The sequence below is a fragment of the Phragmites australis genome, chromosome 24 (genome assembly GCF_958298935.1).
Source record: "Phragmites australis chromosome 24, lpPhrAust1.1, whole genome shotgun sequence".
NCBI lineage: Eukaryota > Viridiplantae > Streptophyta > Magnoliopsida > Poales > Poaceae > Phragmites > Phragmites australis.
Window position 1 is genome coordinate 9,134,645 of NC_084944.1, and position 143,249 is coordinate 9,277,893.

The 143,249-nt window shown below is 42.7% G+C and overlaps 8 protein-coding genes, 3 long non-coding RNA genes and 2 pseudogenes across 12 annotated transcripts; 8 read left to right on the forward strand and 5 right to left on the reverse strand.

Moving 5' to 3' along the window:
- The first annotated feature begins 3,173 nt into the window (after positions 1-3,173).
- LOC133907169 (secreted RxLR effector protein 161-like) lies at positions 3,174-3,956 on the forward strand. The gene has a single exon (XM_062349204.1). The coding sequence runs from the start codon at positions 3,174-3,176 to the stop codon at positions 3,954-3,956; it is 783 nt and encodes a 260-aa protein (XP_062205188.1).
- A 567-nt stretch (positions 3,957-4,523) lies between these two features.
- Positions 4,524-7,891, reverse strand: LOC133907690 (protein NEN1-like). Its single transcript, XM_062349761.1, has 6 exons — positions 7,261-7,891; positions 6,680-6,837; positions 6,511-6,557; positions 5,741-5,804; positions 5,044-5,663; positions 4,524-4,962 (listed from the first exon to the last, which is right to left on the reverse strand). The coding sequence occupies exons 1-6, from the start codon at positions 7,613-7,615 to the stop codon at positions 4,728-4,730; spliced, it is 1,479 nt and encodes a 492-aa protein (XP_062205745.1). The 5' UTR covers positions 7,616-7,891; the 3' UTR covers positions 4,524-4,727.
- A 7,387-nt stretch (positions 7,892-15,278) lies between these two features.
- On the forward strand, positions 15,279-16,183 carry LOC133907170 (uncharacterized; annotated as a pseudogene).
- Positions 16,184-23,275: 7,092 nt separating this feature from the next.
- On the reverse strand, positions 23,276-24,235 carry LOC133907804 (uncharacterized). The gene is made up of 2 exons (XR_009908038.1): positions 23,961-24,235; positions 23,276-23,859 (listed from the first exon to the last, which is right to left on the reverse strand). It is a non-coding gene; the product is annotated as an uncharacterized LOC133907804 (long non-coding RNA).
- A 433-nt stretch (positions 24,236-24,668) lies between these two features.
- On the forward strand, positions 24,669-27,292 carry LOC133907765 (pectinesterase 31-like). The gene is made up of 6 exons (XM_062349848.1): positions 24,669-25,149; positions 25,679-25,783; positions 25,875-25,952; positions 26,060-26,247; positions 26,451-26,624; positions 26,938-27,292. Exons 1-6 carry the CDS (start codon positions 24,883-24,885, stop codon positions 27,098-27,100), a joined length of 975 nt encoding a protein of 324 aa, XP_062205832.1. The 5' UTR covers positions 24,669-24,882; the 3' UTR covers positions 27,101-27,292.
- A 4,658-nt stretch (positions 27,293-31,950) lies between these two features.
- Positions 31,951-33,829, reverse strand: LOC133907816 (uncharacterized). Its single transcript, XR_009908039.1, has 3 exons — positions 33,664-33,829; positions 33,307-33,586; positions 31,951-32,401 (listed from the first exon to the last, which is right to left on the reverse strand). It is a non-coding gene; the product is annotated as an uncharacterized LOC133907816 (long non-coding RNA).
- Positions 33,830-44,802: 10,973 nt separating this feature from the next.
- On the forward strand, positions 44,803-49,608 carry LOC133907422 (probable glucomannan 4-beta-mannosyltransferase 2). Its single transcript, XM_062349468.1, has 9 exons — positions 44,803-45,282; positions 45,928-46,026; positions 46,720-46,972; positions 47,667-47,777; positions 47,909-48,045; positions 48,142-48,255; positions 48,333-48,532; positions 48,614-48,811; positions 48,926-49,608. The coding sequence occupies exons 1-9, from the start codon at positions 45,013-45,015 to the stop codon at positions 49,086-49,088; spliced, it is 1,545 nt and encodes a 514-aa protein (XP_062205452.1). The 5' UTR covers positions 44,803-45,012; the 3' UTR covers positions 49,089-49,608.
- Positions 49,609-50,436: 828 nt separating this feature from the next.
- Positions 50,437-51,755, reverse strand: LOC133907823 (uncharacterized). Its single transcript, XR_009908040.1, has 2 exons — positions 51,419-51,755; positions 50,437-50,838 (listed from the first exon to the last, which is right to left on the reverse strand). It is a non-coding gene; the product is annotated as an uncharacterized LOC133907823 (long non-coding RNA).
- A 9,103-nt stretch (positions 51,756-60,858) lies between these two features.
- Positions 60,859-63,436, forward strand: LOC133907614 (cyclic dof factor 1-like). Its single transcript, XM_062349686.1, has 2 exons — positions 60,859-61,126; positions 61,984-63,436. Exons 1-2 carry the CDS (start codon positions 61,025-61,027, stop codon positions 63,154-63,156), a joined length of 1,275 nt encoding a protein of 424 aa, XP_062205670.1. The 5' UTR covers positions 60,859-61,024; the 3' UTR covers positions 63,157-63,436.
- Positions 63,437-67,222: 3,786 nt separating this feature from the next.
- On the forward strand, positions 67,223-102,023 carry LOC133907171 (uncharacterized; annotated as a pseudogene).
- Positions 102,024-102,904: 881 nt separating this feature from the next.
- Positions 102,905-104,499, forward strand: LOC133907649 (soluble inorganic pyrophosphatase 1-like). The gene is made up of 8 exons (XM_062349721.1): positions 102,905-103,122; positions 103,199-103,227; positions 103,329-103,394; positions 103,514-103,621; positions 103,723-103,788; positions 103,877-103,997; positions 104,098-104,179; positions 104,457-104,499. Exons 1-8 carry the CDS (start codon positions 102,990-102,992, stop codon positions 104,497-104,499), a joined length of 648 nt encoding a protein of 215 aa, XP_062205705.1. The 5' UTR covers positions 102,905-102,989.
- A 19,092-nt stretch (positions 104,500-123,591) lies between these two features.
- LOC133907573 (ATP-dependent 6-phosphofructokinase 5, chloroplastic-like) lies at positions 123,592-128,382 on the forward strand. 2 transcript variants are annotated; one of them, XM_062349641.1, is made up of 14 exons: positions 123,592-124,062; positions 124,544-124,857; positions 124,968-125,049; positions 125,537-125,610; positions 125,694-125,805; positions 125,960-126,055; positions 126,150-126,251; positions 126,345-126,419; positions 126,579-126,719; positions 126,844-126,960; positions 127,037-127,141; positions 127,384-127,464; positions 127,585-127,713; positions 127,806-128,382. In XM_062349641.1, the coding sequence occupies exons 2-14, from the start codon at positions 124,571-124,573 to the stop codon at positions 127,971-127,973; spliced, it is 1,569 nt and encodes a 522-aa protein (XP_062205625.1). In that variant the 5' UTR covers positions 123,592-124,062; positions 124,544-124,570; the 3' UTR covers positions 127,974-128,382. The 2 variants fall into 2 exon arrangements, with proteins under 2 accessions (XP_062205625.1, XP_062205624.1); XM_062349640.1 differs by having other exon boundaries at positions 123,594-123,991.
- Positions 128,383-129,013: 631 nt separating this feature from the next.
- Positions 129,014-135,966, reverse strand: LOC133907702 (meiosis-specific protein PAIR3-like). The gene is made up of 12 exons (XM_062349771.1): positions 135,826-135,966; positions 135,554-135,726; positions 134,336-134,413; positions 132,539-134,212; positions 132,282-132,429; positions 131,526-131,666; positions 131,386-131,449; positions 131,156-131,305; positions 130,959-131,017; positions 130,091-130,225; positions 129,515-129,606; positions 129,014-129,437 (listed from the first exon to the last, which is right to left on the reverse strand). The coding sequence occupies exons 3-12, from the start codon at positions 134,363-134,365 to the stop codon at positions 129,369-129,371; spliced, it is 2,562 nt and encodes an 853-aa protein (XP_062205755.1). The 5' UTR covers positions 134,366-134,413; positions 135,554-135,726; positions 135,826-135,966; the 3' UTR covers positions 129,014-129,368.
- Positions 135,967-143,249: the final 7,283 nt, after the last annotated feature.

A 143,249-nucleotide genomic window follows, 5' to 3' on the forward strand; every position in this document is an offset into this window, starting at 1 on the left:
GCGTCGGCTCCGAGTGCTCTCACAAGGTGACTGCCCAGAAGGTGAGGAAGGACTATGAGACGATCTCCTTCCGCGACGGCGAGTCAATCGACGACTTTGCCATGCGCCTCACCGGGATCGTCCACCAGCTGGAGATACTCGGTGATCCGATCGACGACACCAAGGTCATGGACAAGTACCTACTGGTTGTCCATCCCATGTTCACGTAGATCACTCTCTCCATTGAGACGCTCCTCGACATATCAACGCTGACGATCGAGGAGGTCATGGGACAGCTCAAGGCAGTGGAGGACCGCCTCGACCCAGACCAGGTGTTGCCATCGACATTCGATGGCAAGTTGCTGCTCACAAAGGAGCAATGGCTTGTGCGCTAGAAGGAAAGGCAAGCTAGCGAGGGGGGTCGTGGTCTGCCAAAGGCAATGACAAGAATCGCCGCTCCTGTGGCTCACGCAAGAAGGGCGCGACTGATGGCAAGAATGCTGCCCGCAAGGACAACCACGACGCCTGCCGCAATTGTGGGCGTATCGGTCACTGGGCTCGTGATTGCCGTCAGCCCAAGCGAGGTCAGGCGCACCTCGTGCAGGAGGACAACTACGAGCCTGCGCTACTGATAGCGCAGGTCTGCGCACTGAACAACAACACCGCGCCGGCATCGACAATAGTCCACCTCAATGAACCGCGAGCGCAGGCGTTCCTTGGCGAGGCAGATGCCAGTGAACTCCAGGAGGGCTGGTACCTCAACACCAGCGCCACCAGCCACATGACGGGCCGCAGCGACGTCTTCGCCAAGCTTGATCACGCGATACAGGGAACCGTACGGTTCGGCGATGGATCGCTCGTCGAGATCCACGGCTGCGGCACGGTGCTGTTCGCCGAGAAGAACAGCAAGCACAAGGTGCTCTCCGATCTCTACTTCATCCCACGCTTGAAGAACAACATCATCAGCGTCGGCCAACTCAATGAGTGTGGCTCGAAGGTGCTGATCGAGGATGGCGTGTTGCGCATCTAGGATCGACGGTGCCAACTCATTGCCAAGGTGAACCGTGGGCGGAACCGGCTCTACATCCTACGCCTCAACGTCGCGCACCCCATCTGTCTTGCAGTGCAGCACAATGATGACTCGTGGTGCTGGCACACCCGCTACGGACACATCAGCTTTGACGCGCTACACCAGCTTGGCTACTAGGACATGGTGCGTGGTCTTCCGCGGCTAGAACACGTGGAGCAGCTCTGCAACATCTGCGTCATGGCGAAGCATCGCTGAGCCCCGTTCCCAGCCAAGGCAAAGTACCACACAGAGGGCGTCCTAGACCTCGTCCACAGCGACCTCTGCGGCCCCATCACGCCGGCGACACCAGGTGGGCGCCGCTACTTTTTGCTGTTGGTAGATGATGCCACAGCAAAAAGTGATGATGCAATGGCCATCACGAAGTTCCAGGCTACTGCGGAGGTGGAGAGTGGGCACAACCTCCGCGTTCTACGCACGGACAATGGCGGCCAGTTCACCTCCATTGAATTCGCCCGCCACTGCGAGGACCATGGCGTGTAGCGGAACTTCTCCGCACCGTACACGCCACAGCAAAACGGCGTGGTGGAGAGGAGGAACCAGACCATCCTCGCCACCGCACACGCCCTCTTGAAACAGCGGAAGATGCCCGCTAAATTTTGGGGGGAGGCTGTGACCACGACTGTCTACCTCCTCAACCGGACGTCGACGAAGAGTCTTGACTGTGAGACGCCATTTGAGGCGTGGCACGGGCGCAAGCCGGCGGTAAGCTACTTATGTACATTCGGGTGTCTTGGTTATGTAAAGGATACACGACCAGGCCTACGGAAGCTCGACGACCGCAGCACCCCGATGGTCTTCATCGGCTATGAGGATGGCTCCAAGGCGTACCGCATGCTTGAGCCCCGGTCCCGGCGTGTCCACATATCCCGCGACATCATTTTTGACGAGGATGCCGACTGGGACTAGGAGACGGTGCTGCAAGACACCTGGTTTCCATGTGGAGGCAGTGGTCAACTACATCCACCCAGGCGCGTTGGCTCCGTCCGCAGGCAGCGCAGAAGGTGCTTATCCTGCTGCGCCGGTGCCCACAGGGGCGATCTCGTCGTCCACGTCCATCTTCCCCACAGAGGTAGCCCCCACATTAGCGGGGACAGATCCAACGCCAGCCTCGCCCGCTGGCGTGTCGTCCACGCCCACAGGGGCTTCTCCCACGGCGGCCTCACTCTTGGAGTTCGTCTCTCCTCCGCCAAACGACTCCGACAGGCTGGATGCATACCACGACTCCTCCCCTCTCTGTTACGATCATATCGACGACGTGCTAGGAGGGGGAGAGGCACCAGGCCTTGCCAATCGCATTGTCGATGGTGAGGGGCTGCTGCTGGTCAGTGAGGATGGAGAGCCACGCTCCTTCGCTGAAGCAGAGCACAATCCAGCATGGCAGGCGGCCATGCGCGAGGAGATGGACTCCATCGAGCAGAACGGGACATGGTCACTAGTGGAGCTTCCTCATGGGTATCGATCTATTGGGCTGAAGTGGGTCATCAAGCTCAAGAAGAACGAGGCAGGAGCAGTGATCAATCACAAGGCTAGCCTCGTCGCCAAGGGCTATGTGCAGCAACCGGGCATTGACTTCGATAAGGTATTCGCACTCGTTGCTCGTCTTGAGTCCGTTCGGTTGCTGCTAGCTATTGTTGTGCAAGATGGTTGGCCGGTGCATCACATGGATGTGAAGTCAGCTTTCCTCAATGGCGATTTGGGGGAGGAGGTGTACGTCGCGCAGTCGCCGAGCTTCGTCGTCGTCGGAGCAGAACAGAAGGTGTTGTGCCTGCGGAAGGCGCTCTATGGGCTGCGGCAAGCGCCGCGGGCTTGGAACGAGAAGCTGCACACGATATTGTGAGCTCTCGAGTTCGAGCAGAGCCCGCATGAGGCGGCGATGTACAGGCGTGGCCATGGCGACTCGTTGTTGCTCCTCGGGGTCTATGTGGATGACTTGATCATCACTGGATCAGCCGAGGTGGAGATCAACCACTTCAAGGAGGAAATGAAGGCGAGGTTCAGGATTAGCGACCTTGGGTTGCTCTCCTTCTACCTTGGCATCGAGGTGCAGTAGAGTAGCAACGGGATCACGCTATGCCAGGCGCATTATGCCAAGCGCATCCTAGAGATGGCGGGGATGCAGGACTGCAACCCTGCACACACCCCCAAGGAGGAGCGGCTTAAGCTGAGCTGTGACAGCACGACGGCGGAGGTGGACATCACTCAGTACCGGAGGATCATTGGAAGCCTCCGCTATCTTGTCCACACGCGACCGGACCTCGCTTTCAGCGTGGGGTACGTGAGTCACTTCATGGAGCGGCCTACGAAGGAACACATGGTGGCAGTGAAGAGGATCCTGCGCTATGTGGCTAGGACTTTAAGTCTCGGTTGCCACTACGGGAGGACAGCGGAGGCACGGCTTGTCGAGTACACCGACAGCGACCTCGCTGACGGTGTTGACACAAGGAGTAGTACATCTAGCGGTTTGTTCTTCTACGGCAGCAGCTTAGTGAGTTGGCACACTCTCAAGCAAAAGGTGGTGGCACTCTCGTCCTGTGAGGCGGAGTATGTTGCTACCACTATCGCAACCATACAGGCGGTGTGGTTGGCTCGGCTGCTCGGCAACTTCAAGGGGAGGAACGTCGACACCGTCGAGCTGAAGATTGACAACAAGTCAGCCTTAGCGTTGATACAAAACCCTGTCTTCCATGAACGTAGCAAACACATCGATGTGCGCTACCACTTCATCAGGGAGTGCCAGAAAGATGGGAGGATTAGTGCTGATTTCGTCGGCACTAAGGACCAGCTTGTTGATATTCAAACGAAGGCACTTGAGCAAGTCAGATTCCATGAGCTTCGTGCTAGGATTGGAATGGTCAACATCAATTCCAAGTTCACATACAAAGATTAGGGGGAGATTGTTAGCAATAAACCTTGATGTGTGCAGATTTTCAGCTAGCAGATTAGGGAGAATAATAGCCAATTAAAACAGTAATGGTTGTAGTTATTAGCTGTTTGAACTAGAAATTTTCAGCTAGCAGATTAGGGAGAATAATAGTCAATTAAAACAGTAATAGCTGTAGTTATTAGCTGACTAACTCAAGCCATATTGTAGTGATCAACAGTGTATAAATAGAGAAGAAAACAGAAAAAGCAACAAGCAATTACAGCAAAAAATATCACTGCTAATGTACGTATATCTTAGACAAATTACTAAGCTACCTATAAGGCTGTTGACCTTTCATAAGCGAACCCAAACTGTTTGGCCAGGTGACGACACCATTGGAGGCTTGGAACATGCCTCTACATACATGCATGATTTGAATCTCCCCGCTTTTACGACTGCCAACGCTAGCATGGGCAGGTTTGTCGCAACAAGATAACGTTTCCATTCCAAATAAAGACGTGAAATTGCAAATGTAAAATGCAAATATAATGTACAGTGAACACGGATTTCAGAATATACGGAGAGAAAGAGTAACAAAGAGCATTCCATTTTTACAAATGAATAACACAGATTGTTAGAATCTTTTTACAACATTTGATATCCTAAGTTAACATCAATTTCTGCTGGTCAGATCTTATTCACATTCATAACACAATCTAGTTAAAGACTTAATAGCCACTAAACTAGTGCAAGTGTTAGTTTCTAGCACTAGGATCACGAGAACTAAGCTTGGTGCTAATTGGAGTGTACAACCAGTCTCTTTGCAACTAACCGAATACCAGCATTTTGCTGGTAGTCATATATTTCCAGTGAGAAGAACGTGTCCACCATGTTCCCTCGAGCAAATAGAGTCTCCAGTTCGGCGGCATCTACCTTGCTAAAAACAAGCTTCTGAATGTTACCACTAGGCTCTTTCTGGCATATATCTGTTGAGTAGATCGCAGTGTCACCGCTGACCCTAGTAGTGATGCTGCAAGGAAAGGCCACTGTTTGAGCTCTGAAAAGCATAACTACTTTAAGATTAAGAGTGAAAGAGGAGAATAGAACTCACTTTAGGCGGACAGTCGGACGATTCACATATCCATACTTCTTGATCAGGGGTCTCCACTCAGAAGTGCTGCCAGATTCCTGAGATGACCGCCGAGCAAGATCATCACAGAATTCTAAAACTTTACTGAGATTCTCAGGGATCTCAAGCACTATGCTCAACTTTGGCCGACCTGCATTGTCTAGGTACCTTGTACTGACCCCAAACAGAACTTTCAACTCGGCACAACAAAGTTGCAGTGGGGTATCCTTGTGCAGGATAGATGTTTTCTGACCAAATTGGTGTAACGGAGCAACTGAGATTTTGATACACTCAGCTGAAACATCATCCGGCTCAACAAACCCTGAATAACCACTTGAACTTGCATCCATCTGCATAGTGGCATCTAACTTCATTTCCTCAATATGGGATACCAACTCAACATATTCACTTGTTCCTTGATTATCTCCCTCCGGCATCACACTGTCAACTAGAGAAATTGTCCGCTGCCGTTTTGAAGAATCAGGAGAAGAGTTTGGTTGAGGTTTTGGCACCTCAGGAGAAGCAACCCCATTAGCTTTGCTCCTTGTTATTGCACGCTCAACCAAGTTCTCAACAGTAAGAACCTCTGGAAGACTTGCCTCCTGTGAAGAAAACTTTGGGATTTAGCCAACAGATTATCTTCAACAATGAAACAGAAAAATGAATTCTACAAACATACCAGGAACAGCACCGTAGCACAATACTTGAGAACTTCAAGATTCATCCTAACATCATCAAGACTCCTGTAGATAAATTTGCAGACCAAATTAGTAGAAGATAATTCACTCCAGTTCAGCTCAATCAAAGGAATAATATAAGGGAAATCTCATGCAAGTTGTAACTATTACTAATATGACTATGAATGGAGTGTCATTGCAGAAGTATTTGGAAACAGAACTAAAGTAAAAATGAACAGCATAAAGTGGAGCATATTGATCACATAGCAGTCACTTGCGTCAGGTGGATGGTCATTCTCAATCAATGTGTACTAAGAGTTACATTTATGCACTGCACAATCTCAACATCTATTGAGAATGATCTAGATAGAAGATCATATCCCATGCCATGTTTTGGGAATTTAAGTGTGTCCAGATGATCCATTCCCAAGATGGGATTTGGAAGATCCAGGAGGTTGAATTTGGACATCCTGGATGAGACTATGTTGTATAGTGAAATTGCAAAGAGGTCAAGGATGGTGTCCTGTTGCCCAACCAAATTCCTCAAAAGACTATCACAATAGACTGATGCAAGGTGTGCTCAGCTGAGCTGGGTTACCAAATACCCACTAAAAGGACACAAGCCAAGTTCCAGAATGTGAAGTAATGTGAAGGGTAGATATGTGCTTGACAATTTGACACTTAAATGGGAAAGGTTGTAAATGGAAACTAAATGTCAAAAAGAGCACGTAGAATATAAATGCAACACATTTTGGATTAGCATGATAGATACCTGTGCCTTTGCTTCCCTAGGCCGAAGTAATTAGCCAAGCTTGCCATCTGCAGATGAAACAGATAAGGAAAGAACATCAGATGCATCCCTTTTAAAGACAAGAAGGAACTGTATCATCAATGAGAAGTTCCAATTAAAAGTGATTCCACATCAACGCAAGGTTTTGTACCTTCATGTCCCCTGCTCTCCTCCCAAACCGCTGGGTAAGCAAAGGTAAGGTGTCAATCATCCCCTTTGGTTGAGGAGGTGACCGGCTAATCTCAGCGAATGCCTCCCTTATTCTTGCAGAATCAAACCTCACAATGTTGTGCCCTGCCCAGACTCGCCCTGCCCAAGATTGATATGAGTTTCATGAGTGACATTGTTTATCAAAAAACTAGTTTCAGGATAAGCAGGACCATGCTTTCAGCTTCCACTCTTCCGAAAAGTAATGAAAAACACGAACTGACTGTAGAATCTATGGCTCATGAAAGAAACCAAATTTCTCATCTTAACAGATTGGCAGGAGCTCTGTTTATGTTATTAAGGAGGAGATAACAATATCATAGTAACAGTCAGGGGAATCAAATTACGTATTGTCAGCTCCAGAAAATTCTTTGTATGCTCTAATTTGACCACTACTTTCTACTTCCTCGGAAACTGCACAATTCTCTACCAACACCACTGTTACAGCAGAAGGAGCACATAAGGTGGTGTGGAAATATGGAATTCGCGATCCGCATTCCCCGTGGCGGGGGCGAGGGCACTAACCGTGCAGGAGGTCGTAGACGGCGTCAGCGACGTCGCGGAAGCTGGGGGCCCCGGAGACGGCGTCCCGCGTGATGCCGTTGCACCGCACGGAGGCGGCGGAGACGGCGGAGACCGGGTCGGCGGGGCGGACGAGCGTGGCGTAGGAAGCGACCTCGACAAGGCGGCGCGGGCAGACGAGGATGGCGCCGAACTCGAGCAGCGCGTACCCCTGCCCGGCCCGCTGCGGGACCGACGTCTCGACGTCGAAGAAGGCGATCTCAGGACCTCCTGCGCCCGGCTGCACAGCGGATGCCCCCTCCACCGCCGACGCAGCAGCAGGCTTGGTCGCAGACCCAGACGCGGACGCCATCGCCATCTTGTCAGCAGGTGGTTGAGGCGGGGTGGTGGGGGCGAGGTGGAGGATATATAGAGGGAGCGGAGGGAGGCGTGGTTGGGGCTTGCGTGGGGGGTGGGGCGGCGATGGGAGGAGGCGTGACGGCGGCGGCGAGGAGGGGAAGGAAGAGGAAGAGGAGGAAAGTGTTGGACGGAATGCCGGCGCGGTGGCGTGGGGATTGGGGTTTGGATTGGAAGCGGAGGTGGAATTGGAATAGGAAAGTCGTTGTTGGTTAGTACCAGGTGGCGTCAAGTCTCGTGTAAACTTAGCAGAGGCCGAAAAGGCTATAGGCGCTGGAGCCCGAAGCCGTGCTCTTGTCCAGGACAGGATTGGCGATACGGAATTCTCTGAAAGTCATTTTTGAGGCCTATTTGGATCTAATTAAGGACATGTTTAGATGGCTGTATTTGGCTCAGCCTGGCTCATAGTATGTAACTGCTGTTTGGTTATCCGTACAGTTTTAGCCTGACTCACCAAATGTAAAAAGGGTGCACAAGCGGAAACCAGGAAATCGGTCGTTTCCAGCAAGCCAGGCTCGCTCGGTGCAAGGTCAGACCGCCGCGCAACCATTTTTCTGGCTCTGCAGGTGCAAGGCGCACAAGCATAGGAGTTTTTAGGGTCACTCCCTCTTTCGCGCTACCATCCTAGTGTTAATTCCTTACCGCTCACCATCCCTTAGTATTCTCTTCTCGTCGCCGCCAGGGAGGTAAATCCGTTCTTGCTCTGCTCCTCCTGTGCTCTCCCTGGTCTCCTCTCCGACAAAGATTGGCTCACTCCGCTGACCTTTTCTTTCTTTCTCTCTCTTGTTGTTGTGCAGGAATGTGTAGAGGCCTCTGCTTGCTTTGCACAGGGAGAAGAGGCAAGTAATCCCCGTATCCATTCATTTCTCTTTTGATTTCTTGGTGGTGATGGTAAATCTTATACTATTTTGTTGTATTGTAACTAGATCTATTGCCATAGCTCTCTCACGCCTCTATATTTTCACTGTGTAGGGTGTTAGTCTATTCATCTGTATTGTTGCCATGCTACAAGGTAAAAAGGTAATAGATTTTTAGATAATTTTTTTTTATTTTTACATGTTTCTTACCCCTTTTGTGTAAATGGATGTTCATCCTTGAAATTATTTTGTGCAGATTTGTCTCTCTCATCCAACCTTCTCTTTCTTATGTGCAAGCTTGTGTATTCCCTTTCAACTCCTTTGTGTGGTCCTATAGACGTAAACAGGAATGTGTTCCTCCTCTTCTTGGCCCCTCCCTCCTCTCCCTGTGATAGATCCATTTCTCCTCTCCCTGTGATAGATCCATTTTGGTGACATTTTTTAAATGCCATTACTTGTTATATGATGCGAACAACGTTGAATTATTTAACTTAAATGATAATAAATTTTGAGTGTTTGTCCATACCGATGATGTATAATTATTTATATGAGCATATGTTCATGCCGATTATGCTTATTTACAAATCTGAGCATATGTTCAAGTCGATGATGCTTATTTGTTAATCCGAGTATATATCATGTCGATGATGTTTTTTTCTGAATATGAACATATATCCATGCCAGTGACACATTTTTTTCATTGATCTGATCATATGTCCATGATATGTAAATGTGAATCTAAGCACATCTATATTTGCTATTTAATTTGTCTAGATGGTGTTGAAAAATACAAGACATATGCTTATTGTCAAAGCAGCAGCTCTTGTCACTGTTCTCTATGCATTCTTTGTGAGTAGACTTAGAATGAGGCGACCATCTTGACCTGTAATCACCTATGCCCCAATGTCCGTGGGAGACTAAGAACGTGAAGCTAACCTAAATGCAATAATGTAGAATATGTAGACATGCTTCGCATGAGACGAGCTCCCTTTTTTCACCTATGCAACTTGCTTAGGAAAATTAATTTGTTTCGAGATAGCATTCACACCAGTGTAGAAGAACAAATATCAATGTTCTTACATGTGGTCGGTCATAACCAAAGGTTTAGAGTTATTCACCAATTATTTAGAAGGTCCATAGAGACAATGAGTCGATACTTCAAGGAGGTTCTGTATGCTATTGGTGAGCTTAGAAATGAGATGATAGGGCCCCCATCTAATGAGACTTACTAAATATCAGAAACCGTACAAGATGGTATCCATATTTTAAGATGAAATTTGTCATATAATTTGATAACTTCATGATGCATGCATGGCTACTTATCATGTAATGACAATTGTTGGAAATCATGTAGGATTGTGTGGGTGCAATTGACGGCACTCAAGTGCATGCTAGAGTTCCAGTGAACATGGTCTTTTTAGATATGTATGTGATTTTGGTGATTAAAGATAACATAGTCAATGGGGCTAATATGTTTATCAAGTATATACTTTAGTAGATCTCATGAATGAAATATATGAAGAATCCACCACAACCGGGATAAAGATTGATTGAATTAGACAAGTCCCAAGAAAAATACACACACCAGATGGTTTGGCATTCTGGAGTTTATACACACCGGAGTGTTTTGACTCAGAAGGCTCAAAAGAGGTGCTTCAAATCTATACACCAGATGGTCTGATCAACAGAGAATATAAAACGGAGTGTTTTTTAGCTAAGAGAGAAAGTTGATGATTACATCGGATGACCTGATGTTAGGACCTGAATGCACATCGGAGTATTCTACAAAACTTGTGCAAATTCTCAGAAGATGGAGTTGAATACACCAGATGGTCTGGTGATCACTGGGTATGCATCATCGGAGCATTTTACAGAAGTATTGCTTTCTTCTCAATGGAGATGTTACTCACCGGATGGTCCGGTGATGGCATCAGAGGAATCGCAGAGGATCAACGGCTAGTTAACAGCTAGAGACTGCATTTATCGATAGGCTACGAGGGTGGAACACACACCGCAAGGTCCAATGTTCAGAGAAGCTACACACCGGAACATCCGACGTTAAGGAAAAAATATGACCATTTGGGTCACGGCTAGTTCACGGGATTGAGGCTATAAATACCCCTTACTCGGTCATTTGAGAGTGCTGAAGCCCAGAGATGCTCGTATACACATAAGAAGATATCCAAATCACCAAAATGCTTAAAGTGATCATCCAATGCAATTAAGCAAAAGATTAGTGCTATTAGGTTTAGAGAGAGTTGTTGCTAGATGTTGCTACCTAGAGAGTGGAGTAAGGAGTGATCATACATTATACCGAGTGGTACGCTAGTACCTTGGAGTCTTGATGACTTGCCGGCATCGTGAGCCTTGGTGGCTTATGCTTATTGACCCTCCGACTTGGTGTGGAGCGGCGACAAGACGCTTGTAGGGGACGTAGAGACCCTTGCCTTGGTAGCTCAAGCTCCAAAGTAATCACGACAGTAAGTGACCAAAAGAGAGGCTTGTGGTGATCCTTGCCTTTATGGCTTGGTGGCTCAAGAGTCATGATCAGGTGCCATCCGGGAGCAAGAGCCTTAGGGGCTACTCCAACATGGATTATGCGTGGCATTTATACCATCGATACCGCTAATAAAATCCCTTGTACCGAATTTTCTCTCTCTACCATTGTTACATTTCCGCATTTACATACTTGCAACTTACATTTGTGTATTTACATTCCTAGAGTAGTTTGCTAGGATTAGCTATAGGTTGCAAACCTTTTGAACCGTAGAGTAGACAAACTAGATGAACCTATAGCACATTTTGATAAAAATTAATATACGTTTATCTTGTGAAGTTTTTAAAGCCAATTATTTTTAAGTGTCCTAATTCACCTTCACCCTCTCTTAGGACGTCACCAATCTCCTTCAAGTGGTATCAGAGCCAGAGCTCACACCTTCCACAAGGATATGTCAATCCAAGTGGCATTTGAGTCGTGGTCTCATTTTGATCGTTTAGGCTTCACCGACTAATAAATTGTGACGTTTGGGTAGGGATGGATACTGGTAGTGCTCCACGGTAGTACTCTCCCATTAGAAAATTTCAATGACTTGTCATTTGCAATTCAAAGGTTTAGATGTTTGGAGAGTCACTGAAGAGGGGATAAATCAACGTATCAGAAACAAAGAGAGGCAATTTGATGCTTTATCGAAGAGTATCCTTTTATTATCTCTGAGCATTAATGCATTCAATCGTGTTTATTCTCTCACTAATGCGCATAATGTTTGGACTAACCTCATTGCCGCATATTCTTTACTCAGTACCTCATATCCCCTTCAATTTTCATGGCATTTGGTGCATGTATCATAGCATTTCACCACATTAATTCTGATGCACTGTTCTTTTTTTTTTTAGCGATCGATGAACCGGAGAGCGACGGGGGTATTCTTGAGGTGGAACTTAATTGTGATATTGTGTATGAAGCACTTGAGCAAGGCAAGCATTTAAACACGTTGCACCCATTACTTTGGACCATATGTCGTCTTTAATTTGATAAAGTATGCTATATGTATGTTACGCATGAGAGTTAGTCGAGGTCGGATTTTTTGGAGTAGATCCTAATTGTTGTATTACCCTTCCTTGGTATTGTTATCCTTTGATCTATTGTAACCCTAGGGAATAGAACTTAATGGTCTAATTTAAAATGAATATGTTATGCTTAGCAAGGCTTAGATCTTCAGTAGAAGTCGAGCAGTGGTTTGACCATCGATCGCGAGCTCAGAGCTTATTTTTATTCACAAAGACAATGATGATGGAGGGATGTGTAAGTCAGTAAGGAGGAGGCGAGGTTCGGGCGAGTAATAGGGATGGCTTGAGAAGGGAGTCTCGAATGCTATAGGCCCGCTTGAATCGTTTAAGGACCGACTGTTGTTGTAGTTAGCTTTGGCACTTTCCATACTTATCGCACGTTGATATAATGGTAAGATAAGCCGAATACCTTTTGTAGCTGTAACCTTTTGGCTTGTTAGCCTATGGTGTCGTGAGCATAATAACCATGTAGATGTAACATCGTAAAGGTGTTGTGGGCATAATAGATTTGTAGAGATTTCTAATTTGCTCGGGAAGTAGTTCTAGCTACCTCCACACCTTTATGCGTAACTAGGGTTCTCCGATAGTAGCCCTAGTGGACCTCCACAACTATAGATACATGTTCAAACGGTCGAGACTCAATTGGAAAAGGTTATCACGAGTACCGCCTTGTGTGTACTTTAGCGGGTAGTACAAGCCAAATGGTCCTCGTGTTATGTGCGCAAAGGAGTACCCCTGCATGGTGTAAGATTAATTTGAATTATCATGCTCTCGGTTATGAGCATGCTTCTGTCTATTTACATCAATCGTAGAGTTTTCAATATCGGGATGTTGTGATGGTATGTTGGGAAGTGGTTGGTGGTGTTGATATGGTACAAGTTCTATCTTTGTTATGTTGATGATCTCAGGATACAAGGGTGTTTTGGTTAGTTGTAGATGCTTACACTTGAGTCCAAATTGATTTTGTATATGAAGTTACTTAACCTTTGTGGCTGAGTCCTTACTAATTACCCATATGCATTTTCCTTGGAGTCTGGCTATTTATAAGTGCTCATTATGGATTAAGTCTTGCGAGAACCATCATAATTACATGCTTTGTTTGCTTTTCCGGTGAGAAAGATTTAATTTTTGGCTACTTTACGTCAGCCGATGTTGGCAACGGGTTAGGAGTAGTATCATTCTACTCATGTATTGTTAGCTTGGGGTGGCGCCTTAGGGCAAATGACACTACCCAACTTTTGCCGTCATGTAACTTATTATTTTATGTAACGACTCTAACAAATATTTAGGTATGTATTTTGTTGTAAAGTTTAATCTAGTTAAGGACTTATAACTTAATTTAATTACTTACTCTTTATTATGTCTTATGATGATGTGCTTGTTGTAAAAGCGTGTGTTCCGATCCTAGAAATAAACACATGTCGGGACTACCGAAATGGTATTTTGGTTAATCATTGTGGGCGTGATTATAGAAAATGATCATCCTAATGATTAGCTCGAATACTATTTGGACGGTTCCTCTCATGAGCCTTGGTGGCTCATGCTTATTGACCCTCCAACTTGGTGCAGGGTGGTGGCAAGACGCTTGTACGAGGACACGGAGACCCTTGCCTTGGTGGATCAAGCTCTGAAGTGATCGCGGTGGCAAATGACCGGAAGAGAGGCTTGTGGTGAGCATTGCCTTTGTAGCTTGGCGGCTCAAGAGTTGTGACCGGGTGCCGTCCAGGAGCAAAAGCCTTGTTGGCTGCTCCAACGTACACTAGGAGTAGCGTTTATGATATCAGTACCACGGGATAAAATTCCCTTGTGCCGAGTTTCCTCTCTATACCATCTTTGCGTCTCTGCATTTACATTACTTGCAAGTTATCTTTGTATATTTACATTCTTAGAGTAGCTTGCTAGGATTGGCTATAGGTTGCAAACCTTTTGAACCATAGAGTAGACACACTAGATAAATCTAGAGCACTTTTAGATAAAAATGATATAGGTTTATCTTGTGAAGTTTTTCAAGCTATTTACTTTTAAGTATCCTAATTCACCCCCCGTTAAGACGTCACCGATCCCCTTCAAGAGTACCTAAGGAGGTGACTACCGCCTTTAGGGGTAGGAAGCACTATCCTACTTAAAATGTGCTAGATAAGGTTGATTTTGATCTGAGATTCACATATGTCTTAGCTGGTCGGGAAGGTTCAGCACATGATGCTCTCATTCTTGCTGATGCATTATAGCTGCATGATGGGTTAAGGGTTCCACCAGGTAAATAAAATCCTATCATAGCCAATAAAAATTATGTCATTGAATAAACAAAAATATACTAATGCATATATATATATATCTATATATATATAGTTGATACTTGATATACATGTCGTTCAAGCTTCTTTCTTATCGAACTACTAGATACCATCTGAGAGAGTATGATGGAAGGAATTACCCAACTAATGCTAGAGAGTTGTTCAACTTGAGACATTCTAGTATACGTGTGTCTGTTGAGAGGGCTTTTTGGGCATTAAAGAATTGTTTCTGCATCTTGGACAACAAACCATTTCATCCATTCAAGACACAACTCAAATTGCATGTTGCATTTTGCATAACTGGATACTTGACCATGGTCAAGATGAGGTGTTCCCTCCTGAGGCAGATTGGGTGCCCAATAATACTTCCTCCCATGGCCATGGAGTTCACGTGGATGACAACGCTGATGGTCTCAAAAAAGAGATGAATGGGCTCATCATATGTGGGGCAATAGGGAGCACTCTCATGTCTAGCATATTAAGGTTTTATGTGTTGTAATAGCTATGATACTTTGTTGAACTATTATCCATGTTTGATCAATTTAATAACTAAATTAGCGGACAATGCAATGATGTAATATTCCTACTATTTGGTCTTTTTTAATTGAGACATTGGACATATGCAATGATGATGGTTGTATGCACTATTCCTACTAGTTTCTATTCTTCCATATCTTGTTGTTTGATAATTTTTTTACTGAGGCTTGGACATATACAATGATGATGGTGGTATGCACTATTCCTGATAGTTTCTATCCTTCTATATCTTACTGTTTGATAAATTTTTTACTTAGGCCATGACATATGCAATGATGATGATTTTATCTATAATTCGTGCCGGTTTATATCCTTTTGTATCTTGTTGTTTGATACATTTTTAACAAAGGTTGGGCTGTTGGGATTAGGGATGGCTTATGAGATAGTTGAGGTTGAGGTGGGTGTCGAGGAAACTCAAGGAGCAGCTAGCCAGTGTGGGAGGGGTGCAATGTGATGGAATAATGTTAGTCCAGGCTTTGTGCTTTGTCGCATATGCCAACTTATCTCATCTAGAGTTAGAACCATAAAGGTGCACCTGAATAAGGTTGCCAAGGATCTTCAAGATTTCACTAGCAATGAAGTGACTGGAACACATGTATACAACCACCTGAGCAAGTGGAGACAAAGGTGGATCAAGTTCTCTAAGCTTAGAGAATTGAGTGGAGCTAACTGGGATGAGGACAACTACAAGATAGTGCTTGAGTAGGAGCACTATTATGTTACTGACATTTAGTTTGTTTTCATTCTTTCCTTGTTGCCTTGTCCCATGGTAATGCTCTCACTACTGATTTGTCCCAATTTAATACATGTTAGGCATATCCTAAGGATGTTGACTATCTGAACAAGCCTATTAAGAACTATCAGTAGATGATGACTACCTTTGGGAGTAGAATGGCAACTAAAAAGTTTTCCATAGGTTCCAATGAGGCTTTGGGCTCCCCATCTGACTTTGCTGAAAGCTCCATGAAGTCCGACGCGTTTGCTGAGGAAAGAACTCCTAAGGTTATAGATGATTTGGCCAAAGTATTTAGGGAGACACCCAAGACTCAGGGTACTACTAGTGTGTCTGGAGTTGGCAACAAGAGAAAGAGGGCCATGCTCTGTGAGGAGGACAACATTGCCTTGACCAACATGACAGATGCTGTGAATAATGTTGCTAGTGCCATTCGTGAAACCAAAACCGAAGAGGTGCATCCTGAGATCTATGGTGCTATTATGTACATGCCTGGGTTCACTGAGGAGGCCTTGATTGCTGCATTTTTTTCATTTGGTTGACAACAAAGATCAAGGTACCGCATTTGTGGGTATGAGTGAGGCTCACTGTGTGCTATGGCTCAGGACCTTCCTGGCCAAGCACTACTATATGTAGTGAGGCTTCTCTTGTTTGTTGATTTATATTTTGGGCAGTGAGGTTACTCTCTTGCTGTCTGATCATATTTTGTGCGGTGATAGTGAAGCGAGTAAATTGGAGGGTATTTGATCATATTTTGTGAAGTGATATGGGACGTGATAGTGAAGCAGGTTAACTATAAGGTGTATGATCATATTTTGTGCATTCTTACAAAAAAAATCTCTAATTTGCTTAGTCTAGATTATGTCAGTGCATTGTGAGGTGGTTTATGTATCACTCCTACTTGTTAGGTGGTTTCTGTGCCCCTCCAATCTCAGGTTGCAGATACTTTGTTGTGATCATAACCTTATAGATTAATCAGTTAAATTATAGCTCGGTGCTTTATAGCATGTGTCTCTTGAGATTGGAGACATAGGAGTGCGAATCCTATTTGTTCAGGCTATAGTCATCATTATTATTGCTACAAAATATAATGTAATTTGTTTTACCTGGGACTTGGTAACACTGAGAAGTGGTGGAAGCATTCTTACCACATCAATCAAGAGGTTACCACAACATGTGTGCATGCGGGTAACTAAACAAACTATCTTGTATCTATTTTTTAAACTTCTTGACTCATGCGGGTAACCAAACAACTTCTTTGCGTAGACGGGCTATATACATACAGGTAACCAAACAATGTGGTCTTGCATGCGCTCAGCTTGGCTCACTCATACGAGCCAGGCCAATGTTATGTGAGCAACCAAACATACCCTAAATTTGTAGGTTTTACGTTTAATTCTCACTTCGCTCGCGGATTTTCCGAGTTGATAATCATCCAATCATATAATTATATGAGAGAACTTGCGGAATTCCACTTTAATATGTTGAACCTGAATCATGGATTTCATTTCTACATATCGCGTTCTAAAATAGCTCTTCTAGTGCAGATGAAGTAACAAAGAGGGTTTGCTTGAAAGCACTTGAAGTTCTAGAGGTTTTTCCAAACAATGTTGAGTGCTCAGGTTAGTTACCTCCAAGCCGTGCCTAGCCCTACAATAAAGAGTAGCCAGCCTGAATTTTTTTATGCGAGTGCCCCATGAAGAGATTTTCAATCTCGAATCTCTGTCTGGTTCCCAGGTGGGGTATTCATTGATTGATTATAAAGAAACAAAAGTCTCTTGAATCTCCATTGGAAACAAGTTGTTCCCTTTCTTTTCTCGAGGCAGGAGGGAATGAAAGACAAATTTAAGCTACAATATGACATGGAAAAATAGACTAACAACTGTTGAAGGTGAGATTTTTGGATCGATTCATCAGGTAGCATGAAATGAGAGAAAGGGAAGATGTTGCTTGGACATCTGTTTATCTGCGATAAGGGTAATGTGCCATAAAACATTAATAGGAGTATGTCCTCTCGGACAACCGATCGGATTCAAGCCCTAGACCCTCAACTCGGACGGACGTGTGGAAATCCTTGAAAACTAGTATTGCTCAACTCACATATCCATAACATAGAAATATTGCATCCAACCCTAGAACGAGAGGTAAAGAATATTCTACCATACGAGATGCGACGTCTTCATTCTTGGCTTTCCCCTACGCTTAAGAAAGATAAGGGATTGGATTTCATACCTTTTATTTAGAGCTCTGTCATTCCGACCGGAAAATATCACCTATTTGCTTTCTGGCTTTTCCTTCCTAACAAGGAGGAGGGATTTTGAAATTCTTTTTTTACTTTTTGCTCCTTTTCTTTTAAAGCTTTTCAAAATTCTATTGCAGCAAGATTATTTGCTTTTGCTAGAAAGAAAAGGCACACACACAAAGTACATTTCTTCCTAGTACTTTTTTCTTTTTCACCTTGGGTCTTGCCCATAGGAAAGATACCTAGCTCGGTTAGGGCAAATCCTAAAGCCATTCCTCTAGCCAGTAGTACTGGTAGGTAAGCATATTAATTTAGGGATGTAATTACCTTTTTGACAAGCAAAGGGATTGTAGGCAAGCTTGCATAATTTCCTCTTACCTCTTCTCTTCATTTATGTCACAATAAGATGGACTTTACTCAGGATGAGAATGGATCAGTTATTAAATCTAGGATGAAAATTTCTTTTACCTATTTCCCTAGCCAATCTATTATTAACAACTTCCTCCCAACTACTTTCACTATAAATAAGACAATAGAATAAGAGTATTTATATTTCAAACTCAAAGGCTCTCTCAAACAAGAGAAAGAAACAACCCATTTTTCTCAAACAAGAGAGAAACATCTGATTTTTCATAGATATATAGAATATGTTTCCTATGGTAACTAGGTTCATGAGTTATGATCAACAAACAATACGAGGGGCAAATAAGGAACATTGGCCAAAGTTTCACAATTACTTTATCACACACAAAATTTTTACCTAAAATTATTTAATACCCTTATGAAAAATCAATCACATCCAACAATTTCCGTGGGTGAATCCATTTGAAATTTGATAAATGTATTGCTTGTTAAGTATGTGTTCATGTAAGGATGTAAGTGGGTACCCAATTGATAGTTCTAGATCACCACTTAGTTTATTTTTTTTCTACATTTAATTGGTGAGAGTGAATCTTTAGTTCTTTTTTTAGTTTTGGATCGATCCAATGACCTAAAAATACAAAACTTGCATCCCTAGGTTTATGCTGTTCTCCCTAAGCCTAGCCCCCAAAGTTGCCAAATGGTGTTCGTGGATTTTCTATGTTCGTACTTCTTTTCAAGTTAAGACTTTTTGGACTTGAAACTTTTATCTCTTTTGAAAATTTATGATTTAAATTTTTTATGGACTTCAATTTTTATTTCCTTTTTGGGAAATTGTTGAATTGAAACTCTCCAAGTAAAATTTTCGACTTGATACATTATGATATTATAATCTTTTAGTAGATTTTTTTCTTAAATTGATAAAAGAAGAGTGAAGGAGGAGAGAGGTGGTATGAGCGGTTGGTGTGAACACTATTATGTTAAGCCAGGCACATGTAGTACTATATCACCATCATGTCGCAACTAGGGACGTAAGCTTTACCTAACTCAATCAATTAAACTAAAGATATATATTTTCACGGTAAAAAGTAAATGAACTAAAGCAGTGACCAGAACTACCCATTAAATACCTACTAGCATCCCATCTGTATAGATGCATGCAGCTTGCGTCAGGGTTAGAGAAATACTCGAGGTGCAAACAAACTCCACTAATGGCTTGATTGGTTGCTTGCACAACCTGAACTCATCCTTTGGGCAAGCAATGAATTGCTAACTAATAAAAAAGTGCACAGATTAGGTAATTAGCTAAATTGAGCTTGTATGCAACTAATACTTGTGCGTACATGTTTAGTTGCTTACTAATAATATGTTCTTAATTTTTTTTATCTCATCTCTTTTCTGGTTTCTGCTTCACTAGACCATCAAAACAGATCTCACTTAGACTAAACGATGGCATAGCATTAGTCTCCCTCTGGCCAGGAGACCATTTGGGCCTTGTTTGGTGGGCCTTTTGTCCCCGCACCTAGGTAGAAGAAGCCCAAAGCCTAACCTCCCAAGTAGCTAAGTTCCCACCTCACGGATAGGGCTGAAAAAAAGAGAGAAACATCCGATTTTTTATATATATATAGAATATGTTTCCTATAATAATTAGGTTCATGAGTTATGGTCAACAAATAATACGAGGAGCAAATAAGGGACATTGGTCAAAGTTTCATAAATACCTTATCCCACACAAATCGTTCGCTGGATTGCTCGTGAGACGTGGGAGCAGGGAGCTGCCATTTTTCTTCTCTTATTTGGCTGTCACGTTCTTTCCTGCGTTTGGTTTTCGGTAATCTCCAATGAGTAGGGATGACAAGTTGACATCTGGAACATCTTTGCTGCGACATGTATGGTTCGCTTTACCGTTTACGTATCACATGTATCTTAGGTTTGCAAGGACAAGCTAGCTTCTTGGAAAGCCATATCAATTTATAGAAAGCATGATAAGTTGGCATTCACCTTTTTACGAGTGATCCTAGCGTAAATAGTCAAGATCAGTTTAGGTTATTTGGCTATTACCGTGCGTCCAGTTTTAGCTGTTGATTAGGGGATATGCGTGCTTAGTCTCAGTCAACTTCATGTTGGTTTTATCTCAGTCATCTACTGTGATCACATTCTGCAAGCAGTAGTTGTTAATGATGGAAGATTCACTCGTACAATCTCACGTATTTCAGGTCTCAAAGTATAAGAAGGGTATGAGGAATGGACCCAAAGCCCTGAAGCCTGTTCCGGTAATTGTCCGCTGCAGGTAAGCCTGAGAACTCTACATACAAAATAGCATATCTACTTAATGTATCTGTTGCTTCACAAATTGGTGTAGCAATATGCTTGTTATGAGTAGTGATCTCGGGGATGTTCTGTTATCTATACCGAATCCTTTTTCTTTTTGGGAGAGAGAGAGAGGAGGAACAACGGTTGCCAGGATGCCGATCTGAACATTCGGTAAACGGTGCAAAACTCTTTACATCAATGGTCTATACTGAATCATTGTTACATACGAAGTTCCATTCTTGTGTGGGCTTCCCCTACTGTTTCCCCTTTAAAAAAAAACAAAGTTCCATTCTTGGTGTTTCATAAGCAATTTTGAGCTGCTAGTGTAAAAGTGAAAACTGAAGATTCAGATAAAATTAGTGCCGATTTTCATGGTTTTTTAACTTTTCAAAATATCATTTTGTTGAGTTTGATATTTGCAGCCTGGGTTCTTACTTAAAAAAAAAATTTGTCTTGGTCCTTTTGAGAGAAAAAAAAGCAGCACCTAAATTCCTATTCCTACCTGTAAAACTGTCTGTTTCAGATGATATTTTATGTATGAAGTATGATCCGGAGGGAACCGGCTCCTCTACACGGGTAAATAGTACCAGTAACGTCCCTATAAACAGTATCTAAACAGTACCCTCATGAACAGTACTTTCATAAATGTACATGTGGGCAGTGCCCGTGGCCGGCCATTTGCTAGTGTGAACAGTTCCGCAACTTCCCACCATAAACAGTGCCTTAAACAGTATTCCCGTGAACAGAAGTTTCACAAACCGACCAGTGAACAGCATCCATGGCAGATCATTTGCTACACATTACTGTTCATCGAGACACGGGGATACTGTTCACATGGCTGTTCACCCCGTGCCTTTCTCTTGTAAGTCAGAGTAAGCAGTTCCGATCTGGAGGCAGGCAAATCCATTATGATTTTCTGTTTTGGTCATTGGCAAGAAAAAAAAATACTTGGATGTGTGTCATCAGTATCTTGTTTTTATTCGATAAGTTGTGTACCTCAGTTGTTACACTATGCTGAGGTGGTGATGGGATCTATTTTGTGCCCTGCAGGTGCTGTGGTCGAGTGAAGCAGCCACACTTTTGCCGTTGCAGCGAGGAGAGAGGGAACCCTGATTCGTCAAGCGCATAAATCATTAGTGCTCTCATCTTTGGAATTTTAGAAAGTCGATAGGAGCAAGATATAAGGGGGCACGAGATGTCCTGATGGTCATCTAACCTAACAGGGAATGTATTGCCCTGCTGCCAACTCCTCTGACGTTTCAATGTTGCCTCTGTACCCTTTAGCTGAATCTCGTTCCTTAGACTGAGTCTGTATGGTAAAACTCTCAGAGTAACGTTTTGATCGAAATCAGAAAAGTTTTGTTAAACAGTAGTTTTTAGTTTTTAGTTTTCTGAATGAAATCTATGAAAACGATTCTCTAAAATAAATTAAAAGCTAAGAAAAAAACAGAAAATAGCTTTTCTTGATTCACTTTTCGACAGAATCACTTTCAGTCACATAATCATTTCTCTCAGAAAATCATTTTCCATAGAAAATTTAAATTAGAAGAATTTTACCAAACATATCTTGATCGCTGCTGCTGGCATCCTGAAATAATCCTTTTGAGTCTTCAAAAACCAGGCGTCTTATTCGCATACGCTGCTTCATATTTTTCGGATTGCCATCGTCTTGTCGTTTAATTTGGTGTACCACATCACCTGTGAAGAAGCATGAACTTCTGATCATCAGAGCTTATATATTGTAGATACCAGTCTGCTGGCGAGGGCGAGGAATCTTACTACCTTGTGCTCTTCTTCCATCATCTTCCGGCACGGTACACCTCGGAATCTCGCCACATTTCCTACGAGGGATCCGCCCTACAAACGCATAGCTCTGCCATGGCATCTTCATTTCCATCAAGATCATGGCAAGGATGTAAAGAAAGGAAGGGAAGGATCGATCAGAAAAAGGGGAAAAAAGGCGCAGCGTGATCCTAACGCAAGGCATAGACATTACATATGCTGCATCCGACATTTTTCTTCAAGGATGAATTCAACCTTTCTTTTTTTTTTGGAAGAAAGCATTATTCAGCTTGTCAACCCATCTCGACAGGTATCGTGCCAACCCAACAATAAAATTCTGGGATGCAGGTGTGAATGTAAGGCCAGCCCCTAAGACCAGAGCCCAATCCATCCTGTAGCCAAACATGAGAACACTTGATGAGTCACATGAGAGGAAATACAACTTGGTATGCCCTTCCTCATGCATTCTATGATTTTTTTATCATCCCTCACATACAACTTCCTCGTACAACTTACGGTTTATCTCAATCGTCTATCCTTCACATATAATTATATTTATTAATTTTCTTACATGTATTTTTGATTTTTTTTACTTACCTCTTCAACACGAATCTCGATGTATATAAACATCCGGATAAGTCATGTACGTGCTAGTGGAATTTTCATGCCCGTAACATGAAAACACTTGATGAGTGCAGTGAGGCACTGCACCGGTCGTTACGAGAATTCAACAACTTGGTGTGAAATCTCTGTAAGATTCAACAGTTTGTAATGAAAATATATTCTAGGAAACTCTCGCATGATTCCAAACGTGGCGTATATAGCTGATGCAAGCACGGCCAATCTATCATGCTAAATACAGCGGAAGAATAATATAGTTGGTGCAAGAATCTTCTGAAGATAGATTAAACACACAAAAAATGGCAGAAAGTCTGGGTGATAACTAAAGATGCAGGTGGGGCGGGCTGTGGTTGCCCGCTCCACTTCCATAGTAACCACGAGTACTAAGTAGACATCAACGGTAGTTCTTACCAAACTACAAAGGGTTTTTACATGCTTCACGGTGGCCCGCTAAAACGTCACATGTTTTGTGGCTGGCCGCAGACGAAGCTCTACCATGATACAGTTTTGTCTTTACTAACAAGATAAGTATATTGTAATTATATTCCGTCCATATCTCTATACCTTCTCTAATCCTCTCTCTCCCCCGAACAAGAACCTAAACAAATACCAACAAAAATTAGCATCTGTTATTACTAGCAGACTAGCATTAGAATAGAGTACTGTATTAAAATACTGGCCGGAGCTTAACTGAACGAAGTCTAGCTACTTTGCAAGAAACAGTGTATGATTTCTCCCATCGATTCATCTTATTTTCATCCCCTTTTTGGAACCTCTGTACAAAAATGATTTTAATTTGAGGATGCAAGAACATGCCTTGAGATGATCCTAATGGACTCTCTGCTCTGCGTATTGATTGATATGCCTAGCTTCAGAAGTACAGTGTTTTCTTCATCTAAGCTGGAGAAATAGCAGAGAGAAAAGGACAAAAGAAACATAGAGAAATTAGAAAATTAAGAAATCTATGCAGGGAACTGGGAAAGAGGGAAGGGGATGGAAACCGATCGAGCTCTTGTTCTCTTCATCTGCCACTGCCTTTTTCAATGATGCTTGCTTGCTCGTTTGATCCTTCTGTTCTTGCACACGCTGTTCACAGATTGATTTTTTCCAATCAATCTGGACGGGTAGAGGCGAAGGGTGCATGGATGAGGAGGGCGGCAGCGCACACGTCGGTGACAGTGCGGCTGAGGCTCACCATGCTTTGCATCGATGCTCTCTGCAACAACTCCCTTCCGCTCATCGAGTTGAGGTTTCACAGTTGTTGCTAGCTTATGGTCCCGCTGGTCCTGCAATTTGGAAATAAATTTTATAAGATTTTATTAAAAAGATCTTATGAGATTTTATCATATTACTCTCTCTAATTATAAATATAGATCGTTTTAGCTTCTTTAATTATTTTCTAAATAAAAATTATTCTCAAATTTCTATGCATTTTTTCTCTTTTATTTCTATCTTACCTTTGTTTAATAAATACTATCACTCTCACAAATTAATGAGTTATCTTTTCCAATACAGAATAAATAAAAGACAACAAGATCATTTGATCTATTTTCTTAATTCTTGTGTATAAATTTAAAATAACCTATATTTATAATTAGAAGGAGTATTTATCTTATGTTCAATAGCTGAGTAAAAAAAAGATAAAAAGTGGACCCGTATGATAAAAGTCGGCACTGCCCACAGAAAACACACAGGACAGGAGAGAGAGAGAGAGAGAGAGAGAGAGAGAGACGGCATCGTCGTCGGCTTCGTGTGAATTCCAAGCTGCTCTCGGACCGTCTATTTAGGTGAGGCCCCCGTCGATTCTCCCAGGCAGGGCAGGTCCACGTGCCAAACGCGGGACGGCAACTGTTGTACCAACCACGCGCGCGCGACGAGCCCGGCCAAGAAACCGTACGTCGTCTTCCTCGCGCGATCCGGGCCATGGCGCAGCAGCTGCAGCGGAGGGTGCTGCGGGTGGCACCGGGCGGGGCAGCGGCGGACGGGGAGGCGTTCCCGACGGTGCAGGCGGCGGTGGACGCGGTGCCGCTGGGCAACCGGGCGCGCGTCGTCATCCGCCTGGAACCCGGGGTCTACAGGGAGCCCGTCTACGTCGCCAAGACTAAGAACTTCATCACGCTCGCCGGCGCGTCGCCGGAGGCCACCGTCGTCTCCTGGGACAACACCGCCACGCGCATCAAGCACTCCCAGGTATAAATATAGCACCCGCCTCCTGCTCGACGAAATGCCACTCCTACTAGGAATAGCCTTGCCTCCACGTGCTATGCCTACTAGTGTAGAACCTCCAGCAGTTCAGCCATGTTCCGGGTGGTAGTGGTGGTTTAATAGCACGTAGTTTGACCAAAATCATATGAACCATGGGGGTATAAAGATGTTTGTTTCCATCGATTCCTTCCACATCGCATGGCACGAGAAAAAGGCCAACCAAACATTGATATAGTACCAGACTTAGACTTGTCCTATAAGCACAGATAATTCGGTGCAGAGAATTAAACAACAGATACTTGTTCCCACAGGGTCTCACCGATCTCGACTGAGGTGTATAAGAATTCTCCTGTAAGCACAGATAGACATTTCAGTAGGCAAGTCTGTATAGTCACCCCCTGTTTTTATCCTAAAGAGTTCTGCTAAATGTGTTAAGGTGTTCCTTTTGCATGTTGTCAATAATTCTAATGTGTCACGCCTAAAGTGATCAGCTGTGCCATTTTCTCTTTTAAAGACATCCAGGGTTATTGGGACGGGAACATTTGGCTGTGGCACCTTTATTGTTGAAGGGGAGGATTTCATTGCAGAGAATATCACGTTTGAGAACTCAGCTCCCCAGGTACTGGTTGTCTGCTTGTTCCCCTTGCTGAAAGACATAGTCATGTCATAAGTGTGGGATGGGAAGTTGATGTGTGCAATTCGTGATACAGGGATCTGGACAGGCAGTTGCAGCCAGAGTGACAGCAGATAGGTGTGCTTTCTACAATTGTCGGTTCCTTGGTTGGCAAGTACGTCTATTTCTTCACCTCTTGATTAAAATTTCGTTAATCAGGATGAAAATCAACAATATTTTTTATGGTTTATGAGACACTAATTCCGAACAAAAATCTGTCAGGACACGTTATATTTACATTATGGAAAACACTACTTAAGAGATTGTTATATTGAAGGCAATTGTGACTTCATCTTTGGTAACTCTATTGCCCTTTTGGAACATTGCCATATCCATTGCAAATCAGCGGGATATATTACTGCTCATAGTCGGAAATCCATTTCAGAATCTACTGCCTATGTATTCTTGAGGTGAGCTGCACTGCATCATGATCATTCTTACTCGTTGTTAATCCATCCCATGTAGTTTTGTTTATTAAGACACTTCAAGCTTTTGTAATTTCTCAGACTTGATTTGCTTGATTACTTTTTTAAAAAGCTTGATGTGTAGCTTCAGAATTTTTAACGTGCCATTTTTGTTCCATGACTGTCTTGACACTTGGACGAATGCTCAGGTGTATTATTACTGGAAATGGAGAAGCTGGATATATGTTTCTAGGTCGACCATGGGGGCCCTTTGGGAGGGTTGTCTTTGCATACACTTTTATGGATCGCTGTATTAAGCCTGATGGGTGGCATAACTGGGACAAATCTGAGAATGAACGAACTGCTTGCTTCTATGAGTACAGGTAATTGGATAGTTGGAATTCAGAAAAACTGTTCTGTTACATCTGACTATCCTCTACTGATATCAAGCTCAAATGCTGTTAAATTAAAAGGAACTTTCATATTGTTGTTTTTCCATTCACATAGATTGATCTCTCATGAAAAATATGGACGCATGTTTTTGAAGTAATTGTAATTGACTGATTGTAGTGTTCTTAGCACCCACTGGATACTGTGTGATACATGGCAATATGTTTGTGTTGCTATGAGCATAGTGTATTCGGGGTGCTTTAGACTTTAGTGCTAACACTTATTTATATGGCTATGTTTCTGTAGGTGCTCAGGGCCAGGGTCCTACCCATCAAACCGAGTGACTTGGTGTAGACAATTGCTCGATGTTGAAGCAGAGCAGTTCCTTGCACACACTTTTGTTGATCCAGACCTCGATAGGCCATGGCTCCTCCAGAAGATGGCGATAAAAATACCAACCTCAGCATAGTCTGATCTAGTTCATGCCTCCTTCCTAGTCCATCTAATAAATAAATTTGGAGGATTTATGTATAAATTTTGTAACATTTGGTCAGTTAGTACCTACGTTGACTATATTGAGAGAGAAATATTTTGTTGTAAGCTGCGAGCCTGTGACTGATTTGAGAACTACTCTGAAATACGAAAAGCGTATTATTATGAATCATGTCTCCTTTCTTTTCCCTGAAGATGTGTTAACTTAATCAAAATACCTGAATATTTAGGCTTGCAGCGAACTTCTGGGCCCAACTCAGCTGCTACTAGTATGCAGATTCTTACAGAAAGTTGTCTGCAAACACTGAGTGAGTTTGGTCAAAATCGTAAGAACTTGTTCAATCTGACGATGAAGCATGCAAGTTCCTTTTTTGTCTTTTTGACATGCCTATTGGGATCTGAATATTTGGAAAGGAAATCGTCATGATTCTTGCAAGGTTCCTACAAAATTCCTATATTTCCGACCCCTCAATGCGCATTTAATTTGGATGTGTTTTTAGAGACACTGGATTCGGATGATCTCATCCATCTAGTTCAGATTCAACGTCCAGGGGAAGTTTTAATTTAGAAAGACTTGATGAGAAACAATTTTGTAGCTTGTGTCTTCCTTCCTGAAACCCCACGCGTGTTGTTTCAAAATAACTGAAACCTCACCTATGTTGTTGCAACATGGTTGGTCCTAAGCCCGGGTAAGGGAGGAGTGTTGTGATAGGCTTTTCTCCTAGTGGTGCATCACATAGCAGTCCAGTGTGCTAGGAGAGTGGCTAGGGCCGTCCTGCCCATGTTTGTAAACTCATTCTCTTTCTCCTTAATTGAGCGGCAAAGCTCATTCCATTTCCTTTTAAAAAAAAGGTCACTCTAGTTGTCTGTCGATAGATTTGGGTGATCAAAATCTATCAAATTTTAAGCCAATCATATTCTACCATATAGCTATACCAGTTTATCTAACAAAAGACCTAGCTCGACAAAGAAGCATTATGTGTATGACGAACGGGTCTAGGAAAAGGCCCAAAACCCACTAAAAAGTAGAACAAAAAATAGACCCAAAACCCGCTAAGAAACCCGAAAGCAAACCCAAACAAATAGGCCCATATAAAAACATGTGGTTTTCCAGTAGGCAATAATTAACTCAGAATTAAATCGAAAACAACCTGAAGTGTTGACTTCACCAATTTATTCAGACAACTTGCCGCTCAACCTATTTCTCCATTCTATTTTGAACTCTTAACATTTTGAGTGTTATCTTGAGAGAACTCATCCACCAACTTAGCAACAAACCTCCTTAGTTCCATGTACTTGATCACAAAAACACTGCAATCAACACTGCAAAAAGAAAATCACGAGCATAAAAATGCTCAGCTAGCATTGGGAAAGATAGAAATGACCACAGTTCGATGAACTTACATATTGGTTTGTTTTGGTACTTATGGATAGCCAATCCTGAACATGTCAAAGGAATTTCGGCACATACAAATTCATACCACAAAGGCCTGAACGAGGCACTTACAAAGATAAAAAAATATGCATATATAATGAAAATTCATGGCATTGAAGGTGTGTTAAATGCAGAGCATGGTTCCTAGTAATGATATTTGCTCAGAACAACAAGTCGAGGGGAGGGGGCAATTGTGCCTAGTAATAGCCTCTGATAAGTGACAAAAAGTTTATACAACAGACGCAAGCCATGGTGCCTTGTAATGGGCTCTGGTAAGTGGAACTACTGCTGCTGGCCCAAAAAAGGACATAAATTAGCAAAAAAAAGGTGGACCCCTTGGTCGACTTAGAGAAGGAAAAGACAGAAAAAAATTTAAACTAAGAAGGGTGCAAGACAGACAGCAAGAATAAGATGCAAGCCCCCGGCTGTAGAGGTAAACAATAGGGCCCGGCTGTAGAGGTAAACAATAGGGCCAGAATAGAATCAACAATCACACCAAAACTTCACGCTACAACATAGAAACGTATGTCACCAGTTACACAAAAAAGGGTATGAGTAATTCATCGCCCCTGATCCTAGCAAATAAAAGAAATAGCTATAAAAACTTCGGTCAGGAAAAAAGTTTAATAAAACCATCACTACACCTACTACACGCAATTCATGGTCAGGTTGGCCTTATTGACTTCAAAGCAACCACAACCTATCCATCATCTCAACATCAACACCAAGTAGGAGGAAAAAAACTCTAACATCATAACTTTCATCTAACAGACATCAACACCAAGTAATTGAGAAGCAATATTCTTTAGAAGAAGCACAACTAGTCTAACTAACAAACGCACGAACTACACTATGTAACTCATAACACAATAACTCACAAAAGAAGTACACTATGTAACACAGAAGATCAATATTTAGACTACGTAACTCATATAGTGAAAACCACGTAGCTCATCTAAGACCACGTAGCAGTGGAAGCAACAATTGCGCTTTGTCTCCTACAACTTCAAATGTGGAAAGAAAGAGTTGAGACTGCCACAAAGCGAGCAATAAAAGATATACATATATATATATATATGTCTCTATCCTATATTTCTTTCTGTACTCTACTCTCTATTTCTCTGTCTTTCCCTATCTCTCTTTTTTTATCGTCTCTCTCTCTACTCTCTCTCTCTATATATATATAGAGAGAGAGAGTAAATAAAGAAATAGAGCCACATAGACATATCTAGAGAGACAAATAGATAGAGAGAGTAGAGAGAGAGACGATAAAAAAAGAGAGATAGGGAAAGACAAAGAAATAGAGAGTAGAGTACAGAAAGAAATATAGGATAGAGACATATACACTACGAGAGAGACTGATCAAGAGAGATACAGAGAGACAGATAGATATGGAGAGAAATGCATAAATAGAGAAATAAAGAGAGTAAACAAAGAAGATAGAAACATATAAGAGGGACTGAAAGGGGGTGATGTAATGAAATAGAAGGGCATAAACACAACACACACACAGAGAGGGGGGAAGTTCAATAAGATACATAAAAAGATACATAAAAAAAGATTGCATCATATAGTGAGGTTCATAGCTCTTGGCAACTTTCAGATATAAGTTTTGTTCAACAAGATACTTAACTATATCCGAAGCATGAGTATGAAATGTGCCAATATTTTGATAAAATATAGAATTTGGAACAACTAGTTGGTGCATGATATTGGCCAGTAAGCCAAAGGTACTTTTCTTGTTTTTCACTTATGATTGTCCCACTAATGGCATGGACATTAGTCCATCAGTAGATATTTACACATCATTTTGTATTCATATATATAATCATCACAAAATACCTTAACATTGTTGCTTACTCATGATGATGCATGTATATACTTAGAGAAAATACTAATAGATGACATAATTAACAGCAAGGTACTTATAGACTAAAGTATAACTTAGAAGGCTAAAATTGGAATACTATACAAACTTGGAACATATCCATAACACCTAAAACATTTTTCAAAGCATCAAAACAACTGAGTTCATACACACAATAATGGATGGATTGATTTATTTAGATCGAAAACATAACAGGCAGCATATCAACCATGTACTGACATAAGCGAGCTTGAAAAATGGAACCTAAAAAGTCCAAACCCAACTTCAGACATATATTGAATATAGCGAATGTCGGGACCTATCCAAATTAAATTCGAATTGATCATTAGAACGATTATTTAATAAGATAAGAGCTAGTCCGCGCCTGTCTCTTGACGAACCATGTGCTAACCCACATTTCACCGCAACAATCGTAGCCACTAATGATTAAAGCAAATCTAATTCCGGCAGTCTCGGTATGTGTGATCTAGTAATTCCCAGAAAAGCTATTACCCACACATACCTTTACAACATGAATATCATAACATAGCAACAAACTAGGGTTTAAAGATTACAGGTTGATACATTAAACAAAAACAAGATTTCATCTAGCATAACATACATACGTCGCAGTGGGAACAAATAAAGAAACAAAACTGGTGGTGCCATTTGCCCACAAGGCAACCGACCGGGGTTAGAGTAGTATAGCCGAAACCTATCTTCACCTGAAAAGAAAATAAGCAGCGTGAGTACGAAGGTACTCGCAAGATTTAATCTATAATGGGTATATATAGATAACCCGACTCTAAGGATTATGCATTGGAATGTTAGCAAGAATACAACCATATGGTTAATTAAATTTATATGCGAAAGCAAAATTTAACATAAGCATGTGTCAGCATCTAAACTTTACCAAAACAAATATCTAACCCATAAAAATCAATTGGAAATATATGTAATTGGAACCATAATAATAAAATCTGTAAACAGAACCACCTCAACCACAACCTAACATATCATATCATCTCGTATCATCCTATATTTGTGACTCTAAGACCAATATAGATGGACAGAAGCATGCTCATGATCGAGAACGTGGCAATTCAAATTGATTTTACATCCTACAGGGGAGTACTCCTAGACCCACACGATACGAGACCACCGCTCACACAACCCGTCAGTTGCGAGTGATGATTCACGTACCCACCCCGAACCTTTGTCCCCATGTCGAGTAATGTGGAGGTACCCACCCCGAACCTTTGTCCCCATGTCGAGTAATGTGGAGGCCACCTAGATCACGTGTGTACCACGACTTACCAGACCAACCTCATGTGCTTCTACAAGCCCTCCTGCTCACATCTCAACGCATAAGTCAAATGAACACGGTGACTTACGGTATTTTGCCTATTCGTCCCATATCCAGGTATGTGATAAGTACGAAAAAGTGCTAAAACTAACGGCACCGATGGACGGTGCTTACTCCTAGCGGTCTATGGCATCTGGATTCCTCTTCCGACCTACTCCTAGCACCACCCACATCTCACCTCATCCTCAAAACACATCCACCCCAACAATATTATCATTCTTTTGTGAACAAGTAAATAAGCCCTAAGCTCGCGAACGGAGGTTGAACCACCGCTCGACTTCTACTGAAAGACCTAAGCATTGCTAAGCACATTGCTAAAATTTTACACTTGATCATGATACATAAACAACCCATGTTACAACGGATCAAGCGATAAACAACATCAAGATAGGGCAATCCAACAAATAAGATCTACCCATATCAACCCGACACTTGATTCATTATCATGCAAACATACATAAGGCATAATTTATCACATTAGACCCAATTGATCCAAAGTACTGGAAAGAGTATGCTTAGATTCTTATCTTGCTACTCAGCTTCACAATTAACAGCCACAAGTCCGGATCGCCCTTGTTCACGCCCATATCGCTCTCCAATTCTTCGTTCTCTAAACAAAGACCATGTGCAATGAATGAAATGAACATGATATGAGATTCGAATGTGATGAAAATACACATGAATGTAGTGCAATATGTAAGGAACACATTAGAATAAGAGTCATGTGAAGTGCTATATCGAAACTCATGGTATAAACAAAAAGGCGAGGTGCAGTCCAAGCGAGGATTTAATTAAAAGAGCCGCATTAAAACGAGTTTATGATAAGAAAACACCTAACACATCATTTGATATTTTTCATGCGTAGGGGTATGCTAATAAGGATTTTTAGAAGTGGTCTTGCCCTTAGATTATTTTTATTCTTTTCTGCACAATTTTTAGAAGCTAATAAAGTGAGATCAACCAACAACTAAAACATGGAGCCAAACACCTTTAACATGCTGACCAATATTTTTAATAACAAGTGCTCCATTTCACTACATTATTAGAATTGGATTCACTATTTTGAGATCAACCAATCATTAAAGGTGAATTAAATAAGAATAAAAGCATTTAATTAAATATGGGAATTTAAACATCTTTGTTATGATTGTAATCATTTTTATGTTGTAGAAAACAACCATACGAATCTAACAAAATTGGTTTAACATTTAGGACCAATATTCCATTTATTATGCAATTAACAAGATTTCAGCCGATTAAACAATAGAACAATAATTCATTTTCAGTTTTTTTTTATTTAAATCATTAATTAACCCGGCCAAACCTTTTGTACCCAGCTGCTGCTAGCCACAGCCACTGACGGTGGGGCCGGGCCTAACGCCCTGGTCAAAGGGGCTTGACTAGAGCTGGGCTTGCTGGTGCGTGCGCAGCCACGGCGGCGTAGCCCGGCCGACGGCGAACCAGGCCACTGAAACGGAAACCAATGGTTCAAGGGGAGCAGGAGCCGTAGATCACCATGGAGAACCCTTGCAGGTACTTGCCAGTCGGAGAGCGCAACGGCGACCCGGGTGGCGACGGGGATGCGGCTCGGCGACGGAGAGGCTCCCGATGCACGACGGGCTGGCGGCGGGACGGAACGAAACCGGTACGCGCCAAAGCACCCTGGGAGCTCGTAGAAGCTCACCGTGGTGGGGATTTCGCTGATGGAGCAGTGTTATGGTGGTTCAACGTGGAGGTGGGTGGAGGCGGCAATGGAGACAGCGCGGCCTCAAATCCAGCGAGGTCGGCGGATGAGCTGCAGCAAGAAGGGGTCAAATAGAAGCTCGGGAGGGTGGTGAAGCTTGAGGAGAAGGTTAGGAGGTTCAGCTTCACCATGGAGCTCGAATTTCGCCGATGGATGGTGGTCCTACTCAACTGCAGCTACTTCGGTTCTGTGAGGGAGAGAGAGCAGGGAGAGAACAGGGAGGAGGAAGGAGGGCTCGACCAGGGGTGGAGGAGTTAAGGGAGGTGGTGGGAACGGGCAGAGGGTGCCCTCCACGGCCAAACTCTGACCACAGTTGGCCCGTGCGTTTAGAACAGAGGAAGGAGGAGCAGAAATTTTTGCGAAGTGCTTAAAAACTCAATTTCTGCCCAAATGTTGGGGCAAACTGAGTGTTTAAGCACTTTGCAACCTTAATTAAAAAATTTAGTGGTCCATCAAAATCCATATAGGTGCTAAACATGGTGTAAACAACCCATTTGATACATTGCCAAGATCTCAAGTGGCGCAGAATTCAAATGGTGGCAATTGCAAAACCCCTAAATTAAATGTTAAGGCTGAAATGAATATAAATTTGGATTTAAACCACCTGAATTTTGTGGCACATTTCTAATTTTTTAGAGTTTCCAAAATTCATACTGAATTCATATATAGACACTATAATTCACAAGGATTCCATTGTAATAGCATGCATAAGCTGGTTCCAAGCAAAATGTGAATTAAAATTCATTAAAGATAGCTTTTTTTATTTGAAATTTTTAAGCACCCAAGATCATTTCCAAAAATCTGGTAGAAATCACCAAAATTATTTAATCATATTATATCAATTTCTAAAATTATGATAAAACATATGTTTTATAGAAATTTAGCAAGTCCCTTCACAAAGCCATAATTCAAGCATGTTTGAATGGAATTTGAATTAAATTCAATGGAATGCAAAAAAACTCAAACATTCATAAATGGTGCACATGATGCTTATGGATGCATAACACATGCAGTACAAATTTTTGGGATGTTACAGCGAACTTGCAAAATAGAGTTCAAACATACAGTGAAATTATTGAACATCTAAAAGGAATATATCAAACTATCATCTAAAATGCCCCACTGAAACACCAAAGATGTTGTTTCACCTTGAGATACCTCCAGTAACCTGTACACAAAAGACTGGGATATAGAAAAAATTAGACAACAATAAGAAAAGAGATTCACCGCAATACAACTTGAAAAAGCAATACAAAGTGGATCTGAATCTTACTCGACTGCACCCCTAAGTTCATTGGTCCAGTATGTCCCAACCCTAATATAACAGAAGAAAATGAACTACAACATCAAATAAATCACATGCACGAATCAGATAGATTCATACATGGTTTGTAAAAGCCTACCCAACCGCCATTGAGCCAATAAAATTACATGGCCAAGGAAAAGCATAAGAACTCGCATAAATAGATGAAATATAAATGTCATTTCATCACTAATGAACTAGAAGCAGAACTCACCAAGAACAGGAATCTTGAGACTACTCTAGTCCTCAACTGGCCTCCTTGCTCCAAACACTGCTAAACCCTAACAAAATAAATCCCAAAAAATTGAACTATAGAATCTAACAAATGAAGCACAAATCAAACCCCTTAAATCGGAGAACAACTAAAAAACGAAGGGAAGTGACTAGATCTCTCAACAAACGAATGGATCTAAAACAAAACAAAAATGAATCTCCTGCTGCCAGAGGTGAACGGAGATAAAAATCATCAACACAACACAACTGCATGTTTTGAACACCTTACCACAGAAGCAACTTGGATTCCTTTCTCCCTCTCGATCATTTGCTCACAAATCAAGCCCTAAATCCAAGAGGAACAAATAGAAACCACTGGGAAATGAAAAAAATCTCTCATCCAATCGAATAGATCAAACAACAAAATGCTCCAATCAATTCAAACTAACCTTGATTCGCATGTTGTGGGAGGGGAGCGAAGGCGACGAGGAAGAACCGGATGTAGTGACGCGTTGCATAGGTGTCGCCTTAAGAGAGGAGGAGAGATGCAAGAGGTTACATAGTGCTAGGGGAGAGAGAGGAAGAGAGAGGGTGTGGTCTTTGAAAAAGTTAAATACACATATGGTCTCACACTACTCCTATCTGGTTGCATACGCAGATCCGAATTCAACAACAATAGTACTCGTTAGCATTACTTTCAATTCAAATCAAAAGTTAGCACAACCTTGAAAGCAGATCAAGAGACCACGAATTAGAATAGATTTGGCATCAAAAAATCTGTCATCAGATAAATAGTAAAAAAAATATAAAAAAATGTGTATGTGTTCCGGATTGATTATGCACAAAATTTCCTAGTGTTAATGTGCCGATTCCATTAGAGATATACAACAACCCAAGATCGGATCTCCCTCAGCTATCGCCAACAACGGCCGTTAGCTTCTCTCCATGCGCCTAGATGCTTGGTTGTTTCCCTCACATCATGGACTCTAGAATATAGGATTTGTAACAAACTCAAGCGCTGGAGCGCTCATGCATCTTCTATAAATGGCCGACGCCCTCTAATGCAAATCATCAATTTGAGTATCACACTCTCACATGGTAGTAGTGGTTCTTCTCCTGGTCCATTGATTCCTGCTCACCATGAGTGGCACTGCTCCCCCTGCTCATGTTGTCGATATGTCGACCCTCCCTGCCAATACTCCCATTAGCTCCACTCCCACTACTGTTGTCGTCGACACATCAACGCTCCCCGCTACTTCCTCCTCCGTGACGTCCACTATTTCTCTTTCTCAGGCATTCACTCCATCAATATCAAGAGCATGTTTGGTAGAGCTCCTCCTGATCCAAATTCTCTGCGGGGAGTGATTCTCTAGGGGAAATAATTATGTGGCTGAAAATGATTCTCTAGTGATTATCTAGGATAAACTCTACGAAGGAAGTGATTCTGTGAGGGAATTGAATCAAGGGAAGCTGGTTTTTTCAGCTTCCAGTATCTAGTTTATTTCAGGGAATCACTCCTACAGAATCACTCTGGGAGCTGAAAACTGCAAATAACTTTTTGACAGCGCTCCCACTAATTCCACTCTAGGAGCTAGTCTGGGAGCTCTACCAAATAGGCCCCAAGTCATTGATCTCCTTCACACTTGATATCCAATCCAAGAATTACTTCGTTGGCGCACCTTATACCTCATTGTCCTCAGTCTCTATGTACTGCAATCCCATGTTTCCGATGCCGACCCCAGTCATGAAGATCCTGACTGGTTTTTCTATGAACCTTACTATCCTTATGTGAATTTACGCCACAATCTCAAAGGAGCTCCTGGACATTGTCATGAGACAATCTGCCACTGCCTCCGGTGTTTGGACTCATCTCCACACCATTTTCTCTGGCAACAAGCCTAGCCACGTTGTGCATCTTGAAGCCGAACTCCATTGCCTCAATCAAGGTGACGTGTATGTCTCTGTTTATTGCCACAAACTTCAAACCCTTCCTAATGCCCTCACCAATTGTGATCAAGCTGTCTCTTATCGAGCTCTTGTTCACCAGCTCCTTCGTGGCCTTAACCCCAAATTTTCAATCCTTCACACCCTCTAATTCGCCCTTTCAATTTCCCTCTCATTTCAGCAAGCTCATGACCACCTTGCTCGCGAGGAACTTTCCCACAGCAGTTCCTCCAAATCACCATCTAACACTGCCCTTGTCGTTGTGGCCATTCCACCATCCTTGGTGGCTAAGTCTTCCTCGACATGCACTGACCACACCAGCTTTGCTTCTGATTGTGGTCGTGGACGCCGTGGTCGCTGTGGCCGCAATAACTCCAACAATGCCGATGGTCGCGATCTGCAACAACAACAATAACAGCAACAACAACAACAACAACAACAACAACAACAACAACAACAACAACAACAACAACAACAACAACAACAACAACAACAACAACAACAACAACAACAACCTTTGCCACCCTTCTACTACCCCGGCTACAATTCATGGACCACGTTAGTTGGCATGACCTGGCACACGCCTTGGACTGGGGCCACTAGTCCTGGCATCTTGGGCCCTTGTCCACCCACGCAGGTCTACTCTACCCTTCAACACCTATCGCTGGCTTTTGCTCCGAATGCCGCGGCGTTATGGGACATCAACGGTCTCATCCAAGCTTTACATGCAGCCTCTCCCAGTCAGTCACACTCTAACGGCGAATGGTTCATGGACACTGGTGCAAGTTCTCACATGACCAGTGAGTCAGGTAATTTGCACCCCTATTTCCCCTCCTCCCACCTTACTTCTTCACAAGTTGTTGCTGGCAATGGTGCTACTCTACCCATCATGGGTACCAGGCATGCCCCTATTCATACACCTATTTCATCATTCAAGCTTCACCATATTCTTCATACCCCGTATTTAATCAAAAACCTTATATTCATCTGCCACTTTACTATGAATAATTCTTGTTCTATCGAGTTTGACCCCCTCGGTTTCTCTGCGAAGGATCTCAAAACAAAGTAGGTCATTCTGAGGTCCAATAGTTTCGGCAACTTGTACCATCTGCACCAAATTGCATTGCACTCATCTCTAATGGCCTTGATAGCTTCTTCGGTTACGCTGTGGCATCAACTCCTTGGACATCCTGGCTGTGCTTCTTTGTTACATTTGTCTTACCTTTTGAGTCTACTCATCCAAATAATAGTCATAATTCTCGTGTATGTGATGCATGTCAATTGGGTCGACATGTAAGATTACCATTTTCAAATTCTACCACAATAACATATTTCCCTTTCCGATTATTCCACTGTGACTTATGGACCTCACCGGTTGCAAGTTTCACTAGTTACAAATATTACCTCATTTTGCTCAATGATTTCTCTCACTATATGTGGACCTTCCACTTACACTACAAAATAGATATCTCTGCTACCTTACAAAACTTCTATACACTCATCCTCAATCAGTTCTGTGGGGGAACCGTCCAAATAATATTTTAGTTAATCACCAAGTCAATCATCTATATAATCACGTCTTGAACGATTAACCTGGATATCATCCCAGTAGTCCCGACACGTGTTTTGTGCCTAAAACCGAAACACATGTCTTTCCAACATAAGCAATCACAACCAAACTTAATAAAGAGTGAGCAATTAAATTATATTACAAGTTCTTAAGTATTTGCAAGTTTAACAATTAACAGCAAAAGAGATCTAGGAGGATACTAGAACTGATCAACTCCTAGCCGACAGAGAAAACTATGCAGCAGAAACAAAAACTAAAGACAACAAAAGATGGATGAAGCCATATGCCCTTAGGCTTCACCCTAAAAGCATGATCTCCGAGTAGTTGCCTACTCATTCCTGCCACTAACATCGGCAGGCGTAAAGTAGCCAAATACCACCCCCTCCTCACCTGTAAAACCTGAAGAGCAGCTGAGTACGAAGGTACTTGCAAGACTTAATCCATATAAGGTACATATAAATAATCCGACTCCAAGGAATATGCATTGAGCCATTAGTAAGGAAACATGCACAAAGTTGATTAAAACATATGTGCTCGCAACCTAGACACATATATGTAAGCATCTAGACTTAACCAACATACCCTTCCCAAACGTGTAACTACCAATCTACACATAAATATAAATGGAACCATAGTAATACATCAATAGCTAGTCATCAACATTTCCCAATAGCTATCCATACCACCATTCCACATTTGTAACTCTACGATCGATGCAAATGGACAGAAGCATGCTCATGACCGAAAGCGTGGTAATTCAAAATATTTTTATACTCTACAGGGGGTATAACTTAACCCACAAGACTCGAGGACCTGGATCATGCATCGCTCGGTGCGGAACCCACTTTGGTTAACTCTTGAAGCAACCACAAGTGTCTCTACAAGCCTGCCTAGTCACACCGTCGATGTTCAGGCCCACACAACTACAAAGGTATTCAACTTACCTTACCATTAGATCAACATGTGGTGAGTATGGTAAGTGCTAAAGCCAACTGCATCGATGGACAATACTTAATCTATGCAAAGCGGTCTATGGTGCCCAGACTCATCTCCTGAACTACCCCGAGGAACTCCTCCGGGGCAGAAAACACCCATCGTCTCATCCTCACATCTTATCCAACCATTGACATCATAATCAATATTCATAAACAATAAGTAAGCTCTAAGCTTGCGAATAATGGTTGCACCATCGCTTAACTTCTACCGAGGACCTATGCATTGCTATGCATTTCGAATAACTTTCAAGTTAAACATCAAAAATATTATCAAGACTACAAGGATATGGATCATCAAATACTAAGGTAGGATAATGCATCATATAGGTTCTACCCATATAAGTCCGATATCGACTCATTGAACATGCAAACTTACATAAAGCATAATTTATCAATTTTAGACTCCACAATTCAAATCAAAAGGTGCAATATGATTATATGCTTGTCTTGCTGCTCTGGGGTTTGCCTGATACTTCCTGTACAACACTCGCAAAACTCCGGAAGGTTGGTGTCGCCTTCACTCGCTTGGACCAGCGGTGCAACACCCTCTAAACGAATCAAAATATAATGCATAAACAAATGAACGATGGAAAAACACGCAAATGATGCATGCTTGAAGTATAATAGAGCGTCGAGCTTCAAAAAATTTTGTAAAAAACCGCTAAGTGATTAGGTTTTGAAGTTTGAAACCCCAGACAAGGTAACCTAAGTATACTAACTTTAACAGGATCGATCGCTTTGTCGCTGCTTCCGATATTGAAGGACCACATATTTGGAAGCCATATGCTCCTCAATGCATCGATCATGAAGTACGATTTTACGTACTATGATCCGTCATTGCCGCCCATGTCTCTGCAAGCGGCTAAGACATGCGAGCACGGGATATGTTACAATTTTGGCTTATTGTATATGCACTTCATCTCGTGAGGCCCAAGTTGACATTGTTGTATGGTGTCCCCTGCGCTATACCCTGAAGCATACCTACGGTGGCACATGACCTCAAATTCATTGTTTGCCAAGTCGTAGATCCTCGTCCGATAAAAGTGTGCATTGTCCCCCCTTTTGGATATGATTTCCTCCATCTTATGTGTGAACCGTGTGCTGCAATTCATAGCAGTATTACCATAGTCTCAAAAGTAATCCGCCGTTCTACAGAATGTGAGCTCAATGATGGCACACAATGAGAGGCCCTGTACTCCCTTTAGGACATTGTTGAACACCTCTGCTATATTCATTGTCTGGTGTATCTAACATGTGATACAATAATTTAAGAAGATATATTTGCATAAGAAATGGTACAATATGATCATTTAAATATTATATGCTAACTTGACACCGTGAGTATCATGGATTAGGCCCCAACACTCCGCAAGATTCCCCGCTATCCACTGGCTAAACATAGCATGTGAACAACTGATAATAGTTTATCCCCCAACTATTTGCGTTCGCAGATGATCCTCCTGTGATTGTTGACTTGCCATCATTTTACGAGTGGTCTCATTTAACTCTCTTCATATCTTGTTGAATTTTGCATGCTGGTTCTGCAGACATAGCCCTTTGAACGCTTTTACAAGAGACTTGTTGCGGCACCTTGTGTACAGGTTTGCTCCCAAATGTCGCATGCACCATTTTTCTCTCCACATCAAGCCATACAATGGAGTAGTTTGTGCTATCAGGTAGCACATCCAACGTATGCAGAAGGCCCTTGTTGCGGTCTAAGATGATGCAAACTCATTCTCTGTTGCCCACAACACGTGTCCTCACCAAAGTGAGGAACCACAACCAGCTATCATTATTCTCACTTTCAACCATTGCAAAGGCGAGAGGAATGATCTGATTATTTGCATTCGCCACTATCGCTATCATAAAGGTACCATGGTACTTGCTGCTCAGAAATGTGGCATCCAAGCATATAATTGTCATGCAATGTCTGAAAGTTTCGATGCATTGTCCAAATGACCAGAATAACCTAATGAGATATCGATTAGTAGTGTTGTATGACCATTCTCTAGCTTGATCGGCTCATCTGTCATGGCCCATGGAGTCCCTGGATTCGTCATGGAAATCTTCTGCAGTAGCCTCGAAGCATAGTTGTAAGACTCCTCGAAGCTTCCAAACAACATCTTCAATGCCTTCTGTTTCGCTCGCCACGCGGTGTGGTAATTAATCAGCATACCTGCCTTAGTCTGCACCTCCTCCATAATGGATTTTGGCGACAAACAAACGTTCGTGCCAACAGGGGTGATGAAGAGTTGGGCTATGAACCTCACATCAATGGCGTGGCTCACATTCCTAATAGCCTCTTCACTGCATCTATATGGAGTGTCTACTGATTACAAAATAGTTCTCATATTTTGACTTATGTGCTCGTACGAAGTACGGACAATTCGGGTGCTTCATACACCTGACCTCATACTTTGTAGGGTTAGAACGGGCACACTTATGGTCTCTTCTTGTCATTGCACATAGTTGCTAATAAAGTGGATGACCTCCCCCTGTTACGAAACTATTGTCTGACCTGGATGTCGCTATTCTGGTATTCCTAGTTAGATAATGTGTTATACTCAATGATAGCACAATCCAGTAGTCCAGCACCACGAAAGTACAAGATCATCGACACCGGGTCATCGTTGTCAATGGCTTCTTCATCCCCGCTACCACCAGCTTTATCATCCATGCATCCTACATCTACCTCAAAAGAGTCTACTCTAGCTCCCTCTCTATCGGAACTGCCTTCCCGACATGCCCTCCATCCTCTTCATACATCATCTGTTGGCCTGATCTTTCCATGGTAGTCATTGCATTACCTTGCACCAGTCGTGGTACTATATTTACATACACCCCCATATCAAAGTTCTCAATGCCTTACGCGAGTACAAAGCACATACGTTGTTCCTTCTCATCTTGAACAATGTATGGACAACGATCGAGCTGTTTGGAATAAGTCATGGTCGCACACCCTTCAGAACAATAGTACGAGATTGCTGGTTCACACGTAAAAAACTCATAATGTGATTTCAGGCCATCTAGATCATTAGATACCTCAACCGAACTCTCTATGTGCTGGCAGTTCTGATATGTTACAAGTCTCTCGTATAAAACTGCGGGATGTTCTCCATAATAAATATGAAAATTCATATCATATCTGCTAAACAAAGGTACATCTAATAAAATAACTACTTAGATGTACGTACATACATAACTAATTACGTCCCTCGATAAATAATAAGTATATTAACAATGCAAATTAAATAGTACAGTACTTAACAATGGTAAATATTTAAGTAATTAAAATGTTAATTAAATCATCAATATCGAATTCAATGAAATAATTAAACAACCTTACACCACTATTTATCCATCATTCTCATCATATCCCATCCCTAACGACCTCTCTGGCTATGCAGTTGTTCGGTGCGCAACGCTATTTTAATGGATTGAATTAAAATACTAATTTAATATACGCACACCACTATTAATTAAAATATTCAATTTGATAATTTTCGGTGCATTATGATTTTAATTGAATCTTTTTGTCCAATCCAAGTTTTTATTTTTCTATTTTTTTTTCTTTTTACTTCTTTTTTCCTTTATTTTTCTCTCTTTCCTCTCATTGCATCAATACCCTACTTACACTATAGAGAGCATACAATCACTAGCATAAAGTGCCATCATTAGGCCATTATGTTATTAAACTAATTAAACAATCTAATTACACTGACTAATTAAATTCATGCTAATTATTATGATACAAATTCATGCTAATTACTATTACACTAAGTAAGCAAATAATCAAATTCATATAATCAAACTAAGTAAATAATTATATAAATATTGAATGGATTAAAAAATCTACTTATTCTAATTGCTATTATTGTTGAAAGTATTAATTAAATACATAATTTAAGTACTTACTGTTACTCACACTGCTGCTCTTCCTCGCCTCACGCTGCTACTGCTCTCCTCGTGCTGTTGCTACTTGTCACCTCACGCTGTTGCTGCTCTTCTCGCATTGCTGCTTCTCCTCTCCTCCTTTGCTCGCGTTGCTCGTCTCCACTGTTCTCGTAGTGTTGCATTTTCTTATAATGAAACATGATAGAGAGGGGGCTAAGACATGTGAGGACGCGAGGACAACAGCACGTGGGGTGCTGTCAAAACTAACAAAAGCGAAAGCGGTCGACGTACCGAAAGCGGCGACACGACGCGACGTGAAGGGACAGCAGCACTACACCGGCCTATATTCGGCACCTGAGGTGCCGAATACTATACTGTGCACCGTATCTGACACCTCAGATGTCAAATACAGGGAGTTTTTAGTACCTAAGGTGCTGAATACGGTGAACAATACCGTATTCGGCGCCGAATATAGGTAGGGCTCATCATTTTTCGGTGTATCAGGTACCAAAATTGATTTTCGGTGTTTAAAGTATCGAATATATGTGCTAGATTTACAAATATGTCGATATGTTATCTATTTTAATAAATACAGAGACATTTGTTGTTTATTTTTGGATTTTTGCCGGATGTGTTGAGTAGGATGGGTTGGTTTTCTCAACTACGACATGGAATTGACTTCCTACTTATCATCAATTGTCCCTGTCCAGTGTTATCTTGCGTGTTCTTTACATGTTAGAAAAATGAACGGAATAAAGATAGCAAGTCTTATTAACTTTCTTTTAGTCCTAGTAAATTTCAAATTTAATATGTCTACCCCTGTGATCTTTTTATTGTGATGATCATTATTAGGATGCATTGCTTTCCCATATGTCACACTTATATATCACCCTCTCTTAGTTCTTTTTTATTTGTTATCTTTGATTTTTACGATCTTTATGATGTAATTTCAACACCTACTTTATGATGTAAATTTATTCTTTTTTTTAATGGTAACTCCTCTAAATTGCACGATCTTCAGGACACCAAAGAGGTGTGAAATGGAGTCTTGAGCCCCTACTGGCTCGACTCTCCGTGTGATCTTACCAACGTACTCTATGCACATTCCAGATGTAAATTTATTCAGTTGACATAACATAAAATCATTTGATTCAACAACAGAGGTGCTTCAATCGCTTTATAGTGTTACTCAGAATTGATACTGTATGCTTAGTTTTTTAGATGCGTATTGTAAATGGTTAGTGCTGGACCACCAAGTAACCTTTGTTTCGACCAATGGCACGCGAACCTAAAAGTGCTTGCAAATGCCACATAATGCCGGGGTTTTATCGCAAATATCCCCACATCCAAAAAAAAAAAGGTGGTCTTGTTCCTCTTCCTCGCCTCGCGTCCGCTCTCACCACCACCATCCGCAGCTACCGCCACTACCCCTTCAAAACCCAACCGAAAAAGGCCCGGGGCTGCACCCACCCCCCGCTCCCGTGCCCACTGTTCCGTCCGCCCCAAGCAAGGCACCCACGCAGGCGCGGCGCGAGCACCTCCAGCCCCCCGCATCCCGATGCCGCCGTGGCCGGCGCTCGCGGCGGCGTGGGCGCTGCGGGCGGCGGTGTGGGCTTGCCTCGCGGCGTCGGGCATGCTCGTGGCTGAGGCCGCCTACATGGGCCTCGCCAGCCTCGTCGCCGTGAAGCTCCTGCGGCGCCGCCCGGAGCAGAGGTACAGGTGGGTGCCCATGCCCGCGGCCGGGGGCCAGGGCGGCGACGTCGAGGCGGCGGCGGCGGCGGAGTTCCCAATGGTGCTCGTGCAGATCCCCATGTACAACGAGAGGGAGGTGAGGCGTTTCGGAATCCTCTCCTCTGCTGTAAAGTTGTAGGTGCCCCAATCAGTGGCCCATTCACTGTTACACGTCGCGATCGCGAGATTATATTGTAGCAGAACCATAGGACGCGGCGTCACGAGGTTTCAGATGTGGACCGTAGGACCCTAGCACTTGAATGCATCGTGCTGATAATTTCTGGGGCATTTTATTAAGCAATTTGGGTAGCTTTTCTGGGCGCTGCCTGATACTAGAGTACTTGGTTACTTGGGTGTCTTTTTTTCTGGCCCTGAATGAATTGGGGGTGAATTCAAAGCTAGTAGTGTCTCCTTGTGTTTGTACTTGCAGTGTACTCTGTCAAATCTCGAGGTGGAAGTGGAATTAATTTCAGAAATGGGCTGAACTGTTTACAACTTAAATATCCCCCCCCCCCCCCCCCAGTTGCTGAGCAAGATGGTAGATGGATAGGGATAGTCTCGTTTTTCTTGTTGTACTGACATTGTCACTAATACAAATGTAGTACTTTGTTTACATGGCTGGCAGTTGACTAGCAATGACATAATAGCAATACTTTTCCCAAGGTGTCTGAACATTGTTCCTGTGTCTTGAAATTTTATAGAATTTTACTCCCGAATCGGTCCAAACCATTTCTTTTTGCAGGTGTACAAGCTCTCCATTGGAGCTGCGTGTGCCCTCACATGGCCACCAGACCGTATTATAATACAAGTCTTGGATGATTCCACTGATCCGATTATTAAGGTAAACTTTGGTTGCAGCGTCATGGTTTATCTTGATTGACTAAAAGTACCTTCAAATTAAATCTTGGTCAAATTTTGCCTCAAAAAGAAAAAAAAAATACTCTGGTCAAATGGTGGTCCGTGTGATGCATGTCTGAAAACAATTGTACATTGCAACTACAAATAAATAAGCAAATCTGATTGTGCCAAAGAACTATATGAATATTAGTAGTAATTTGCTTGGCTAGTTCCAGCAAAGAGTCATTCTTTTCTGCCTACTACTTATATGAATCCCATTAAGGAAGTACTAATGCTTGACAAGATTAAAAATGTGGACTTGCTTTTGAGCAATATACTGGAATATGAAAAGCAAGATGATGAAAAAAAAAATGCTTTCTGCATGCTATTTAAGAATTTGTTGATGCGCCAATGCCATTGTGTAAGTTATCAAATGAAATTAGTAGACAACTGTATGTTGACTGGAAGTACAGAACAAAAGTCGAGCAATAAGGTTATTGTCTGTGAAGTAGCTAAGGTTGCTCTGTTTTTTTTTTTTTTTGGGTGGAAAAGGGTGTTACTGTGGATGGCAAGAAACTCACAACCTTAATATAATATATGTGCATACAACATCAAAGAATATTCATTTCATGATTTTCTTCAGATTATATGAAATTGAATATTCTTGTAAGAAAAATCAAGGTTTGCTTGAGTGCAGGAACTAGTGGAGCTTGAATGCCAAGATTGGGCCAGCAAGAAAATTAACATCAAGTATGAGGTTAGAAATAACAGAAAAGGATACAAAGCAGGTGCATTGAAGAAGGGAATGGAACATATATACACCCAACAATGTGACTTCGTTGCTATCTTTGATGCGGATTTCCAACCTGAATCTGACTTTCTTTTAAAACTAATACCATTCCTTGTGCATAACCCAAAGATTGCACTTGTTCAAGCACGATGGGAGTTTGGTAAGCATAAAGATATCATTTTTTTGTTGTGCATGTATTTAAGAATATTCTGGGGGCTATTACCAGCAAATTACTTGATTCATGGCCAAACTCAAGACCTATGTTAAATCTTGATAAACTATGGAATTTTATTCTGAAAATATTTTAGAAGGATGATCACCTAAGAATTCATGTGCATCTCGAATGGGCGTACGAGATCCAAGTCAATCCAATTTTTTCAAGATTTTATGATGTTCACTAATGTTTACAGCTTACATAAGGACATTTGGCATTTGAATTGATAATGCTAACTATTTTGGGTAAAGTGTTTCCATGTTTCTTATCCTTTTATCCTAGAACAGAGAAATATCGTGTAGTATTTGTGGTGACACAGTCTGCCCCATTACTGCACAGCTAAATGCTGCGGCAAATGCATATTATATAAATTCTGCCCCATTACCGATTCTTTTACCCAAGAATTTTTCTACACTATTCAGTTTAGGCACTTGTTAATATATTTTTAGTGATGTTGGGTAATGTTTAGGGTCATAAATTTAAGCTATAATTTTTTATCCCTGATTACAACTGATGCTCTGATGCAATTGATTCCCCCTTTTATGTGTCAGTGGTAAATTGACAACTTAAAGTGAGGAGTTTTGTTCATTCTGAATACAGGATGTTCCTGACCTGGCCTTTGCCGCGGGCGATTTTGCAGTGAACTACGATGTTTGCCTGATGACAAGGATACAGAAGATGTCTCTTGACTATCATTTCAAAGTTGAGCAGGAATCGGGGTCATTTATGTATTCGTTCTTTGGTTTCAATGGTAAGGCTGGTTTGTAGCCATATACTTGAGATTCTGATCTTGCTTGATATTGACTGTTTCTTGCCATACAATGAAATTGAATATTTTGATCTAAATGTGTGAAAATAATAACAACTGTACTTTGTTTACAGGTACAGCTGGTGTGTGGCGTGTATCTGCTATTAATCAATCTGGAGGATGGAAAGATCGCACCACTGTAGAAGACATGGACTTGGCTGTGCGGGCAAGCCTCAAGGGATGGGAGTTCTTGTATGTTGGTGATATAAGGGTATTTCTCTCACTCTGTGAACTTCAAATAATTGCTTTTCAACGAGCATATGCTATGTTGTGCCATGTAAGCATTACAGTTGCAAACCTTATACAGGTTAAGAGTGAACTCCCATGTACCTTCAAAGCCTACCGTCATCAACAGCATAGGTGGACTTGTGGTGCCGCCAATCTCTTCAGGAAAATGGCATGGGAAATCATTACAAACAAGGTATGCCTTCTCGAACTTTGCCCCATAAGACATTACGATGAGTTTTCCATGTTAATTGCTATCTGCATGTGATGCAGGAGGTGTCAAAATGGAAAAAACATCATCTGTTATACAGCTTTTTCTTTGTGCGAAGGGTTATTGCTCCCCTCGTGACATTCTTGTTTTATTGTGTTGTCATCCCATTGTCTGCCGTGGTTACTGGTGTCAGCATTCCTGTCTGGGGGCTGGTCTATATTCCCACCGCCATTACAATTATGAATGCCATCAGAAATCCTAGGTACGCATGAATCAACAGTGCACAGCCTTCCATCTGCCCGTTAATGTTGCTATCTTCATATGATGTTATGTAATGCGTCAGGTCTCTCCATCTCATGCCCTTCTGGATTCTGTTCGAGAATGTCATGTCCATGCACCGCATGCGTGCTGCTCTAACCGGTTTACTTGAGACTTCACGTGCAAATGATTGGGTAGTCACTGAGAAGGTAGGAGATCAAGTGAAGGATGAGCTCGATGTCCCACTTCTTGAACCAGTGAAGCCAACTGAATGCGTTGAGAGGTAATCGAAGAAACTCTTAGCATGACAAATTTACTTTTTCGGTGTTGAAAGAATAAAGAATAAATGTTGAATTCTTGCAGAATGTGCTTATGATTCCAATCTTTGCCTTTGCAGGATTTACATTCCTGAGCTCTTGCTTGCACTCTACCTTCTAATATGCGCCTCCTACGATTTCGTCCTTGGAAGCCACAAATACTATATTTATATCTACCTCCAGGCCTGTGCATTCATCGTAATGGGGTTCGGTCTCGTTGGAACTAAAACTCCATGTTCATAGCAGCTGCGATGATTTTTACCATTGCCCATTTCACAGTTTGCTCCTATGAATATAGCCATACTTTGTGTGCTAGGTAAGTCATATCTGACGATATCATTTTTCATGATACTGTGCCATGCTTTAGTCTAGGATAGTCTAGATTCCTAACGAGAAAATTCCTTATCTACCGCTGGTAAACTCGGCATTTTACGATTTACCATTGGTATACCCATTGTCCCACACATACCTGTGTTTTCTCAATAATTGCCGCCGTGCTAGATGTATTTATGTCTTTACTAGTCCTGTCCCTGAACCGTGATACTTGGACATGGATTTCGGATTTTGGGATTCATAGTTTTACTGGGACAAGTTTGTATCCTAGCTAGCTGGATTAGGAACTTTCTGTGTATGATTGTCATGTCTAGACGCCAAGCAAGGATGTATGGGACATAATGAAAAGATGGTGAACTATGAAATTTGTTCTTGTATTAAGACAGAGCAACAGCCATTTTTGTTCTTCTTTGCTCTGTTGTTCAAATCAGAGCAATCTAGTGTTCTACATGGAGATGAAAGCATAAATCCATATAATTGCTGTTACATGATGGGTCATCTGTGTTGACAATCTGCGATGCTGTAGCGCCACTGATTTATTGCGTAGCTGGTAGTCGTGGAGGAGCATGAAGTGTTTGTCTGGGCTCTATAGCACTGTGCTGGTTTTTCAGCACCATTTTTTTACTTCTAATTGTGAGATGCAGTGGTTAGCTGATTGCATTCTTATGCGGCTGTGATAGTAAAAAAAAATTCTACAGAAACTAGACTAGATTCACAGCAAAGCGCAGCGTAGCATAGCAATAGCAGACTAGCCCCTGAATTACGCAATTATATAGCGGTGGCAGCGAGTTACTTGGACAAGGCACATGTGAGGCCACAGCTAGGGGTGCAAGTGGGGTGAGTTGTGCCTCTAACCTGCTGGGTCAGCCTGCACGGTGAGCCCGGTGAGATCTTCAGTCTTCTTTCTTTTGTCAGAAATATTCTGATGAGTTAAACATAAAGAGCATCAAATTTTTTAGTGAGGCTAACAGTCTCTGAATACAAAGTTCTAGTGAGTGTAAATTTCTTTGCACCTGACTATCCGGTGAAGTCAATTCTCTTAGAATTTTTTCAATTCAATCAAACTTTGTTCTGGCTATGATGATTTTTTGATGTATTGTATCTATGAGATCTACTAACATGTATTTTTGACAAACATGTTAGTCGTAATGAATATGCTGTTATTAATCACTAAAATTACAATTATGACTTAATAAAGCTATTTTCGCTACAAATAGTTAACTAATTGCATTCTTATGCGACTGTGATAGTAAAAAAATTCTATAGAAACAGACAAGATTCCATAGCAAAGCGCAGCGTATCATAGCAATAGCAGACTACCCCATGAATTACACAATTATGTAGCGGTGGCGGCGAGTTACTTGGACAAGGACATAGCTAGGGGTGCAATTGGGGTGAGTTATTATGCCTCTAACCAGTTTGGTCAATCTGCACCACGAGGCCGCATTACGCTACGAAGCAGATCGCTTCGCTGAAGCGGTTTATACGGGCAGAACTGCCGGACCCAGCGGCGTTGTAAGCCCGCAACAACCGTGAAACCTAAGCTCGATGAGCAGAGGGGAGCTGCTGCGGAGGGCATCAATGCAAAGCATGGTGAGCCTTAGTTGCACCGTCGCCGACGCGTGCGCTGCCGTCCTTCTCATCCACGCACCCTTCGACTCTGCCCCCTCCAGATCGGTTGGAACGAATCAATCCGTGAGCAGCGTGTGCAAGAACAGAAGGATCGAACAAGCAAGCAAACATCATTGAAAAAGGCAGCAGCAAATGAAGAGAACAAGTGGTCGATCGGTTTCCATCCCCTTCCCTATTTCCCAGTTCCCTGCATAGATTTCTTAATTTTCTAATTTCTCTATTTTTCTTTTGTCCTTCTCCCCCTGCTAGTTCTCTAGCTGAGATGACAAAAACGCAGTGCTTCTGAAGCTAGGCATACCAATCAATACGCAGAGTAGAGAGTCCATTACTCCATTAGGATCATCTCAAGGGTTCTTGCATCCTCAAATTAAATTCATTTTTTACAGAGATTCTAAAAAAGGGATGAAAATAAGATGAAGAAATCATACACTGTTTCTTGCAAAGTAGTTAGACTTCGTTCAGTTTGATACAATACTCTATCCTAATGCTAGGCTGCTAGTAATAACAGGTGCTAATTTTTGTTAGCGTTTGTTTGGGTTCTTGTTCGAGGGAGAGAGGATTAGAGAAGAGATAGAGCCATGAACGAAACATAATTATGATACGCTTACCTTGTTAGTAGAGGAAAAAACTATAGGATGGTAGGGCTTCGTCTGTGACCAGCCGCAAGACATGCGACGCTTTAAGGGTGGCCACCGTGAAGCCCGCAAAAACCCTTTGCAGTTGCGTGGAGGCTGTTGCTTGTGTCCGCGTAGTGCTCGTGGCTGCTGTGGAAGTGGAGCGGGCAGCCCCAACCCATCCCACCTGCATTCTTAGCCACAACTCATGCGAACTACAAGCTTGCCGCTGTGAACTCTGTTACTCTTGTTCTTCTTGTTTCCCCTCTTCGGCACGGCAACGCTCTCAGGTCAGGACAGGAGCTGCTTTGGCCTCCTAAGCAGGTGAGGCAAGAACCTTTTGCTTTCTGGAGCGAGGAAAGGAAAATCTAGCTGCTTCGTCTGCTTTATTGGATACTGGTTGGTCACTTTATACGTTGGTTATTTTTCCTTATTTTAATTTGATATTTTAATATGACTTTTCGCACAGCATGCTAGGCCAGTTTATAGCATGGCTATTGCAGGGCTATATACGAGTCGAACTGGAGCGAGTATGCTTGCGTAGGCTTGTTCGAATTTTTTTCTTATTTGTTTAGTATAATTTATTTTTTATCAAGGGCAACAATCTAGGGGAGCTTAACTCGAGTAAGTTCGTTAGCTACATATGAATGTAAAATCTGTTATAAAAGTTGGACTAAAACTCGGTAGCCTCGAGCTCGACTCGAAAAAGCTACGCAACTATACATGTTACCATACTTCGATATAGTATCTTACACAAAAGATCGGCCAACGCTCAAGTAAGCTCTGAGCTGGGCTTGAATTTTGGGAGGTGAAGCATGCAAATTTTGTGGGCGCAATTAGAAAGGAGTAACTGAGTAAGTCAAGCTTAGAGCCTGTTTTTTTTTTTTTGGCTGTTTTTATCGTTTGCTGCTGTCAAAAATCTAGAAGTCAGAAGTCTAAATAAATATAGTTGTTAAAAAGTAGTTTCTGAGAAGACGGAAGCTTGCTTCTGAGAAAATAAACTAGAAGCTGAGAATCTAGTTACGAGTAATTTTTTTTAAAGTAGTATGCTAAGAAAAAAAAATTATTGTAAAATTCAACTGCTAAAATCTAAAAGGAACTTTTCAGAAAAACAAAAACATAGCTTTTCAAAAAAAAGCTGAAACAGAAAACTAAACAAACAGACCCTCGCTGCATATCTGAGCTCGTGCTTGTTAAAACCGAGCCGAGTTTGAATCTAGCCAAATGCGAGCCAAGCTCCATAGATCCTGAGCCTCGAATTTTTACTCCAGCTATTTTCAGGTAGGTGCTCCTCCATGCGTCGACCACTAGGTGTGAAACGACTCTAATACCATCTAATGCCACTTTGTTAATCAAATATAATCTTTGTTACTCTCAAAGAAGGAAATGAAAACTTTTACGGGAGTTGTTGGAGTACCCCTCCCATCAAGCTCCTATCAAGCTCTGTTGTAACAAACTCGCCTCTTTTATTCGAATGCTCAGGTGGGTTTACTATTGGAACAATTTTCAGATTCTCCTACGAATATTCTTTCCCGGACGTTATCTTTTGCATACTTTGAAAGCTACTGCATATCCCTGACTTTTCAAATGTTGGCTTCAACCTTTGACGTGGGCGCTCCGTCATTTCGACACGCGGAGATTAAAAAGATTATGAAATTTCACAAGAGAATCCATGCATGATGAACTTTGTGAACCAGATAAGGTTATTTTGTCTTTTTCCAAATAGAAAACAGCACTTTTTCCCCCAAAAAAAAACTAAAAACTGGTAGCCTAAATATACAGTATATAACAAGCCATAAAACCCCAGGCATATTATACGACAAAAGAAATCCTCAATTCGACACAAGGCACACGCCTGAGTTACCACGATGAAACATATAAAAAAGCACATATAAGAAGAGGCTATCTTTAACCGGCTACCCTTAAGACCAATAGACCCGAACCGAACGAGGCCTGAATACAAATTTCATTGAGATATGGTCCTTGAAAAAGTATAATCTTTGGCAGTCTCTTTCAGCCAGCTGGGGATAGGTTACCATTGTTTTATTCCTGATTGTGCAAAGTGGGATGTGACCAAGAGGTTCAAAGGTGTAAGAAGATTCTGGAAGGGAAACGTGGAGCTCCATGAGTTGGACGTTTTCATGCTTGGCTCGCTTTGTAGGGGAAATATGACGCCATATCTCTATGCCTTCATTTTTTCAACCTAATATTTATTTCTGTTGATTTTCTTATCTATCTTTTTTTACTCACTCATTCAACACAAATATCAAAACAAACGAACGATCAAATAAGGCATACATGCGTAAGGGCTATTGAAAATTTCCTATTCACTTTGTAACCCTAGTATTTTTAACCCTCTTCTTGTGTAGTGACAACTGAACTAGGAATTCTTTTTTCCTTTTGTGTCTCGAGTTGGATAATATGGTACAATAGGATAATATGGTAGTTAAGAGCATCTTCAAGAGACTCTCTAAAACTTGCCATCTATATCCTCACATCAGGAGCCTTCTTAAAAATATTTCTTCCCTAAATCTTCTTCTTCTCCAATAAACTCTGGATATCCCATTACCTATATTTGCACTCATGTGTCACCTACAGATGGACACCATCTGTCACACCCATGCGTATGGCGGCGGCCAGCACATACACACGAGCGTACGGCCCCGCCCACCTGCTGCTGTGGCTGCCCCGACCGCCCCCGTCACCTGCACACAAGCATTTCGTTCTCTCTCTTGTCCTCCCTCCTTTGCCATCCCATGTCCTAGCTCCCTTGCATCCTAGAGGCTAAGGTGGCGGGGTGGGAGGCGGCTATTGCATTACCGAGTCCCAAAAAGTCCAACTCCATTGATTTCAGGGACCAACTCGCGGGTGGTGCGGGACAGCAGGGCGGGTACCAGAGGATAGGGAATGAGAGTCGCTCTCCAAAAGTAGGGGATGGATAGGGGGTTGGTAAAGATAGGGAAGGAGATAGAGAGTATGTTGGAGAATGATATTGGTCCATAAATCTTTAAATTTGGCTATAGAGAGTCAAATAAAGAGGTTCTTGAAGATGCTCTAACTGTTAATTTTTTACTAGTCTTTTCGAGTAGGATAATAAGGAAAGTACAAGAGAAGCGCATGCTCAATACTATATAAGATATACTCACCGACAACACCAATATTGAGAAAAATGGTCTAAATATTTGCAAAATATATGTGTCAGGGTGGGTCCTATTATAATGAAATCAAATTGTCGTGTATAGTAGTAGTGACTTTCGATGAAAAATTCTGGAGTTTTAGTTATGATGTAGATGTGTGATAAAGAAACCAAAAATGGAAAAAGTAGTGAGGAAATCCTACTTGGCATGTCGACTTGTCAATGACACCTGTGGGAGTGACACATGGTTGGTGTACGCATCAACCTAGTGGACCACATCCATCTAGACATCTAATGGACCTTATTGGGTGATGAGTAGGAAAAAAGCTAATCACAAGCAATGAACTCCTTTCTTCTCTCCTCTCTTTTCCACCTAGTAAAACTCTCTTTTCTAAAAGGAAAGCACTACCGACTTTAAAAAATAGAACACTAAAAAGTTTCCAAAAACTCTTCCCATATATATATTTTCCTTATATAGACTTTCTTAATACAAAATATTATTCCAGAGACGACAGCATAGAGCTATCATATTAGCCAAAGGCGAAGCTAGAATTTAATTGATGGTGGTGCCAAATACACAATTCAAGGTAAATATTGGTCTTAGACCTCAATTTATCGTAGTGCATATATGGTTAGAATAAGATAATTAATACTAAAATTTTGATTTACCACTGGTACTAGTGCATAGGGTACCACACCCTACCTTCGCCCATGACCTTAGCAATGTTTGGCACATAGCCCCTTTGGCCCCATAAGATCGCATCATTTTGCAACCTCATGATGCCAAAACCGCAAATTGTACTGCAAAGGATGGCTAAGCTTGCGGAATAGTATCATCTAAGCTTCAGTGGAACGAAATCAGGACAGCAACATCAGCAACAACACAAAATTGCAGCCACGTAGAGGTTGCCGGTTGAGTGAGGCAAGACCATGCATGGCTCGGTATGCTACCAAAAACCTTGAGCACATGGATGGAACAGAAGGAAATAGAATGAAGTGTCAGGGACCACATGATCACTCATCAGTGGTATGCGATGGTGAAATCCTATGGCTACACAATACTGTCCTATGCCTTGTGTGTGTTTTCTAACACTCAATAGTATGCGCAACGCCAACCTAAACTTTCATTAAGAGATGTAGGAAATTACGTCCAAATTTTGTCGAACTTGGATAGGGGTTCTGTTATTTTTTTTATAGTTAGGAGTTCACCGAACAAAGTTTCTAGGAAGGAGTGTCCTAAGTTTTATCTTGCACATGAGAGTGATCTTTTGCATGATGTAAAATCAAGGTTTCAGGAAGCCACGATTTGGTTGCCAAGTAATGCAATGGACGAAAACAATAGGTGCCAAAAGGACCTGCATGCTTGGAGCTTTGTGGATAGCCACAAGCGCACTACCATGTTAAGCACATGGCCGACACATGCCAACCTAAAGCACATTCGTTGCTATACCATGTATGGTCACACCAGAAGCTACTAAGATGGAACCTGATGTATCAACATAAGTGATTGTAAATTTTTTAAAATAACCATAAAACACGCATTTTTTAGAAGATAGAAACATGTTCTAGCCTCTGCATCATAGGATGCACGCAGCCTACCATAGGGTTTTATCAATACATTCCTCAATCACCACATGATTATATAAACCACAAACCTTGGAGCCAAGGGGATTCGGAATATGCAACCCTATAAAGCTTATCTGATTTAGACATGCTCGAAAGGATGACCCAAAACACCCGCAAATGCCGTGCATCCCTACGGTTCCAACCCAAGTTTGAGAAAGAATAGAGTACCAAAGCCACATGATCACTCAACAGGGCACCATATGTTTGTATCTACTTGCTTCTTCTTTTCAAACAGCTTGGGTTTACTATACTAAATTGTCAGCAGTGCAAGTCTTAAGTTCTATTGGACATGAATGTGACCTTTTGGATGGACATAAAACCAAGTTCTAAAGGTAGCAACAAATAGGTTGCCAAGTAAGACACTTGAAGAAAACAATAGGTACCAAAACAAGCCATTGAGTTAATTTGAGGATGACCATGAACAAGCTGCCATATTAAGTAATGAGAGCTATGTGTACCAACTGAAAGCAAAGATGTCACTATATATACCATGCACAATTAGCCACATAATGTACACCACAAAGCCGATCACAATAAGAATCAAGTTTCAAAAGTAGCCACGGATCAGTTGCCAAGTAAGGCACTTGACGAAAATGATATGTGCCAGATCAATCCAAGGAAACATTGAGGATGTCCACGAACAGTCTGCCAGTTAAGTAACAAGAGCCAAGTGTGCTGATCGAAAGCAAAGATGTTACCATACCATGCATAATCACCTAGCCAACACAACGCCAAAAGCTTTTACCATGGATCCACACTCTTCTCCCAATATTAGCTCAAACGAGGATGAGCACACGAAAACCATATAACAGCTTGGGTTTACTAAAATAAACTGTCAACATGCAATTCCTAGGTTCTATTGGACATGAATGCAACCTTGTGCATGGACATAGAACCAAGTTCTAAAGGTAGCCACGAATTGGTTGCCAAGTAAGGCACTTGACAAAAAAAAATAGGTACAAAAATAAGCAATCGAGTTAATTTGAGGATGATAATGAATGAGATGCCATGTTAAGTAATGAGAGCTATGTGTACCAACTGAAAGCAAAGATGTCACTATATATATACCATGCACAATTAGCCACATAGCGTACACCACAAAAGCCATTCACAATAAGAACCAAGTTTCAAAGATAGCCACAAATCAGTTTCCAAGTAAGGAACTTGGCGAAAGCAATAGGTGCCAGACTAACCCATGGAACTCTGAGGATATCCACGAATGGTCTACCATATTAAGCAACAGTAGCAAAGTATGCTGATCTAAAGTAGAGATCGGTGCCGACCTAGAGGTCGATTGGGCGCGGGGAGCCAAACTCGGACGAACTGGAGCTCAAGATAGAGGAGAAGGAGAGGCAGTGAAAGAATTGGATCGAGGTTAGACTGATACCATGTGAGAGACTTATAGAGGAATGATTTGCAACAACACACCATGTACTGATGATTGAGTGTGGTATATATACACGTATAGCAATGAATAAGTCAGCTAAGCTAAACTACCAAGCATCTATTTAGGCGGAGGGAGTTGAACGTGATCGGTGAGGCTGTGAAAATCACTAACAAGAGGGAGGAGGGTGGATAGGATATGGCGATTCATCTTTTCAATGTGTTTGGTTGAAGGATGTATGGACAAGACCATCCAACTTTGAAGAATATTCATCACATATGTTGAATAGAGTTAGCTAGCTTTTTTGTTGGATGAAGCCATTCACCTTGTCTAATCTTGATCATCCATAAAATAATTGGTGATAATTATCATGTTGTATAACTATTTAGCATTTATTACTATGAGGTTATGATTGATAAGTGTTAGTGTGTTGATTAGTACACGGTTAGTGTATCGATTAGTGTACAATTAATGTTAAATAGCATATTTTGTTGTTAATTAGTCATTACTATGGCAAGATTAGTGTTGATAAATGTTAGTGCGCATTGATTGGTGTATGATTTGGAGACGTTTCTGCCTATATTCCTACTAATGTAATCTCCATTACAGATGGACAAATATTTAAAATTAAGAGATATAATTTAGTTAATTTTTCTCATTCCATCTGTCCTCATCCCTCCAACCAAGCATAAAATTGGTCCATCCAATCCACCTAACCAAGCATACAACTTGGATGATCTTATCCCTAAAAACATGAATGATTATAACCCATCTAACTTTGTTTTCCAACCAAACATACCCTAAGCTTAAGTGGAAAGAAACTAAGGCACCAGCAACAATACAAAATTGTAGCCACGCAGAGGTTGCTGGTTGAGGGTGAGACCATGCATGGCTTGACATGCTACCAAAACCTTGGGCATGTGGATGGAACGAAAGGAAATAGAATGGAGTGCCAGGGAACACATGATCACTCATCAGTGGTACGCGATTGTGAAGTCTTATGCCTACACGACTACACCATACTGTCATATGCCTTGTTGTGTGTGTGTGTTTTAACACTCAACGGTATGCGTAAGGCCAACCCGAACTTTCATTAAGAGATGTAGGAATTACATCCAAGTTTTGTCAAACCAGGATAGGAGTTCTATTGTTTTTTTACAGCAGGAGAGGTCCTAGGTTTTATCTTGCACATGAGTGTGACATTTTACATGACATTTTACACGATGTGCAACCAAGGTTTCAGGCCACCACAATTTGATTGCCAAGTAATGCAATAGATGGAAACAATAGGTGCCAAAAGGACCTGCATGCATGGAGCTTTGTGGATGGCCGCAAGTGCACTACCATGGTAAACACACAGCCGACACATGCCAACCTAAAGCACATTCATTGTTGCACCATGTATGGTTTTTTGAATGGTCAAACCAGAAGCTCCTAACATGGAACTACACACGTCTCACGATGTACCAACATAAGCGATTGTAGGATTTTTACATAACCGTAGGACACACACATCTTTCAAAAAATAGAAACTTGTTCTAGCCTCTTCATCACCTCGTTCACCACATGCTTATAAAAACCACACACCCGGAGCCAAGGGGATTCGGAATATACAACCTCATAAAGCTGATCTGATTTATACCTGATCCAAAGGATGACCCAAAACACATGTAAATGTGGCACAACGCTAAGGTTCCAACCTAAGTTTGAGCAAGAATGGAGTACCAGTGCCATATGATCGCTCAATAGGGCACACTATGTTTGTATCTACCTGGTTCTATTGGACATGAATGTGAACCAAGTTCTAAAGGTAGCCACAAATTGGTTGTCAAGTAAGGCACTTAACGGAAGCAATAGGTTCCAAAATAAGCCATCGAGTTAATTTTAAAATGACCATGAACGAGCTGTCAAATTAAGAAATGAGAGCTATGTGTACCAACTGAAAGCAATGTGTACCAACTGAAAGCAAATATTTCAATATATATATATATATATATATATATATATATAGAGAGAGAGAGAGAGAGAGAGAGAGAGACCATACACAGTTAGCCACATAACATACACCACAAAAGCTGTTCATAGTAAGAACCAAGTTTCAAAGATAGACACGAATCAGTTGCCAAGTAAGGCACTTGATGAAAGCAATAGGTGCCAGACCAACCTATAGAACTATGAGGATATCCACAAATAGTTTGCCATGTTAAGTAACAAGAGCCAAATGTACTAACCGAAAGCAAAGACGTTACCATATCATACTTAATCACCTAGCAAAACAATGCAAGAAGCTTTTACATGGATCCATACTCCTCTCCCAATATCAGCTAAAATGAGGACGAGCATGCATGCAAAAACCGTAGAACATGCATATGTTTTCTACGTCTCCTAAGACCAACCACAACGTGTGCTTAAAGCCGGTACTTGAAGGAATATTCCCTTGCAAGCACAAAAGCACAACGCTATACCCACCGGTGCAAGTAGATGCACCAATGCTTGAGGATAAAATAATGATGTGGGCCTACAATCAACCACCTCCCGCAGGCGGAGCAAAGAGATGTGGCGCGAGAGGTTGAGACGGAAGCGGCGAAGTCCTTGCCTCCGGCATGGCGGTCGGATGGGACGACGTTGTGGGGCAGTGTGTGCCTTCGTGGGGGGCTTCTTGACTGACGGCGGTGACTGGAGACAAGCCGGCGACGGTCATGGTGGTGGCAGTGGCGTGGAGTCAATACAAAACAGCGGCGCTAACGGAAATGGTGGCGGCTCTCTGGATGCCTGAAGCCACACACCGCAAGGAAAACCAAAATCTAGCACCGAGTGATGTGGCAGTGAGATGAAGCTTCAGACCTCATGGACGCTGTCGCTGTGGCTGGCCTAGTCACAGAACCACGCAAGCCAGTCACGAGTCACGACGAAATCTCGACCAAGTAATGAGTTCACACCACTGGGCCACCGCCCCGATCCGATCCGGACCGTCGCTCGCCCGATCGGACGCCCCGAAAACACGCGCAGCGCGAAGCGCCCTGGCCCGAGCTGGACCAGGAAAGAATTCAGCCTGATCCTGAGGTGCTACATGCCAAAAGAAAGTGGCAAAAAGGGCAAAAGGAAGTGAGGGGACGGCGCCAGCTGCCCAGAGGAGGGAGGAGGGGACGGCGACGGCGACGCGCCGAGGGAAAAAGTCGAGCGAGGAAGCGAATCAAAAAACGAACCCCTGAGGCCACAAGCCGAGCTTGTGGCTCTCGGCGCTCGCGGTGGCCCCCACCCTCCTCGTCCCCCCTCTTATACCACCCCCTCCCCCCCTGGCCATTGCCGGTAGCGCAGACGCAGAGCAGCAGCCCAGATTGCCTCCTCGCAGACCTGCAGGGACTCGCGATCTGTCTCGTTCTTTGCTAGCAGCAGCAGCAGGAGGAGGACGAGAGCACGAGCAAGAAGACGAGACCTTTTGGAGCAAGAAGAGATGGGTGAGTGCAGAGGAGGAGGAGGAGGAGGAGGGGACTGCCTGATCAAGCTGTTCGGGAAGACGATCCCCGTGCCGGAGGCCGGCGACGCGTGCGCCAAGGTTGGTTGCCGTGGTTTACCTGATTCGATTCCGTCTCTCCGTGTTTCCACGTTGTGTTCTTTCGCTAGGAGCGGCGAATTCGATTTGTTCCGCGGGTATGAGAAGTTTCCAGGTGATTCGGTTGTCGCTGGGGGAGTTCTTTGCTTGACACGGGTCTCTGGAATTAGAGGGTGTTTTCTTTCGGAGAAATTTTTCTGGATCGAAGGTGCAATTCGATTCGAGTGTCACAGCCTGGAAGATGTCATTTTTTATTGTAACATGTTGCTGCTCTCTGAAATAGTGCAGGTTTTCGTGCTTAATTTCAGTATCATTAAGTTAGAAGTTCTTCAAACAAAAGTAGTGTTGAGTGATTGAAAAAAATTGAAAGAACTATACTCTCCCCCCCCACCCCTAAAATCCTTTGAAAGATAGCATCCTTCATGGGTAATAATAAATTTTAACACAAATTTGGATTTCAAAGAATTCTAATAGACTTATCCACTGGCTTCCTGGAGGCTGGAGCTTTGCTAAACCATTTCCTTCTTAAGCTCTAGAAAAGCAACCTCTTACCAACAGGTAGAGCTCAGTAACAGAAACAATACCAAATAAAGCAACAATATCTCATACAGAGTTGAACTAGTGCTATAACAAACACTTACAAACAAAATTGCACTAGTTGAAAACTTAAGTGCTACTCCAAACAAGATAAGAAAATAAAGCAGCTGTGTTCTTTCCTCTTCTTCCATTTTATAAACACAGCAACCATTAGATCTGTATCGTTCTACTTAAGGCAAAGGAAGTTGCAATTTTACAACTGCTTTCCAAGAATTACAGTAAATTCTAGGAACTGATCAAGAGATTTCTCTGTTTCATTCCAGGATCTTCAGCACAGTGGCAGGAGCAGCTCGACTGAATCCGATGACCAGGAGAACACGCACCAGGACACCTTGGACCTGTCCCCGCAGCCGGAGGTCGTGGATGCCGAGGACCCCAAGAGCTCGCCGGAGCCACAGCAGCAGCTCGGCTGCGACGCGGCCAGCCAGAGGGAGAAGCTGAAGAAGCCCGACAAGGTGCTGCCGTGCCCCCGGTGCAACAGCATGGACACCAAGTTCTGCTACTTCAACAACTACAACGTCAACCAGCCGCGCCACTTCTGCAAAAACTGCCAGCGGTACTGGACCTCCGGCGGCGCCATGCGGAACGTGCCCGTGGGGGCCGGCCGGCGCAAGAACAAGAACGCCGTCGCCGCCTCCCACTTCCTCCAGAGGGTCCGAGCCGCGCTGCCCGCCGGCGACCCGCTCAAGACCAATGGCACGGTGCTCAGCTTCGGCCACAGCGCGCCTCCTACCCTGGACCTTGCCGAGCAGGCGAACCACCTGAAGGAGAAACTGCTCATCCCGATCAGAAACACCGGGAACCCTTCGGTGGATCCTTGCAGCGAAGGATCGAGCAACAGGGACGACAAGGACCAGGGTTGCATCAGGGAGAAGCTTACTGTAGAGAAACCTGCAAATGGAGTGCAGTATCCAGCAAGCATGAACGGGCCAACCGTGTGGCCATACAGCTGTGCACCATCTCCGGCATATTACTCCTCGGGCATTGCAATTCCGATATACCCGGCTGCGCCGGGTTACTGGGGTTGCATGGTTCCCGGAGCTTGGAGCCTTCCATGGCCGGTGCAGTCCCCGACACAAGGCCTCTCGTCACCCACCAGTGCTCATTCAGTCTCCTCGGGGCCTGACTCCCTCACACTAGGCAAGCACCCCAGGGAGGGAGACGACGGAAGAGGCCATGGAAGTGGCAAGGTGTGGGCGCCAAAGACAATCCGGATAGACGACGCCGACGAGGTGGCCAGGAGCTCAATCTGGTCCCTGATCGGGATCAAAGGCGACAGGAAGGATGCACACGCTGGCGGGCACAAGCTTGGGACGGTGTTCGAGCCAAAGCTTGAGACCAAGACGGCGAAACAGGCTATGATCACAAGCTCGCCGCTCCTGCACGTGAACCCTGGCGCGCTCACGCGCTCGGTGACCTTCCAGGAGGGATCTTGAAGGCCATCTGCAGGAATTTTCTCACGCCGCCTGCTGATCTGAGAACTCGAGCTTAGCCTGACAGTACTGAAATTTTTGTAAATCAGAGGATTGTAAAATAGGTATAGGGGGGAAAGGAGTGTTGTGTAACATAGCTACTTGTGGACTTGTAGTTGTAATAAGTAGTAGCATGTAAATAGAATTAGCTATTTGGATTGGAGAAAGATCAGGAGATAAGGTCCCTGGTTGTATATAAATAAGATAAAGATGGAATATATGGCTTGAGGTATTTCATTCTTCATCAGCTTGTCAACAAGGTCTTGCCGTGAATTTTCTCTCTCTCTCTTTTGGTAAATACACTAGCCCACTGGATTCATGGTATGTGTAGGATATATTCTAGTATACCTTCCATATTCTCTATTTTCTTTTTAGACCAGGATAGCAGGGGCAGCAGAAAGTCAGAAACAGTATCTGGTTTCTTTGTTGTTTTCTGTGCATCAGTCCTTTTGCATTTTCCTTTCTTTAGTTCCTTTTTCCCCTTTTGGTTGAGATAATTGAACCATGAAAGTGGCGCAAAAAGTGGAGGCAGGCATGGCCAAAAGAAGGGAAAGTGACATGCAACTGCTTGTCCAATCGCCCCACTGACCTTAAAAGCGAAAGCTGAATATTTAGCTCCTTTACATACTGCCAGCTCAGTCCTGCAAATAGTCCAAATCAATTAAAAAAAGGATACGGAAAAGAAAAGAGGAAATAGAGAAATAAAAGATCTAGTCATAGATCTATGATTGGGATGGGGAGAGGCAAGAGACAGATTGGAGAGGGACATATGAACATAAGTTTTGTTTAGTATCCTGAATTGGTCAATTGGGGTACTGATAACCTCATGAGTAAACAGATAATACGATTGGAAGTCATCCAAGAATTTTCTTTAGTAGCATTATATAAGGAATCCAGAAAGTTTCTTTTACAATATAATAATTTTAATGAGAAAAAAAATACACGTGTTGTAGACTGAAACGACCATACACGTGTGCTATAGACGGAAGTTTCCTTTCAGAACAATCGGGGAAAAAAAACCGTGATTCAATTTCCTATTTGTTAAGTAGCCACCCAGCTTTGAAATACTTCAGAAGATGAATAATTACCAACATTCATACTGCCTTTTTGGCCGTTGACGTTTGGGTGGTGCATCTCCACTTACACTATTGTCAACCAAAATTACAGAGGATTATATTTCACCTAAACTCCGACCCCTAAAGTCCATCCAAATGTCATTTTGTCAACCTAGTGATCAGCAGATTCAGAACCAAATTCTAAAAAGTAATGAGTGGTAGCTAGACTGGCCACACTACCGCTGAAGTGCTGAACACTCAATGACTAGACAGGAGGGGTATGCTTACACCTAAGTACCACTTAGAACATCTCTAAGAGTCTCTTTAAAACTCATTCCTTATATCTTCATAAAGAGAGTCTTCCTAATAATATTTTCTTCCTAAATCTCCTTCCACTCTAACAAACTTTTGATACCCTCATTCCTTATATTTCCTCTTATATGTCACCGACAAATAGACCCCGTCCATCATCTCTACCTTTCCTCTTTCCCTCTCCCCCTTTCCTCTTCACAAGCAAACAGAGAGCATGCTTGGATCCTTTGCTGGGCTTGCCTTGCCTCACCTCGCCTCGCTCAGCAAAGCAAGCGAGTTTTCATTCGTCCGTTTGGTTGGCCTGCCCTTCTCTTTCCTCCCCTTCTTCTTCCAACCTGTGAGGGGAGTCCATGGAGAGTCCAATATGGCAGAAAAGAGCATGATTCGGGCTAGTAGGAGCTCAATTCAAGGAGTGGAGGTCGATTTATGCGAGTGGAGATCAATTTGGCACTGGTCCGAGGTCACTGCTTCTGTGCATGAGCTGTGGGGTCCGGGCGTGCGGCAATGGTGAAGCAGGACGGCACTACACAAACAGATGTTACTTCAGCTGATCGATTTGTGGCATGTGATCTCATTTTTGGCTGTGCGTGGGTTCGATTTGCAATGTGGGGGCTCAATTTTGATGGTGAGCAGCCCGATTTGGAGGCATGTGGCTTGATTGGCAACCTGGACGCTCGATTTGGTGTTGATAGGAGAAAACGGGAGCAACATTGCAGCAGGAGGCAACATGAGAAGAGAGAGCAAGCAGACGTTGGGTGGCAAGAAGGATGGCAGCGACAAGCAGTCCCTCTCGTGTAGCGAGGCGCCGTCTATCGCATCGGTGTCTTTTTCCTCCTTGGACGACACGCTGGCACGGTCCTCTATTCTGTGGTCCGTGCTGGTCCTCGCGGAGTTTCCGCTGCGGGAGATGGAGGCCGTGCTCCGGCGGCTCGGCCACGGGGATCCCTCCGATGATGAGCTCGATGCCCTGACCGCCATGGTCGCGCAGCAGGCGCGGATGAACGCTATTGGGGACAAGGTGCTCCAGGCAAGGCGGGTGGGTGGGGACGAGGTCGGATAGGGAGCGAGAGATGTTCGCTAGAAGTAGCGAGGTTGGAGGGCTATTTTGGAGCTTAGTAAAGTATTGGAAGCTGTTAGAGTGGTTTTTTTAATTAAATTCTTAAAATATAGCTATTAGAAGTTGGATAGGGCTTCTCTTAAAGATGCTCTTAAACAGCCTTTTGGGATATCGATTAGTGCTCGTGCATACATATTGCAACCACAACTCAGACAAATATACGATCATAAGATAAACTTTCAATTGCAACCACAACTCAGACAAACATATGATCACAAAATAAACTTTTAAAAGGTAACTTAGCTCAAAAGTTGAACACTTGAGCAATCTTGAACAGTCTGTTAAACTTCAACACAGATCCCCGGATAAGACTAATCATTTGCCTTTACCACCTGCCCGAGCAGAGTTTCATGTGATGGCACAAAAATATGAAACTTATGTTTCGTGAGATGCACAGTAAATTTTTAAGTACAGCAACTTAAGAAAACAGCCAAGCTTGCTTGTGTGATGAGTGATGTCTATCCGGTAACTTCCGGCTATGCTATAAAACGAGTGAAATTATCCCTTTTGACACCTGGAGATCAAACCCTATGAGAGGTCGACATGTTGCAACCTCCTATCACCTTTTCAAAGTGATGCACCGAAAAAGACTCAAGAAAAAAGATTAACTTTGAACAAGCTTTGAGTACACTTTACCATCAATGGCAAGTAAAGAAAAAGTAGTCATATAGTGGCCAAGCGGACTCACGAGTCACTTAGGAGAATTCACTTCCTAGTCCACACAAAGTATTAAACAACAATCTTATCATGATTGTTTTGAATGGCATTTTATGTGTGGTCAAGTTTAAATAAGGAAAGGGCATAACACGAACGGAGAAGATAGTGAGATTCCAACCAACCCACCATGGACACGCGCAGATTTTTACGCATGTCGTTCTCAAAAAGGAAAAAAAGATTTGAAAGCAAAGGTAAACATGCCTTGTAAATGACGCATTGATGTGCACCAGTAAGTTATTGTTAGTAATCACACAAGCCGATCCATTTTTCTAATAGGCAATTATCTGAAGGTGGAATTGTTCAAGGCTTAACTAATCTGTACATCGGAAAGTTAAAGGCAAGTAAGGTGTTTCATATGATTTTTTAAGTCTGATTTGACCTCGACGCCCACAACAATCCTACACATCCTTGTCAACAACAATTATCGGTACGATACAATTTTGAAGTACGAAGGGGAAATGGTTCGCTCATGCTCTCACCCTCATCCCAGCCCTCTGGTCAAATCTCAAATCCGTAAACATGTTATTAAGCATGATTATGTATCATAAATATTATATTAATTACGAGCTTTGTTTAATGCTTGTTATTTTTCTATGGTGGTTTTAACTTTTGTTAATGTTATGAAAATAACTGATGATAGAATTATTATTTTTAGTTAAAGTCTCGCATAGGCGTTGTAGGTGAAACCTTTTAAAATGGACTTATCTTACTTTGTAATCATAACACAAAACTTTCTAGAATTTTAGAGCTCTAGAGCACTAGAGCATATCCGTTTGGGTTAATAAAAGAGCGAATAAAAATTAGAGAGAAAGGAAAGAGGTGTAGCTGAAATTGGATAAGAGACACTTACACATATGATCCACTTGAGCTTGCTCACCACCTCTCCTCTCTTCCAGTAGCGGCACTCCCTCACCCCTCCCCCACGCCTCCCTCACTCGCTGTCGCTCCCACTCAAACCAGCCAAGAAAGGAGCAGCAACTCACTTCCCCTCTCTCTCAAAGCTCCTCACCTTTCTTCCCCAAAATACCATATAAGGAGCAAGAAGCAAGGTATGCATGTCACACCACCATATTCCCTACATCTCTAGCTCTCCATCCATCTAATTTGTTCTTGCATGCATGAAGTTTTGAAGGATTTGCAACTAATTTCATCACCTAACTCTGAAAATTTCAGCAGCTTGGTTCCTCTTCTCCAGACTTTTGTCTACGGATTCTTCCCCCAACCGACGGTCTCAAACCTTAGCAAGGACCTTGGGTAAGTCTCCTAGGTACCCATGGGGAAAATGCACGTTTTTAGTTCGGTTTTGGGTAGGTTTTTGAGCTGCGAACATATGGTTGCGAAGCGTCATTTGTTCGTGTTGTAATGGAGCAAATATGAGGAGTTTAGATGCGATAGAGCTAGTGGTCCGTGCTTGTGGAGTAAGTAATTAAGGTCTAGGATCTTTGCATTAGTTCTAAACATGCTTATCATCAATTTAGAGAGACATGCAAGTTGAATTGGCCGATGAATTATCGAAAATCTCGCGTTCTGCTACAACCCAGAAGTTCCATTAAGCCAAGCAATTTTCAATAGAGAACCCCCACCCGGAGGTTCCGATATCCAAAAGTTACAAGTTCAACCCGGAACCTCCGGATTCTACTGTTTATCAGCGTTTTTCTTTTATCATTTACTTTTCTAATAGCATGTAAATTTCATAGTTAGTTCATACGAACTCCAAAAATCATGACACTAATCATGTGAGGATCCAAGTCTCTCATAGCCGTGAGCACGGCTGTTATAACAGTTTTTACACTCTGCAGAGGTTGTCCAGCTTTCCTCACAAGTCATGATTTCCATGTTGCCGTGTTAGCTTGACACTTAACAACGCCAATGGTGTGTCACCCGGAAAATCACTTCAAAGCCGTTACAAAGTTTTATCTAGTATGTGCATGCCCGCTAGGTTTCACCACCGTCGAAGTGGCATTCACACCACCCAGAAGCCCCCTTTTGCGCCTTGTAGCTCCAGAAAGTTCTCACCCTTTCCTTCCACTACCCATCTTATACCACTAATCAAATGGTTCTAGCCTTAGCTGTCCCCACACAACCACTCTTCCGTTTGGCACGCATAAAATTGGAATCCACTAATTAATAGGCCAGGCCTGTCCCATACTAGGTCTTGTGGTTGGTACAATATTTCTTGGGTTATCGCTCCACAAACTGGTCCTTACTTTGATCACTTAAGCAAACACTAAGCCAACAACATAACCATCATCATCAACAACACTACTTTGCTCAAGACCTAAGGTTCCATGTTGCTATACCATTAACAATTTAACCACTATTGTTGCATATGTTCATTAGTCAAGATTATGACACTTCCCAGTATCCCAAAAGCATGGCTAAGCAATCTACCCAACAAAAATACCTAACCATAAACCATCTAGGTTCCAAGGGATGATAAGAGAAAATCTAGGGAAAACTCTAACATAGTTAACTACCCATCATATTGATAGACACTGCATGCAATTTTGTAAAACAAAACAGTTTAAAAACATAGGTTCAAGATGATCAAGGACACTTGTCTTTTACCCAATGCTGCTCAGTGTTGTCGAAATCTTGGTCTTGAAGTCCCTCGACCTACTCTGGAACATTATCGATTAATCGCGAGGACTATTGTCGGTGTATCGGGAACCAAGGGTCCCTGAGTCCCGAGACCAGGCCGGCCGTCCGCCACGTGTCACCATCCCGCGAGGTCCCCCCTGCAGGATGAGGAAAATCTAAGTTCCGAGAGAAGGTGCTCGGGGCCACAGCCTCTGGTTCCCGAGCACCCCAGTTCCCCGATGACCCACAGAGTCCAAGTACCGGGAAGAAAGTGCTCGGAAGGGTTCCCACTCACCCCCGAGTACCATAGTCCCCCGATGGTTCGAACAGCCAAGTGCTCGGGAGAGAGTGCTCGGGGCTGCACGTGGCAGCCCCCGAGGACTCGGTTCCCCGAAGGTCCTACCGAAGTGCTCGGGAGAGAGTGCTTGGGGCTACATGTGGCAGCCCCCGAGGACTCGGTTCCCCGAAGGTCCTACCGAAGTGCTCGGGAGAGAGTGCTTGGGGCTGCACGTGGCAGCCCCCGAGGACTCGGTTCCCTGAAGGATCTGCCCAAGTGCTCGGGAGAGAGTGCTCGGGGCTGCACGTGGTAGCCCCCGAGGACTCGGTTCCCCGAAGGGTCCTACAGGAGTGCTCGGGAGAGAGTGCTTGGGGCTGCATGTGGCAGCCCCCGAGCACTTGGTTCCCCGAAGGTTCGCGCAAGATCACCCGACGACCCGAAGGGTCCCGTCGGCGGGGTGTTAGCCAGTCAAAGGTCCAATGCCACATTTAATAGGCACGCGCGGCCTGACATCCTGACATTCTCAGCTACCCACGCCCTAGTGTCAGTCCCTGCCATGCTTTGGCAGGGGGGCGTGGGTCCATTAATTGCACGGGTCCCGTCCCGTATCATCCGGGTACCTCGGGATAACGTTGCCAGGATCGAAGCGTTTCGGCTGCCACCCTGCCCTGACAGAAGAACAAGACAGGGTGGGCGCGCCGGGCGCCTCTGTGGCCGCCCGGTGGGCCCTCTCGATGGCGCCGGAGGACGTCCACAGTGGCGGGTGGTCGGATGCGCGCCGCATTTTTCCACCGCCCCTGTCACTTCGCCGAGACGGAATGATGACGCCTTTCTCCGTGGTGCCTTGGCACTCGCGCCCCCTCTTTCCCATTCAGGATAAGTCGAGGTCGGCGTGTGTATAAAAGGAAAGGATGGAGAACACATGAAGACAGTACAAAACTAAGTCCAGTCCCAAGCCAAAAAGGGATGATTAGAAGCCAAGATCAAGAGACGAAGAACATCACGAACAAGCTCGAGCAGAGCTAGAACACGGGAGCCTCAAGCTCTCTGTAGACAATACACCCTTGTAACCAGACACATCCTTGAAGAATTCCCTTCAAGGAAAGATATTGCACTCACACAGGAGTAGGGTGTTACGCCCCCGTGCGGCCCGAACCTGTCTAAACCCCGGTGCATCTATCTCTTTTTTGCACTAGGTCGATCATCCCCCACCACCAGCCGTTGCATTTATTTCCGTTTCCATTTATTTCCCCGACGAGCTCGTTCAGGATCATCCCACCGGCCGAATCTTTAAAAAGGGGTCTCTCGGGATCCCTGCGACAGGAGTTCATCCTCTGACAACTACCGACAAACAACACAAAGGAAAACACTAAGAACAACATACCAAACATCATCAAAATACTTTAAAAATACTATGGTTAGATAGGGATAATTTTAGAAATATTTATACGCAAGAATCGCCAAAATCAGAATTAATATGAAAAGAGAACAGCTTTCGGAAGTTCGATTAGATTGAAAAGGAAATACTGATTTACCGGAACTATCTTCCTATGAGATTAGACTTTATTGGACAATCACTACATGAGGCTTGAAAACATCATTGCGCAAGATTCAAGAAGTGTAGGGCAGACCAGACTTCGCTGACTAGGCTAAGGAGAATGATGTGGCACTAAGTTAGCATGCTATACAAGTACCGTCTTGGATTAAAGAAGGGATACACTGAGGTCTAGTATCGATCACCTATGACGGATCAAAAAGGCTGAAGGTTGCGCTTCTAGGTTAAGGATACTACTGGTGACTCTATGTAGCGGTGGTGATTCGGGTTTCATCGAAGACAGCGATCGGGCGCGTGGCCACTGACATCGATGTCGGGCTTCAGTGGTGTTTCAGTGTAATGAGGGAAGCATAGCGTAGAACGCGGAAAGAGTAACTCAGCGGTATGGTTGGTTTTGGAAGGGGTCATCCGAGGTAGCAGTAAAACAGCGATGACTACTGCTATATTTGGTGGTGACCGCGAACAGATGCAGCAACGAAGATGCTCGCATTCTAGGAGATTGACTATGAAATTTGAGAAACCATTTGAATAAAGATGTTCATATATCCCAGGAACACAATGCTACAGTATATTTTTGGGTAGATCATCCATTGAGAGGAACAACGATCAACAGAGATGAGACGGGTGATGGCTGCGATGTGTTGTGGTTGGCAATAGCGTCCTGATCATGTCGCTGTACAAACGGGGATGGGCTCCTAGGATCACGTAGAAGACTTGATGGGATACACCGCGACATGGTTTATGCATCCATACGGCTTTCGGATTGACGGGGAACGCGAATACAAATCCGGTGCGCGCGCAGAACATGTCCAGAAACCGGACAACAGGTATGTCGACCTTGATTATGGTGGTTTGGTTGCTCTAATGGCTGACCTGGTTGGTGAGAGTGTGGGGAACATCATGGGACATGAGCTGGTGAAAGGGCTTGGTGATTTGACCTCTGGTCGGTCGGGAACGTCGATGCCAATCGGCTACAACACGGCTGTCCGTGACGATGACGACCGTAGTGGCGTACATCGGGCTTTGGCCGAGGCTAGGGCTTAGCTAGGGACTTAGTATGATGCTAAAACAGTATTAAGGGAGGAGAATAAGGGGTCCTCACCTTGCTGTGATGGTCGAGTAAGGAGGATTCGCGGAGAAGACGACGAGGTAGCGCATCACGGGCGGTGACGATGACGGCTCCAGCGAATGTGAAAGTGCCTAGAGGGGGGTGAATAGGCTTTTGTGAAAATTAAAACTAAAATAGCGGATTAAATCTGCCAGATACTCCGGTGAAGGTCGGATACTCCGGTCTGGTCCGGAGTATCCGGTCTAGTTCGGAGTCTCCGGTCTATATAGGAAATCTAGAACAACTACGAATTAAAGCAAGTAGCTAGAATCTATAGTTGAAGCTAGGTCTACTGGATATCACATAGCTAAAATAATAATTAACACTAGCTAGATGATCACTAGAGCAATTTGTATGAAGAATCACAAATTCACACGATTAAGCAAATTGCATGAATAAGAACGCGAGAGATTATCCCGGAGTTCGGCCACCTCACAAAGAAGTGTCTACGTCTCCGTTGAGGAGCTCACAAAGAGCCGGGTCTTTTCCAACCCTATCCTCTTCTAGCGATCACCAAGATCAAGCTAGAATTTCTTACTGAATTCGAAGATGATTACAAACTTCCCGTGGCACTCCACAAAGTTTGGATGCTCTACGGGCGACGCCTTGCCGTCTAGAAGCACGAAGCTTCAAGAGAAATGATCGCAGCGAATGCTCGATGAAGAATTCAATGCTCAAGTGGCTTAAACCCTCTCCAAACACAAACTCACTAAATTTTGCAAACTTTGCACTAGAGGTGGTTGGAGGGTCTTTGAATGATCTTAAAGTGCTCAAAAAGTCTAGAGTTCACCAGCAACAGCAAGCCTTAAATGCCATGGGGTGTGGGAGTATTTATAGCCGTCTCTCAAAACCTAGCCGTTACTGTTCTGTCAGAACTGACCGGAGTATCCGGTGAACACCGGAGTATCCAGCCCTAAATCCAAAAACGGCGTCAGAACGGTCACAGAACGTGCTAGAACTAGCCGTTACAATTCTGTTAAGTTACTGGAGTATCCGGTGAACACCGGAGTCTCCGGTCCTGACAGGGCTTTCAAAAAGACTAAGTCCGGAGAGTAGCCGGACTCTCCGGCCTCTCCAGGTACCGGAGTATCCGGTGAACACTGGAGACTCCGATCTTTTTGTCAAAAAGATTAAAAGCTAACCGAGACACCCCTGCCGGAGTCTCTCTCGGAGACTCCGGTTAAAACTTATCCTCTTATCGGAGTATCCGGTGAACACCGGAGACTCCTGTCTTTTTCAATTAAAATAAAGACTTAACCGAGACTCTCTGGCGGAGTCTCCCTCGGAGACTCCGGTCTAACAACCCAAAAACTACCGGAGTATCCGGTGAACACTAGAGGCTCCGATCTTTTTCCAATAAAAATAAACCAGAACCAAGACTCTCTGCCGGAGTCTACCTCGGAGACTCCGGACTAAACACTGAGTACCAGAGTATCCGGTGAACACCAGAGTATCCGGACTCAGTGAACTTTTGCAAAACTAACTCGGTGTCCGTGGGTGAGTGTCTCTCTCAACTAGTTGGTTCTAAGGGATATTTTGAGCATTGAGACACTAACCAAGCAATCAAATGCAACCCTCTTAATAGAATTTCAAAAATAAAAGAATTTAAATCCTATTGAGTACTCTTCGTTGATTCTCCATTTGTTTCGACGGGCTTCAAACGTCATATGTCTTCTCAACTAATACTTAAACCTATTCATAATTTAGATAAACATATTAGTTCCTTAATCGTTTTGTCATCAATAAGCCAAAACCCACTTAGGGGGCCTAGATGTACTTTCAGAATGGCGGCGCACGGACAGGGCAACAGCGACTTCTAGGGTTTGGTGGCGTGTAATAGGGGTAGGAGAGGGCGTGCAACTCATGTTTATAGGGCTAGGGGCGGTTGGTTGAGGTGGAGTCCAAACCAAATACGAATCGGATTCGAGTTCGAGTCGGTTACGATTTACTTTTTCGCAACTCTCTATTCCGAGGATGATATCTCCATCGTCCGGACTCCAAATTGGACGTTTTTGGACTCTAAATTGTACTACTCAAAAAGATCTACAACTGTGGTATTAATTGGAACATCTGAAAATGTAATCTTGATTTCCAAAAATGTACCACAAGATAAACTATTTGAACTCGGACTTATCTGTGCAGCACTGTTTTCGGGGGCCATAACTCCTTACTCAATTATCCAAAAGGGAACTTCTATAGGTTCAAAGCGAAGCTCTCAACGAGACCTACAACTTTGGTATTGTAAAGATTTGCATTTGAGGCCATTTTGAACTCCAAACTTCATAAGAAGATGAGGTTGTCCAGGACTCCACAAAAATTTACAGATTTCGTGGATCCTTTTTGTTGGGCTATCTAGAAGACTTGCTAAGGGTTTGGACTTGAGTAAGATTGAGCCCAAAGACACTTTAGGTATATCTAGGGTTTAGAAAAAAAACTTTTGTAAAGAAATTTGAATAGGGTTTGAATTTGAATTGAGCTAGAGAAGGATCAAGTATGATCAAGGATTGAATAGATGATGAATTCAAGGATTTTGAATTCCAACCATTAAGATCCTTAACTTATTCACTACTGAGTTTTGTAAAAACCTTTTCAAAATATTTTTCACTCAAAATGCCAAAGAGAAAAAAAAAAACTCTAATGTATTTATCTAGCTCCTAACAATACTCAGTATGCAATGCACACAAAATAATAACTTATTTTGATTGATTGATTAAGAAAATAGGTTTTAAACCTGTACTACTGGTGAAGCTATTCAATAATCTTGAAAAAAATTTAAAAAGTTGTAAATTCTGAAAATCAGGGTGTTACACCACATCAATCATAATGTTCCGAATGTGGTTGTGAGGCTATGATGGGAAGTGGATAGAGATGGTGGTTGATGAGTTGAGATGTTCCATGTCCCAAGTTATAGACATATTATGTTGATGATCTCAGTATAGGAGGATACAATTGCTAGGTTGTAGTTGTTCACACTTGAGTTGAAATCACTTTTGCATTACAAATTCATTTAATCTTTATGGTCGATTCCTTGCTACGCAACCTCAAATGCATTCTCCTTGGATTCGGGTTATTATATATAGCCACTATGGATTAAGTTTTGCAAGTACCTTCGTACTCACGCTGTTTGTTTTCTTTTAAGGTGAAGATGGGTGTTAGCTTCTCGAATCCCACCGAGAGCGGTGTGGTGGCGAGCAATCGGTATACTACTACTAACTCCGGTCAGTTGTCTTGTGGGCAAATGGCGCCACCGGTCTTCTTTTATTTTAGATGTTTTCTTTCTGCTGCGATGTATGTATATTGTTACGCTAGATAACACTTGTCTTTGTATTTCATCAACTTGTAACCGCTTGTAATCTTGTTTAACTTGATGTTGTGATATTCATGTGGTGAAAGGTATGTGTGGATAATAGTTCTTCTAGGAGTTATTAAAGCACACATACTGGGACTGCCAGAATTAGATTCGCTTTAATCATTAGTGGCTATGATCGTTGTGGTGATATGTGGGTTAGCTCGTGCCACGTCGAGAGACGGATGTGGACTAACTCTCATCTTATTAAATGATTATCTTAATGATTAACTCGAATTTAATTTGGATGGGTCCTCACAACGTGGTACCAGAGCATGGTTGACCGTAGGTTAGGGTAGCATGGTGGTTTTAAGTAAAATATGTCAACTTCACTAATATAACACATTAACGTTTAATTTCATGTTCTAAGAATGTGCTCCATTTTATTCCTTACATGTTCTTAGAGCTATCTTTTGTCATGTGCTTGTTAATACGACTTAACATGTTCCCTAACTTACCTTGTCTTTCCATGGGTTAAGGGTGAGTTGGAAACGCTATTAGTTCCTGTGCTTTTTATAAGGACTTGTGTCTTGTCTAATTTTTTTATCTATGTTCCATTGTACCTCACCTTGCCATTGGTCCCCTCTCTCATATTCATGCTTTTTCTCGCTAACAGTGCAATGGCGTGAGCTACCGACCAAGGGCAGACAAGATGGGGATGTACGAGGAGCAGGTTTTCTACGCCGAGGATTTTGATTAAACAAGTGCATAGGGATCGGGCCTAGTTAGCTAGAATTAGTCAAACTCAATTCACGAGAGTTAGGACATAGCTTCTTGTTCACGGAAAAATAGGATGATTAAAATTAGCTATATTGTGCCATATATGTAATGACTTGTGATTTGGTTATTGTGAGTTGTTCATGCATGTATGATGTAGGGCTGCACTTACTTACTTTGGGCAGGCATGATGTTGTTCCTTACTATTCTATCTTATGACTTATGTTGCATTGACGCACACTACGTGAAAAATAGACAAATGAGACACAAAATGAGTGACGGGTCATGTTATGACCCGTCACTGATGATAAAAGTGATGTGTCATAGTTGTGATCCATCACTTATGATTTATCATAAGTCATAAGTGACAGGTCATCCTAGGTCAATCATAGGTGACGGGTCGTAGTTGTGACCCGTCACCTATTATGACTCATAAGTGACGGGTCATCCTAACCAATCATTGGTGACGGATCACAACTTGACCCGTCATGACTAACTCATCAGTGACAGATCATCCTAGCCAGTCATTAGTGACGGGTCAAGTTGTGACCCGTCACTAATTACTTGATCAATACATAGAGCTATCATTTCATATATTGTGTGTATATATACCCCTAAGTATTCATATGCTTAGATTTATGTAGATATATATACACAACATTTATGGTTGTTGTCGGAGGATTAACTCCAGTCGCAGGGATCCCGAGAGACCCCTTTTTAGATATTCGGCCAGGGGGATGATCCTGAATACGTTCGTCGGAGAAATAAATGGGAATGAATGCAACGGCCGGTGGTGGGGGTGCTGACCTAGTGCAAGAAGAAGTAAATGCACCGGAATTTAGACAGGTTCGGGCCGCACGGGGGCGTAATACCCTACTCCTGTATGGATACTATAACTGTCCTGAGAAAGTCCCTCAAGGATGTTGCTAGTTACAAGAATGTTGGTCTATCTAAGAGCTTGAGGCTCCTTGTTCTTCGGCTGGGACTGGGCTCAGCCTTCCTCACCGCGTTCTCTTGCGCGGTGTTCTTGTCTATCCGTTACCTCTAACCGTCTTCTTCGGCTCTGCTCTTTTCACTTGGTCTTTGTTTTTCTATTCCTCATGTCCTGTTCTCCGTTTTGTGCCGCCGGCTTTTATAAGTACCCGCCGGCCGCGACATGCCCCGAACGGAAGGAGGGGGCACGAGTTCCGAGATGCCATAAATGGAAAGGGTGTCATCATTTCCTCTGGGCGAAGTGACCGGGGGTGGAAAATGCGTCACACGCCCGGTCATCCGTCACCATAAATGCCCTGGCGACTGGCGCCGTGGAGAGGGCCCACCGGGCAGCCGCAGAGCAACCCGGCGTGCCCGCCCTATCTTGTTCCCCTGCCACAGCAGCGCAGCAGACGGAACGCCTTGGTCCTTACGACGTTATCCCGAGACAAGCCGGATGGCACGGGACGGGACCCGTGCAATTAATAACCCCACGCCTCTCTGCCAAAACATGGCAGGAACTGACACTGAGCGCGACGGGAGCAGTTGGAGGTGACAGGCCACGCACACTCATTAAATGCGGCCTCGGGCATTTGACTGATCGACACCTCATCGGTGGGCCCCTTGGGGGCCTTTCTAGGTCATCGGGGTACCGAGTGCTCGGGGGTACTGTTCACATCCCCGAGCACTCTCTCCCGAGAATGCCTTTCCTTGTCCTCGGGGTGCCGAGTGCTCGGGGGTACTGCTCACCTCCCCGAGGACTCTCTCCCGAGCACTCTTGTATGAACCCTCGGGGAACCGAGTGCTCGGGGGCCGCCGCATGCAGCCCCGAGCACTCTCTCCCGAACACTCTTGTACGGATCCTCGGGGAACCGAGTGCTCGGGGGCCGCCACATGCAGCCCCGAGCACTCTCTCCCGAACACTCTTGTACGGATCCTCGGGGAACCGAGTACTCGGGGCCTGCCGCACGCAGCCTCGAGCACTCTCTCCCAGAACTTAGCTCTCCTGATCGTCGGGGGACTAGGGTGCTCGGGGGTGACCGTACACCTCCCCGAGCACTTTCTTCCCGGTACTTGGATTCCGTGGATCATCGGGGAACTGGGGTACTCGGGGGCCATCGACTGTGGCCCCGGGCACCTTCTCCCGGGACTTGACCTTTTCTCATCCTACAGGAGAGACCTCGCGGGATGGCGCCATGTGGCGGATGGTTGGCCTGACATCGGGATTCGGGGACCCCCGGTTCCTGATACACCGACAGTTGTTATTGTAGATGTACATGATCGATATATAGAGCTATTATTTCATGTGGTGCAAAAGTGCATGTACTTCTGGTTTATGCCATGTGTGTGCATATATATGTATAATAGTATAAATATATACTCATATATATGTGTATTCTATGTTATTTTTCTCTATTCATCCGGGGTGTATATATATAATATATAGCCTCAGGAATATATATATGTATATGATGCTAACTTTTTTATTTTTCTTTTATTTTTCTCTTATTTTTTCTCACCTCAGCAGCATTAGAATAGGAATTATTGTACAATTTTTCTCAAGTTTGATGTAAGGGGTGGCGGCTATGGACACAAACGCGCATTTTGAAAAAGGTGCAGAAACTTCCAGGGTCGAGAACTCAATCTTCCAAGCCATTTTTGGCCTCAAAAAATTTGCCTAAACCGACATTGTAGATGTCCGTAGAGTCAAGAAAAAAACGTCAAAATCAGAATTTGTATGCAAAAGTTATGCCATTTTTACTAAAAGCACTCCAGGTCAACATTTCAGGAAAAATGTCATCGGTGATGGGTCATAACTGTGACCCGTCACCTATGACTTGCATAAGTGATAGGTCACAGTTCTGACCCATCACCTATGACCTTCGGCCATGAAGGTTAAAAGGATAGCATATCCGATTTCTATCATAAGCACGTGATAGCTGAGGTGGTAAGGGAGTCGCACGCAAGGCCCTAGGCGCGGGTTCGAGTCCCATGAAATGCAAAGACCAAAATATGTTTAAAAATGGTGTGGATTGGGCATATGCGATGGGTCCTGTATTAAGGTGGCTCTCGGGTGAATTTTTTTTCACTTTTTGTGTAAAAAAATAGGAAAAACGTTCGTCAGTCATAAGTGACGGGTCACAACTGTGGCCCGTCACTTATGACTTATAATAAGTGATGGGTCACAGTTATGACCTGTCACTTATGACCTTCATAAGTGATGGGTCAAGTTTTGACCCATCACCAATGATATTATTGGTGACGGGTCCTTACCTGTCACTTATGACTTGTTATCAATGACGCGTTCGGGGTGACGGGTGCGGCACCCGTCACCCATGACGATTATGACCTGTCACTTTTGAGCTTTTTTGACGTAGTGGCAATTGACGAAAAAGGTAAGAAGGTAAGGGATGCATCCCAGTAGCGGTCAATATCAGGGGCTCAACTAGTGCGAGGTAAGGGCCTAGTATGTCCCGTACGGGGATGGTATGGGAAGTGAATACATTAGCAATACGTATGAACATCCACCATACGATGTTAGTTATGGTCATCTACCCATGTGGCGATTACATGGGGTGTCCCGTCAGATGATGGTATGGGAAGTGAATACGTTGGCAACAACAAATGAAATGTCGCTTATGCGGCGAGTTGCACAAGCACCATTTGCGCGAATACTTTATCTTCCTCGCGCGAAGGTGATAATTGGTGGGCATTATATATGAATGTCTGTGATGATTTTGATCTTAATGCTATTTAGGGAGTGATGAACTCGAGAAAGAAACGTGTAGATAGGGATCGAGTATACCTTCATTTCCCTATCTCCCATATTGCATGCATTTACATATCATGGGTTTTGAGGAGCCCGGCCGTATTCATATTGATTTATCCATTCCTTGTTGTCCTAAATTCCTATTTGTTATCTCCCTTGTCAAGATCTTGTCATCACTAATTTTGAGATTGACGATAGGATGAGAACCCACAGTAGTGTCGGTAAGGACAATTCGGAGGGTTCGAATACCCGTGATGGAGAGCCACCCTTGCCATCACCCATGACGGAGATATTGGATCTTCAAAAGTTTATTGCTCATAACACGACCCTGTTGGAGGTGGAGCTGACCTTCATGGGGGTATATTTGAGTTTCTCCGCACTCAACCTCCTATCTTCATCCGCGCTGAAGATCCCAGTGACGCAGATGATTGGCTTTGCACCATTAAGAAAAAGCTTGCTCTTATGCGGTGTGATGACCATGACAAAGTCCAATATGCCACTCATCAACTTTAAGGTGCAGCCGGGGCATGATGGAAGAGCTATCTCGCCATGCAAGCCCTTGATCACCTTATCACTTGGGTGGAGTTCCACACAGTATTTCGTGCTTTCTATATCCCAAAGGGTGTGAGGGACATCAAGGAGCAGGAGTTCCTCAACATAAAGTAAGGAGACAAGTCAGTAATGAATTATGTGCAGGAGTTCAACTATTTGGCTCATTATGCACCCGGACATGTCTCTACTGATGAATGCATGAAAGAGTACTTTATGAACGGACTTTCTACAAAGATACAAAAGAAGCTCTCCGCCCATAGCTTTGATGATTTCAACATGATGGTGAGCAAGTTGCTCCTACTGGACTACAAGATGAAGAAGCATCAAGAGGAAAAGAAATGCAAGAGGGATGAATAGTTTTCTGATGGAGAAAATGAGCAGCACATGAGCACGAGACCGTCATTATCCTCTCATGTAATGACTAGGGAGCCTCCACAATTTCTATGTTTGGTCCATTTTTCTCCTTCTCAAGGGTAACCCCAAAAGTCGCAAAAAATCAGAGAAGCGGCTCGAATCGTGGAAAGGAGGGTCCATGCTTCAATTGCGGCCAGTTTGGGCATATTGCCAAACATTGTCGCTATCCAAAACAAGACAATGTGGTCCAGACCTCAAGTCCACCACCTCAAGGATCGCTAAAGATTCCAGGCCCTGAAGCATGGAAATATCAATATCATCATCGTTAAAGAAGATCAAGAGGAGAGAGGTGTGCTCTTAAGGACGCTCCCTGTCAACTCTCACCTGGTGACGGTACTCTTAGATTCTGAGGCTTCTCATTCCTTTGCCAAACGGAGTTGTGACACGACCAATACTTTTGCCATTCAAGCCATGCACACTCCCTATCTCATAACAACACCTTGTGGGAAGATATTTTCAAAGGATATTGTTAGGAATGCACAAATTCTCATGAATGGAGTTACTTTTCAAGCCAGCTTGATCGTGATTGACTCGATGGGCTTATATGCCATTTTCGGAATGAATTGGCTAACCAAGAACGATGCGATCATCAAGTGTGCACCAAGGTCTATCTCCCTTGCAAGTTCCTTCAATGATCAGATCACTCTATGCCTTGACGAGAGTAGTCCATATCTCTATGCAATGGAGGGTGCCATCCCCATGGATCTTGCTAACATTCCCGTGGTGTGTGATTACCCGGATGTCTTTCTGAACGAGTGGCCCGAGATGCCACCCGATCGAGAAGTGGAGTTCTCCATCGAGCTTTTACCCGGAACGGCCCCGATTTCAAAAAGGTCTTATCGGATGCCGCCAAATGAGTTAGCAGAATTGAAGAGACAAATTCAGGAGTTACTCTCGAAGGGTTTCATTCATCTGAGCTCCTCGCCTCGGGGATGTCTAGTGCTCTTTGTGAAGAAGAAAGACCAAACTTTATGGATGTATGTTGACTACCGTCCATTGAATGCAGTCACTATCAAGAATAAGTATCCACTTCCTCGGATCGATATCCTGTTTGATCAATTGTTCGGTGCCCAGGTCTTCTCCAAGATTGATTTGAGGTTGGGCTATCATCAAATAAAGATCCGAAAAGAGGACATTCCAACAACGGGTTTCTCTACTCGTTACGGGATCTACGAGTATACCGTCATGTCTTTTGGCCTGACCAATACACCTGCATTTTTCATGTATTTGATGAACATGATCCTCATGGAAGAACTCGACAAGCTCATCGTGGTTTTCATTGACGACATTCTCATTTACTCTAAGACTAAAGTAGAACACGCCGATCATCTTCATGTTGTTCTTGAAAGACTTCGCAAATATCATCTTTATGCCAAGTTTGGCAAATGCGAATTTTGGCTCAAAGAAGTTTCCTTCCTTGGCCATATCCTTTCCAAAAATGGTGTTGCGGTTGACCCAAGCAAGGTTCAAGATCTGCTCAAATGGGTGCAACCTCGAAGCATCACCAATATTCGGAGTTTTCTTGGACATGCGGTCTACTACCGCTGGTTAATTGAGAACTTCTCCAAAATTGCCAAGCTGACCAAACTGTTGAACAAAGATGTGAAGTTCATATGGTCCGATGAATGTGAAGTAGCAATCCAGATTTTGAAGTCTTGCCTTACTACAACGCCCGTTCTAGCACAACTAGATGTTCATAAGAGCTTTGATGTCTATTGTGATGCCTCTCGCATCGGGCTCGGTTGTGTTCTCATGCAAGAAAGACGTGTGGTTGCATACGCTTCACGCCATATGAAGCCGCATGAGGAGAACTACCCTACACATGATCTAGAGCTTGCAGCCGTAGTGCACGCCCTGAAGATTTGATGTCACTATCTCCTCGAGAATATGTGCAACATATACACCGATCACAAGAGCCTCAAGTATATCTTCACTCAATCTGATCTCAACATGAGGCAAAGGAGATGGCTGAAATTAATCAAGGACTATTAGTTGGAGGTCCATTATCATCCGGGCAAGGCGAACGTTGTCACTAATGCCTTTAGCCAAAAGGCTCGGTGCAATTGTCTTACGTTCTTGCTTGAGAGTTCCATCATTTGTGATGACTTTTAGAGACTTGGACTTAAGATGGTCTCGGAAGGATTCCTTTCTAATTTGGAAATCAAACCACCATCCTCGACCAAATTAAAGAAGCACAAAAGAAAGACAAGGGCATGAGGAGGATTCATGACAAGATCAAGGAAGGACAAGCTAAATGCTTCACCATGGACGATCAAGGAACCTTGTGGTTTGGAAAACGACTGGTGGTCCCTAAGGTTCTCAAGCTAAGGAAGAAGATATTAGATGAAGCTCATGACTCTATGTTATCCATCCATCCTGGGAGCACCAAGATGTACCAAGACCTCAAGCAGATATTCTGGTGGACTCGCATGAAGCGGGAAATTGCACGCTATGTGTCGGAATGTGATGTCTATCAGCGTTAAAGCTAATAATCTTAAGTTGGCTGGTATGTTGCAACCATTGCCTGTTCCTTCGTGGAAGTGAGAGGAGATCGGTATGGATTTTGTCGTTGGTTTACCCAAGACCTCTCAAGGCTATGACTCCATCTGGGTTATTGTGGATCATTTCACAAAGTCTGCACACTTTCTCCTAGTGAAAACTCGATACAGTGCAAAGGACTATGCTGAGTTATATCTCTCGCATATTGTTTGCCTTCATAGAATTCTGAAGAAGATCATTTTTTATCGGGGCACTCAGTTCACCTCTCACATTTGGAGAAGCCCCCAAAAGGCGATGGGAACCAAATTGTTCCATAGTACTGCCTTCCATCCATTAACCGGAGGCCAAACCGAGAGAATCAATCAAATCCTGGAACATATGTTAAGGGCTTGCATGCTCACCTATAGGAAAAGGTGGGAATTTTGCTTGCTTGTTGCGCAGTTAGCATACAACAATAATTTTCAACCCAGTATCTAGATGTCCCATTCGAAGCTCTCTATAGAAGGAGGTGTCGAACGCCACTAAATTGGTTCAAGTCCGGCGAGAGGGTTTTCTTGGGTCCAGGTTTGGTCAAAGAGGCAGAAGAGCATGTCCTGACCATTCGCAAGTGTCTTCTCACAGCTCAATATTATTAAAAGAGCTATGCTAATCATTGTTAGCGTGAGCTTGTGTTCAAAATTAGAGACTTCATCTATCTCAAGGTCTCTCCTCTCAGAGGAATGCAGCGTTTTCAAATAAAAGGAAAGTTGATACCATGTTATGTTGGCCCTTTTTGAATTATTGCCCGGCGGGGCGAGGTGGTATACCAACTGGAGCTACCTCCATTCCTCTGCCATGCACAATGTCTTCCATATCTCACAACTGAAGAAATGCCTCTGCATTCCAACCGAAGTTGTGACAATGTGTGACCAAGACCTTCAATCCGATCTTTCTTATTGTGAGCATCCTATTCGCATTCCTGATGAAGCCGAATGGAACACGCTTCATTTAAGTTCTTCAAGGTTCAATAGAGCAATCATACTAAAGATGAAGCAACGTGGGAACGTGAAGAACGGCTTCATGGCAAGTAGCCCAAGTTTTTTCTCCAACATATGAGTGTTGCCTTAGTTCAATTCTCACAGCGTGGTATCTTGGTGTTATCCACATCATTCCTTTACTATGCAGATCATGAAGTTCCTAGATTTTTCATACTCTCCCCTAAGCTCACCCGAATCTTGGGACGAGATTCTTTTAAGGGGGGAGGTTTGTCACGTCCCAAATCCATAAGCATATCATTAAGCATGACCATGCATCCTAGCACAAAATGTTGACTCATCGAAAGTCACATCACAGGATTCTATGATGGTGTTAATGTCAAGATTGTAAACCCTGTAAGCATGACTATGAAGAGAATACCCCAGGAAAAGGCCATCGGAAGATCAAGACTCGAACTTGTCAAGATTGCCACACTTTAGGATGAAGCACCGACACCCAAAAACTGTCAAATGCGAAACATTCGGCTTCCTCTCAAAGCGCAACTCATAAGAAGTCAAATTCAAGATCGACCACAAAATCCGATTCGAGATGTAGCACGCTGTGCTAATGGCCTCAGCCCAAAACTTCCTAGGAGTCTTATGCTCATCGAGCATCGTCCTTACCATCTTAGCTAAAGTCATGCTCTTTCTCTCAACCACGTCATTCTGCTGAGGAACGTGTGGGGCGGAAAACTGATGCTCAATGCCATGCTCAAGACAGAAAGCATCAAAGAGATAGTTCTTGAACTCGGTGCCATTATCACTATGAATTACTTTTAATGCACTAGGGAGTTCCTTGAACAATCTCAAAGCTAAGCTCTTAAAGTGTGACAACACTTCATCCTTGCTCACAAGAAAAAAGACCCAAGAATAGCAAGAGAAATCATCAACAATGACAAGAACATACCACTTCCCACCGGTCGAAAGAACTCAAGAAGGACCAATAGTATCCATATGGAGAAATTCTGTCGATCATTCAATCATCACCAGATTGACTGGTAGGTGGGAGGTAGCAACCATCTTGCCATGCCGACAAGGAGCACAAACAAGATTCTTCTCAAACTTGAGCTTGGGAAATCCTCGGATCAAACCTATGGCACTCAAAGGAGTAAGCAAATGAAAAGCACATGTGCCCTAGTATCCTATGCTACATCCAAAGCTCAGAAGAAGTTTGAGCAATCAGGCAACGAGAAGAACCTAGAGACTCAGGAAAATCAGCTCTAAAAACTCTCCTAACTCGAGAAATCTTGTAAATCAAAGCACCAGAAGAATCAAGAACTCGAGAAGTATCGCGTTTAAAACACACTTCTAAGTCCTCATCCAACAACTGGGATACAGAGAGAAGGTTCTATCTCAGATGTTTCACTAAAGCTACATCCTTGAGAGTGAAACTCTCATTCACCCTTACCTTACCTTTGGCTTTCACCCTCCCTTTCTGATCATCCACGAATGTGATGTACTCATGTCGCTTCACGGGGTGAGGCAGAAGAACCATGATGAATCTCTGGTTATGTGGCACAAGCAACCGGAGTCAATAAGCCACTTGTTCTCCAGGCCTCCTCCTGCCACCTACATATGAGAAGAATAATAGGTGGATGAATCGGTACTGGGGTTAGTCAAAAACCACATGGGAATCCAGTATTGGATTATCCGCCCTAAAGTGGTAAAAGCAGGTGCAGGTAAAACATGTCTAGTGCGCTGAGGGCAAGTACCACAATGAGGAAAACATGGTCTGCCAAAGCGTTGAGACTCAAAATCTCTTACACATGGACCAAAACCATATGAGTCATGGCAAAATCCACGCCGGGAAACATCTCTAGGAAGAGACTGAAAAGCGCTAGGGACTCATGAGTGGAAGTGAGAAAAAGGCCCATGTACACCAATATAGGGGCGGTACATGTCCCGGGTGCTCCACTCCCACTCACGCTGCTCATCTCTCCTACGATGAAAGCAAAACCTAACCAAGTGACCCTCTCTCTGGCAGTAGGTGCAATGGTAGCATCTCTCGAGAACTCAACTGCCGGTCACTAGGAGCTCTCTCATCTTAGGTTGTGGAGCTCTCTTGGGTTGTGATGTGAGTTTCTTCTTTATGGGTTGAGGAATGAGTTTCTTGATGGGTTGTGTTGTGGTATTGATTTTGGACTTCTCAGCTTCTAAAATAGTAGGTGTGGTGAACACAATTTTACTCTCCCCACTATAAGCTATCCTCTCAAAATCAACCCAAGAGCCAAACCCGTCTTGTCAGCACACATCTTGGTCTTAGCCAAGATCAAATTCATTTTTTTGCCCTCTAAGCACTTCTCCACCAGAGAAAGGAGATACTCATTCTCAGTGAAAAGAATTTGTGAACTTGCCCTTTAATCCAACTGAGTTTGTCCTGAAAGATAGTGCATATGGAACATTTTGGCTGCACATTCTTAGAACTCCTAGCACTCTCCAGTCTAGCCTCTAGCTCCATCAGACGTTTGTCTTTTAGTTCAACATCCTTTGCAATCAAGCACCTAAGAGAGTAGATTTAGACTCCTCCTCAAGAAGCTTCTTCTCAATACTCTCAAGCCGACTGGTGACTAGATTGAGCATGCACATTACGAAGCTCGGCAAGTTCAGTCATGACAATCAGGCAACTCTCACACTCCTCAACATCGGGCCAAGACCTAAGCAATACAAGTTCAGTAGAGATAGACTCATACTTAGGTCTAAGATCCTTTAACTCACGCACAACTTTCTTAAGTAACATATACTGCCTAACAAGAGCATCATTAAAGGTATCAACTTGGATGGAAGGCTGGTCAAAGGAAGACAATACCTCGGAAGGATCCAGCTCGGGACCTGAGAAACCAAGTTGAAATGTGTCTTGGTTTACTTGTGATGAGTGATTGACATTGTTATTTATTTAGTTTGATGATCTTCGGTTTGGCATGAGCTTTTATGTGATTTGAATTGATTTGGGATTTCATTTGAGCATATTGATTATGGACTAATTGAAATTGGAGTTGGAGATATGTGTTTGCTTGTCTCATGGTGTACATTTGATGGATGCAACTTCGCGGTCGACGACGGGATGATCAGGGCCAAGCAGAGTGCTTGGTGCCAGAGGATCAAGGAGGTCGAGTAGAGTCAAGGGTGACCCTAGCTGAACACGTGGAGATCAAGCAAAGCACTGAAGGGGGATGGAGACGGCGTGTTGACAAAGCCAAGCGAAGGGAACGCCGGTGCAAGTGACAAGGCAACCCGAAGCATCAAGAGCGGGAGAGACTTGCTGGCGGTCAGGATCGGATGAGGAGCACACACGTCGACATCGAAGCGCTTGCTTAAGGTGTAAGCAAGGTGGTGAATCACGCTTTGAGAAGCGTGCAGGCAGTTTCGCGGTTTGGCCTCAAAACTGTGAGAGGACTGGAGGAGTATGCGGCACCATCGCGAAGCTTGCATTGAGGTGAAGCTAAGTTCTGAAGGCACCACAGCCGTCCGATGAATTGAGAAGAAAATGGATCAAAATACCCTCGGTAGTAGGTAGGATTGTACTACAAGAGAGGGGTATTTTGGGGGAAAAACTAGGAAACTTAGGAGCCAAGTTTCCTAGGCCTATAAATAGAGGGGTAGGGCTAAAGAGAGCATTGAACCAGCCACTTGAGCCCCCTTGTGCCACTCATTTGAGAGCCTTAGAGCTAGGGTTTTAGATGAGAGAAGGATGAGTGCTTAGTCTCTGTAATAGGTGAGAGTTTTGAGAGATAAATCTATGTCATGCACCTAAAATAGGGCTGACCTCTTTGACTAATGAAGTTTATATTTTTTGCATATGCTTGAATTCCCCTACTTCTAGTTTCCCTCTATTGGTTCCCTTGCAAGTTTGCAAGTTTTTCGGTTTTCGGTTTTGATATTCGTTTTGGTTTTTGGGCTGAAATTTTAGCACCTTGTGAGATCATTCTTCTTGTTTCTAGAGGTATAAAAACTCACATACGAGTGTATACTCATGGGTCTTGAGTACCCTTGCCTCTAGATCATCAACTTGGAGAGATTCTTTACCCGGTGATCTTTTCTTTGAGTTACAATTTTTCACCTTTGTAGGATTGTTTTTCTTGATGCTATGGCTTAAACACTCACATACTCATGTATTTGAGTGGGTCTTGAGTCCCCACTTGCCACTAGACTATCATCTTGGAGGATAACCTTGTCTGGTGTCCATCTTCTCTAGTTTCTTTGAAAGTTGCGAGTTTTTATGCACAAAGACACATGGAATGGTCTTGAATGGAACATATGGTTCATATTCCATTCGTGGAGTCATGCTGCCATGGAACTAGTCTTCTTGTTTTGTCTCTCTGATTCTTTTGCTTCCGCTTAAACGTTTTGAGGTGCGTTGGGTGAGAAATAGGAAAAAAAACCATCTATTTTGAGCCTATTCACCCCCATCTAGTCGCCATTCTCGCTCCTACAGGATCGCTGTCGTCGTTGTTGTCGTCTGCCATGAAGCAGAGGCCAGTGAAGTCATTGGCCTTCTTATTGTTCTTTGCTTGCGGTTCATCCTCCTCCGAGCTCTCCTCGTTGCTCGAAGATGTGTCGACGTTGCTGAGAGCCACCACGAACGCCCTAGAAGCCGCCTTGGTCTCCTTCTTGGCCATCTTATCAAGGGTCTTCTCGAAGAAAGGATTCTTGTTCTTCTTCTTATGCTTGTTATAGTCGTGGTCGACGTACTCCCTCTTCTTGAGCTTGGGGCAGTCTGCCTTGATGTGGGTAGTGTCACCACACTCAAAGCATGCATGAGAACCACCCCTCCTCCTATCTCAGTGATTGTTGTAGAAGCGGGTGAACTTCTTCACAATCAAAGCAAGGTCCTCATCATCCAGCGCGTCCAACTAAAGGGGGGTGAATAGGCGCCTAAATAAATTTCGTTTGAAATAGATGGCCTTCTATTTTGTTACCCAACGCACCTCAAGAATAAAGCGCAACACAAAACATAACATAAACACAGAGCTCAACCCGGAAGATCCGTCTAGAACAGAACAAAAACTCAAAGAATTAAAAAACCAAACTTGAAGATCCAATCGAAGGTGGGAATCATGGTTGGAATCAAACACTACGCTCAACAGCAAATCAATCCATAACTCATCCCATACAAAGTTTGGAACTTGAGAAGAAAGAATAAAAAATCAAAGATAAGGTCACCGGTTGAAGAAATTCTCCAAGTTGACGATCTAGAGGCAAGAGAGTTAAAGACACACGAGTATACACTCATATGTGATTTTTATGCCTCTAGCAACAAGAAAAATGACTTCACAAGGTGCTAAAATTTAGCCCAAAAACCAAAATGAAAATCACAATGAAACACCGAAATATGTGTTTGCTTATCTCATGGTGTACAAGTGATGGATGCAACTTGGTGGTCAACGGCGGGATGATCGGGGCCAAGCAGAGTGCTTGGTGCCAGATGATAAGGAGGTCAAGTAGAGTCAAGGGTGACCCTAGCTGAACACGTGGAGATTAAGCAATGCATTGAAGGCGGATGGAGATGGCGTGTTGACAAAGTCAAGCGAAGGGAATGCCGGTGCAAGTGACAAGGTAGCCTGAAGGATCGGGAGCGGGAGAGACTTGCCGATGGTCAGGATCGCATGATGGAGTACACGCGTCGACATCGAAGCGCTTGCTTAAGGTCTAAGCAAGGCGGTGAGTCACGCTTTGAGAAGCGTACAGGCGATTTCACAGTTTGGTCTCAAAACCATGGGAGGACTGGAGGAGTATGTGGCACCATCACGAGCTTGCGTTAGGCTAAGCTAAGTCGTGAAGGCGCCGCGACCGTTCGATGAATTGAGAAGAAAATAGACCAAAATACCTTTGATAGTAGGTAGGAGTGTACTACAAGAGAGAGGTATTTTAGGGAAAAGCTAGGAAACTTAGGAGCCAAATTTTTTAGGCCTATAAATAGAGGGGTAGGGCTAGAGAGAGCTTTGAACCAGCCACTTGAGCCCCCTTGTGCCACTCATTTGAGAGCCTTAGAGCTAAGGTTTTAGATGAGAGAAGGATGAGTGTTTAGCCTATATAATATGTGAGAGTTCTGAGAGATAACAGTATGAGGCCAACAATAAGACCAGAAATATTTTGTTCACAAGCCTGAGTCGGAATGAGTTTGACATGGTTCAGCACCTCCGTACAGCCCTGAAGATCTGGTCTACTCTAAGTGTCTTTCATGAAGGCACTAATGAAATTAAGGCCAGACGCCAAAGCACATACAACCAAGAATACCAAATATTTGTGCAAGGCTCCGAAGAGCCTTTGGATGCGATGTTTGCTCATTTTGATGGGATTGTTAGTAATCTTCGATCAACTGGTGTTTTGCCCTATTCTGACCATGAGAGAGCGATCAAGCTTCTCTATGCTCTTGACCGTAGCATATGGGAAGTGAAGATCTTGAGCATTGAAAAGTCTTCAAGTTATGACACGTTAACTTGTGATGAGCTCTTCAGCAAGCTCAAGTCCACCAAGATAGCCAAGGCGGCTCGAATCAGTCTCAGAAACTCCCTGTCTCAGAACATGGTGTTGGTTTCTGGATCGGGTGGTGGCAATCAGTCTACAGCTGGCTTTTCATGTGCTAACACTTCATCGAGTGGATTTGCTTTGTCTTCCTTGATTTCTATCACAGAGGAGTAGGTGGACACGCTGGATGATAAGGATCTTGCTCTGATTGTGAAGAAGTTCACCCGCTTTTACAACAACCGCAGAGACTGGAGGAGGGGTGGTTCTCATGCCTGCTTTGAGTATGATGATACTACCCACTTCAAGGAGGACTGCCCCAAGCTCAAGAAGAGGGAGGACGGCGACCACAACTACAACATGCATAAGAAGAAGAACAAGAAGCCTTTCTTCAAGAAAAACTATGACAAGATAGCCAAGAAGGCGAGCAAGGTGGCTTATAGGGAGTTCGTGGTGGCTCTCAACGGCATCGACACCTCTTTTAGCGAGGAGGAGAGCTCGGAGGAGGATGAACCGCAAGCAAAGAACAAGAAGAAGGCCAAGGACTTCACCGACCTCTGCTTCATGACGGATGACCACAATGACGATAGCGACCCCGAGATGGATCCCTCTAAGGTGGCAGGCGGAGGCCTGATGAACAAGTGGCTCATCGACTCCGGTTGTGCGCCACATGACCGGAGATTCATCATGGTTCTCCAGTCTCACCCCCGTGAAGCGACAAGAGTACATCACATTCGGGGATGATTGGAAAGGAAGGGTGAAAGCCAAAGGTATGATGAGGGTGAATGAGAGTTTCATTCTCAAAGATGTTGCTTTGGTGGAGCATCTGGGATACAATCTTCTCTCTGTGTCTCAATTGCTAGAAGAGGACTTGGAAGTGCATTTCAAATGCAATACTTCTCGAGTTCTTGATTTTTCTGGCGCCTTGATTTGTAAGATTTCTTTAGTTGGGAGAGTGTTTGGAGCTAATTTTTCTGCGTCCTCTGGTTCTTCTCGGTGTTTACTTGCTCAACCTTCTTCTGAGCTTTGGATGTAGCATAGGAGACTAGGGAATATGAGCTTTGATTTGCTTACTCGGTTGAGTACCCTCGGCTTGATTCGAGGATTACCCAAGCTCAAGTTTGAGAAGAACCTTGTGTGTGCTCCTTGTTGGCATGGCAAGATGGTTGCCGCTCCTCACCCACCAGTCAATTTGGTGATGACTGAACGACCGGGAGAACTTCTCCATATGGACACTGTTGGTCCTTCTCGGGTTCGTTCGTCGGGTGGAAAGTGATATGTTCTTCTTATTATTGATGATTTCTCTCACTACTCTTGGGTCTTCTTTCTTGTGAGCAAGGATGAAGTGTTTTCACACTTTCGGAGCTTAGCTTTGAGATTGTTCACAGAACTCCCTGGTGCATTGAAAGCAATTCGCAGTGATAATAGCACCGAGTTCAAGAACTATCTCTTTGATGCTTTTTGCCGTGAACATGGTATTGAACATCAATTTTTTGCCCCACGCGTTCCTCAACAGAATGACATGGTTGAGAGAAAGAATAGGACTTTGTTGGAGATGGCTAGGACAATGCTCGATGAGCATAGGACTCATAGGAAGTTTTGGGCTGAGGCCACTAGCACAGCGTGCTACATCTGTAATCAGATTTTCTTGCAATCAATCTTGAATTTGACTTCTTACAAGTTGCGCTTTGGGAGGAAGCCGAAGGTTTCACATTTGAGAGTTTTCGGTTGTCGTTGCTTCATCGTAAAGCGTGGCAATCTTGACAAGTTCGAATCGCGTTCTTCCAATGGTATTTTCTTAGGGTATTATCTTCATGGTCATTCTTACAGGGTTTATAATGTTGACACTAACACCATCATGGAATCCTGTGATGTGACTTTTGACGAATCAACCCCCTGTACTAGTTCTACCTTTGAGTATGCAGGTGATCAGGAGATGAACGAAAGCATCTTTGTAGAAGCTGATCTTCCAGCTTTCAATGATGACGAGGATGATCCACTACTTCCCTCAACCACACTTGCTCCAGACTTGTTTCCTGCTTCTTCTACTCCAGTAGAGGGTCCTGCAGCCTCTACTTCCACTTCGGCTGCTCTTGAGCCTGCACCCGCACAGGTTGAGGGGGAGTTTACCTCTAGGCATGAGGCTCCTCAACACATTCCACGGCGACACCATCCACACATGATGATCGGAGATCTTAAGGAGAGGGTAATGAGGTCCAAGTCTGCTTCTCATGCTCATTTTACTGATTCTGCATTCGTTGCTTCTTTTGAGCCCCATGATGTTGGACATGCTTTATCTGATTCGAGTTGGGTCAATGCCATGCATGAAGAGCTTGAAAACTTTGAGAGAAACCAAGTCTGGGTCCTTGTAGAGCCACCCCCTAATATTCACACCATAGGCACCAATTGGGTTTTCAAAAACAAACAGGGGGAGGATGGGTCTGTAGTGAGAAACAAGACTAGACTAGACTAGTGGCTCAGGGTTTCACTTAGGTAGAGGGGATAGACTTTGGAGAAACCTTTGCACCAGTAGCTAGACTAGAAGCTATTAGGATCCTTCTTGCATTTGCGGCATCCTGAGTGCTTTCCTAAATGGTTTCATAGTGGAAGAGGTCTATATCAAGCAACCTCCAGGCTTTGAGCACCCCAAATACCCACATAGAGTATACAAGCTTCATAAAGTTTTGTATGGGCTTAAGCAGGCACATATAGCTTGGTATGATAGTCTTAGGTCTTTCTTGTTAGGACATGGGTATGAGATGGGGTCAGCTGATAAAACTTTGTTCACTCTTAGGCATGGCAATGATTTCTTACTTGTTCAGATTTATGTGGATGATATCATTTTTGGTGGCTCTTCTCATGCACTTGTTGCCAAGTTTGTAGAAACTATAAGCAGGGGATTCGAGATGTCGATGATGGGTGAACTCAACTTCTTCCTTGGGCTGCAAATCAAGCAATGCAAGCAAGGTACATTCGTCCACTAGACAAAGTACACCAAAGATTTGCTGAAGAAGTTCGACATGAGCGATGCAAAGCCATTGGCGTCACCGATGGCTACCTCGACCGTGCTTGATCCAGATGAAGATGGCGAGGAGGTGGACCAGCGGGAGTATAGGAGCATGATCGGCGGTGAGACGTCCATTCTGTACCTGACGGTGATAAGACCCGACATCCACTTCGTCGTCTGCTTGTGTGCTCGCTTCCAGGCTTCACCAAGGACGTCTCACCGCCAAGTGGTGAAGCACATTCTGAGGTATCTCAAGCACACTCTCGAGTTTGGGCTTTGGTTTTCTGCTTCCTCTTCTCTTTCTCTTCGAGGTTTTTCGGATGCGGATTTTGCTGACTGTAGAATTGACAGGAAGAGTACCTCTGGTACTTGTCATTTCTTGGGTACTTCTCTTGTGTGTTGTTCTTCTCGCAAGCAGTCTAGCATTACGCAGTCTACTGCTGAAGCTGAATATGTAGCTACTGCTAGCTGTTGCTCACAGATTTTATGGATGGTTGCTACCTTGAGGGATTTTAGGTTAGATTTTAGGAGTGTGTCACTTTTGTGTGACAACACCAGTGATATAAGCTTAGTCAATAACCCAGTACAACACTCCAGAACCAAACACATAGATGTGAGATTTCACTTCCTGAGAGACCATAATGAGAAGGGAGATATTGAGTTGAGCTACATAGATATCCAACACCAGCTAGCCGATATCTTTACCAAGCCTCTAGATGTAATAAGGTTTCCCTTTCTGAGGGGAGAGCTTGGTGTGTGTCATCCCTATGGTATTATGTGAGGGGGAGTTGCCATTATACATACTCTATCTTACTTTTATTGCATTTGCATTTCACAGCCTTTTGTAATATAATCATGTTAGCAAGCTTCACTTATATGTTCTTTGCACTTTCTTGTACTAGTTGTGAATTTATGCTAAGTGTAGTGGATGTGTAACAATTTGTGCAAGCTTAGGCTCTTGTTGAAACATGTCATAAAATCTATTGAGCAAGCTTGTCTTTTCTAAAGAATGAACTTGAAATGTGAACATAATCTCTTGTCACCCCTGAGTATTTGCTTTAGCTTGATCAATACTTAAATTAGGCTAGTTCTGTGAAAAGCTTGTGCTAGGCCGCTTTGTTCAGTTCAGCGGATTGGGGGTCTTTGACCTTTGTCTATGTAAATGTTTAACCCATGATTAACCCTTGCGAGAGCATGTGCTCTTTTGTGTCGCAAAGGCACAACTTGTTTTGGCTTTGTGAAACATTGCATATCTTGAATTCTATGTTGAGTTAATAAAATGAATGATCAAGTTTTGAGCTAAAATTGAATCCAATACGATGGCTTAAGGCTTCATGTGGTTTGCCGAAGAAGTGAACCCATGGTTGCATAAAACTCACTTGAGGATAGTTAAATGAACAAATGATAAAGTTAACTTGTGCTTTTTAATGTGCTAAGAATGTTCTTTTTCATGTTTTCAAACTAAGGCTTGGATTGATATGTGGGTGTTTGCATAGCTCGTCGAGTTGAACTTGGTTACCTAGTTTGAACTTGACATAACATTAGTTTCTCTAATCTTTGCACTGATCATGAAACTACGGATGCTTTTGTGGTGACATCTTTTGGATAATTGAACAACATGATCACAACTTGCTTCACTCCCGGTGCTTGTGACATGAACTCACTTCGAGACTTTGTGCGTCTTTGAGTTACATTGTTTACTTCTTATAGTGCTTTTACATCTCTATTTCTTACAAGTGCTTTGTGATCTATATGTGAAGCTTTGTAGGCTTGTATTTTATTTGCACATATTTTGCATAGTCTGTTATCCTTGATGTTTGCATTGCTAAAGGGAGAGAAAATATGCCAAAAAATATTATGCACAAATATTCAACAAAGGGATGTGTTTTGGGGTTTTTGAGTTTTTCTTGCTCTTTTGAGGTTTTTTGGCTCGTCTTTACCTCTCTTAGGGCTTTTGCAACCTTTCTTATGCCAAGTGACATATTTTGCTCTTTCTCGAGTTTTTGATCACTTGGATGAGCTTATCTTGTTTTAATTTCTTCAAACTAAAATCTTTGTGTTTTGAGGGTTGTCAATGCACTCATCAAGGGGGAGATTGAGAGACCAAGTTAAAATGTGCCTTGGTTTACTTGTGATGAGTGATTGACATTGTCATTTATTTGGTTTGATGATCTTCGGTTTTGCATGAGCTTTGATGTGATTTGAATTGATTTGGGATTTCATTTTAGCATATTGATTATGGACTAATTGGAATTAGAGTTGGAGATATGTGTTTGCTTGTCTCATGGTGTACATGTGATGGATGCAACTTGGCGGTCGACGACGGGATGATCGGGGCCAAGCAGAGTGTTTGGTGCCAGACGATCAAAGAGGTCGAGCAGAGTCAAGGGTGATCCTAGCTGAACACGTGGAGATCAAGCAAAACATTGAAGGCGAATGGAGATGGCGTGTTGACAAATTCAAGCTAAGGGAATGCCGGTGCAAGTGACAAGGTGGCCCGAAGCAGCAGAAGCGGGAGAGACTTGCCGGCGGTCATGATCGCTTGACGGAGTACACATGTCGACATCGAAGCTCTTGATTAAGGTGTAAGCAAGGCGATGAATCACACTTTGAGAAGCGTGCAGGCGGTTTCGCGATTTGGCCTCAAAACTGTGGGAGGACTGGAGGAGTATGCGGCACCATCACGAAGCTTGCATCAAGGTGAAGCTAAGTCATGAAGGCGTTGCGGCCGTCCGATGAATGAAGAAGAAAATAGACCAAAATATCCTCAGTGGTATGTAGGAGTGTACTACAAGAGAGGAGTATTTTTGGGAAAAACTAGGAAACTTAAGAGCCAAGTTTCCTAAGCTTATAAATAGAGGGGTAGAGTTAGAGAGAGCTTTGAACCAACCACTTGAGCCCCCTTTTGTCTCTCATTTAAGAGCCTTAGAGCTAAGGTTTTAGATGAGAGAAGAATAAGTGCTTAGCCTATGTAATATGTGAGAGTTTTGAGAGATAAATTTTTGTAATCCGCCTAAAATAAGGCTGACCTCTTTGACTAATGAAGTTTATGTTTTTTGCATATGCTTGAATTCTCCTACTTCTAGTTTCCCTCTATTGGTTCCCTTGCAAGTTTGCAAGTTTTTCGGTTTTCGGTTTTGATGTTCGTTTTGGTTTTTGGGCTGCAATTTCAGCACCTTGTGAGATCATTCTTCTTGTTTCTAGAGACATAAAAACTCACATACGAGTGTATGCTCATGGGTCTTGAGTACTCTTACCTCTAGATCATCAACTTGGAGAGATTCTTTATCCGGTGATCTTTTCTTTGAGCTACAATTTTTCACCTTTACAGGATTGTTTTTCTTGATGCTATGGCTTAAACACTCACATACTCATGTATTTGAGTGGGTCTTGAGTCCCTACTTGCCACTGGACTATCATCTTAGAGGATAACCTTGTCTGGTGTCCATCTTCTCTAGTTTCTTTGAAAGTTGCGAGTTTTTATGCACAAAGACACATGGAATGGTCTTGAATGGAACATATGGTTCATATTCCATTCGTGGAGTTATGCTGCCATGGAACTAGTCTTCTTGTTTTGTCTCTCTGATTCTTTTGCTTCCGCTTGAGCGTTTTGAGGTGCGTTGGGTGAGAAATAGGAAAAGGCCATCTATTTTGAAAGAAATTTGTTGAGGATCCTATTTACCCCCCTCTAGTGGCCATTCTCGTTCCTACAGGATCGCTGTCATCGCTTTTGTCGTCTGCCATGAAGCAGAGGCCAGTGAAGTCATTGGTCTTCTTCTTGTTCTTTGCTTGCGGTTCATCCTTCTCCAAGCTCTCCTCATCTCTAGAGGATGTGTCGACGTTGCTAAAAGCCACCACGAACACCCTAGAAGCCGCCTTGGTCTCCTTCTTAGCCATCTTATCATGGTTCTTCTTGAATAAAGACTTCTTGTTCTTCTTCTTATGCTTATTATAGTCGTGATCGACGTACTCCCTCTTCTTGAGCTTGGGGCAGTCTGCCTTGATGTGGGTAGTGTCACCGCACTCGAAATATTTCTGGTCTTATTGTTGACCTCGTACTATTCTATTTGAACCTGAGCCGTACGAGCAGCATGGATCTCGTAGTTGAATCAACTACTTTCCATATTGCACTTCCTTGGCTTAGAAGATAAGGCTCTATGTGCACCTTTCGGTATGAAAAATCATTGCCATTAAATAACATAATCTTCCCACTTCTCTTCATATTATCTACGGATCACAAAGCCGGTTAAGGTCAATAAGTGATCAAATCGGTTCTGATACCAATTGTAGGACCGAGAATAGCGACTAGAGGGGGGTGAATAGGCGCCTAAATAAATTTCTTTTGAAATAGATGACCTTCTATTTTGTCACCCAACGCAACTCAAGAATAAAGCGTAACACAAAACATAACATAAACATAGAGCTCAACCTGGAAGATCCGTCTAGAACAGAACAAAAACTCAAAGAATTAAAAAACCAAACTTGAAGATCCAATCGAAGGTGGGTCTCATGGTTGGAATCAAACACTACGCTCAACAGCAAACCAATCCATAACTCATCCCATACAAAGTTTGGAACTTGAGAAGAAAGAATAAAAAAATCAAAGATAAGGTCATCGGTTGAAGAAATTTTTCAAGTTAATGATCTAGAGACAAGAGAGTTAAAGACACACAAGTATACACTCATATCTGATTTTTATGCCTCTAGCAACAAGAAAAATAACTTCACAAGGTGCTGAAATTTAGTCCAAAAACCAAAATGAAAATCACAACGAAACATCGAAAACTTACGAACTTGTAAGGGAACCAATAGAGAGAAACTAGAAGTAGGAGAATTCAAGCATTGCAAAATATAAACTTTATTACTCAAAGAGGTCAGCCCTATTTTAGATGTATTACAAATATTTTTCTCTTAAAACTCTCACCTATTACATAGGCTAAGCATCAATCCTCCTCTTCACTAAAATCCTAGCACAATGCACTCATATAGGTGGCACAAGAGGCTCAAATGGCCGGTTCATTCTCTTCCATAACCCTAGCCCTCTATTTATAGACCTAGAAAACTTGACCCCCAAGTTTCCTAACTTTTTCCTAAAATACTTCTCTCTTGTAATACACTTCTACTTACCATCGAGGGTATTTTAGTCTATTTTTTTCTTCATTCATCGAACGGTCACGGTGCCTTTACGACTTAACTTCATCTCGACGTAAGCTTCACAATAGTGCCACGTACTCTTCTAGTCCTCCTACAGTTTTGAGGCCAAACTGTGAAACCCTAGCACGATTCTCAAAGTGTGACTAGTCGCCACTTGCTTCCACCTGAAGCAAGTGCTCCGATGATGACGCGTGCCCTCCATCTTACGATCTTGACCATCGGTAAGTATCTCCTGCTCCCGATCCCTCGGGTCGTCTTGTCACTTGCACCAGCATCCCTTCGTTTGAATTTGTCAACATGCCATCTTCATCCTTCGTTTCATATTTTGCTTGACCTTCATGTATACAGCTAGGATCACCCTTGGCTCCGCCCAACCCTCCTTGATCGTCTGGCACTAAGCACCCACTTAGCTCTGATCACCCGCTCTTGACCGACAAGTTGCATCTGTCACCTGCACACCATGAAACAAGCAAACACATTTCTCCACACTCTAAACATCTCTAGGTCAGCACAAAATCAAAAACTTCAACTCAGAGCACATCCTGCAGAAAACGTGAACACCGGATGTTTCGGTGTGTTCTATTCATGAACTGGACCATCCGATGAGTGTAACACTATCTGTTTCAGGAAAACTTTGCTCTCTGCAAGAAAAGGTCTGGTGAAAGCTTCCAGTGATCTCATGTCTATCACTGGATAATACGATGTGTGATAATCCATCGAACCACCCTTCTACAACCACTTTGCAACAAAGGTCTGGTGCATTCTTCGGTGTTCACAATTACAGTATCAGACTATCCGGTGTACATAATCAAACTTAGCGCCAAAAATTCCCTCTCCGCAGAAAATATTCCGGCGCTCTCAAAGTCCATCAACAGACCATCCGGTATTTGCTTTCATTTCTACTTCAACACTGAAAATGCTCTGGTGATACCCTCCGGTGTAGCCACCACATTCACCAGACCTTCCAGTGCATTAATCTCTAATTTCGCCCGAAAAATTGCTCTCTACAAGAAATAGTCCGACGAATATACACTGCCCACACCGGAACTTCTGGTGAACACCGAAACTTCCGATGTGTATAATTTTTCTACGTACAGAGAAGAATTCGTCAATTCCAAACACTGTCAACTCGAGTTAAACATGAACAAGAATAAGCATCCACAAACACATGCTAACCAAATTCAAGACATATCAACTGTTATCAATGCTCATTACATGTAAACTAAGGTACTTCTCCACTTAGTTTCTCAGTTTCTATGATATGCATAATTTCACATCATTTTGCAATAGTCCCAGGCATTATATTGCCACTAGTTAATTAAGTATATTGATCATTTCAGGTAAAATTTATTGGTATATTCTCCAAATCCCTCTCTAATTGATATGTTTTTTTTTCTTGGCTGCATTATTTAGGCCATCTTGAGACCACTTTTTGTAGACAAAGTATTTCTTGTTCCAGTACGGTAGTAGTACAAACAAAAAAGTTACCAATGTTTTGCCAAATACTAGTCTTCAAGCTATTTAGGAATGTGGCGCTATTTGAATGATGTTGGCATGGTTGTAGTTTCAAACTTTCAATGATTAATCTACAGTTTTATCATCAGCTTGATCGCAAGACAGTACATTTGCTACTCCGATTAAATTATCTCCATCTCTCCAAAGTATCTTTTATTTTGTAATATATTTTCTTTATCCTTCGTTCCTTGAACACATCGTTAAAGGGCTCTGTGCATGATTATTTGTCTGCCCTTTTTCTACTGGATGAGCATATACAGTGTTTGCAAGTTGCCTAATCCAGTGAACATTTGTCATCACCTTCTTTTGTGTGTGCACATGGCTATGAGCACGTGCATGCAACCTTTTCCAAAGAACTTTACAAAGTAAGATCAGCTGTGTTAATTGGGCATATGTGTAAGGGCATTGCATGCAACCTTTTCCAAATAACTTTACAATATGATCACTTGTATTAATTGGAGTTACTTTTTTAACTATGCAGTTTCAGTGGCTGAGCCGATTGGTGCATTGTTATTGTCAGAGGCATGCGATATGGCAGCTTTTCATGTTATAAAAAGTTCATTTCTCCCTCCAGGTTTCAGGGGACTTAATTTTATCCCCCTGGTGTAGGGAATGTCAGGACAGCAGAATAGTGGTGGTTCCACCTCCTCTCGCTCTGATGGAAGTGAATATGATATTGTGCCTAAATCATACTCATCGACGCCCCGTAACTTCCCGTGTCGTCGATCATTCCTGTCAAAGCCAATCCATCCTCTTTCATTTCCAGAACATTCACTAGAAGGGCAAGAAACTCATAGTCCTGTTGCCACTGCAAGCGCCAACAATCCTCTGCGCCCTGAGTTCAAGGGAACAGGAGACTTTCGCTCTCCAGGTCTCATGGACTATAGCAAGTGGCTGTGGCAGTAGCAGTCATGGGGAGTCAGGAAATTGGAGCCTGCAAGTAGCATGGATCTTATTGATTTCTCAGAACGACCTGAAGCTGAACGAGCTGGACCACTGCGTCCTAATAATTTAATGGAGAAAACAAAGTGTGGCTTCTGCGATAAGCTTTTGACCAAGAGATCACCTTGGGGTTGTCGTCGAATTGTCCGTACTGGAGATTTGCCAGTTGCTGGTGTGCTATCATGCTGAGTTCTTAGATCATGTCGCAGAACTGAAGGGATTCTGTTCGCGATTCAGGATTCCTTTGCGAAGTGATTTTTGTTCTCTTTAATATTTTAATAGTTTTTCTTTATAGTTTCCGTTACGAATAGATTTTTAAGATCATTTTTTTCATAATAAAATTCTTTCTTTTCTCTTTACGAATCTCTTCGAAAGAAAATTATCGAAGAAGAGAGAAATAAAGAAAATAGGAATGAGAAAGAGAATAAAAAAGAATGAAACAAAGAGAAAATAGTTAGGAATAGTCCGAAGGGGCAGAAGCATGACCCTCCTTGTCCTGTGTGCGACAAGCTGGCTGGTAAAGATACCGAGCAATGGTCAATTTGCAGGTTAAAAAATGGATTCCCAAGATTACGTTCGCTAGGGGAAGGAACTTCTAGAGTTTGGCGCTGTGCTCAGGCCGGAGATTGTGTAGCTGGTGCCGTCCAGATGCCAAGATCAAGTGGCATTGGTCTGTTGAGTCGGGGTGGTCACAAGAGGCATGCCTTTTTGAAGGGAGAGCCTGGCAAAGACTGGACAGAAACATGAAAAAGTGCTTGCATGTAGCTTCCTAGTGCACTGCCGTATGTAAAGGTCAAGACCTTGCATTATGGCCTTGCTATGGTCACAAGGCGGATGTATCGATACATATATTGCTATGGTTTAACGGCCCGGCTAGAAATTGACATAGATACATACGCCTGTGTAGCTGACTAAATTTACCTCCATCAGTTATCAGGCATGCCACTTGTGCATAACGGCCTTAGATCTCTACATATTCTCCGTATGCGCTGAAATTGTTCCTGATGAAGTTGTATGTGCTGGAAATGTTAGAGTAAATAGCAGACAAACTGATCTCTGTAACTATGTGGGGATCTACGAGATTACCTCAATTCTCACCGTCTTTGCAATGTTGTGAATGTTGTGATGCATGCATGCAAGATTTGATGCTACACTGAGACTTCAGATATTTCAAATCGGTCGAATCATATATTTAGCTTCAAACATGAGCTCAACTTTTGAACCGTACCTGGGCTATTCTGTTGGATCTGCATGTAGAAGCACAAATTTAATTAACTAACCCGATCAAGACCGAATCTCAGAACTGGTAATTTTCATGTTCTTGTGAAACTTTAAGCAGATGATGCTTGGCTGTGAGCGTAAGTTGTACGCTCGGAGAACATTTTCACTGCATGTTTCCTGTCTAATTCTGGAGGGTTGCATGCAGGAGGCGTCCGAGCGGCCGCTGCTCCCGCCACTTCTCCGGGATCTCCAGGCTCACCGCTTGAACCAACCAAGAGCTCAATATAAACAGCAGCCGCTCCTGTGGTTCTGTGCTTCCTGCGTCCTTGTCTTCGTTCCTGTTGATCACATCCTATCAGCTGTCAAATGTCAAATTCCCTCTTTGCTCATGATCTCTTCTTGTTCTTGGCTATTACATCTTTGACTGTTGCGTGTTTTATGGCTCGGAATATTCGTTCTTGCAGATTTTGCTAGTTCCATGCAAGGAAACTCATGGTCCATCTTTTCTGTGGTTGTAGGAGTATGGCTGGAGAGAAGAAAAGCCATCCGCGGCTGAACGAGCGGATCATGTCGTCCCTCTCAAAGCGGTCTGTCGCCGCGCATTCCTGGCATGACCTTGAGATAGGTGAACACATGTGTTTGCATTTCAGCATACTCTGAAGGTTCATACAAGCTGATGCTTTGAATTCTCAAAATGCCAGGACCTGGCGCCCCTCAGGTTTTCAATTGTGTAAGCACCATATCCTCCTGTTTTTCTTGCCATCCTGGGCGACGTAAAGCGTGTACATTGCTTTCAGATGCACCAAAAATGAAGACCTTCCATGCTTGCAGGTTGTTGAGATCACAAAGGGGAGTAAAGTGAAGTATGAGCTTGACAAGAAGACTGGACTTATCAAGGTACACATATCTTTCTCGAAATTCAAGCTTTCCGGTGTACTATTTTAACCAGCTAAGAGAAAGACTGATCATTTTATTCTGATGCAACTAACTGAGAATCTGACAAGTTGTCTCACTAGGTTGACAGGGTGCTGTACTCATCTGTGGTCTATCCGCACAACTACGGTTTCATACCACGCACGCTTTGTGAGGATGGAGATCCAATGGATGTGCTGGTGTTGATGCAGGTCACCCTGGCTTACTGCTTTTTGCTTTATCTGACCCACTTAGTGATGTAGGTTATGTTTGGGCCTCTGAGGTTATCCTGTAACTCGCTTAGAACGAACAGGAACCGGTGATACCTGGTTGCTTTCTTCGAGCTAGGGCCATTGGCCTTATGCCTATGATTGATCAGGCATGATACACTTTACGAATTTTTCTTGCAAACTTTCCCATCTGACATTATGTTGGCTTAATGGTGTATTTGCCCATGCAACGATTAGGGTGAGAAAGATGACAAGATAATTGCAGTTTGTGTTGATGATCCTGAATACCGCCACTTAACCGATCTCAAGGAGCTGTCTCCCCACCGCCTTAATGAAATTCGTCGCTTCTTTGAAGACTGTACATTCCTGTTCTTTCCAAATTTGTCTGATTTACTATAATTATAGCACTGCAATTGCTCTTAAAGCGCTGAAATTTCTTTCGCATTTTGTGTTTCCAGACAAAAAGAATGAGAACAAGGAAGTTGCTGTGAACGAGTTCTTGCCACCGATCACTGCGCTGGAGGCCATTCAGTACTCCATGTGAGTTTTCCTGGAACAAGCTGATAATGCGCACCTTTCAGTTGTTCAGTCAGAAACTGGTGATGCAAATGCATCTGCCATAAAATGATGAAATGAGATCTAAAACCTTCAATTATTTATTTCATTTTCTGTCTACTTCCGTCAAATCTGTTCACCTTTCCTGTAAATAGAAAAAATTAGCATTCACAAAGGATGTCAATTGGAGCTGATAAAAAAATTGTATAATTTATCTCAAAATGACCCCATCTCATTTTTAACCTATGTGCTGTTGTTTCAGGGACCTATACGCTGAATATATCCTGCACAGTTTGAGGCGCTAGAACTTGTTTCGAGATGGAACAATCCCTCTCCTAGTCTCGGGGGGCAAAGAAGCAATAATCAGTGTCCTGGTCTTTGTTTCAGGAGCCATTTTTGCAGTACATATATTTGAATAAAGGGATAATGTTATTCTTCTGCACATCTTTGCAGAATATTTGAATCAAAGGATATTGCTACACTTATGCATCTTTTTTTAAATACATGAATCAAGGAATAATGATATGAATTACTGTACTTTGAAAGTAGAGAAAAAATCCATCGCCAAACAATCTAGCTACTAAAAATCTATTATTTGCATTGTTTCCTTTTGGTGAGCAATGTATCAATAGGTACACGAAGTTTATTTGACAAGTCTGGGTTATGAGCTTTTGTCAAACCGAATTCAAGTAGAACCGGATGCTGAGGAGCTTTCAATTTCATAAAGTAGATCGCTCATTTTGCTGTCCAAGATAACTAATATTAAAAAAAAAACATTGCCTGTTGTAGACCGTGAACATAAGTTGCAAGAGTATAACGTACAGTAATGTTTTAGCCACATTCGTAACTATACTCAAAGGCAAACACAACTCAATTATAAATTTTGGTTCCAAAACTGAATCCTGTGAAAACAAGAAAACATAGTAAATACTGAAGTGTGCACACACACGCGTGTGTGGACGTTGCCCGTGACCTGAGCCCGTAACCCGACTGAAAATATATAAAAAAAAAGTAAATACTGGATAACAATTTTACAAGCAACAAGCCATCAGTAATGCATAGCAGGCACCTCGTAAGTCCGTTTCAAGGTATCTATTGTTTACGGAAAATTGTTGTGAAACGCACATCCTTGTAAGTTGCATATAGGGTTTGGCCAACCAAGCTACTGATCACAAACTGCATCTAAAAGGAGAGAAAATATCTAGTATACATATGCACAAACTTTTGGTTTGCATATCAGATTAGCACGAAAAATTGTGAAAACAATTGTTTATGTATTTCAGAAACTACTCTACTTACATGGAAAATTTCATGTCCAAATTCATACCGTATTGAGAGTAACGAAAATAAGAAACTTCTAACAAACGGTAAATTGAAACAGGTGGGAAAATGGAAAAGACAGGTGCCACTTTAAACAGCGATTTTTTTTTTTTTTTTGTTTCTCCTAACATACTCAGAGTTTGGACTTCAAGTTTTTTTAAGGGTGACACAAGGCACCATAGACTACATTTAGATTTATATTTGAATTTTTTTTGTTGGTTTGATGAAGAATAATTAATATGTAACATTGACTCCAACTTGTTGTCTTTTGTCAAAGTCAGCAGTGAAATTAGAACAAAAATGACCGGGAAGTCACTGCCTAAGGTGCTACGCCATGGTCATATAGAGAAATAGAAAACTTTATTTGCTATTTTTTAAAGGTTAATTCCACACAGATTTTTAGATACTGGAATTTTCAGGAAAAAAGAAAACTCCTGACATTTCGTAATGCAGAAAACGAAAAAATGATATCTACGGGGCACAAATCCACGCCCTTAAGTTTAGGTTAAAATGCATCGCACTATTCCATTCGAGGATGACATCAAAGTTTCTGAAGTCTCAAATGTTGGACAAACAAATAAAAGGTATGTGTGAAAGTGGAATAATCATATCCAAATAACACAGTTAGATGGCTCCCTCAACCTCGCTCTCGTGCTCGCGTCCACCCTTGCCCCCACCCCCATTATGTCCTGCTTCCACTACATTCTGCCCATCATGGAGCCTTCACCCTTGAAGCTGGAGGTGTGTGATAGGGGATCGTCTGCTAGCCATGCTTGAGGACTGGGACCTCTCTCGGGGAAAGAGGTTCCAAGCTGAGGTCATCGCTCGCTTTGGCTTGTCGGTACACCACCTCTCCTGCTCTCCTCATGGTTGCTTTTTCTTGCTTGCGGTTTTCCAAAGATACACTTTTCGTCTCACTAGATCCTCAGTGAGTTTGGCTCTTCATTCTGTGATGGGGGAGCTCTGGCGGGTTTCCATGTCCATCCCGAATCGGAGCAACTCTTTCGTTTCTCAGTTGCTTTTAAGCAAGTTGGTTTCTTCATCTACTCTTTGAAGCGTATCACCACTGAAACCTTTGATGTTTACTCCCATCTCTGGAGGGATGGTGATGCCAATTGGATTTGGGGAAAAGGCTCTTCGAGTTGAAGAAGAAGAACATCAATGGACCCTAGTGACTAGAAAAAATAAGAAAATCTAAATCGTTTTCTTCTCCTAAAAGAGTTTCTTTTGCAGCTTCATTAGTTCAATCCTCCCCGGCCAGAATTTTTCTCCCGCTTCCCCTAGTTCGTCCATCCAAATTTATAGAAATTTTTTTGTCTGGTGGCTCCCCCAATCTCGGTGTCGAATGGTCCGTTCGTGGGAAAGTTTTTTTGCCCTAGTTTTCAAATTTGATCCCTATTGGGAAGGTTTTCTCATGTCTTCGGAAAGACCTCTCCTCTCCCTCTATTGCCTCTATCCAACGGACCCCAATTCCTGAAAAGCCTAGTATGAGGGTGACTGGTAGTGCAAAGGCTACCTCGCTTAGGTCTTCTTATACCCCAAAAGATTTCGGGTTCTGTTTGGAGAGATCTTCTGCTTGTTTGCTCGTTTCCCGGATGAGAAGGTTGGCTACCCGATATACTTCCTTGGAATGTGCTTAGAGACCTGAGGGGAGGGTTGCTAAGATTCCTCCCTGCAGCAGTGAACCCAATGATGCCACACTGAATATCAAGAAGTGTTCCTGTTGCCTGAGTTGGGGCAATCGAATCAGTGAGTGTGCGAGTGACATTAGGATCAAAGGATGTTTTGCCTATTGGCACAAAGTGAGGGCGTGTTTTAAGAGGAGGAACAACCAGAGATTTGGATGGAGAATTAAAGGCCCATCAATGATCGTGCTCTTGGACCCTCAACTGGTAGACGCTTGTGCTTCCAACAATTGTCCTTAGACCAAGCGAGATGACTAATTGCAAAAAAACCCACTCCTTACCATAGGCTCTAACCGCTCCGCCTCCCTGCAATCTCCATCTAACCTTTCCTCCCGCGAAAACTTGTCTCTACCTTTGATCACAATGGCAAACTTTGCTATTAATCCCCTTTGCTTTATCCTACCAGAGATGGTGGTGGAAGATGATGGTCCTGATCACATTTAGAGAGCGAGGGTTTCCTTGGCTGGGAATTCAATCAAGGTCAACGAAGTGTTCGTGATTGTAGTGGATGAGGATGAAGCGATGCACCCAGATGAGTACAATCTTTTCATCCACCGGGTGACACAGTACATCCAGGATGAGCTCCATCTCTAAGTGCTCTACTCCTATCCCCATTTCTTTGGGATCGGTTTGTACCAACTTCGGGATACTTTTCAGCGGGATAGGCTTTTTAATGGCAACGTGCACAACATCGATGGGTTTGCAGTTAGATTTGTTGCTCATGATAGGGCCGAGAACTATCGCAACACTCCTTTCTCTAGAATAGGTTGGTTCAGGTTCTTGGATTATCCGATGGATTACATGAGTTTGCCTTTTTAGATTAGGCATGTGCTTCTTCTAGGAAGTTAGTCCACCAGCACTCCAGCACCATAAGCAAAGCCTACATGTTGGTGAAGTGACTGTTTGACGATATCGCCTCAGTGCTGCGCAATTTGCTTCTTCGTCAGGGGGTCAAGATGGGGGGACCTGGTAGATCCTGGATTTCCCCCGTGTACATTTTGAACAATGAGTTTGTTGACATTCTATCTCAAGATGAGGACGAGGCTCCCCTGGGTAATGGCAACCCCATCCCTTCCATGGTCTAGTCCATCCAGGAGAACTTGAAGAAGTCAAAGTCTAGGTGGATCAATAATTGGCCTAAAAGCAAGATGACCCAGCCTAGGACCTTGCAACGAAGGAATTTGGGGTGCAGGAATGGCTAGCCTCACCCCAGAACAACACAGTAGTGTTGTCAGTCCCCCACCATCCCTTGCAGCCCTAATTGGAACAATCTCTTTCGTTAGGGCATGGTTCAGGAGTGTCTAGCTCCTCATCTATTGGAAACTAGGTGTACCTTCAGGGTATGGGTCCCATCCTTTATTTTTTGGTTCAAGATTAGCCAGACCTCACCTTTGTCAACTAAATACTTAGTTGGGTTGGATCAGGCCATTCGTATTAACAGCTCCGCAACATCTTCTTGGCTCCGCCTTTCCGCATGCTCAAGCTGTCGCATGGTGGAACTAGATGATTACTATCCTTTCTCTACTGAATTGCTTGCTCTAGCTCTCAATCAACCCCGTCCAGGCTGGTTTGCAAGATCAAGGATCCCAACTGGAAATCAACCTGAACAAGGTGATAGTCTCGAGGGTTGGAGGACATATGCTGGCCAATGTTGTGGTTTAGGATTCGACAGACAGAAACAAGGGAAACTCAACATGGGATAGATATACCTCCCTCAAAGCTAACAGAATCATCAAGCACACTTACAAGAGAAGGGAGAAAATGAGAGAGGTTCTTCTACCAAAGAAGGCTGGTTTCAAGGACCATTCCTCCAGGAAAGATGGAGCTCATAAGCTGGTTCGTGGCCCTGGGCAGGAACAGGAGGACCAGAACTCAACCCAAATCATGGAGGAAGTTGCTCTTATGTCAGGGAATTCGAGAAGGAGCAAGAGGTTGGAATTATGCCTGCAAGACCACAAAAGTGCATTTGCCAGCTTTGTCCTACCCAAGAAAAAGAAGAGTCCAAGTACTCCGTTAGCCCCCAAGGTTTCCCTAGTAAGAGAGAGTAAGAACTCCAATTCGATTATTACCTTCGTCCCTCTCAAATTTCCCAACCTAGATGACCTGAATAGCTTGGACAGACCTTACCTTGAAATCCCTAAAGAGTGAGAGAAGATTCTACAGAACAGTGACAACTCCCTCGACACTCAGGACAATAATTGATGATGCCCTAGGTCTTACTTTTGATTGTTAAGAAGCACTTTGGTTCGGAGGTGCTGGGTCTCCCTCCTTTTGTAATAGTGGCTAGCGTGGCTAGATACTTATGTTTTATTTTTAGGCACTGTTAGTGGGGCCCTCGTGACAATTTGGAACTACTTAAAGTTTATCTTTCATGTTTATCTGTATCTCATCCACCTATCCTACACTTCTTTTCCCCGCATCCTTTCCTTTGTTTCATCCTTGCCCCACTCCCTGAGTCGTCATTCCTTGCTTCCTAGAGGATTCCCTTTCCCTTTTACTGTTCTGGGCGTCCTATTGGTTCTTCTCATAGCTGCCATCTAATATGCTTTTTCGACAATAGGCTATCCCCTGCCTAGAGACTTCAGGCCAGTTTTCTCACTAAAGTGCTTATTAGTTTCTGTTTTTGTTGGCTCTTTGTGGTTCTTGTGGGTTTTTTGTGTGTTCTTCCTATGATGCTGAGTACACCCTACGATTTGAGCTACCATGAGGCGAGACGCATAGTCTTCTCTTCTTGTGTTTTCAACCCAAGAAGATCCAAGTGGCAGATTCATCTCAGTTACAATGATGAGTAACCACAACATAAGTTGGAATATGCTGAATTGGAACATCAGGGATCTCAACAATGAAGATAAATAGAGCGCAGTAAAGCTAAAAATTGAAGAGAGCTCCTACACGATATTTTGTCTCCAAGAAACTAAGAAAGATGTGATTGACAACTCCTCCATGAAAAAAAAATAGCTCCAAAACATTTTAATAAATTTGCTTTTGCTGCTGCGAAGGGAGCTTGAGGGGGTATTTTAGTGGGTGGAATGACTCGCCTTTCAATGGTCAGGTGGACTTTGTCTCTCATTTTGTGATCACCATAACTGTCCATTTATGGGAGTATAAATATATATAGATAAAACCATTTCCTTTTATGTATGGACGCAACTACTCGGATAAAGAAACTACGATAATCAAACTAAAATGCTACTATTATATCCTATATTTTTCTTCTTTTTTGAAAAATATTCAACTCTACATAGATAATAAATAGTTTAAAGAGTTGCAAAACAAATACTCAGCTAAGAAGATATGGAATTAAAATTCCTAATGCTCTTTTGTGCGTGTTGATGTCAGGTGGGCTACGGGGCGTTAATCAGCACACACGTGGACTGCGTAGGAATTGCAGCTCCGTGTCGCTCAACACGACGTAGAAGTTGAGCGCCATGGCAGACACATTCATGCCCAGGATGGCGTGGTCGTGCGCGAGCGCGGCCACCACCAACGTCTCGAACTCGCCAACATGGAAGCGTCGGCCCTCCTGGTTGACGATGTAGCTGCACCACTTGTCGTCTGCCAGCTTCGAGATGCCACGGTACTGGATGTCGGTGACAGGAGCAAGGGCAGCACCAATGGCGGCCATGGCGTCGTGTGGCTGCAAGAATCAAGATTAGAGGTGGAGCACACAAGTGCAAACTGCATAGCTCGAATTGCTAGCTCTTACCTGTTGCTACTGCTAGTACTAAGGTCATGTTTGGAAGAGCTCCAGCCCTAAGAATTTTTAGAGCTATTTATCTCTAACTCCAAAAATTCCTGAAGCTGGAGCTATGGACAAATTAAGGGTCTTTGATTTAAGCATCTTGTTCTTATTTTGGACTGAAAATAGATATTTAAACCACTTTATTTTATCCTACAAGCTCCAAATCTTATATAGATCTCAGAGCTAGAGCTCTACCAAACTCATTAACAATATACAACAAAGGTTTTGATGGATAAGTAAGAAGTGACGATGACCATAAATGAAGATTTCCAGGAGGTGTGGGATTTCGATCCATTGCATGTATGCAATAACAGTTATATTGTTGACATAATTAAATATTTGAACAACATATATTTGTAAACATGTACCTTGCACAAACATCCAAATTGGTTGTGAGTGTAACAAAGCCAATTCTTGAAATAAACTTTTCATAAATAAACAAGATGTATAAATAGAATATGAACAATTAGCTTGTCGCTTAGTTTCAACAAAGTCTGATGTTTTCTTAGGTCTTATATGACAATTTTTAGGTGAACTTGCCTTGAAGCTTCTGCTTGCATTCATGAGAGATCAGAACGCACCAATGAATAGCAGCAAGCTAGCTACAACACCATTCGTCCAAAATCCGTTTACCGTCTGGCCCCCACGTAGGGCGAGCACACGTATGCGTATAGCATCCAGCTTATATTTTTGTACTCACTTCGTGTAAAAGAGTTAACATGTATGTGCTATGTTTGGAGAGCAACAGTTTATATGCTAGTCCTCACCCACCTAAACACCCAATGTGGGACTAATCTCCCAACATTAACACCTAGATCACACGTGTAACATTTTGAGTTTTAGCATATTAATTTATAACAAATTTCACTCCAAATTTAAAAATTTTAGAGATTAATTAAGATAAATAAAATCAAGAAAATATACAATTGAATGTATACATATATTAATATGTGTATATACATTCAAATGTATTACTTGGTTAAGTATTCCAAAATACACTAAATTAATTACTAACTTTTTTGTGCATCGAATTGTTCGTGTGCATTTGGTTTATTGTTGTTACGATTCTTAATGTGGAGGTTTGAATTTGAATGTCTCTCAAATTCAAATCTACTCTTAGTTTCCCTTCAGTTCGAATCCAGTTGAATTCAAATCCACTGTTAGATCTCCAAGTCCAATCCAAGTCATAATTCAAATATACCTATTTGAATTTATATCAAGTCCAAAGTCAAATCCAAATTCAAATCTCTCCTTTAAATTATCCCAAAAATATTTTCCCTTTTTTCTTTACTTTTTCTTCCCCAGGCTAAATCTCCCTCCCTCTCTCTTTGCGCAGCCCAACTTGTGACCCAGCCGGCCCAGCTTCTTTCCCCGCTCCACTATCCTGCTCATGGGCTACAAACGCACTGTCGGCCCAGCTTTGGCCGCGTGCCAGTTCGCTCACCCGCACCCACACGAGCGCCACGCCATCCACATGTCGCCCATCTGATTGCCCATCACCACGCCTTCTCTCTCGCCAGCGTGACGTCATCACGTTGTCCACCCCGCCACCACGACGGCTAGCACATTCAATGTGCTGGTGACTTTCTTGCCTGTCCCTCCATGCTCTCGCTCTCTCTCTCTCTCTCCCTCCCCTCTCTCTACCCTCACAACACACTGCCTGAGAGCCTGGCACCGCTAGACTTCTGTGACCACGCGTGTGAGAGGCCAGTGCAGTCCTGCCACCAACGTAGAGAAGCCATGCTGCACCTTCTCGCCTCTCTGTGCCACATCTCGCTCCTTGCCTCCCTACTGTGTTCCCTCTCCTTCTATAAATAGAACAGTCTGACCTCCATTTCTCTGTTTCCCCACCACGCTGCCACCACAGCACCACCGTCGTGCCATTGCTCCGTCGCTGCAGCTCCACCGTTATTATTTCTCCCCCACGAGCTACCAAGGAGTACCAGGAGGTTGCCGCCATCCCTGTGCCGCCTTCCATTGCCTAGGAGCACGCCCGCGCCAGGAGCCGAGCCGCTCCATCGCCACCGCGCTGTCGCATCGCCGACCGCCGTCCAGCTTCTCGCCGTTTTCGAGCTCGGTGAGCATCCTCGTCCCCACAAGCAACCTCCTAACTAGCATGTCACTATCCTAGTGCTCTCTCTTCGTGTGGCTGCATGCAGCAACATGTTTTTCCCTCTGCCGTCATGCCATGGTCACCACCGGCATGTGTTTCCCTTCTAGATGTGGTCCAACCATCATGCTGTGTAGCCCAGGAGCTCTAGGCTCCTTTTTCCTTGCAGGTAGATCGCGTGTAGAATATGAGAGGTGCTGCATGAGTTTTCTGCGCCGTCGCCGCCTTCTTCGACCACCGTCTAGCACTACTTTAGTCATGGTATGTCGTCGATGAACCCCCAGCCGAGTTCCCTATAGCACGTAGGTGGCCGATGTTAGCATCTCGTCATGGAACTCCGGCAGGAATGTGACTTCGGGAAGTTCCCCGACGACACGCCGCCACAATTGCTCACTGTTACCCATTCCCCTTCGTCGATGTTTGAACCCCACCAACGCGTCGCGCGCACGCGCACGAGGCCGCCTTGACCTACTGGGGCGGCCCATCCAGGCCAGGTCATGGCTCAACCCGGTAGCAGCTGACCTGCCAGGTCAGCCCAGCCACTAGAAGGCTGTGTCCAACTGGCTCGACTTAAGTGGACCGAATACTGTACAACCCAATACGGTGCGGCCCGGGCCCAAGCCCGACCCAATCCGAGCCCATTTAGCCCAATCGGATACTATGCATGTGGGTCCCACCCAGTAATGTGCATGCGGGTCCCACTAGTTACTGTTTAGTGGGCCCCACCCATGAACAGTGTCATTCCATATTTTCTTGATTTAATTCTATATTAAATCTTTTGGGAGTCATAACTTCTCTGTTTTAGCTCCGATTTTGGTGATTGTTTCACTGAAATTCATCTAAATTCGAGATCTACATATCTATCACATTATGCTATCCATTATGGATCATTTAACTTTCCATTTAGTGATATTTGATTTTTCTCTTGTATAGTTTATTATTGATCGTAGTCGCACTTGCAGAACTGCTGGAGTTTTGTGAGTGCTGCGCAGGAAGCATCAGGAGCCAGGAGGATTCTGATTACGACCAAGGCTTAGAGGAGAACTTCATAGAAGGAAAGTCATATCTCCTTAATCATATTGAACCTATGATTTCAAATAATCTACATGATCAACTAAAACTAGATTTATTATCGCATGTGATATGTATTGCGCTTTTCCAAACTGCTTGTAGTAATTAATACTATGAAACAATTGTCATGCCTAAAATATCATCATCCAGAATGCATATAACCCTAGGAATTACCTGTCATTATCTACATTGATGTCGGACTGCGCCTTGATATCTAGTATGCTTAGGATTAAATACGTCTCCTCGGAGACGTCGCCTTGAAATGCATCTCTTCAGAGATATCGATTCACTATTTATCAAATTAACCAAATATCATAGATCCTTGATGGTTGTGAATTTCGTGATGGTTGTTGAATCCTTGATGCCGTGTGGGATATGGTGGGAGATGTGTAAAAATAGGTGAAAACTGTTTTGGCGAAGGCAGGAAGAGTGGTTCTCCAGTCGATGATGCTCTTGAGGGCTTAAGTTACCTTGTGGTATTCATTGTCAGAAGATACCTACCCTGGGTATTTAAGAACCGAGTCATTGCACCGTCATGCTTAGCCACTCCCGTGCAACCATACATCCTGTTATGGGCAGGACTTGACTTTCTTTTACTGGACTGGGTTGGGCATCATACTAGGAGGCTGAGAGCAACGAGAGGTCAAGTGACCATCTGTCCCTCTATTTGAATGTTTCGGGAACCGGCCAAAGGCTTAAAAGGGGTTGGCATTCAATACAAGGCCTTTGGTGCTTGGGGTGTTTCGTAGAAAAGTCCAATAGGAAAGATGATTGAAGTGTCTCGGTATGATTCGCTCCTCCACTTGCAACGGCTTGCAGGCTGAGCATATCGCGTGGGTACAGTGTACAATATCTGCAGAGTGTAAAACTATTTGACATGAACATGTGAAAGCAGTAACCCTGATGATTAGACTCTAGGTGTGTGTATCTTGATAAGTGAGTGTGTGGACTAGATTTCGGTGTGATGAGATTGTTGGCTCAATTCGCTAGGATCTATGTGGTACTAGAGGTACACCAGATGTGATGATAGGAACTGCGGAGTAAGGCCCCTCCAAGGATCGAAAAGCCCCTAGATATGACTTGTTACTTGGTTTCAAACTATTTCAAACTATTTTAAAGTTAACAGTAGAGAATACAACTAAATCCCGGCATAAAACATTTCAAGTAGTATATGGCTTGTTGAGTACCTGTCGTACTCACTCTTGCTGTCATTCAAATGAGAAAACTGAAGCCGACTTCGGTGGAGGAGAAGGCGAGGATGAAGAGTAGACTTAGAAGTCGCATTTGCAACCTAGCTGCATGTGGCTTGAGTAGTTATTTTCGTTGTGTTTTGTTGGCCGTTAGACCAAGTTTGCAATATATTATATGGTTTGTAAACCTTTTGTACTCTAAACCTTAATATCTTATGTACGAAGTTTGACTATAATACCACGATTGTTATACTATACGTATCAGCTACTTGATCCAGGGACTGATACAGGAGGATAGTAGATCTCGTGTTTGAGATCTTACAACACGGGCCAACACCACTTTTGTAACATCCTGAGTTTTAGCATTTTAGAAAATAGCAAAATTCATTCTAATTTTTTAAAAAAAATCTAATTATTAAACCACTATAAAATCGAGAAAATATATATTTGAATATGTGTGTACTTGTATGTGTGTATTCAAATATATCATTTTGGTTAAGTATTCCAAAGATCACTATATTAATTTCTAAATTAATCGTTGCAATAAATTGATCATATGCATTTTGGTTTAATTGTTCTTATGGTTCTTTGAGTGAAGATTTTGAATTGAAGGTCTCTCAATTTTAAATCTGTTTCTTAGATTCAATTCAGCTGAAATCCAAATTGAATTCAACTCTTTTGAATTCAAACCTCTCTCAAATCTCGAGGCTTGACCTTTGAATCTTTTTCCTAATTCAAATACCCTTAATTGAATTAATGCCAAGCTTAATTTCTAATATAGATTCAAATAATCTTTTTGAATCAATCTCATTTTCAAATCCTAAATTCAAATACATTCAATTTGAATTATTGAAATCCTATCCAACTCAATTCAGTTTATTCAAATTGAATCCTTACAGATCCAATTACAATTTCAAGTCATTCATCAAATCATCACACAATCTAATTCAAATTCGAATACCTTTATTCGAATTATCACACATTCCATTTACAATTCAAATATGTTTGTTTAAAGTAGCGCCAAACCCAAATCTTTTCTGAAATCCAAATTTGATTTATCCAAATCCATTTAAATTCAAATTATTCAATTTGAATTACCACACATCCAATCTACAAATTCGATTACATGCAATGGAATTGTCTTACAAATCTCTCACTCTCTGTTCTCTCTCTCATCTCTCTCACATAGCACTCAAATCCATCTTCTTCTCTCTGATCTTTCACCCAGACCCAAATGTCCATTGCCGCCACTTTCTCCCACATTCACACCGCGCATGCCTCCCCCGCTGATCTTTCACCGGCAGCAAAAGCAAAGCCCACATTCTCCCATTGCTGCTCCTCTCTCCCTCACTGATCTTTTCATCAGGAGGCAAAAGCCATTTGCTCTCCTCCTCCCTTTTCCTTCACCTGCAAGCTTCCCCACCACACCATACATACACATGCAGGCATACACACAAGCACACGCACAGCACGCACAAGCATACACAAAGCAACAACAGCAACACGGGCCTCTAGCACTGCCTCCTCCACCGCCATGCTATGGCTCATTTTGTTGGCCGGGCCGCCGCATGAGCTGCCACTGTGTGCCCCTCACCGCCGCATATTGCATCCCACGTGTGCCGCCGCTCAGCTACGCACCGCCTTCGCGTTGCACCGTCCCAGTTCCAGCAGCTCCGCCCGCGCATCCTCTTGCTCACGCGCGTCCTTTGCGCTGCCAGCCGCCGGCGCACTCCTCCATGCCGCCCGCTGCTCAGCCGACGCTATCGCCACCGAGAGGATCTCTCCCTCTTTGGCGAGCCCCCATCTTCCGGTGTCACCTCACTCTCTGCTGGCTCCTCCGGCCACCGAGCTCGGTCGAAGAGACCACCGCGATTGGTCGTCTCCTCCCGCTATCTGGCCTCTCGCTCCGCCGATCATCTCCCCCGGTCAGCCATCTCCTTCTCCCCGACCGCCCCTCCCTTAGCTCCTTTGCTCTCTCTCTCTCTCTCTCTCTCTCTCTCTCTCTCTCTCTCTCTCTCTCTCTCTCTCTCTCTCTCTCTCTCTCTCTCTCTCTCTCTCCAAAAGACCTGGCCAATGTTATCCTCTGGTCGCCCCTCTCTCACACCGACAGGAGGGCCTCCTGCTCAAGCTGGCCCTGTCCACAAGCTTGGTCCACCATGGACCACCCCCTGAGCCTCATTCGGCCCATTGGCCCATGAACCATGTCCTCCACACAGTGTTCCTCCGGTCTACAAAACCGTTGCACCGTAGACTCTCCCACAAACTCCCTTTGGTTCACAAACCCATGGACTGAGTCCTCAAAACAATAGCATTTTCCAATTTCTAGAAATTCATTTTTGGCAAATCTTCTGACTCCTCCGTTTCAACTCCGATTTCGGTGATTCTTTCGCCAATATTCATCTAAAACCATAATCTATCTCCTAGCCAAATCTTGTAATTTTTGGAGTTCATTTAATTTTTTCGCCCGGTATTTAATTCGTGTCGCGGTGTTTAATCTAGGTTTAGATTTTATCTTTTAATAAATAAAGTCTAGATAGTTAATTCAATAACTATGTTTAGGTTATAATCATAGATTAGTTGCTTATGTTAACCTAGCTTAAACATAGATTAATCCTTTTGTTAATTGGAATAACTAAATGTTGCTTTATTTAATGTTTAGACATAGATTATTATTTCATGCTTTAATCCATAGGATTTAACATGAGCATAATTAATGTAATAAGTTTAACCAGTGTAGCTGCTAAATGAATAGTTATCAGTCATTAGAATATGATAGAATAATTTAACATTGGTAATTAATTAATTGAATATTCTTTTAATAATTAATTAATTAGATTTACATAATAGTTTAACCTAGTTAATTAATTACCTGCGTGCATTTACCATAGCTATAGTTTATAACTTAATTAGTGTGGCAATTAAACGATACTAGGTAATTAAGATTTATTACTAGATAACCTTGTTTAGTGCTATATATTAGAATGTTAATCCAACACTTAAGCATGTATATATATATACATGCTCACATACATATAGACGTAAGTATCGCACATACGTTATATTTGTACTCGTGCACTCACCTATATGTAGAAACCCTAGCTGTCACTTTTCCGGCTGTTAGGCTAACAAACGCTCACTTAGTCGTAAATGACTTGATTAGGCTTCCCCTTAAGTTAATAAAACAACTAGTTAACAACTTAACCTAGTTTCACTAGATAACCTCGCTAGACTATGTGTGTTAGTTACACATAGCTAAATGTCGTCGATCGTCTTTCGGCTAGGTTTTTCTAGTCGTTCTTCTTTCGCTTTAGTGTTCCTTTGGTTTTGCTCTGGTGTTCATTTGCTTAGTCGATGTGTGTTTTTATAGTTAATTTGCGTAGGCTCGAAGTCAAGGTTCTAAGAAAGAACGCGAGGAAGGAACTGATGGCGAGGCCCAATGATGAAGAACCCGGGAGGCTCGAGCAATAAAAACCCAAGAGGCTCGAGCGACAAGACCAATCGTGAATTGACCTTCGTGAAGGCAAGTCATATCTCCTTGATCATATTGAACCTATGTTTTCAAATAATCTACATGATCAACTTAAAACTGGATTTATTATCGCATGTGCTATATATTGCACTTTTACAAACTGCTTGTAGTAGTTAATCCTATCAACACTTGACATGCCTTAAATGTTATCATCCCAAATACATATCACCCTAGGATTTACCTGTCGTTATCTATATTAACGTTGGACGAAGCCTTTATATATAGCATGCTTAGGAATGAATACGTCTCCCCGGAGATGTCACTTTTGGAAATACGTCTCTTCGGAGGTATTACTTCATTGTTTATCAAATTGACTCATATACCATGAATCCTTGATGGTTGTGAATTCTGTGATGGTTGTGAAATTCTTGATATTATGTGGGATATGGTGATAGATGTGTAAAAATGGGTGAAAACTGTTTTGACAAGGGCAAGCGGGTTAGTCCTCTAAAAGTTGGGGGCTATCTCATACGTTGGGGGCTTGAAGTGATACTCAGTGCCAATGGAAGATGCCTTCCCCAACTGTATAAGTATCGAATCTTGCGTCGTCATGCTTAGCCACCTTGTGTAATCATGCGTCCTGAATGGGCAGGACTTGACTTTTCTTTTACCAGACCGAGTTGGGCATCATACTAGGAGTTCTGGGAGGCAACATTGAGCCAAGTGTCTTCAAGTTCTGTGCAAAGGAGTTTCCGCCCCAGTCGAATCGAGGGTCTTCCCTCTATAAGAGACTTGAAGCACTTGATGGATCACGTAGAAAAGCCCGGTAGGAAACGTGATTTGAGTGTCTCTGTATGATTCGCTCCTCCGCCTGCAACGGATGAAAGTAGAGCATATCGTATGGGTATAGTGTATAACCTCTGCAGAGTGTAAAACTATTTGAATAGTTGTGTCTGCGGTCATGGACATGTGAAGGTATGGTCACGCTTGATTAGACTTAGGGTGTATGTCTTGATGAGTGAGTGTGTGAACTAGATGTCCGTGTGATGAGGTTACTGGCTCAATCCATCATGAGCTATGTGGTACTAGAAGTACACCAGATATGATGATAGAGACTGCGGAGTGTGGTGTAGCCCCTCCTAAGACCGAAAAACCCCCAGATATAATTTATTACTGTTTTCTGGATTTAAAACTATTTCAAAAACTTTGTTATTAAGTTATCTTGTTTTAAACTGTTTCAAAAACTTTATTACCAGGTTACCTTGTTTTAAACTATTTCAAAAGCTTGTTACCATGTTACCTTATTTTAAATTATTTCAAAAGCTTTGTTACCATGTTACCTTATTTTAAACTGTTTCAAAAGTTTTGTTACCAGGTTATCTTTGTTTCAAAAGGTTAACAATATATAATATAACTGGATACCTACATAAAACCTGCTTTACGCTTAAAACTATACCATAAAACCTTATCCTTGAAATACCCATTATGAATCTATCAACGCCTTGAAATAGTATAGGACTTGTTGATTATCTTCAGTACTCAGTCTTACTGCTTTTAAATTGTTGAGATGGAGATCAAACTCAACCTAGAGGAAGTTAAGGAGAAGAAGTCTAAGGTCGCGTCCGCACCCGAGTTACGTGTGGTATTGGGTTGCATCGTTCGTTTCACTACGCTGTGTTGTAGGCTCTTCTGCTTGGTTAGTCTGTTGTGGATCTTTACCCATCAGACCATCTTTTGCACCGTTCAAGTAATTATTTTATCTTATTTTATTCAAAGTATGTATTTGATTCATTCAGTTGAATTCAGTGCGTATCAACTACTTGATCCAGAGACTGATATAGGAGGCATAGGAGAACCCGAGATCGAGGTCCTGACAACTACTAACAGACTGCTAACGGTCTAGGGTGTTATAAAAGCAATACATCTGCAACCATTTAGGTGGCACATAATATGTACTCTTCAAATTTCACTCTGGTCTCAAAATGAAGCAATTGGTCTACAACTGATAGGTAAAAGTGACAATATTTGTATGGAAGGATGGAACTTATATTACCAATAATAGGTTTGAAATGAATCTGTACAACATGTAACTGGAGACTAAAAGAGTGTGAAGAAATTTGAACAATATATTTTCTTTGATGTTTGCTGCTTTATGTAGAAAAGGTGAAGAGATCACTTACCAGTTGTTTTCTGCGTCTAGTTGAGCTGAAAATCCCAACTATATGCTCCAGCTGATAGGATGACCCAACTCTTGATTTTGGGTACCTGATCGATGCTAGAGGAGGCCGAGAAGAACCACAAACAACATTGTTTAGTCAACGGCAAGCCCTCGATTTTGATGGTGATAGACAACAAAATTAGGAGCCAAATATGGCGCCAACGACAGCTGAGAAACTTGAGTTACCGTCTCCTGGCTGGTTTGAGAGTGGCCATACCCAGGGGCAGATCCATTGCGGGGGCAAAGAGGGTTCAAAACCCCTACACCGGGCACACCTGGGAGCCCCAAAGCCTCCCTCCCCCTTAATTTTTAGATATGGAAGAGGATGAAAAAGATAAGAAGAGGAGCAAAAAGAAGAGGGAGAGCCCTCAACTTGGTGGTTCTAGATCGGTCACCGGCGGCAGCAACACTTTGCAAGGGAGGAGGCCGGTGGTGGTGTTGTAAAGATCAAAGGCTATTTGTTAAGTATATTTGATGAGTTGTGTTTACACTATATTTTTATATGTGTAGATAGGTTGATATGATTACTTTTTATAGCATGGCTTGGTCGATTTTTTTTTTTTCATATGCGGATGATTTATGATGCTCATTATAAAAAAATAAAAATGACAATAACAAAAGAGAGATAAAAAAAGGTTTCTTTTGAATTCTTGATAAATCTATTGTCAACAAGGGAGAGAGTTTTTGGGCTTTGGTTTCGGACTTTTACAAAACTATCTTATGCTAAATGATCTTATTCTTACTTTTTTATGGCTCTTAATCACTAAGAAATGATAATTGGTTTTTTATTCCAACTTATTCTTCGTTTGTCATGTATGTTGCCAATGGATTTATCAAGGGGAAGATTGAGAAACCAAGTAGATATGTAACTTGGTTTATATGTGATGAGTTATTGACATAGTTTAAGTTAAGTTAAATTTGGTTTGTATAAGCATGTCTTTGTATTACAATACATGATTATGATTATGACTAACCGGAGATGGAGAGAAATGGAGTTGGAGAAACTTGTGTGATTTCTTATGATGTGTAGGTGATGGATGCAAATTGACGATCAACGGGATGATCGGGGCTAAGCGAGATGCTTGGTGCCGGATGATCAAGGATGTCGGGCGGAGTTAAAGATGATCTTAGCTATATATGTGGAGAGAAAGCAAAGCTTGAGAAGATGTATGAAGACGGTGTGTTAACAAGGTTAAGCGAAATAGATATCGGTGCGAGTGACAAGATGGCCCGAGGAATCGGGAGCGAGAGAGATTTGCTAGCGATCAAGATCGTAAGACAGAGTACATGTGTCATCATCAGAAAGGTTACTTGGGATGCAAGAAATCCAGGAAACTTGGGATGCAAGAAATTTAGGAAACTTGGGATGAAAGAAAGTTTCAAAGGCTTATAAATATGAGGGGAGAGCTATGAGAGTCTCTTTGAACCATTTATTTGAGAGTTGAGTTCTAGGATTCTAGAAGGGAAAGAGGGGAATGCTTAGCCTATAATTTTGGTGAGAGCTGTATATCCAAAATCACTTTATAATCAGTTAAAAATAGAGTGTTTCTCTGCAAGTAATGAATATTATGTTGCCTGTGTGTTTAGCTCCTTCTAATTTCCCTCTTCGGCTCCCTTGCATTATTGCAAGTTTTTTCGGTTTTGATGTGTTTTTCGTTTGTGTTGGAGAGCTAAATTTTTATATTGTGTTGAAGTTATTTTTCTTGTTGTTAGAGAGATAAGAATCATCTATAAGTTTGTTGTGAATTATCTCTTACCTTTAGATTCATCAACTTAGAGAGTTTCTTCATTCGGTGCTTAGTTCTTTGAATTTGAGTGTTTTCTCATCGAGTTGAAAGATTTTATGAGCTATGATATTTTGAATAGTTTCTATATTACCTATGATTCGGATTCATTCATTGTAGCTACGATCAAAACAATCTTTTCGGTGATATCCATCCGTTTTTTATTTAATACGTATTGGGTGAAAGATTAGGGTAGATGATCTAAAAATTTGATAAAGTTCCTATTTACCTCCTCCGTAGATTCACATTCATATAGCTTCCTTCATTAAAACCTATTGGATTCGCCTTGTGTGGTTCTACTCTCGAGAGCACATAGTAGAGGCATGGACGTTGTGGCAGTCTCTTTACCTTTTCTTTTCGAGAATGCGCATGCGTTTCGCATTAAGAGAGGCGCTCTGTGTAATGAATGTATTGTTTTGAGCTCTATGCATTGGAGATGCTCTCACGCAAGTTTGGCACTCCCGTGAACCTACCTACCGCTTCAAGCTATCACTGTCCATTTGAGCTAGCTCTGATCCAATGCAAAAGGTTTTAGGATGGTTGGGTTTCTGCAAATCTCGGCCACTCCGATGGCCAGGCTGCAAGAACACCCCACCCCAGCCAACTGGGATCCTCTGATTTCATAGCAAATGAAGTCACGGCGACTTCAGAATAGCATGAGCCTTTGATCTGAAATAAATAAACAAGAACCAACAGTAAATCACTGTAGACGCCCTCACATAATGCTGCACTCCTCGGTGAAGTAGAGGATCCGGATCCCAGCCCCGGCACCAACCCAGGCAACGAGGACACCACCACATAAACCAGACGAAAAAGAAGAGGCCGAACACGACCGCGCGTGGCGGCTGGCCTCAGCGTGGACAGTCAGCGCCGGTGGCGCCCTAAAAAACTCCGACTTTTCCGCTTCCCTTCCTCCTGGTCCCTACTCCTCCCTCCCGTCAAATTTTGGCGACAATTTCTCCTCCCCCATACTGTTCCCTTTGATCCTTCCTCCCCCTCGTTGTTCTTGCCGCTTGGCAGAAGGGAAAAAAGTCTAGTTTTTTTTTCCTGCCGATTTTCCAAGAAACAGAGAGACGGAGGCATCGAGGCGCCTCCTCGGCGGGGCCCTATAGACCGCCTCGGCCGCGTCCCCTCCCCGCTGTTCATCGATCACTTCGCGCGTGCCGTGGGCTTCGCCGGTGGCCTGGTTGAAGGCAAGGAAAGAGGAGGTGCATTCCTTGATCGGTGGTGATCTTTCGATTCTGTTTGGTTCGATTTGATGCAGGTTTGGTCGTTTTAGGTATGATCGTTACGATTGACTAGTGATATGCACTGGGAATGATCCTGGAATCTTCTTTTATGCTGTTGGTTGGTTGTTCAGTGCAAAATATATAGAAAATTTTTTCCCTGCAAAAGGAAAGTTGGTTTGATCTGTACTGTTTTGTTTTGTTACTTTTGTAGAGTAATCCAGTTTGTTTTTGGTAACTACAGTAGGTTCACATGGAAATTGTACAGTTTTACTTGCAAGTTGGAACTCCAATATTATTGGAGCATACGCATGCATCGTCTGCTTGTAACCCAAAAAAAAAACTTTCAACAGATTATTTAATTTCGTTCCATGTAGGGTAGGAATATTCTTTCATATCATCCCCCCCCCCCCCCTTTTGGTAGCTTCAATTTGATATAACGATAGTTGAAAGGGGGCTCTCGTGGAAACTTTGTGAATAATTATGCTGTTACCACCATCTGATACTGATAGCATGATGGAACCTGCCCCGCAGAATATTGCATGCTGAGCTATCTGAAAAATGGCTCTAGCGTCACCAGTGGACTACGCTGGACCAATTAGTTCTGGTCAGAACCACCTGGGTTGTATTGGAGTGCCCAGCAGCAGCCGATTGGGCTATGACAAGAAATTAAGAATGAGTCAGCTGGTTGTTAGAGCCATGTCAGTGGATCGCCCACAACTAGATTTCTCAAATCCAGACTGGAAGAAGCAATTCCAAGAGGACTTTGACAGGCGGTTCAGCTTGCCGCACTTGAGAGATGTAATTGATGTGGAACCAAGGCCAACAACATTTTCACTCAAGAGCAGGTGACATCTTTTGCCTCCTTTTTTTCATTGGCCCTAGTCCACTGTTGGTGATTTAAACATCTATTAGGATTTGTTTGATGTGTGTAACATGCTTACTTTGTCTTCAACAGAACTCCTCTGGATAATGTCAATGGCGCTATGCAAGAATCATGGAATGGCTATGTGAATGATAATGATAGAGCACTTTTGAAGGTATGCTTTTAGCATTGAGAAATCAGGTTTACCTAGACATGGATCGTCTCCGCTACAATTACTTCAATAGATTATGTGGACATATGAAGATGTTTTGAACCATTAACCTAAATAATCCGGTGCCATTTTCTTATATTATTGTTACGCTACGGAAATAAAAATACAGCGCATTTGTATGTGTGACTTGAGCTTTTAAGTGTCATGAGGTCTATATTTCATTGAGAAAAAAAAAAGATTATGCAAGGAACATACCTTTATCGCCATGTAAATCATGCTAATCTAAAAGCTGTGGTTTTAGGAATTTGTTGTCAAGTATAGTTCGTGCTACTATAGTGCATGCTTGTAGCACTGCTTATTGTTTACTCTCTATCTGAACAGAAAAAGGCCTGTTTATTTCTATGGGATAGTCTTGTGAGAAGGATCACTTCATTATTTAAGATAAATTTCAGTAAATGAAGTACAAGTTACAAACGTATTGCTTCTTCAGGTTATTAAGTTTGCCTCACCAAAATCTGCTGGAGCTGACTGCATTGATCCCGATTGCAGCTGGATTGAACAATGGTGCTGACACTGCACAAATTCAAATGTTATATAGTAGAATTTCCTTTGTCTTCCCCTAACCACTAAGTTCCTAACTTTTTCAGGGTGCACCGTGCTGGCCCACGTAAGAAAATATATTTTGAGCCTCAATATGTAAAGGCTGGGATTGTAACGTGCGGTGGGCTCTGCCCAGGTCTCAATGATGTCATTCGGCAGGTAAATTTGAACTGGAAAAGTTGATCACTGTACAGAAAAGAAAATTTGATTAGGCTATAATTTGTTTTGTTTAGGACTACAATATCTGAAAATTGCCTTTCTAGAAAATACTATTCCAAGTTTTGAATAGTATCTCATACTTGCACTCTTGTAGATTGTGCTTACACTTGAAAAATATGGGGTGAAAAATATTGTTGGGATACAACATGGTTTCCGTGGATTTTTTGAGGATCATTTATCGGAAGTGCCGGTAAGAGACTTTTCTGCTTCACCAAATATCTGGAACAGTGAAACACTGATGAGCATGTTGAAGGTAACTTGGCTGGTTCTTTTCCAACATTCAGCTTTCTAGGCATGTTGTCCAAAATATCAATCTTGCTGGTGGCAGCTTCTTAGGAGTTTCTCGTGGTGGTGCAAACATTTCAGACATTGTTGACAGTATTCAGGCATGTATACGTCCTTATAGTACTTTGCAAAGTATGCCTGTGATTCACTGAATGAAAGACTTATCAAACTTGATTTCTATGTGACACGTTTAGGCCAGGAGGCTTGACATGCTCTTTGTACTTGGTGGAAATGGAACTCATGCTGGAGCAAATGCTATACATGAGGAGGTGTGTTCAACCCTGTGTTCTTAGATTTTAATGAATGATAAAATGATTTATTGGAATTCCACTCAAACAGAATTGCAGTCCGCTTCTGGATAAACATAGCATGAGTAGATGGCAGCATACTTACATCTTTCTGTTTCTTTCGCATAATTATTAATGCAGTGCCGCAAGAGAAAACTGCAAGTGTCGATTGTGTGTGTCCCAAAAACTATTGACAATGACATACTGCTGATGGACAAGACATTTGGTTTTGATACTGCAGTGGAAGAAGCACAAAGAGCTATCAATTCTGCATATATTGAGGTGATTCATTTCAGTAACATCTCAAGCTGTTAAACATAAAATATCTGACAGCAAAACTATGTAACATTTGCACATATTAGTGCCACAAGAAGCTATTGTTGGTTAAAATTTCGTTGGTCTTTAGGCGCATTCTGCATTTCATGGCATCGGACTAGTCAAGCTGATGGGAAGAAGCAGCGGCTTTATCACAATGCATGCTTCCCTGTCAAGTGGCCAAGTAGATATCTGCCTGATACCTGAGGTATGAACTCTTCTGTTGTTTATGCATTCACACTTACTACACTGGTTCATCAAAATCATGCATAACCCAAATGAAGGTCCCATTCACTCTTGATGGACCGAACGGAGTTCTTCGACACCTTGAGCACTTGATAGAGACCAAGGGATTTGCTCTTGTTTGTGTTGCCGAAGGAGCAGGGCAGGTTAGATCACGTTCCATTCAAAGAAAAATCTTTTACTTTTACTGCCAGTATGAGTGACTTTGCACGTTAGTACTGTGGTGGCTCTTGAATTCATGCATGACCTTGTCATAAAATGAAAACTTTTAGTCACCTTTGTGATAGGCTGTTTTGCATATCACATGGGAAATCTTGTTTAACTAATAGTCTGTTATGTGTTCTGTTATAAGAATTGTGCAAGAATTAATATTGTGATTTATTTTCAGGAACATCTGCAGAAGTCAAATGCAACTGATGCATCAGGGAATATGGTCCTTGGTGACATCGGCGTGCACCTTCAGCAGCAGGTTTGTCCACTGAATTATCTTCACCTTTGTATTCACCAAAAGCGCTAGGCGCAGTGACATTCACCTTGATGGATGTACTGCCAATAAACCATAGTTGGCTTAAATCATGCCATTCCACAGATCAAGTCTCATTTCAAGGAAATAGAAGTTCATTCTGATATCAAATACATTGATCCTACATACATGGTCCGCGCTGTGCGCGCCAATGCATCTGATGCCATCCTATGCACCGTGCTTGGTCAGAACGCTGTAAGAACCGTTTCTCCTCATTACCTCTCTGCCTCATGACAAATCCTAGTATTTTCTGTGCCTGAGCATCGTTCTCTTGTGGAACCTTGCAGGTTCATGGTGCCTTCGCGGGTTTCAGCGGCATCACAACCGGAGTATGCAACACGCACAATGTGTACTTGCCAATATCGGAAGTCATCAAGTCAACGAGGTTTGTTGATCCAAACAGCCGGATGTGGCATCGGTGCTTGACCTCAACTGGACAACCAGACTTCCATTGATCAATTCTTATCAGAGAAGCTTGTAGCATCTGATGGTAACAAGAATAGTTGATGTCTTTGATGTATAGTGAAAGTAGTACTTCCATTGTCAGTATGGTTATATGTTCGATGACTTTTTTTTTCCATCTTCCATCTGGGAAAAAGAAAAACATCATCTACCCTCTACCAGGCCCTTGAGGTGCCACCAAGGTTTTTCCCTTTTTCGTAGATTAGTGTATACAATATTCTTAGAAGCACACAGGATTAGTGAAGGTTTCTTATTGCAATCCTGGAAAGTGCAAGGGGGATGATGGTTGGTTCCCGTTTTGGCGTGAACGATTGCAGTGCCATTTGTATGCTACTAAAGGTACGTACTGCTGAAATAATGAAAAGGGCGTTGCCTTCCTGTGTATTCTGTTTCGACCATTCAGTCATTGTCTTGTAAAATCGACTGGAGCTTCCTGAAGCCGGATGTTATAGCCTGTAAAGGCCCTCTCCGGCAGGGGAAGTAGCACTGGATACCAATTACAGCAGCCCGCAAACGCTCACAGCAGGAGCCGTATCTCCTGCTACAGGGATGCGGTTACAGGGTGGGTACTTTAAATTTGCAACTCCTCTCTCAATAATGTTTATAGATAATGATTATAGGTTAAAAAAAGAAAAAGAGTGTTACAAGGATGCGGCTACGAGGGTGAGTACTTTAAATTTGCAGCTCCTAAAGAATAAAGAGAGTATTAAAAGGTAAAAAATATAGTAGCCATTGAAGATAAAAAAAATAAATAATACTATAATAATATTAGAGAATACTACAATAGTGTTATAAAGAATAAATTTTAAAATATCTATTAAAAATGATCTAAAGGTCGCAGCACGCCATACCACCCGGGCACCCATCAGAAACTCACAGGGCCTCGGGAGCAGGAAATTCGCTTAGAAAGAGCAAAAAAATCTTTGTTGAATATCGATAGCAGACGACACTGTATCCGGTAGACCGGCACCCTGTGCAAAAACAGTGTCATATCCGTTACCAATTGACGTCGCATTTGCAACACGACATCAAATCCACAAGCAATAACACTGCATCTCTACTGTTCGAGCATTCAACAAGTTTAGAAAGAGTTAAGGGTAACAATACACAAAGAGCTAAGTGCTTCCTGGTTCGTGTGCCATGCCACTGCCACTGCAAAACGCTACATATGGTGGTTTTTCGGATGGTAAGTTAGCCACTGTTGCTACCGGTGCAACAAGTACACATCAGTCAGGTGAAGGAAAACTCTTTAAAGGTAGGACCCAAAAAAACTGACGCTACAGATATACCTGAAACTAAAACCGTCTTAGCGAAATTCAACTTCTAACAAAACCTACGTGTATTCTGATACGGCTCTCCTGTACTCTTTGTAAATAGAACAGTAGAAGTCAATCTGCGGATTCTGCAATGAGCTCCTTGAGCACGTATTTCAGGCCGTTCATCCTCTTCCGCGCTCTCTGCAAAACAATGCGCCCCAAAGAGATTAGCATTTCATTGATACATCATCTCTGGGATTTCAAATTGCTTCACTTACCTGCTGAACCTCGGCAATTTTGGTTTCTGCATCATTGAGCTGATTGCCTATTGTTTTCTCAGCATTTACTAGGAGCTTCTTGTGGGATGATTCTGTTGATGCAATCATGAAAAGACAGCATAACTTAAATGGTAATTCTGATGGTCAGCGGTCAGAAAAATTGCTATGTGGAAGTATAAATATAAACAGATTTACTGAAGTCGGTGATACAAAGGCACACAAAACTATACTTACAGATGCTGAAGCAGTGACTGTATGTTAGTGGTCAATACCTCATAGAATCATTCTTTAAACTAACACATGAATAACAATATTCAGAGTAATAAATTTCCAAACAGAGAAACAGCTTGGACGAATATAATTGAAATGTATGGATGATAAGAAAATCGTGTTCCCGATTCGTTAGTTGAGCATTGGAATGGTGATGCCTACAGCTATCTATTTCACAAGGCTCGATGTTCGCAAAGGCTAACATAGTTTCACAGTTTTGGAAAATGCTAAGAAATGGTCCATCAGCTAGATGCTTCAATTGCATTGCTCCAGGATTCCAGGTGTAAGGTATAGTGTTATACTTACTTTGCTTGTCAGCTACTCCCTTAAGTTCTGCATGGTAGGATTCAAAATCCTCAACAGACTTCCTACAATGCAGCAACTGATTGTTGACCTCCTCCTTGAACTTCTCGTGAAGAATCCTTAACTTTTCTTGTTGCTCTGTATACCAATATACATACATAATTCGAGTAACTAACAACATGCAAGTAAAGCACAAAAAGGAAAAATGCCAGAAAACAAGGTAAAGTATTAACACAATCACGTGGTAATTGTAAGTTTTGATATTTACCTACATATACAACATATGGTCCAAAAAGATCCGAATAACTAAGATAAAAAAAGAGTCCATGTTGGATAATGGCACACGCATTAGGAGCAATGCTATTTTAGGATTTCTCAAATAATCTTTCATGGCACTGGCATTATGCGTCAGCATGGAAATGATCAATGAGAATATAAGCACCAAATATACCAATGTAACACCATTCAAGTTGGGCTTGTGGGTTCCATTTGCATCAGACATTTATTATTGCCTCATTGATTATGACCCTATTATATTCTACTGAAATGTAGGTTGTAGAAACAAGCTAAGTCGTAAGTAACAGCACATGGTTCTCACTGCTTGAATTCAAATCATACATACTTAGCTTATCTGCTGTAAATTCCAAAATCCAAATATAAATTATGGTTCCGTATTGATGAATAAAGACTTTATACATTGCTTGAGTTCAATAATCCAAATAGGTGGAGAATCAGAATGTTGGATAAAAAATCACATCTTCACAGATCAACTGCTTTCTGAATGGGTTCCAGCTGATGGGTCCCATTGTGATAATTCTCAATCAGAATTCAGTTCCAATTGATGGCAGCATTAACGTGAAGAAAGTCATACCTTCAAATGTTGATTCTACGCGTTTTCTTTTAGATTTTCCTGCATTGACCAGCTTGTCCCTGAAAGAACAGTTAAACTGCCATGCATCAAATAGCTGTACCTCTAGTTTATATGATATTTATATATCAACCCTGTATATATGGGCACATGTGGATAAGAGGGTGTAGTTTCAGGGTAGCACTGGGACAAGATCTTACACATCAGCCTGCATCTGCACCTCAATCCCCACAAGGTGCTGGCGTATTATCTCTCCAGTAGCTGCAAGTATCTCAGAACTTTTCTTGCTTGTTTCAGACTTGATCTTGGTTTGGAACCTTCCCAGCACCACTACCAACTGATCAAAAGCCCTGGTGGAAATAAAAAATGAAATCAAACAAACTACCAAACTAGGATATATCTACTTTATCAACACAACTTAAGACAGAACCTGGTTAGGTAGTTTTCTTGGCATTGCTCTTGTTCTTTGTAGGAAATTATAGTTTCTTGTGTTCCTGAAAAAAAATTGTAAGGACCAACAGCTAAAAACTGCAAACCATGAAGTCAAAGGAAAAGTAAGCAGTTTTTTACCAGAAGTGGCAAAAGGAGCAGGTGAAGATAAGCGTCTTTTGCTCATGCTATCCTCTTTTAGATTTGATTTCCTACCCACATGTTCAAGAGGAGATTTATCAAGACTGTCGATATCTGAAAGCCATTTGTGAGATTTATATCCTGCATTTGATGAACCACATATTAATAAGCTATGTTAAGTGCTAAAACTAAATGTTATTCAGTCAGATATCCAAATTAAAATCAAACTCAGCATAGCAAATAATACCGACTAAATATATATAAACTACCATGCACACACATGGCAGGATATGCCAAAAGTTTCTGCTATTCCGCTTGTTGCACAAAATAATAAGTTCAATTTGAATATATTCTGCGATTAAAATTACTGTAGCATGTTGGCATTTGGCAAGCACGATAGTCATGAAGAAATGACTACATATTGGGACAGCCTATTTCAAAGTTCATGAATTATATTTTTGGAAATTTTCCATGGACATGCAATAGTTGGAAATGTAGGTAACTCAAAAAATACCCAACAGCTTAATAAGCCAGGAGCCCAGGACTACTAAAAGAAAATGAGTTAACCCCAAAAACAAAAGCATGTACGCTGTACATCATGCAGAAGAGGGGAATAGGGTACACAGCATTGTTGCATTTGCCTTTTTATATATGTAACACTAAATACAAAAGGAACATAACATGATCTAGCCAAACTAATGCTTTGTCCTGTATAAACAATAAAGTGTATGGCCAAATGGCAATGTGGTATTCTACCTTTTGCAAAGCTTGGATTGGAACTTTTAGCCCCTTCATCTTCAGTTGGAGAAAGGGGTGAAAGACATGGTTGCTTACTGTTCTCTCTTTCTTCTGCAGCATCAGGAGATTCATTACCAGGTAACTCATTGGTTTTATCCATTTCATCCTGAAAATCAGCACATATTAATCAGCAGTGAAGAGATAGAATTGTTATGTACACAGAGTACAAACAGCACCAATTTACTAAGATTGTAATATGTGTTACAGAGGAATACCAATGGCTCAGATTCTGGATCTGTGGCAAGAGAACTTGATCTGGACCTGTCCGTAGTTTTTGGATACTTGGAGGTGTGTAGGTCCTCATCTATCCCTTTACTTATTTGGGGAGATATATTTACATTAGCTGCAAGAGTAGGGCTAACAAAATAATCTGGGGTGTCTCTGAATCTGTCTGCCCATGGACTGGCAACCTTCTGCCCAAATTCACCATTTATCTCAGTACTTGCATCATGATAGCATGCGTACATTTTAGGCTCGGGTGATGGATTAGCGGCATCAGATAGTTTAGAGTTGAAATTATTTTGTGTTGCTCTATGTGCATGAGGGCTTCTGTCTGAATTTTCCGGGATGTTGAAATCATTATTCTCCCTCTGATGTGGTGACGAAAAAGAATCATTTGCCTTGCTCTTCAATGATGTCTTCCGAGGAGAAGAGAGCTTATTGTGTCCATCATTCAGTGTCTTGGCCAATAAATTTTCTGAAAACTGCATCTTCCCGGGCCCAACCTTAGCCACCACATTCAGTCTTCTCCCCCTTTTAGGGCTTCTAGAACAGCTCTCAGCAGTTTTTCCAGTTCGGGACAAAGAAGAAAAGGAGGTATCCTTCTGTCCCTTCTTCTCTGATGGTGCATTTCTAGAAGATAGATTTCCTTCCCTGTCATCCTGCGTGGTCTTATCAGAAATTCTGTCTGAATAATGTATCTTCTGAACCTCAACTTTAGCCTTCCTATTTGAGCTTCTGAGATTTCTGAAGCTGCCTGAGTCACCAATTGCATGTTTTACTACTGTTTTAGGTGTGCATTTCTCATTGAAGGCAAACACATTGTCCAGCATTTTCTGCTTGGGTGCAGAGCAAAAGGTAGATAATGGTTTCTTTGCACTTCGGCTCTGCTGCTTGGATGCTGCAGGTGCTTTCTTGCGTCCCAAGGAGCGTGTAACAGGCCTTATTTCAACAACCTTTGGACTATCAGAATCTGACTCAATTGGATCAGAGGACGGTTTACACTTTGTAAAGTTCACCGTTTGACGACTCAGCGGATCTGGTGTCTTGATGTTATCAGGAACAGGTGAAGTGAAAACCTGCTTGTTGCCTGAAGATGGTCCATTGGCAGTTTGACATTTAGGTTGATCAGGTATCTCAATATCATCAGGGGTTGATGAAGCAACAGCCTGCTTCTTTTGTGAAGTGCCACCAAGGATCTCCCACAGCTTCATCCTGAGCATCTCGCTATTGGGCTTGCTTTTATCTGTGGATACCAAGTTCTGCTTTCCTTGGGAACTTATAAATTCTGGCGTCTCAAATTTATCGAGGTTGCTACCTTGTTCTCTTCTTGTTCCAAAAGAAAAGGTCCCTGTTTGTTCACGTGTATTATCATTAGGTTGTGATACAGAAACCTTCATAACAGGGCCATCTTCAGGTGCCCCTTTAGTGGATCTGTCATGGTTTGCAGCTTCTTGTGAGACCCGAAGGGAAGCATTATCACCTTTAGGTGGCCTGGATCTTCCATCAGTTCCCTGAGACAAGATCGTCTCAAATGCAGGGGTAGCAGCAGCATCTCTGCCTCTTGATACAGAACCTGCCCTTGGAATCGTGATGCCAACTGAGACCTTGGGGAATTTACCAGATGGATACTGGTTGCTGGCTAAACTCCAGTAATCACTTGAAGTAGCCTAAACATAATACGTGAATTTGTTAAAATATTACAATGAAAGAACAGCTGGAGCTGGTAAGGCGACATGAAGAAGAAGCACATCCTACAAGGGTACAGCTTAGAAGAGGAAACTGCTACTCACTTTATGGATGTTCTGCAGCTCAACTTCCATCGGAACAGCTTCGGAGATAATAGTATACAAAATTAGCTACGGTGGAACCTGATAAATTGAAAAACAACTGCATGAAATAAGATTCCACTGGTGTGAAAACATCATGCACGATTAGATTAAGCTTCACGAATCACAACGAGGGAAACATCATTTAGAAAACATGGTCACGGAAGAATTCATTGAAAGAAATCCGGCAGCATACTTGCAGCAGGTAGCTATATGGGCAACAACGGTGAAAACATACTGTAAGAAAATAAGCATACTTCCTGCATGGCAGCATTGACATAGGAACAAGGACTACACTTATCCTTAACTAAGCAAGCAAATAAAAGCAAAAACACCATCAAATCCATATATTGAAATACAGTAGAAATCATGACTGAAAGAGCAGTAAACACTAAACAGTAGCACAAAACCGCACATTTGCCAAGCACAAATTGCTAAAGAGCAGAACTGCATTGCATATTTCAATTCCAAATTTCTTGTAGTTGAAATTACGCAATATCACATACCACAGATAGATTTTGATTGACTCCTGCAATAGTAGACCAAGGCTTCTACCTAGAACCATTTCCACAGATCGCGTTATCTAAGAGCATACCCAGCATAACAACTCTCACCAACTCGTTGAAATACAGTGAGTAGTCCCTTACAAGCATATTACATTAGCAAAACGTAATAACCTAGTTATATCGTGTAGCAGCAGACTTAAAGTGACCTCAACATTAATTGATCGTCTTCCATAAGCACAATACAGGCAGAACACTCTACCACAAAGAAACCTAGGGCAAAGCAATACTGGCATCTGGCACATTCTAGCACTTATCGCAGCTAATCATGAATTAGAAAGACAACGACAATCCAACACATAGATCCATGGATAAGGGCAAGCATCGCCATTCGAAACAACTGGAACAAATGAATTCCACAACAGCAGAGGCGTGAACTCCAGCCAAATCGAACAGCGCAAGCACAATTTCCCCACAACGAACGCGTAATTGAGGAAAAACTAGAGTGTATCGATTCGGAAATGCACAGGATGGTCGCTCCCAATCGGACCCCCAAATTGACTCAAAGCTCCCAACAGCACCCGAAATTCAAATTCCTCAAACCCTAAAATCTCGCACGCGAGCAACTAAATCGCACGAAACGAGCCAACTGATAGGGAGGGGAATCGGGAGCCAGTACCTCAGCTTTGGGATCGCCGGCGACTCCTCGGAATCCGTGACCCTACGCGACGCGACGCTCGAGGAAGCCCCCGCGCGTGGCGCCTCAGGAGAAGATAGCTGCTCGGTGTCGAACCGCGGGGAGGAATCCGTGCGTAGTTATTCGCCCGCGGGCGCCGCGGCGTCGAAGCCAAGCTGATCGAAATCCCACGCGAAGAAGAGGGGAGGTGAGAAACACGAAGAAAAAAAGGAGGCGGAAGCGAACGTGGAGTACGAGGCGGCGGATGGATTCACCTTCGCAGACGCCGCAGGTGGCCAGCCCGGGGCCTCCTCCCTCGCCTCGCTCTCTCTGTCTCTCTCTCTGTCTCTCTCTCGATCGAACAGCGGAGCGGAGGGGGAGCGGTGGTGAGACGAAAAGTTTTGCAGTGAGAGAGAGAGAGAGAGACGCGGCGGGATTTGAATTTTTTTAGGTTGAGCGGAAATTGCTAATTACTCGCTGGAATGTGGGGACACTGGTGGGTTTGGAGGGCGAGACGCGAAATTCACCTGCAGTGCAGGCCATCGGTGTGCTCGTGTCACTGACTTGCTGGTCCCACGCGCGGTGCGCCCGCATGCGGATGAGATGAATGGCTGGACGAGCCCGAGCACACGCAGAGGTAGGGCCGTAATGGGATCCGGAACGACGGGCGGATATAATTTATTCCGTATTAGTTTCTATATATATTTTTAGCAGTATAATATTAGATAATTATTTCAGAGTTAAAATGGATAGTGCTATAAATTATTTACTTTATTTTTATTCTCACATCGGAGTGAGCACGAAGATAATGATTGTTGACATACTCTACTGTAGAGGATCTAATAGAAAAATAGCGATATACAGTTGAACTATCTGGAATTAAGCATAGTTTCCATGCCACCAAGTGCACCCACAGTCCCATCCAGCGTCTGTAGTATTTTCAATCCCTACAGCATTTTCTTCACCATAGAAACATCATGCTAAGAGCTTCGAGAAAGAGACCGAGGACAAGCAATAAGTTGTCCAGCAGAAAGAGTTCATCCTGGCGAAGTATGTGCCAGCCCCATAACAGAGTAGGGACCCCAAATTCAAGTATGGCCACCCGTTTCTGTCGCCTAATAATATCATAAGGGCAAGTGTTGCATGTGTTAGTCTACATAATTCTACATACAAGCATGCACAGCTAAAAGGGTAGATATTTTCGTCAAATATATGAATAAGCATTTTCGCAACGGCAAAGGCTACTTCTTTGTGAGCTTATTGATTTGTTTAATCTCTTTAACGTTAATGCCCTAGACGTATCACTTCTGAAATGCTTCATATTGTAAGGACTTTTAAATGCAACTTTCAATTATTTATAGCACTATATATATGACATCTAACTCGTTTTTTATGTATATATAGATACATGATACAAGAAAATAAGGGGAACACCAGCCTGTATGATATCTTGACCCTCGATCTTTCACCCTACATAGCATTGAATTAGATGAGGAATTTGTCATTAATTACCTTGCAAAGGAATTGTCACATTTCAGCACCAATGACTACTTCATGTTTTCCTATAACCTAGGTCGTCATTGGATTTTAGTGTTTATAATTCATAAAAGTCAATAAAGTATGGTGCATGGATTTCATAAAAGTGCAAACACGTGACTATTCTAGATTTGAAAAAGCTATCAACACATGAGTTCTTTCTAACTAAACTTAGTTCATTTGAGGTTCTTTTCAATTCAAGAATTTTAATTTATATTATTGTTGTATGCATGTACAGCTTTCGAGAGATACGTCGATCAAAAAAGAGGTGCACAGATGAAAGGATCAACCAAATTACATCATTCCTTCAAATTTCTAATATAGTAAAAAAAATTAAATATATTCTTATTGTTACTTTCTTTCCTACCTACTTCACACACACACACACACACACACACACACACAACACAACACACACACACACACACACACACACACACACACACACACACACACACACACACACACACACACACACACACACACACACACACATATATATATATATATATATATATATATATATATATGATTTTCCAATGCTACCAACAACCACCAAGTAACATATGTCGCTTCTACGTTACCTGCTTCAGGCAAATCAATATAGAGCTAAGGAATCAAGATTCAAATATTGATAAATCATCACTATTATTTCAATCTTGATTTACACATACTTATTACTTATATTTTTTCCTACGATATAATTTCAAACTACCAACAACTTAACTTCCGATTACAAAACTATGTAAAATCCAAAAACGACTTGCCCTTTTCTTAGTTACTCAAGTAATAGATAAGAAATGAGAGTTCTATTGTCTTGTTGGTGGTATGTCTAGGGGTTTCAACTTACATAGATTATGTGATGTATGGTCATGAGTTGATGACAATATTGTTCAATTCCTTACATTATGTACATTCGATAATGAGGTGTATATAGTATTCTATGATATATTGAATGTGATGTAAACGGATGGTCAGGGAGGAATGGCCACAGACGGTTTTTAAAAGAAATTTGTCTGAAGCCATAGACATAGACGGTTTTTACAGTAACATGTATGTGATCTTTGTCTTAAAAGGCAATCTATGTCCTAGGACATAGACTGTTTTTAAGAAAATCCATATGAGACTCTCAACAAAACCGTTTGTGACACTTCATATACATAGACGGCAAAGTCCATCTGTGAGGCTTATGAAACTAATATGTGTGTAATTATATTACATACACATATCTTATTTAGATATAGATATGTGTAGCTCATTTATAGACGGAGTTGTAACTGTCTGTGATAAGCTCGCTATTACAAATATTTCTATTGAGATGGAACCTAAACCCATTTGTGATAGAGTTTAACATCCGTCTGTAATAACCTATTTTTGAGGTAGTGATCCATGCAATCAGAATGATCTTCTAAATGGAACAGATTTATTTACTACCGGGCTGCTACACTTCCATTTATTGGTTTTGTGTGGCATTTCTTACTCGGCAATGCTTTCTTATTTTTCCATTTCGTTTTGTAGGGCGAGTGGGGAGGGGGAGGAGGGGTTCCAAGAGTTCGAGAGGAAGAGGTATACCCAAGTGACATGGGCTGTGTCTATTGGAATGGACTTATTAATAAACTAACCCTAAGTATCAGATTTATGTGATGGGTGCATGGAAAGGGAGGACGCAAAACAAGTTTACTTGACAGCTAACAAGCCGCTAATTTGACACAACACGTTGCCTTTACTTGGTAATGTTCATTCTAGCATGACATCAATTGCTGAAATTGTTTATTCTAGCTATCTATAAATGGTGTGCTTGATGTTGTTTTCTTCAGGCTGTCATCACAATGGAAACAATGGAAACCATGTCCCCTGAAGCTATCTTCAAATACGACCGCCTCTGATGACATAGAGAAAATTGCAGGATCTGAGCTTGGTAGAAATATGAGAGTACAAGTTAATATTGGTGTCAAGAATGATCACTTTAATGTTACATGATCTGTATTTCTACCGGCACCTGTTCTTCTCTCTTTTTTACTCTTTGAGGGTCATGTTCCTTGTCCTGTGAGCTGTGAACAAAGTTTCAGAAAGGAGGCTTCACCTGGGCTTGCTGCTAACTGACGTACTGATCAATCAGGTAAGTTCCCACTTCTTCCATTCCTATGATTTCAACTAAACTGAACTGTTTTGCCTCACATTAACTCATGATGGAAGAAATGACAGGCAGCAAAAGAAGTTTACGAGCAACTAACAAGCTGGTATAAAAAAAAACCCCAAGGCCTTACCTTCATTTGGTCATGTATAGAAGCATCTCAAGTGTCTTGCTTGCGAGGACTGAAATGTATAATGTGGTTATTTGGAATGGCTAAAAAACATGCTGGTTATTTAAATGATAATGAGTAATTTATCCTCTTATGAATGTGACTTCAGAAATATTTCTTTTATTACTATTCCACCTTCTAAAGATAGGTTATTCACAAAATACCAACTGCTACATTATGAACAAGTCATATAGCTGCACATTATTTCAGTAAACAATACATCCGAATTGCTTAAGCCAAGAACAATAGACGAATTGCTTAAGCCAAGAACAATATGAACAAGTCTTGTATTTTCCGGCGCTCTTCAGCTTTCAGGCCCAACAAGGCTAGTTGGATCGTCAGGACCAAGAAAGTTTTTGGAACGTGTCTGGCCCATTACTCTCTAACTGTAGTGAACAGTGATCTCTTCGAGCTGGCCGAGACTTGTTTGTCCAAGAGAGCTTCGAACATTGCTCTTCTTTTTTGTTGTCGTTCTTTTTGGTAAATATTATTATGGTCTTTTAGGTCATGAACCATGTAACCTGTTCTTGAAAGGATGCAATTGGAAGGTGCCCACAGCCAGCTGTAGCAACTTGACTGCCTAGAGTGATGAACGCAGACCCGGTGGGTAGAAGCTCTCTTCATCTCCTCGATCTACGCCTCCTCTTTTTTTAAAAAAAAAAAACGATTAGAAGTGGAAACAAAAGCAAAAAAAAAATGGCTGATTCGTGCTAGAAACAGAAGCAAAAAAATAAGAGATTAACATGTTGCTTGAGCTGGCACGCAGGACAGAGGGATTGTATCGATTTATTTATGGTGATGGATGTAACATCCTAAGTTTAACATGTTAATTAATCGTAAATTTCCCTCCAAATTAAATTGGTTCATTTGAGTTGGATTATAGTTTTTATAGTTCTTTGTGTAAAGAACTGAAATTGAATATCTCTCAATTTCAAATCTGTTCGTAGATTCTATTCAGCTCGATTCCAATTTGAATTTAAATCTTTGATTCAAATCATCTTCAAGATCTCAGGATCCAAATCCAAATCTCAATTCAAATGTTCCCAATTAAATTTATGTCAAGACCAAACTCAATTCCAAATTTAAAAACTCTTTTTTAAATTTATTCCAAAATCCTACCTCTTTTTCCTTTTCCTTTTCCCTTTTTTCTTTTCAACCATTTTTCCCCATGCTCAATCTCTCCCTTCCTTCTTTTTTTCTCAGCTCGATTGGCCCGGCCTTCCTCCCCCTCTTTTCTCCCTCGTGCGGCCCACGCCCAGCTTGCCAGCCTCCTTTCCCCTCCCTCGCTTGTGCAAATCGCCGCCGCCTCACGGGGCCCAACTTCCGCATCCTCGACCACTCCCTCGCGTGCGCTCCTAGCCCATCGCTCGCCACGCCCGCGCGAGCATGGCCATCCACGCGTCGCCCATCCAAACGCCCGTGTCATCGCCTTCTCCTTCCTCCTCCAGCGCGACGGCCAACGAGGGCCACTTGCCTCTCTTGCACATCCCTCTGTGCTTGCAGTTCCCACACGCTCTCTCTCTCTCCCCTCTCCGCTCTCTTACGCGTGCCACCCATACCGTCTAGCACCACGACTTTCTTTCCCACGCACACGCGCGGCTAGCGCAAGTGATCGCACAGTCTCCCTGTAGCTCCCTTCCCCTCTATAAATAGCACAGATCCAGCCCCTCTCCTTCCCCCTTTTTCCTATTCACCACCGTCGTCGCCATTGCATGCCACTGTAGCTCACTGTCGTAGATCAGCTGTCCACATGCTGCCCAGGAGCTCGAGGAGGACACCGCCATCCCTGTGCCGCCATCCGTTCACCAGAAGCCCAACGGGAGCCCACCCGCGCCGGTAGTCGAGCCGCCTCCCCCGCCATCGCTTTGTCACATCACCAGTAGCCGTCCAACTTCTCGCCATTTCCGAGCTCGGTGAGCTTCCCGCCCTCTCACGTAACCCCCTAGCTAGCATGTCGTTGCCCCCGTACTTCATTCTCGCATGTAGCCACGTGCCGCCAAGCTTTTGCTCCATCGTCATGCTTTAGCTCACCATCGGTGTGCTTGTGCTTTTGTTTGTGGTCCGACCATCGTGCAGTGTAGTCCAGGGAGCCTTAGGCTCCTTTTCTTGCAGGGAGATCACGCGTGGTTGAGGGGAGATGCTGCCCAATTCTGTGTCATCGCTTAGACATGCTTTGACCATCGTCTGGCACTGCTCCGGCCACATCACGTTGTTGATAAGCCCCCAGCCGAGTTTGCCATGTCATGTAGAAACCCGATGTCAATTCATCGTTGAGAACCTCCGGCGAAAACCCCGTTCTAGCGAGCTCACCGGCGCAGCTTCACCGTGATTCCTCATTGCTAGTCAATCCCCTTCACCACTCAGCCACATCGCGTGTTACACGCTCGCACGTGCTCGTGGCCGAGCCACTGTCCGTGCGCCGCTCGGCCTGGCCAAGCAGGTCGTGGCCCAGGCCTAGTAGTGGCTGGCCTACCAAGCTGGCCTAGCCACCAAAGGTCGCGCCCTAGTAGGTCGGCCTAGCTCCGTAGCTCGCTAAGCTAGCCAGCCCAAACCGGAGCGGGCCATCACTGTGCAGACCAAGCTTGACCCAACCCATCCAGGCCCGGACCAAGCCCAACCTGAGCCCATTTCAACCCAATTGGTACTATTCATATGGATCCCACTGAGTCACTATTCATGTGGGCCTAGGTTACTGTTTAGTAGGTCCCACCTATGGGCCTCACTCATGAATAGTATAGTTTCATAATTTCTTGATTTAATTTTAGATTAAATCTTTCGGGAGTCAAAACTTCTCCGTTTTGGATCTGATTTCGACGATTATTTCACCAAAATTTATCTAAATTAGGGAACTATATATCAATTACTGTGTGATATCCATTAGGACTCATTTGGCTTTCTATTTGGTGTTATTTGATTCTTTCCTAGTATAGCCTGTTAATGATCATAGTCACAATTGTAGAACTGCTAGAATTCTGCAAGTGCTGCGTGGGAAGTGTCGGGAGCGAGGAGGATCCTGACTATAACCAAGATCTTGAAGAAAACCTCAGAGAAGGCAAGTCCTATCTCATTGATTGTATTGAAACTATGTTTTTAACTAATTTACATGATCAACTAAAACTTGACTTATATCGTATGTGCTATGTAATACGCTTTTACAAACTGCTTGTAGTAGTTAACCCTATTAAACACTTGCCATGCCATAAATGTTATAATTCAAAATACATATCACCCTAAGATTACCTGTTGTTATCTATATTAATGACATACGACGCTTTGATATCTATCATGCTTAGGATTGAATACGTCTCCTCGGAGATGTTGCTTTTAAAATATCTCTCCTCGGAGATAAGATTTACTATTATCAATGATAACTCATATACCATGAATTCTTGATGGTTGTGAATTCTATGATGGTTATGAAATCCTTGATGTCGTGTGGGATATGGTGGGTGATGTGTAAAAATGGGTGAAAACTATTTGGTAGGGGTAGGTGGAGTAGTACTATGGATGAGGATGCTCTTAGAGGCTTGAGTCACATTTGTGGTATTCATTGCCAGAAGATACCTTCCCTGGTCTCTTAAGGATCGAGTCATTGCGCCGTCTGGCCTAGCCACCCCGCGCAACCATGCGTCCTGAATGGACATGACTTGATGTCTCCTTCACCGGACTGAGTTGGGCATCATACTAGAAGGCTGAGAGCAGTGAGCAGTCAAGTGTTTATCTGTCCTTCTGTTTGAAGGTTGCTAGTACCGGCCTAGGTTTAAAAAGGGGACTGGCCTTCAGTACATGGACCTTGGCACTTGGGGGTGTAGAAAAGCCCAGCAGGAAAGGTGATTAGAGTGTCTCGGTATGATTTATTC

What these genes read in the sequence shown, in the direction of transcription:
- LOC133907765 (XM_062349848.1), top strand. Translation starts at nt 24,883, where the DNA reads ATGGCGCAGCAGCTGCAGCGGAGGGTGCTGCGGGTGGCACCGGGCGGG. An exon ending in CGCGCATCAAGCACTCCCAG is followed by an intron (nt 25,150 to 25,678) that starts GTATAAATATAG and finishes TCTCTTTTAAAG; the next exon opens with ACATCCAGGGTTATTGGGAC. An exon ending in GTCGGTTCCTTGGTTGGCAA is followed by an intron (nt 25,953 to 26,059) that starts GTACGTCTATTT and finishes AAAATCTGTCAG; the next exon opens with GACACGTTATATTTACATTA.
- LOC133907573 (XM_062349641.1), top strand. Translation starts at nt 124,571, where the DNA reads ATGGCTCTAGCGTCACCAGTGGACTACGCTGGACCAATTAGTTCTGGT. An exon ending in TCAATTCTGCATATATTGAG is followed by an intron (nt 126,720 to 126,843) that starts GTGATTCATTTC and finishes GTTGGTCTTTAG; the next exon opens with GCGCATTCTGCATTTCATGG. An exon ending in ATATCTGCCTGATACCTGAG is followed by an intron (nt 126,961 to 127,036) that starts GTATGAACTCTT and finishes ACCCAAATGAAG; the next exon opens with GTCCCATTCACTCTTGATGG.
- LOC133907649 (XM_062349721.1), top strand. Translation starts at nt 102,990, where the DNA reads ATGGTCCATCTTTTCTGTGGTTGTAGGAGTATGGCTGGAGAGAAGAAA. An exon ending in ATGTGCTGGTGTTGATGCAG is followed by an intron (nt 103,622 to 103,722) that starts GTCACCCTGGCT and finishes TAGAACGAACAG; the next exon opens with GAACCGGTGATACCTGGTTG. An exon ending in GAGGCCATTCAGTACTCCAT is followed by an intron (nt 104,180 to 104,456) that starts GTGAGTTTTCCT and finishes CTGTTGTTTCAG; the next exon opens with GGACCTATACGCTGAATATA.
- LOC133907169 (XM_062349204.1), top strand. Translation starts at nt 3,174, where the DNA reads ATGGCGGGGATGCAGGACTGCAACCCTGCACACACCCCCAAGGAGGAG.
- LOC133907614 (XM_062349686.1), top strand. Translation starts at nt 61,025, where the DNA reads ATGGGTGAGTGCAGAGGAGGAGGAGGAGGAGGAGGGGACTGCCTGATC. An exon ending in CCGGCGACGCGTGCGCCAAG is followed by an intron (nt 61,127 to 61,983) that starts GTTGGTTGCCGT and finishes GTTTCATTCCAG; the next exon opens with GATCTTCAGCACAGTGGCAG.
- LOC133907690 (XM_062349761.1), bottom strand. Translation starts at nt 7,615, where the DNA reads ATGGCGATGGCGTCCGCGTCTGGGTCTGCGACCAAGCCTGCTGCTGCG. An exon ending in CGTCTACGACCTCCTGCACG is followed by an intron (nt 6,838 to 7,260) that starts GTTAGTGCCCTC and finishes AATCTTGGGCAG; the next exon opens with GGCGAGTCTGGGCAGGGCAC. An exon ending in CGTCCGACTGTCCGCCTAAA is followed by an intron (nt 4,963 to 5,043) that starts GTGAGTTCTATT and finishes CTTTCCTTGCAG; the next exon opens with CATCACTACTAGGGTCAGCG.
- LOC133907702 (XM_062349771.1), bottom strand. Translation starts at nt 134,365, where the DNA reads ATGGAAGTTGAGCTGCAGAACATCCATAAA. An exon ending in CAATCCAAGCTTTGCAAAAG is followed by an intron (nt 131,667 to 132,281) that starts GTAGAATACCAC and finishes CATCAAATGCAG; the next exon opens with GATATAAATCTCACAAATGG. An exon ending in CAAGAAAACTACCTAACCAG is followed by an intron (nt 131,306 to 131,385) that starts GTTCTGTCTTAA and finishes TATTTCCACCAG; the next exon opens with GGCTTTTGATCAGTTGGTAG.
- LOC133907422 (XM_062349468.1), top strand. Translation starts at nt 45,013, where the DNA reads ATGCCGCCGTGGCCGGCGCTCGCGGCGGCGTGGGCGCTGCGGGCGGCG. An exon ending in GGGAAATCATTACAAACAAG is followed by an intron (nt 48,256 to 48,332) that starts GTATGCCTTCTC and finishes CATGTGATGCAG; the next exon opens with GAGGTGTCAAAATGGAAAAA. An exon ending in AATGCCATCAGAAATCCTAG is followed by an intron (nt 48,533 to 48,613) that starts GTACGCATGAAT and finishes GTAATGCGTCAG; the next exon opens with GTCTCTCCATCTCATGCCCT.